The sequence below is a fragment of the Oncorhynchus mykiss genome, chromosome 2 (assembly GCF_057628025.1).
Source record: "Oncorhynchus mykiss isolate SJ-2025 chromosome 2, ASM5762802v1, whole genome shotgun sequence".
Lineage (NCBI taxonomy): Eukaryota > Metazoa > Chordata > Actinopteri > Salmoniformes > Salmonidae > Oncorhynchus > Oncorhynchus mykiss.
Genome location: NC_143023.1, coordinates 22,096,765 through 22,232,500, shown reverse-complemented (window position 1 = coordinate 22,232,500; position 135,736 = coordinate 22,096,765). Strand labels below are relative to the sequence as shown.

The following is a 135,736-nucleotide window of genomic DNA, read 5'->3' as shown; positions in this document are numbered from 1 at the left end:
AGCATGTTAATATCATGGTGCCATCTTGGGGACATGTTTATATCATGGTGCCATCTTGGGGACATGTTTATATCATGGTGTCATATTGAGAGCATGTTTATATCATGGTGTCATCATGGGAGCATGTTAATATCATGGTGCCATCTTGGGGACATGTTTATATCATGGTGCCATCTTGGGAACATGTTTATATCATGGTGTCATCATGGGAGCATGTTAATATCATGGTGCCATCTTGGGGACATGTTTATATCATGGTGCCATCTTGGGGACATGTTTATATCATGGTGTCATCTTGAGAGTATGTTTATATCATGTTGCCATCATGGGAGCATGATAATATAATGGAGCCATCTTGGGGACATGTTTATATCATGGTGCCATCTTGGGGACATGTTTATATCATGTTGCCATCATGGGAGCATGATAATATCATGGAGCCATCTTGGGAGCTTGTTTATATCATGGTGCCATCTTGAGAGCATGTTTATATCATGGTGCCATCTTGGGAGCATGTTTATATCATGGTGCCATCTTGGGAGCATATTTATATCATGGTGCCATCTTGGGAGCATGTTTATATCATGGTGCCATCTTGAGAGCATGTTTATATCATGGTGCCATCTTGGGAGCATGTTTATATCATGGTGCCATCTTGGGAGCATATTTATATCATGGTGCCATCTTGGGAGCATGTTTATATCATGGTGCCATCTTGGGAGCATGTTGGGAGCATGTTTATATCATGGTGCCATCTTGTGAGCATGTTTATATCATGGTCCCATCTTGGGAGCATGTTTATATCATGGTGCCATCTTGGGAGCATGTTTATATCATGGTGCCATCTTGGGAGCATATTTATATCATGGTCCCATCTTGGGAGCATGTTTATATCATGGTGCCATCTTGGGAGCATATTTATATCATGGTCCCATCATGGGAGCATGTTTATATCATGGTGCCATCTTGGGAGCATATTTATTTGCTGATTAAACTGCTGTTATGAATTGAGAGGCAGTCCATGGTTAACGTTGATGAAAACAATGTTGCCTTGTGCAGAACTGGGTCAGGCGGGATGGGCTGTACACTAATGTTTGCTACATGCAGGGATAGCTAAAAACCTAAACGGATGGACATGTACCCGTCATACAGGGAATAATATTTGAGGATGTGAATAGGCATCAGTGGGCCATATGTCGGTTACGGAAACATATTCCTCTTGTTTCTCTTTGATTCTATTAGTGTCTGCTCTCCTTCCTGACGAGGACACTGTAACTGCCTATCTGAGCCTGGTGAAGTCACTCCAGCCGGGCCTTGTCTTGTGTTGTCCTGTGTGTGAGATTGTTATTAGGGGCCGTCAGGGGCCATGCCCAGATGTCTTTCCTTATTCTTCCTGTCAACGTAAATCAGGGCAATGACGAACAGCTCCGCAGGGACGCACACACACACACCAAACAACTACAAACAGACGTAAGGATGCACCCAGTGAGAAGATGTGTTCAGTGCCAGGGAGGAAGCAGTTACATCCTCAGCAGACCTATAACCTCACATCCTCACACTGACAACACACTGCAGCCTGTAGCCAGGTGTAGCCTACACCCTACACTGCCAACGTAGCGCTCAGCTAATGCTCAGTCAGGTCAGTGGATTTCAGAGAATCCTGCCATACACTACTTACATATTCGAGAATGATGGATATTTGGAAATGGATATGGAAATCATGCTTGCATCTTCCGTTGTGCTCGTTTATTTTCAGGTTGTTGATTTTCCTTCCCGGCAATAAGCAAGCAGATGGATCCTGTCTGAGGCTTCAACATGAAGTAACCCCTCAACAACATACACTCGCTCACTGTGTCCTCAGTTGAGGCAGTGAGTATATACACATACACAACACACACATCATCTTATCCAGTTTCCAGTCGGTACGAGCACCTCGTCCTGGACTGACACAAATCCCTTTCCTGACAGGGACACTATTGTTTCCTCTTTTTGACGCCTTTTGGAGGCTATTAAGAGATTGGCGGGCCCCACCTCACAAGCCCCCCCCCCCCCAGTCCTTTTCCCACACTATCCTGTCCTCTGGAATGCCCTATTTAAGGAAACAAATTATATTATAAAAAGACTCCAAAATCATATGCAGAAAATATCTCTGCATCCACCCAGGAGGCCTCATCTGTTGTGTCAAGGGTTTTGTTTTTCTTGTGAGACCGAGGGAACCTTTGAAGGGAGGTGGCTGCTTCCGGTTATCAATGCAGGACAGTGGTTTGGATCTTCACAGTATGTTTTTCTTGTCATTCAGTTATTGGAAATATGGGGATAAATGACTCCTTGAACGAAGAGACACTCACAACATGTTTGTTCATTATTGTCATTATAGAGCCAGGTATTTCTACTGACCCTGTGACCACCTGACCAGGAAAAACTCCCAACCCTTGTAAAGGTTAGAATTAGGGCCCAGAGTTTTCCTGACTAGTTGGACACATGGGATATGGAAAAACTCTGGTGCAGTCGTTCTCCTCGTCTCACCCGTTTGGAGATCTGGATGTCCATCATGAAGAAGTGCACGTGTTTCTCTCCTTTGTTCAGCGCCAGCTTCTTGGTCATGACGGCCACCAGCATGGCGGTACAGGCCACACCCTGAGGACAGACACACAGACAGTCACACCACCGTCACCATGATTACCACCACCGCTGTTTGTCATCCTCCTCGTGTCCCTTTGTGACCCGTAAGAGCGGGAGTCAGAGTCGGAATTAACAAAATGATCATGTCAACATTCAAAATTAGCCCTATAGCTTCAGGTCTGCTTGGCTAACATCAAGATAGACACCGCAATTCCTTTTCAAGAGGTTATTAAATAGTTGTGACTTGCTATAACTTGTACAAATATGGTGGGCCTATTTTGCCTATTTCGCCAAATAATACTAGTTACACTGAATTGACCTTATGTTTATGTGAGAGTGAAATTGTTAATCATATGCCACTGTGCCACTGATATAGTAGTATGGTTTACTCTGAGAATAGCATTGTGCTATTGCTGGATAGGGAACAACTAAGTGCTGACGAATGCTCAGGAACCGCACAGGGTGAATCAGAGTGACTTGGCACTAAAAGTGACTATATTTCAGTGTGGTACAATAGTCTCAACACACTAATTCTTACTTTGAAATCGTAGACTACACCTCTAACCTATGGGGGAGATATAACATACAGTTGAAGTCGGAGGTTTACATAAGCCTTAGACAAGTACAATTAAACTCAGTTTTTCACAATTCCTGACATTTAATCCATGTAAAAAATGTCCTGTCTTAAGTCAGTTGAGATCACCAGTTTATTTTAAGAATTGGAAATGTCAGAATAATAGTAGAGATAATTATTTATTTCAGCTTTTATTTCTTTCATCACATTCCCAGTAGGTCAGAAGTTTACATACACACAATTAGTATTTGGTAGCATTGCCTTTAAATTGTTTAACTTGGGTCAAATGTTTTGGGTAGCCTTCCACAAGCTTCCCACAATAAGTTGGGTGAGTTTTGGCCCATTCCTCCTGACAGAGCTGGTGTAACTGAGTCAAGTTTGTAGGCCTCCTTGCTCGCACACGCTTTTTCAGTTCTGACCACAAATTTTCTATTTGATTGAGGTCACGGCTTTGTGATGGCCACTCCAATACTTTGACTTTGTTGTCCTTAAGCTATTTTGCCACAACTTTGGAAGTATGCTTGGGGTCAATGTCCATTTGGAAGACGCATTTGCGACCAAGCTTTAACTTCCTTCTGCTCAGCAAGGCTTCTTCCTTGCTGAGCGGCCTTTCAGGTTATCTCGATATAGGACTCGTTTCTCACATTGGATATACTGTAGATACTTTTGTACCCGTTTCCTCCGGCATCTTCACAAGGTCCTTTGCTGTTGTTCTGGGATTGATTTGCACTTTTTGCACCAAAGTACGTTCGTCTCTAGGAGACAGAACACGTCTCCTTCCTGCGCGATATGACGGCTGCATGGTCCCATGGTGTTTATACTTGCGTACTATTGTTTGTACAGATGAACGTGGTACCTTCAGGCATTTGGAAATTGCTCCTAAGGATGAACAACACTTGTGGAGGTCTACAATTTTTGGTTGGCTGATTTCTTTGGATTTTCCCATGATGTTAAGCAAAGGGAGTTTGAAGGTAGGCCTTGAAATACATCCACAGGTACACCTCAAATTGACTCAAATGATGTCAATTAGCCAATCAGAAGCTTCTAAAGCCATGACATCATTTTCTGTCATTTTCCAAGCTGTTTAAAGGCACAGTCAACTTAGTGTATGTAAACTTCTGACCCATTGGAATTGTGATACTGTGAATTATAAGTGACATAATCTGTCTGTAAACAATTGTTGGAAAAATGACTTGTGTCATGCACAATGTAGATGTCCTAACCGACTTGCCAAAACTATAGTTTGTTAACAAGAAATGTGTGGAGTGCTTGAAAAAACTAGTTTTAATGACTCCAACCTAAGTGTATGTAAACTTCCGACTGTAGTTAATTTACCATTGAGTGCAATTTTCTATCAATATGTACTGTAATTGCACAAAGCTCACAGTTGTACCAATGTGTATCTACCTACACTGTAATTGCATTGTACCTGCCAGTGTAATTACTGTGAAAATACAGTATATGGTTTTAGAGACACAGTGTAATCATATCATTTAAAGATTAGACTGGTTTGAAAATGAAAACTGATTTTTACCTGTTTTCCTTCCCTTGTTTGCATTAGTAAAAGAGAGAGAGAGATAAAAGTCTGATAAAGAAGAACAATAATATTAGCATGCACGCATAGGCTCACAATGAAACACAGGTTACAGTCTGGACACAGAGATAATGCCAAGAGTCATTCAGATGGATGAATCACAAATCCTGCGCTAGTCCCCTGTCCTCTCCTAAGAGCTTCCTAACATCAACCAACCCACTCACTGGTATTGGGAGGGGCATGGGCATGACTAGAACCAAAGATTCAGTGTGAATCTGTCCGAGTGTAATCTGGGAATTTTGAGAGACACAACATCCTTCCCAGGGATCCATTCACACCCCACTGATAGGATGTGTGGTGAGCACGTTGCTCTGCTCACCTCCCCAACACAGCTGGGGCACTACCAGAGAGGCAGGCTAGCCCAGGATAGAGGTGTTGAGCCTAGGGGTCCTTGACAGCCAAGAGCTACAGGTGTGAGTACTGCTTCACTCATTGTCCAAGAGAGCTGCCCTGTTGGGAGTAGGAAACATTTTTCTTCCAAGTCATGGGCACAGGTTGGCACGCCCTCCTGTTCCAGTGGTGCCAAAGGCTATAAACTACCTAAAAATGGAAATGGTGGAAAGTTTCCCCTTAAAAAAAGGGGAAAGCTTATATAAACAAGGGGAGAGGGAGAGAAAGAGGAGTGAAGGATAATTTTCCACTGTGTCAGGGAGGTGTCTCAGCCTGGCTCTCAGCGCCCCTCTGTCGGTCTTGTGACTCTCCGTCGCTTATCTGTTCGGATCGGAAACGGGCAGATCTGAGGTGAGGAAGAGAGCCAAGTCCTTACAGCCCAACAAGCAGAAAACACCCAGATACCTCCCTCCCTCTCCCTCTCTCCCTGTACTAGTCACATGGCCCTAAACCCTTCGAAGTGCAAGATCCTGTTGGTAACATGTATGAGAAACCTGTCCCTGCATGTCCCCTTATGAAAAATGGGAAAAACCTGCAAGTCTGTGAAAGTGTGAAATTCCTTGGAGTCATTGTGCAAAACATTCTGCAGTGGGACGAACAAATCGATTCTATGATTCGTAAGGGAAGTAAAAAGTTGTTCTTCCTACGTCAACTTAAAATATTTAACTTTCCACAAATGGACCTGGTCGCCATCTACGTTCAACCCTGCCTAGAGTATACCGCAACAGCTTGGGACAGCTTCTTGACTCAAGCCCTCTCTGAGCAACTCAAGCCCATACAGAAGCGTGTTTGCAGAACCATCCCTGGCACGGCATATCCTGGAAACAACAATGCTCTGTCACTATCACTGCCCTCACTTCATGAGAGAAGAGTGAAACTGTGCCTGGACTTTGCTTTCTCCCTGTTCAAGTCCCCCTTCAGAGACTTGATACCTGCCTGCCGAGGACAAGTGTCAGACAGATCCACCTTCTCTCTATTCCACATGCCAGGACTGAGAGATATAAAAGTCGCCCATTCCATACCTATATACAGTACCAGTCAAAAGTTTGGACACACCTACTCATTCCAGGGTTTCTTTATTTGTACTATTTTCTGCATTGTAGAATAATAGTGAAGACATCCAAACTGTGAAATAACACATATGGAATCATGTAGTAACCAAAAAAGTGTTAAACCAATCAAATTATATTTTATATTTGAGATTCTTCAAAGAAGCCACCCTTTGCCTTGATGACAGCTTTGCACACTCTTGGCATTCTCTCAGCTTCATGAAGTAGTCACCTGGAATGCATTTCAATTAACCCTTGTGTTGTCTTCAGGGTAAAATAATGACCCGCCGGTATGTAACAGCAGAGAAAACGCCCTAAATTATATTTTTTCAACTTGAAATTGTATGACTTTTCCTAGAGTGACCCCAACATTAGAAAAAGTGAAACATCACCTTTGTTCATATTCCCATGTGAGCTTTACACCACCAGGGTACAAAGATTGTCTTAGGGTCATTTTAGACCCGGCAGTTATAAAATCATTTACAAACCACACACACACACACACACACACACACACACACACACACACACACACACACACACACACACACACACATACACACACACACACACACACACACACACACACACACACACACACACACACGCAAGATATTGAGATTATTGATTGAACTTTATTGTGCATGTGCAGCATCTCCACGACCCCACACATGACTCAAGTTCACAGACAAAATAAATAAAAAATCAGACAAAATAAAACAAAATTTCAGACAAAATAAAAATGTCTTGAAAGCATTGTCTACTAATGGGGAATACAGTCAGAGGCAATAAAGGTAGTGCAGTTGACAGTCCCCCCAGTTCTCTCTCTTCGTGCCATGACTGCACGGTTCAGTGCCCAACAGGTCGTAGATCAGATTTATTCAGATGTCCAGGAGGAACAAGAGAACAAGAAGAAGATGAGGAAGAAGAAGAAATCCCCTAAGCTGACAGACATTTTTTGTCAAAGAAGAAGCAAAATAACATGGTCCTTGTCACCATATGACAACCAGGGCAGGATGGCAGCACAAAATGTCATAAGGATGACCACAGGGCCCACAAGACATGCAGTTTCTCATGCCCAGGACATCGCCTCAACATTCTACATGTTCATCACACCAGCCATCGAAAAAATCATCCTGGAGATGACAAATTTGGAGGGATGAGATTGACCTGTGTTCCTACATAGGGCTGATAATCTCAGCGGGTGTGTATAGATCCCGAGGTGAGGCTACATGAAGTCTCTTGGCAGAGAGTGGAAAGGTGATTTTCCGTGCCAAAGTCTTTCACACTTTCTCAAGAATGCTACGATTTGATAACCATTAGTCAAGACCTGCAAGACGTGTGAGAGACAAACTGGCGGCCATACGAGAGGTCTGGGAGAAGTGGGTGAAGCGTCTGCCATACCTCTACAACCCTGGGCCAGTGGATGAGTAACACTGAAGTAACAGTGGATGAGCAACTGATTCCATTCAGAGGTAAACTTGTATTTTCATATCTGTAATGTAAGTGATTTTCACTGTTCATTTTATTATGTATTGCTGTAATATCATTAATGTATGTGATTGTTTTCTGTGACACTGATTCTAATTACTGATAGTGATCTCTTTTGTCAAAAGGTCGCTGCCCTTTCCGGCAGTATCTGCCCAGCAAGCCAGCAAAGTACGGCATCAAGATATGGGTGGCCTGTGACGCACAATCCAGCTACGCTTGGAAGATGCAAGTCTACACAGGGAAGCCGACCAGTGGAGGCTCGGAGAAGAACCAGGGGATGCGGTTGATGTGACCGACATACTGAGGCGGCACAATCTCAAGTGTGACAATTTCTTCACCTCTTATGAACTCAGCCAGCATCTCCTGAAGAGGAAGATCACCATGGTTGGCACAGTTAGAAAGAACAAGACTGAGCTCCCCCCTGCACTCCTCACAACAAGGGGGAGAGAGGCCTTCTCATCAAAGTTTGCCTTCAACCCCACCACCACTCTAGTTTCTTACCTCCCAAAGAGGAACAAGAATGTGGTCTTCCTGAGCATACTGCACAAAACGGCTGAGATCAGTGATAGTGAGGACAGGAAGCCAGCCATCATCCTAGACTACAACCACAACAAAGGAGGCTTGGACAACCTGGACAAGGTGATTGGAACTTACAACTGCAGGAGGATGACAGACCGCTGGCCCCTGGTCATCTTCCATAACATCATTGATGTGTCCTCATACAATGCCTGTGATATGGAACAAGATCGACCTTACCTGGATGCCTGATAAGCAGAACAAGAGGAGGGTGTTCCTGAAGCACAGGGAAAGGCACTTGTAACACCACACATTCAAAGAAGGGAACGCTTCCCCTGCACAGCAGCCTCTGCAGCGCTTGTGAAAGCTGTTCAGGGGGCTGAATCTTGTCCTGATCCACCTGAGGCTGCGGCTGGGGCAGGCAAGAGGAGGAGATGCCAATTCTGACCCCAAAGAAGGAATGTAAAATAAATACTATGTGCTGCACATGTGAGAAATACATCTGCAAAGTCCATGCACACACACTTGCATACTGTCCTACATGTGCTAACTAGAGTTGATTGATTTTTGTACTTCACGGTTTTGTTTTGTATTTATTATTTTATTCTTATTTATTGTTGTTGTTTATACACCTCGTGGGTGGGGGCAATGGTTCAAAAAAAATGGGAGAAGACTAGTATTACAGTATACAAGAATATATCACTATGTTGCCAAAAAATGTCAAGGCTGCTATTGTTTCCCTTCAGTAAAATGCATTCAAACTACTTTCTGCAAATTTCTGCTACTTTCTTAGGCTTTACAAGTGCAATCTCTTGCAAAACAAATTTTTTACACCTATGCAGTACCTTTAGCAATAATAATAATAATAATAACAAACCTCTACTTTAGTAAAGAAAACAATTATGACAGGTGTGTTGTAATAAAAATGTGTGGTGTCCACTGATTATATGCAGTCTTTCTGCATTGGGAAGAGAGAAAACCCCGATATTTACAAAGTTTGTGATGAATGACAGGTTGTTTCTTCATGCAAAATAGATTTGGGGTTTAAAATTCAATTAAGCTGCTTTATTTTAGGGGTCATTTGTTACTCTTAGGACAAGTGGAGTATACAAACAAATCAAAACATATTATATTATTCAAAGTAGCCAGCCTTTGCCTTGATGACAGCTTTGCACACTCTTGGCATTCTCTCAACCAGCTTAATGAGATAGTCACATGGAATGCATTTCAATTAACAGGTGTGCCTTAACAGGGGTGGTATACAGAAGATAGCCCTATTTGGTAAAAGACCAAGAACAGCTCAAATAAGCAAAGAGAAACGACAGTCCATCATTACTTTAAGACATGAAGGTCAGTCAATGAGGAACATGTTAAGAACTTTGAAAGTTTCTTCAAGTGCAGTGGCAAAAACCATCAAGCACTATGATGAAACTGGCTCTCATGAGGACCGATAAGCCATCCCATCTGCTTAGTAGTACTATCATTTATTTTTCAACAGGACAACAATGACCCAAAACACACATCCAGGCTGTGTAAGGGCTATTTGACCAAGAAGGAGAGTGATGGAGTGCTTCATCATATGACCTGGCCTCCACAATCACCCGACCTCAACCCAATTGAGATGGTTTGGGAAGAGTTGGACCGCAGATTTAAGGAAAAGCCGCCAACAAGTGCTCAGCATATGTGGGAACTCCTTCAAGACTGTTGGAAAAGCAATCCAGCTGAAGCTGGTTGAGAGAATGCCAAACGTGTGCAAACTTGTCATCAAGGCAAAGGGTAGCTACTTTGAAGAATCACAAATATAAAATATATTTAGATTTGTTTAACACTTTTTTGGTTACTACATGATTCCATATGTGTTATTTCATAGTTTGGATATATTCACTATTATTATACAATGCAGAAAATAGTACAAATAAAGAAACCCTGGAATGAGTAGGTGTGTCCAAACTTGACTGGTACTGTAGAAAATAGTAAGAATAAATAAAAATATTCTTCCATTGTAAAAACCTATCAACTCTTTGTACTCAGCATCAACCTACTTAATTGAGATATTGGCCTATATTCTTACTGGTGAGGGTCCATTGTCTTGTGAACAATGGCAGTTGAATATGACAATATATCATATTGAAACTCCTTTGTTCTTTTCTATGACAGAACAAGACCTGAAGTGTATTATTTAATGTCATTTCCATGGCATCCAGACTGCTTGAACATAAGAGTTACAGCACTTTCACAAATTTCAAATATGTTTACAGTGTTTCAAATGAGCTTTTTTTCTACTGCGTGTACCTTTCTTACCAGTGGGTGTAACCAAAGTGTTTGAGTCACAGACATAACAATACATGAGTCAATAACCACACTGCTTTCGTCGTTCGACAAGAGAAAGGTCATATGTTATCATGTAGAGCACATTGGGGCTGCATTCTGTAAGAAACGTGCTATAAAAATAAAGTTCAATACTATCAGTGCCTGTACTCTTTGAGTTCACCCATAAAACCAGTAAACTCACTGTAACCTTTCACATCTCCCCCTCCCCTCTGCTCAGTGCCAAGACATCTACTCCAATGTGTGTGTGTGTGTGTGTGTGTGTGTGTGTGTCACTTCTCTGACCCATTACTCAACACCCCTTATCTCAGAGGTGTGTGAACAACCAAGACATTGTCAGGTATTCTTCCCTGAACATGTCATATACAAGCTGATAGTGGGGAACACAATAATACAAATACTATTAGAGTGGTACAATAGTGTTAAATTCATTTTCAGAATAGAATAGAAAAGCTTCAATATGAAAACTACAGCTACTGTACTTTAAGACATCATAGCATGCACTGGCAACACACAGGGGGCACATGCTGTAATGTAGGACATTGTAAGCATGCCATAATGGAAAATAATATAGAAAGAGGCCAAGACAAGAGAGATCGATGGGAGTAGCGACAGGCAAACAATGAGTCAGCAGCAACAGTACTGTACATGGCGTGCTCTCTGCATGTACCCAGCAACTAACCGCCAGCATCAAAGTCAAAATTGGGACTGGGTGGCACCAAGCACCACTGTATTTCTACTCTAAGTAAATCACTTTCTGCAGCCACTTCAACGTAATAGGTACTTACAAAACAACCAACTCAAGAGCACTGACTAGTGTTTCAATTTCCCTCTATTCTTCTTCATTTGATCACCCTGTTGCAGAATAACCTACCTGCAATGCAGTGTGTCTGAGGTTTAAAAAGGCTTCTGAAGTTTGTAATTTCCACCTTGAAATTTCAGACATGATTTTCCCTTACAAAAAATGTATCAACCCCTACAAAAATATCCATTAATTAACTAAAATCCATTTCGTAATTCACATTTCCTGTTGCTGCAGGATTATTGCCCTGCTGTAGCAAACTGGCTCAAATTTTGATCATACTACTGTACACCTGCAGAGACATGAAGCCATGTACAGTCCATGTATATTATTTAGCCTGTTTACTTTACAGTAATGTTCTGCTTTAAAAAGCCATTGTAACCTTTAAGAAACAAGCTTTATCATGCTTTGACACTCAGGCTAGAAACTTTATTTTCCCTATCTCTCCATTCTCCCCTCCCCATATAGTTACCATGACTCCATATAGTTACCATGACTCCGGTGAAGAGGCACACCACTTTTCCACAGCTGGTTTTGGGGGACACGTCCCCGTATCCCACTGTGAGGAAGGTGATGGCAATGAGCCAGAGAGCCGTGTCCATACGACCAGTCTGCTCCTGTGTCTGCCTGTAGAGGGCCACACACCCTGGGGTCACTCACTACATACACAGATACATATGTCTTACATGAAGATATTCATAGATTTTATCGATATTATATAGACATTACATTACTAACAAGATCAGACCAATAGGTAAAACAAAAACAGAGATATATTAAGTTGTCAAATTTGATTGTCAAGAACTCCAGTCATTTTATTGTGTAACTATTTTTTCTATATTTTTTTAAACTTTTGTTTATTTAGTAAATGTTTTCTTGACTCTATTTTCTTAAAACTGCATTGTTGGTTAAAGGCTTGCAAGGAAGGATTTCACTGTAAGGTTGTATTCGACGCAGGTGACAAATAAAATTTGATTCAATTTGTTTTGAGATTTAGAATCTTTATGGGCATCCAAAGATCAAAGTGTTGTAGTTACAGTTAGACTGTGAGCATCTGTTTATCTGTCAGTGGCTGTGGGGTCAAGGAAGGACCTGTTTCAATTCCAGAAAAGAGAAAATGGAAGTTGAATTGTCTGGACAGATGGTGAAATTGACTCAAAAATGTATGACTTTTGTAAGTTGTTGTTTTCTCAGAATCTATTTCAAAACTATTCCAATTCAATTTTCATCTTAAGTCTTCTATTGCCGACAGGGAAGTTATAACGCATTATACCTGTCGGGTGTTACTCAGAAGTCTTACAATCTGTCAATCATCAGATCGTATAACCAAAATGTCAGTTTGTTTAACATGCAGCTTGATTAACTAACACGTTTGATTTTCTCTATGTAACTGAGATCTAAGAATCCCATCCCATTGTAAGTTCAGCCTTAACAAATGACCTCACATTGGCCACAAGCAGACTTCAGAGGCCTAGGATGGTATGTGTTGGCTCGCAATGAAGAGTAATTTTTCGGAGTAACTCAACAGAAAACTATCAACTTTGAATCTGTTATTAGACATCCTTTCTGAATGGGAACTCAAATTGACCATCAATATTTGAAGTAGAGTGAGCAATTGATTGCCCCAGTCTGTTTGTAATAAACTTTGTGTACGTGTGCGTGTTTCTGTGCTGGCAGTAGTAATGTGTTATATTTAGATTTTTAGCAAACTATTTTCATCTCTCACTGTGTGTCCTCTTTTTCTGTTCTGTCTATCACACAGACGTCTGTCTGTGCCTGTGTATCTCAAACAGGAGATTGTGTGCGAGTCATGCAGTGTGTGTGTGCATGCATGTGCATGTGAGTGTGAGCATGCGTGTGTGCGCCCCTCCACCCTACCTCTCACAAAGTGTGAGCATCCAGGAAGAGATGAGCCAGAACAAGAAGATGAACACCATCAGCGTGCGCGCCGGGTACTTGTTCATCAGCACCTTGAGCACGAAGCGGAACGTGAAGTTGATGTTGTTGAGCGAGCCGATACTCCTATAGGAGGCACTGAGCAGCACCTTGCTGTGCAGTAGGATCGTCCTGTGGACCAGGTACAGCCTGAGGAACATCAGCGCCGACAGTAGCAGCTCTGTGTCCAACAGTGCCTCCCCGTGGCGGGAGGACACACACAGCGGCGCCGAGTTGGAGGAGTTGACCTCTACCCCCTCCCTAGCGATGGGCGCAGGGACACCCACCTCCCAGTAGGTGCCCACGGGATGGATGGCACAGACCAGCAGCTCCAGGGAGATGCCCAGCACCCTGCGGCTTGTCATGGCGATGCGCCAGTCCACCTGGTTGTGGTCAATGATGAAGAGCTGGAGAAAAAGTGAGGGGTCGGAACAGGGGCGACAGGGGAGATAGAAGGGGATGAGGGCGATTGGAAGAGCCAGAGGGATAAGGAGAGTTAGAGGGAGAGAGGGGGAAAGAGAGTGAAAGATAAATAAAAAGAGAAAGAGAGAGAAATTGCAAGAGGGAAAGGGATTGAGTGGGAGAGCGAGAGAGAAGTAGGAAAAGAAAATGGAAAATTGTTCATTTGATTTGAATCATTAAGTAAATGCTGATGATTAACTATATGTGGGAATAGGAAGAACAGCAACGACAGAAACATGATGCCAAGGCAAACAAAGTCCCACCCAAGCAGATACGGAGGCAGTGAAAGTCAAGATTGTGGGGGTTGTAGGCGACACAAGCCCTCTCTGACTCACAAGTCTTAGATTCTAAATATAATCCTGTCTGATCCTAGTCTGACATGACACAACTCCAAGAAATCACTTTATTATATCACTAAGGAAAACGAAAACCAAATCCCGCGCTGGCCAAAACCTCCAATTCTTGTCGTTTTGAGGTTTCTTCGTAACTCTTGATATTTGAAACTGCCGTAAGCATATTAGAACACTCAGTTCGTAGTCTTGTTGCCCTTGACTGACTTTCCCATTGCCCAATCACCAACCAGTTCCTGCAGCAGAGGGGGAACTTCAGTCACACTCTTCCCCTTGATATTGCCACACCCTTCCCTTGATATTGCCACACCCTTCCCTAATTGTTGCCACACCTTCCCTTAATATTGTCACACCCTTCCCAAGATATTGACACACCTTCCCTTGATATTGCCACACCTTCCCTTAAAATTGGCTCGCCTGAAGCTTGTTGGTGAAAGTTAATTTCCTTACCTTTCACCTGTGTTTATAGAAATTCAACTGTACCTCCATCTCCTGTGTTCTTATAGACCAACCTCAAAATACAGTCCTTGACCAACCAACCCTAACCAGTTTTTATGATCGGGCTATCGTGGTGGAAAGGACAACAATGGAGTACAGATTCCCAGCTGACTGAGGGCTCATCTTCAGATAGAGAATGAGGGAGATTACACATCAAATCAGGTGGATGGAAACGAAGAAACCATCCATCCCAGTCCCACTCCAAGCCTCATTTCAGAAATGGATTGGTCCAAAACTCTACAATTACCTATTCATATGAGCTCAAGCCTAAACTCCAGTTCCTTGTGCTCTACCTTCATTCCCAGCCTCAACTACATTACCCTTTCAGTCTACAACTCCACCTCCACTGCAGTACCCTTTTAGACTCCACCTCCATTTCCACTGCATTACCCTTTCAGACTACAACTCCATCTCCACTACAGTACCCTTTCAGACTACAACTCCATCTCCACTACAGTACCCTTTCAGACTACAACTCCATCTCCACTACAGTACCCTTTCAGACTACAACTCCATCTCCACTGCAGTACCCTTTCAGACTACAACTCCATCTCCACTACAGTACCCTTTCAGACTACAACTCCATCTCCACTGCAGTACCCTTTCAGACTACAACTCCATCTCCACTACAGTACCCTTTTAGACTACAACTCCCATCTCCACTACAGTACCCTTTTAGATTCCAACTCCATCTCCACTGCATTACCCTTTCAGACTACAACTCCCATCTCCACTACAGTACCCTTTCAGACTACAACTCCATCTCCACTACAGTACCCTTTTAGATTCCAACTCCATCTCCACTGCATTACCCTTTCAGACTACAACTCCATCTCCACTACAGTACCCTTTTAGATTCCAACTCCATCTCCACTGCATTACCCTTTCAGACTACAACTCCCATCTCCACTACAGAACCATTTCAGACTACAACTCCATCTCCATTGCAGTACCCTTTCAGACTACAACTCCCATCTCCACTACAGTACCCTTTCAGACTACAACTCCATCTCCACTACAGTACCCTTTCAGACTACAACTCCATCTCCACTACAGAACCCTTTCAGACTACAACACCATCTCCACTACAGTACCCTTTCATACTACAACTCCCATCTCCACTACAGTACCCTTTCAGACTACAACTCCCATCTCCATTGCAGTACCTTGTGCAGTCCCATATCTAACTTACTAATGGTAAGTTTGTCAGGTCTGCAGTAGTCAATGGAGTCACCCTAGCTCCAGTCCCAGGGACCAGCCAGGCTCCTGTGTAAGGTTACCCTGTGCCCCCTAACACAGAAGACCCAGTACCTCTAGTGGTCAGTGGGTCAGTACCTAAAGAGGCAAGCTGACCTCACACTGTGGCTGGTGGCCCATTCCAGTTCCTGTGGACAATGGCCAACACCTCCACCAGTGGCCATCAAGCAAACACCTCCACCAGTGGCCATTAAATCAACACCTCCACCAGTGGCCATCGAATCAACACCTCCACTAATGGCCATCGAGTCAACACCTCCACCAGTGGCCATCGAATCAACACCTCCACTAATGGCCATCGAGTCAACACCTCCACCAGTGGCCGTTGAGTCAACACCACTAATGGCCATTGAGTCAACAACACCACCAATGGCCATCGAGTCAACACCTCCACCTGTGGCCATCAAATCAACATCTCCACCAGTGGCAATTGAGTCAACACCTCCACCTGTGGCCATCGAGTCAATACCTCCATTTGCCATCATTTAATTTTAGCGAATCACACAACGGCAAGGCATGGCTCTGTGCTTGTGATGTGCTAGTGTATTGGGGAGGGTTAGGGGGAAGTTGTTGTGGGAGATTATTGGTTGGTAGATTAAGACAATTAAGCCATTGCCTATACGCCGGGAGTTTATTTTTATTGGCTAACGAAGGCCAAGTTTGACGCGTTGGTCCACCATACTCTTACCTTATTTGGGCAGAAGTGTTTGGACATTTTATTAATCTGTGGCTAATCCGTGTGGCATTCTGACAAACATTACAGTTCATTTCAGTTCTTTGTTGGTACAAGTTATTTTCCTTGTCTTTTATCTTTGGGAACGTTTATAGAAATTCAACTGTACCTCCATCTCATGTGTTCTCATAGACACACCACCTGGGTAGCCCACACCCACACCACCAGCAAGCCAACGTAAAAAAATACTGTCAATGGTGTGCGTACTGGAAGCGGAGTCAGTTGCAGGAGAGCAGAGAGTTGTGAACAGGCGAACACTTTATTTAGGCAGGAGAAACCAACAGAAGGACGCCACTGCGTCGAAACCTCCATCCAATATGCCAAAGTGCAAAAATGCGCAAACAATCACAATAATAATGTACAAACATACCTCGTGAATAATATATATCACGGAAAACGCACACCAGAAACAGCGCGTCAAAAATGACACGTAACACGAAACAATCACACACAAAGACATGGGGGGGAACAGAGGAATAAATACATGCAGTGTGATTGGGGAATGAAAACCAGATGTGCAGGGAACAAGACAAAACTAATGGTTAAATGAAAAATGGAGTGTCGATGGCTAGCAAGCCGGTGACGACGACCGCCGAACAAGGAGAGGAGCCGACTTCGGCGGAAGTCATGACAAATACAGTCTATTACCAACCAATCTTAACCCTGCATTTTTACAATTAGAAAGTCTTGTTCTTATTTGTACATTGTTGTTATACAGTATTTACCGGTAAGCAAATACAATTGCCTTGAACGTTTTGGAGATTTACAAAGAATTATACATTTTCAATTCCTGTGTGTAAACACTACGCACCTGTGAGCCTTATTAAAAGTATATCGCACACAGCAGAATGAAAAGAGGCCCCCCGGTAATGCAAATGATCTGCCACCAATGAAGAGGGCTCTTTATATGTAACTGAAAGGGGAGGGAGTAAGTGCTACTCATACTGGAATTTATCCAAGCCAGAAGCTGGGCCTGTCACTCTACAAGCAGGGCCATCGGAACCCAATGGGAATGGGAGCTGGTAAGAGGCTTAGGGTTGGAGATCATGTAGAGACAGGTGATGATATTGACAGCCCATACCCATGGGAACGTGTGTTTAGATACTCACTAGCGCCAGGGGACCCCAGCCACATATCGCTCTCTCCGCCTGCACACCGTCCTGAACACTGCTCACATGATGATTAAGAGGGGTATGTCCATTTTCCTCTTCCTATTTTTTCTTTCTATGCTTCATTTCTCTGATAATGTCCTTCTCTTTTCTGTGTTTTTTTGAGAGTGAGAAAGGTTAACGCTAGGTTGCGCTGCCCGGCATGTTTTGTTTTCAGCCTAAATTGGGCTGCCCAATGCACAGCCCAAAAACGAGAACCTCCACCCATGCTTGAAACCTCATCTCCCTTATCTCCCCACAGCACTTGCGCAGAGCACCCCCTCCTCTCAGATAGGCCTACCCATGGATGTCAACCTAACAGGCGTTTAAAGAAGGGGCAGTGTGCCCTGAAAACCCTTCTGGCTGCCTACCCTTTTGTCTAAAAACATAATCATATACTGCACTGAGTAGTACATAAAATATATCTACTTCTGCACAGTCTTCACACTTGCACTAAACCTGTTTATCATGTTACCCTGTTGACTTCTATACTGACCCTGTACCCTGTTGACTTCTATACTGAGCAGTAAGGACATGGAATGACTGTCTTAACATATTGAATTTCAGTGTCTTCACCAAAGTCCTGGCACCTAGTGCATTGACAAGGTATTACAGAGCAGGGATGAAAATAAGACGACCACAGAGAACTGTACAAATCTCCGTGGATTCGAGTTTCATCAGGGGGAACGTGCATGTGAGTGTGTGTAAGCCACCGCATGGTTATTTACTAAGAAGTCCTGCTGACAGTATGTGTGTGTCCTCAAGATATCATCAAGTTGCATCAGAGTTTTTTGTCACCAATCGATGAACGAACCAACGGCTGAATTTTGGTAGGACCGCCACACAATTTGAGCAATTCACTTCCAGATCAAGAAGAAGTATCAAAACAAAAAACACCTTGCCGCCCTGCCACCATAGGCAGGACCAAAAAATGCAGCCCCCCACAAAACTAGAATAGTCCCAGTAAGCAAAATGATGTTTAAAATATATATTTTCCAGATGTTGAAGTTAGGTTTAATTTAGGTTCTGAATGCAAGGTGAAAATGTATTTTCCATATGTTTAAAATACACATTTTCCAGGACGTTGAAATCAGGTTCATTTTCGGTTCTGAATGAAAGTTGGAAAAAATGATTTACCAAAACCAATGTCCGTGGATGTGGAAATCAAGGCCGGTCCGGAACTGCACCAAAACATTATACTTGCACGTCCGGCCCGCTCATTAGGCAGGACTACTGCACCAAAAAAAGACGTCCACAAGGCTAATCAATTTGGCTATTTAAGCTCTGAATATCAGCTACCCAACTTCATCAGGAGTTAGCTCGAGACGATTTGCAATGTGTTTACCCAGCAGGAAATGCAGAAGGATTTTATTTTTTGCTATGATCAGCTTGTCAAAAAATGACTGATACAAACTTGAAACCACTGATCATGACAATTGGGTGAAACTCCTGGACAACAGTTGTGATTGTCCGTTCCATATTGTCCATTTTACTTTGACCTGTCTTGTTTTTAGGATATGTTGTTTGTTAACATGACAGCGCATTTCTTATATGATTGAGCGCCATTTAGGTTAGGCTATTTGATCGGAAAAACCTGCATGATGTAAAATGTGTCTGTCTCTTTACATTATCATACATTTTGTCTCTAGCCTGTAGGCTACAGCAAAGGTCATACTCTTTTTTTTTTTTGTTTGATAACCTATATCTGCTACATGATTTATGTTCGATTTTTGACCAAATGTTGGTGGAGCGCTGCAGCGATGTGTCTCTCCAACAGCACCCTGGAGAGGCACGCTGGGAATAGACAAGCAAGATGTTTCGCATCCCTGCCTTTGACAAAGTGAGCACTGCTTATCAAAGGGAGGCATCATCCCTCACCTAAAAAGCCCATATGCCACTGGTTGAGAGAAATTGTAATTGTTTTTAGGCAGAATTATGTGAGGTTTTATGTGTTGTTGTTGGAGGTGCGTCTTAGACAGTTTAGCTCAGAAAATGCCGCCCTCGTCAATCATTAGGCAGGATTAGTCCTGGCTAATGAGCGGGCCGGCCATGCAAGTAGCATTCATAAAGGAGAGAAGCACCTTTAACAGTATGTGATTTAATGTAAGCCCTTTCTTCAACTCCTCCGTCCAAAGAGTAACTAACACAGTTCCCTCCAAGGCTGCACAGTCAGTAATGGGGTCAGAGGTCAGAGAGAACATACACTCACCCTGATGTCCTTATAATGGAAGGCTACGATGAGAATCAGAAGACACCCAGTGGACATGCTGATGGAGCAGTTGATGATAAAGGCATAGCGGGAGCCCTGGGGAGGAAGAGGAGGACAGACAAGATAAAGACATTAAAGGGAGGTTTAAAGTTATTCAAACAGTGCTTCTGTTTTCGATTCTTTTCCGTTTGGCATTTCCAGTAGCAGTGTGTTAGTGTCAGTGGAATGCTCTGACCTTCAGCCTCCGCTGGACACGCACACTGATTTGGTGACAACTTTATAATGTGTGAGATACACATGCACCCTCACGAACACACGCACACACTTGGGCGGCATATGATAAAGTCGGCCTATTGACCTGGCATGATATGAAGTATTGACTTCAAGTGGACCACCAGGTCGCGCAACCAAATAAGATGAGTGTAGACCTACAAAGCTCTTAGCTGATGCATTAAAACGATCTTTATAAACTAGCAGAGCCGGCCCTAGCCATTAAGCGGCATAAGCGAACGCTTAGGGCCCCGCGCCTGCTAGGGTGTCCCCGACCCCCAAAAAGTATAGTTTTTTTGTTTAGTGGTTATTTTAGAAACTCAGTCAGGGTCTCAACTTACTGTTGAGAGTTAGAATAGTAGAATACACAAAGTGCAATTTCAAAATTTGGTTGTGCATAAGTAGTTTTTGTAGTTCTTGTTTTGACTGAGACTCACTCAATTAGCACGTCGGCTAACTTTTTGCATATTGGTCTAGCCAGCTATATAAACTAGTAATCGTGTAATCATGGTTGAATTACCCAGGGGCCCTGATTTCGAGGGGACTCCCATTGATTTTGTTATTCGCTCTCAGTCAGATATCATATTAACATGGCATAAGTCAATGCTAAAAAAATCTAACATTTATCTCCTCCCTATAGCAAAATGAGTACAATTGCATGAAATCTGTTTTAAAATGGCTAAATCTTCTCTCCGCCCCATGGCAAAATGGGTAGGATTGCATGAAATTAGTTATAAAATTGCTAAATATTCTCTCCACCCTATGGCGGAATGCCACTTAGGGCCCCAAAAAGGCTAGGGCCGGCTCTGTAAGCCAGTTACTAACCAAGTGAGAGGTGACATGCTATCCAAGGGGCCTAAATCAGTTTATCAACTTTATCAAAACCTAAAGATCATGGTATATTTAGTTAGATGAAAGAAAAAGAAACAGGATTTGGCTTCTGTAGCTATGAGCATAGCCGCTGGAAGTGGGGGTGCTGAGGGTGTTGCAGCACCCCCTGAAAAATCAGAATTAACAAAAAAATATGAATACAAATAAAAATAAAATGTGAAAACTTAAAAACATATTTTCACAAAATAAATACTACTATTAGCGGACCGATATTGACATCTGTAGCAATGGGCATACATTTTTTTTTCAGTATCTCCACTTTGGGGGGAAAAAAGGTAGTTGTATGATTGAGAACAGTATCTTGTTGGATTCAATAGTTGCAATTGTAAGAGTTGTTGCCTTGTCTTTTTCTCTGCGATTGTCATTCTAATAGAATCCAGAAAGAACAATACCCTGTCATCAAACATTTCCATCACCATGAAGAAAAACAATGTGCAATACAGTAATTTAGACATACAGACATCAAGTGGTTTATGATGATGTGATGTGATGATGGTGCTTTGTTGGTAGAACATAGCGCTTGTAAGGCTTGGGTTGTGAGTTCAATTCCCACAGGAGACCAGTACGAAAATGTATGCACTCACTACTGTAAATTGCTCTGGTTAAGATCGTCTACTGAAATGTAAAATGAATTAATAGGCCGTTTCAATTTACACATAGAAATAAGTTGCATTTGCAGAGTATTTCAAGAAACTGGAAAACATATATCAAACAAGTATTTTTATATTCCACAAGTACAATATTATCAGATTAACTGTTTTGTACAGATAATTATCAGACTAAAGTTACAAATGCTGGTAAACACTCAAATACAAATAGATTTAGTTTAAATATTTTCACAAAAGTAGTGCACTGGGCCTTTACTAGTCCTGTATTAGCAGACCTTCAGCGCGAGCATACTACTTCCCGCGAATTATGCAATGATATGTCAACACATCTGATAAGTAGGCTATGAGTGTCTTCATAATTGACTCTGTGAGTAACTATCACTTGACTTCACTGTACTTGAAACGATCGTCTCGACAATAGGCTAAGTGATAAAAGGTGTGCTGTTTATTGCGATGACGTCCACGCAGGCAACTGATGTAACCTCGATGAAAGTTTTAACGGGGAGTTAATTTAATGATGGGTGGTTGGAGTTTACAGTCTAAAAGATATAATTGCAATTTTCAAGACAACGTTAGGGAAACTTCAACGCAGAAAGGTGGTATGGTGTGACGTGCGTTGGCAACGTTGATTGTTTTCCACAATTTCACTTGTAGCATCTGCATCATGTCTAATTTTATCCCAAGCCTAATTGGACTCCATTATTAGACCTCTATCACATGGAGACCACAGCACGTTGCTTGCTTCCAGTGTCTAAATTTGTTTTGTAATATTTTCCCTTTGGAAACAGAGTAATTTCAAGCCTTTTTGAAACGACCTAATTTGTAGTAACTGTAACACTGGTTGTTTATCCAGGCCTTGGACATACAGAAAGGCCACCCAAGACCAATGCAGGCCAGAATCCATCCCAACAGCCTTTAGACAGACGCTGTGAGTAGATTATGTGAGTAGAGCCAGAAACATTCATCATAATTCTGAATTAATTATTAAAAGAAAGAAAACCCTGCTGTTGATCACTTTTGATAAGGTCTAGTTGATTTGCAACAATATCCCTGGTGTGCTGTGTTCCGTGACAATGGCACACCCAAACAGCTGTTAGGCCGTCGTTTGTTTTGTTTTTACAGTCACAACATGATGATGTTGTATTTGCTTTACTATAGAAACACATCCTCTTGGCACACAGTCAAACCTGACGCCATATAACTTGGGAAAACACCGAGCAGATTAGCGGATGCAACTAACTAGATGGTCACACTCCAAGATCCCTTTCTGCCTTATCAGTCTGGCATGCTGACCCAAAGACCTTGACAATCAGCCCAGCCTCAGCCCAGCCCCCCTTCTCCAGGAAAGGTGAAACTCTTGCATTATTCAAACAGTCTCTAATGAAACACAAATGATGTGGAAAGATCCAAAATGACCGTGGGCAACCTGAGAAACACTAGCTGTGAAGGGAAACAAATGTGGAAAAAGTACCACAAATAGCACATTTTCCTCATCCTGCATAACCTGGTTTCCAAGGGAAAGTATCCTTAAATACACTGTCATGCAGAGAGGGTATACCAGGCATCTGAGCATCCAGTTATCTCACTCATTATGTAGCCATGCATTTACAAAAATAATAGTTTGGCAAACTCAATTGGTTTTCAAAATCAAGATAATGTTTAGGGGAAAATGCATGGAAATGCCTGCCCGGGTAATTGCCAGATACATCAGCATATGGAGCTGTTTGCAACATCAACTTCCTACAGGCCCAGGCTCACACTGCGTGTCAGCCTAGTTGGAAATCAATATTTGATCAATCATGACAATCATATTAATCAAACAAACAGATTGGATCTCCTTTTACTGAAATCAGCCTGATTTAAACAGTCTGCCTGCTGCACTCAGCAGTTTTCACTTCATTTGCCTTGGGATCATTACATGGAGGATTTAGGTCAGCTGGACATGGGCTATAGCTTGCTCATCTAGCTGTAATTACCTCTAAGTATAGGGACCTCAGATTGGATCTCCTTTCACTGAACGGCCTGGCAGGTATAACCAGCCTGAATGATTGTTTCACTCTATTGTTTTCGCTTCACTTGATAAGAGAAAGTGAATTGAAAAATTGGCGAGTGGAGTGGTCAGGCTGGTTACACCAGGGTAGGAAACACCTACCTTATAGTGTTAAGGTGGTCTGACATTTGGTTGCATCATGGGTGAGTTGCTGAGAGTCTCTTTTCTACTTATGGACCTGGCACGTATATTCTAGAACTTCAGTGGGACGGAGTTAAAAACTGCTTGATTGTGTGGACTGGTGTTGTTATCCACCCTAATCTGTATGTTGATGTGAAGAGACGGCAGTACCAAGCAGTGGTTCTGGAAATGGGTTCATAATCAGAAGGTCACCGGGTTTAAATCCCAGGTATGGGTTATGCTATTGTTCTGTGATGCAAGTCATGCTTGTTTAACGGGTCTGTTAATCAAGGAAATGGTTAAGACAACAATTAGACACGCCGTTCCGTTCTCTTCCTATGAATGGACTGGATATAGTATTTCTGTACATTGATTAATTTAAGGACTTTGTGGTAGAGCTACAGGGCACATAAAGGTTGATAATAGCATTCATGATCTTTATGTTGTATCAACAGCACCTGTTTTCTGTCCGTCTGACTGACCACATCATGTCAAATCACTTAAAGATTTTGGCAATGAGACCCTTTCTACTTCCCCAGAGCATGCTAGCAGTTACCCATAGACTTCCAGTCATTGCGCTAATGCTAGTTAGCATTGGCTCGTGAAACTACATCCAACTTCCTTCCTACTAGACACAGAGACATAAAAATGGCATCCAAAAGTTCATCTGACTGTGGGGAAGTAGAGAACAGGCCTCATTGCCAAAATCCCAAAGTATCTCTTTAACATGTTAATTATCCATGCAGAGGTTGATATTCATTCTCCACAAAAGGGGGGTGACATTCACTCATAAAAAAAGCACAAATATTGGTCAGTAGGTCTGTGACCTATTCTTAGATAGACTCTTTTTCTTGAGCAGCCTGGTCAGAGTACTAGGGCTATACACAGGATATCTGGTTCCTTGAGATAGTTGCTACTATTCAATGAATTTCTGTGGTGGCCTGGCCAGCAGTAGGTCAGTTGATTCCTACAGGTTTCAGTTGTATTACATGCTGCTGTTGAGGCTTGCGTTGCTGGTCATTTGATCACTTGTCAGGTGGGGACAAGGTATTGAACCCTAAAGAGGTCTGTAGAGCACCAAACCAACATGGTCCCTGTGCCATCCCTGTGGTGTCAAACAGGTGTAGTTAACGATTAGGTAGAGAATCCATCTAATTTATTTTACTTATTACAAGGACAACCTTGGTGTTCTCACCACTAGCCTAATCAACAGTAATTTGCTAATCATGATGGTATTTGCTGTTCTAAGGGAATCATATATTGTGAGCTTTCCAAATACAATGTACCACTGACTTTACTCTCGCTTTCTCTGGCACGTAGCAATGACAGGTCAACAGGTGTCTTAGACTAAATCACTTTTTTGGCACATGATAACTTGTCTCTTCATTAATCAAAATATGTGAGCTGAGAAATTATGAATCTGTTAAATATCCATAATGGCCTGTGCAAAGTGGCAATAGTGACATATGTATGACACCTGTCTTTGATCCACTGAATGTTATCTTTCTGAGGGAAGCCTTGTACTTCAAGTTCACTGTCTGATCTTAACATTTTTAAATAGAAACAGCTCTTTCAGTTCCTCTTGAGTGTTCACACTCAACTTGAGTGTTGCAAGACTATTGTGTCGGTCCACTTTATTTCACTGAAACTAAAAACCTTCAGCAAACAACTTTAATAGCCAGGGATTTGTTATACTTTCCTTGATAAATTAGTTAGCATTGTTATATTTTAACAGTCTTGTTGAAAGTGAATTTTACGGAATGTGACGTGACCAAAATGACTTACTGGTTGGTAAATCAACGGGCACAGCTCCGCGTGCAGTATCATGAGCAGTGTCCCAAGCAGCGCGGTGCCCAGAGCCCAAGCGCACAGACGCTTTTTGTCCTCCAATAAAACCTTTCTATCTCGCAATCTATAAAGATTGCCCCCCTCGATTTGAGGCATACGCTTCCCAGGGTGGGACAGCGGTACAGATATCTCAGTCATGTCACCGCCGTTTCTGTTGATCACTCCATCGCAATTGTCAACTTTGGAGTTGAGGTGCAAATTTCGGGTTGTCATCTCCATGTCGCGTTGGCGTCGGCTGTGTCCGCTCTCCGTGTTTTCGTCCTCTGATGCCTCGTCCTCTCCCTGTCCAGCCTCCCCTCCGTCCGTGCTCTTCCCCGGATTGCGGGAAGGTATACCACGATGGGCCAACTGTGTCCCAGGTCCTCCTCCTCCTCCTCTCTGTGGATCATGAAAGTAGCGGAATAAGGACTGTAAAACTAACTGTACGCGCTCACCTGAACACGAACAGCGAACACCTCCACTAGCGGCATGGGATAAGCGCACCAATGATAGTTGACTATTGCGCTGTTCTTATTTGCAAGGGTTATGAGGTGAGAGGGCGCCATAAAAAGTATATCTCTCTCTCTTTCTTTCGCTCTCTCTGTGTGTGTGTGTGTGTGTGTGTGTGTGTGTGTGTGTGCACGGTGGTGGAAAAAGTACCCAATTGGCGTACTTGAGTAAAATAATATAGATACCTTAATAGAAAGTTACTCAAGTAAGTGAGTCACCCAGTAAAATACTACTTGAGTAAACGTCTAAAAGTATTTGGTTCTAAATATACTTAAGTATCAAAAGTAAATGTAATTACTAAAATATAATTAAGTATCAAAAGTAAAAGTAAATAATTTCAAATTCCTTCTTTTAAAGCAGATGGCACAATTTTCTTGTTTTTAAAATATATGGATAGCCAGGGGCACAGTCCAACACTCAGACATAATTTACAAAATATGCATTTGTTTTTAGTGAGTCAGCCAGATCAGAGGCAGTGGGATTTTCCTGTCCTGCTAAGAATTCAAAATGTAACAAGTACTTTTGGGTGTCAGGTAAAATGTATGGAGTAAAAAGTGCATTATTTTCTTGTGAAGTAAAAGTTGTAAAAAAGATAAATAGTAAAGTACAGATACTACATAAGTAGTACTTTAAAGTATTTTTACTTAAGTACTTTACACCACTGTGTGTGTGTGTGTGTTTGGCTGGTCTCGCATATGTAGGCTAGCCTACTCATTGGATAATTATAGAGGTTGGTAATTGCATAAGATACAGGATGTAAGGATTTTATGACAGGATGATCAAATATGATAATTTCAGATGGTGAGGGTCAATCACCAATTCAGTTGAATAACTATTTTAGCGTGTCGCTCTCTTTTTTAAAATCCCATTTTGATTGGCTTTTCACTGATGTGTCCCATTTAATTACAATACTGATAAAAACATATATTTAAACAAATCCAGCAATCCCTGTCGAAACAAATTGGTTTAACAATACCACAATACTGTGTGCTCCCAAAATGCTATTCTGTAGCCTTCTAGAATGAATTAATACATTTTGGCATTATCAATTGCAAATAAGCTGTCACATAGGCCGCCAATAACAAGCACATTATAGACTAGTACTGTTGTTATTTACCTGTGTATTGACATGGTGAGCCTATTCTCAAACGACACTTTCACAGTTCCAGGGTGACCTCTGGTGGATAAAGGAGTAGTGTGTTTATTGAGATAAAGGGCCAACGTTATACAGCATGTAGCCAACTATTTATTGTCAGACCCACATTTATATGAGAGGGATTTTCAGTCTCTCTTGAATAAAACTGCATTGTTATTATTTTACAATTAATAAATGTCCCGTGGAATGTAGACGTCATCTCATAATTTTTTTATTTTGTTTTGTACTGTTCTCAGATGTCTCAACCACTAAACTCTAGAGATCTTTATCTCTCCCCAACAAACTGATGCAATAAGTGACATTTAGATAACAACCCCCCTCCTTCACCAGACATTTAAATAACATTCCTCAAAATGCCTTGAGCTATAGTGTAGAAAGTGCCCCACCTCCATACACACACACTCAATCCCCATCACCCCCACACAACCTCTCACACCATTTCCTAGGTTCTGTGCCTGGGAGGAACAGCGTCATGACCTTGGGCCATGTGACGCACCCCACACGGATCCTTCCGACAGGGTATCCTGTGCTGGGCTGCTGCTGACGACAGTGTCACTTCTCTCACGGCTCTAAGTGACTGGTTGACCGCCTCAGAGTGGCTTTCTGCTGGACCTGACCTGGTCTCTGTATCAAGACCAGACCTGGTATCTGTAACAGGACCTGACCTGGTCTCTGTATCAGTGTCCAGGAGAGGTTGTGAAAACAGGGTTATGGTTAATTGGTGGAGACTGATTTGATAAATACTGGGCCCAAGGCCAACATAATAAACTATATATACAAAAGTATGTGGACACCCTTTCAAAAATGTGTGGATTCATTCAAGGTTTTTCTTTATTTTGACTATTTTCTACATTGTAAAATAATAGTGATCAAGACATCAATATTATTAAATAACACATATGGAATCATGTAGTAACCAAAAAAGTGTTAAACAAATCAAAATATATTTGAGATTCTTCAAAGTAGCCACTCTTTGCCTTGATGACAGCTTTGCTGGAATTTCTTTCCTTAACGTGTTTGAGATCAGTTGTGTTGTGACAAGGTAGGGGTGGTATACAGAAGATAGCCCTATTTGGTAAAAGACCAAGTCCGTATTATGGCAAGAACAGCTCAAATAAGCAAAGAGAAATTACAGTCCACCATTATTTTAAGACATGAAGGTCAGTCAATCTGTAACATTTCAAGAACTTTGAAAGTTTCTTCAAGTGCAGTCCCAGAAACCATCAAGCGCTATGATGAAGCCGGCTCTCATGAGGATTGCCACAGGCAAGGAGGACCCAGAGTTACCTCTGCTGCAGAGGATAAGTTCATTAGAGTTACGTGTAAAAAACGTCTGTCCTTGATTGCAACACTCACTACCGAGTTACAAACTGCCTCTGGAAGCAACTTCAGCATAAGAACTGTTCGTCGGGAGCGTCATGAAATGGGTTTCTGTGGCTGAGCAGCCGCACACAAGCCTAAGATCACCATGCGTAATGCCAAGCTTCGGCTGGAGTGGTGTAAAGCTCACCGCCATTGGACTCTGGAGCAGTGGAAACGTATTCTCTTGAGTGATGAATCATGCTTCACCATCTGGCAGTCCGACGGACAAATCTGGGTTTGGCGGATGCCAGGAGAACGCTGCCTGCCCCAATGCTAGTGCCAACTATACAGTTTGCTGGAGGAGGAATAATGGACTGGGACTGTTTTTCATGGTTCCGGCTAGGGCTCTAAGTTCCAGTGAAGGAAAATCTTAACGCTATAGCGTACAATGAAATTCTTCCAACTTTGTGGCTACAGATTGGGAAAGGCCTTTTCCTGTTTCAGCATGACAATGCCGGTGTGGATGAACTTTGAAGAGATGGCTCCGGAGGGGATGGCTGCCGTTTTATTGGCTCTTAACCAACCATGCTATTTTGTTTGTTTTTTCACATTGTTACTTATTTTGTACATAATGTTGCTGCTAGTGGCCGGGGACTTTAATATAGGGAAACTTAAATCAGTTTTAACTAATCAGCATGTTAAATGTGCAACCAGAGGGGAAGAAAACTCTAGAACACCTTTACTCCACACACAGAGACGCGTACAAAGCTCTCTCTCGCTCTCCATTTGGCAAATCTGACCATAATTCTATCCTCCTGATTCCTGCTTACAAGCTAAAATTAAAGCAGGAAGCACCAGTGATCGGTCTATAAAAAAGTGGTCAGATGAAGCAGATGCTAAACTACAGGACTGTTTTGCTATCACAGACCGGAATATGTTCTGGGATTCTTCCGATGGCATTGAGGAGTACAGTAAGTGCATCGAGGACGTCGTCCCCACAGTGACTGTACGTACATACCCCAACCAGAAGCCATGAACTACAGGTAACATTCGCACTGAGCAAAGGGTAGTGCTGCCGCTTTCAAGGAGCGGGACTCTAACCCGGAAGCTTATAAGAAATTCCGCTTTGCCCTCCGACAAATCATCAAACAGACAAAGTGTCAAAACAGGACTAAGATCGAGTCGTACTACACCGGCTCTGAAGCTCGTCGGATGTGGCAGGGCTTGCACACTATAACAGACTACAAAGGGAAGCACAGCCCAGTGACACAAATTTACCAGACGAGATAAATAACTTCTATGCTCGCTTTGAGGCAAGTAACACTGAAACATGCATGAGAGCATCAGCTGTTCTGGTCGACTGTGTGATCACGCTCTCCATAGCCGATGTAAGACCTTTAAACAGGTCAACATTCGCAAGGCCGCAGGGCCAGACGGATTCCCAGGACGTGTACTCCGAGCATGCGCTGACCAACTGGCAAGTGTCTTCACTGACATTTTCAACCTCTCCCTGTCTGAGTCTGTAATACCAACATGTTTCAAACAGACCACTATACTCCCTGTGCCAAAGCACACTAAGGTAACCTGCCTAAATGACTACCGACCCCGTATCACTCAGGTCTGTAGCCATGAAATGCTTTGAAAGGCTGGTCATGGCTCACATCAACACCATTATCCCAGAAACCCTAGACCCACTCCAATTTGCATGCCGCAGCAACAGATCCACAGATGATGCAATCTCTATTGCACTCCACACTGCCCTTTCACACCTGGACAAAAGGAACACCTATGTGAGAATGCTATTAATTGACTACAGCTCAGCGTTCAAAACCATAGTGCCCTCAAAGCTCATCAGTAAGCTAAGGACCCTGGGACTAAACACCTCCCTCTGCAACTGGATCCTGGACTTCCTGACGGGCTGCCCCCAGGTGGTAAGGGTAGGTATCAACACATCCGCCACGCTGATCCTCAGCACGGGGGCCCCTCAGGGGTGCGTGCTCAGTTCCCTCCTTTACTCCCTGTTCACTCATGACTGCACGGCCAGGCACGGCCAGGTTCCATTCTGGGTTGGAGCCCATTTTGCCATTCACTCCCATTTTGCCATACGCTGCCTAAAGGCGGCACAGCCATCTCCGAAACATCTGTCTCCAGGATTAAGTAAGGCCTCGGATCTCTGCCGCCACGTATCATGACCTCCTAGAGGTTTTCAGCAAGGCTCGTGCTACCTCCCTTCCTCCACATCGTCCCTACGATTGTGCTATTGACCTACTCCCGGGCATCATACCGCCTCGAGGTCAGCTATATTCCCTGTCCGGACCTGATACCAAGGCCATGGAGGAGTACATCGAGGACTCACTGGCTGTTGGGAGCATTCACCCTTCTGCCTCTCCTGCCGGCGCCGGATTCATCTTTGTGGGGAAAAAGGACAAGAACCTGCGTCCATGTATTGATTATATGGGTTTCAATGATATTACGATAAAAGATCTGTACCCTATACCACTCCTCTCCTCAGCTTTCAAACCTCTCCAGGGGGCTACTATCTTCACCAAACTGGACCTTCGGAATGGCTACCATCTTGTGCAGATACGTGAAGGAGACGAGTGGAAGACAGCTTTCAACACTGCCAGTGGACATTATGAGTACCTGGTTATGCCGTTTGGACTCCAGGCTCTGGTCAACAATGTGCTCCGGGACATATTGAATCGTTTTGTTTTTGTCTAACCTCGATGACATCCTGGTTTTCTCTCATTCTGCCCAGGAACACATTCTACATGTTCGACAGGTTCTTCAGCGCCTCTTGGGGAATCAGTTGTTTGTAAAGGCTGAGAAGTGTGAGTTCCACCGCTCCACTATGTCCTTTCTAGGATACATTATTGCTGAGGGGAATGTACAGATGAATCCAGAGAAGGTGGGAGTAGTGGTGGATTGGCCCCAGTCCACGTCCAGGGTGCAGCTCCAACGGTTTCTGGGTTTTGCTCATTTCTACCGCTGTTTCATTCGGGGCTACGGCAACCTGGCGGCTCCCCTCTCTGCACTCACCTCTCCCAAGGTTCACATGGTCTCCAGCAGCGGACAAGGCTTTTGGGGATCTTAAGCAGCGATTCACTACTGCTCCTATCCTCATCCATCCAGACCCAACTCGTCAGTTTGTGGTGGAGGTTGATGCTTCTGATGTGGGAGTAGGGGCCGTTTTTCCCCTGCAATCTGTGCAGGACCAAAAGCTTCATCCCTGTGCCTTCATGTCCCATCGTCTCAACTCTGTGGAGAGGAACTATGATGTTGGGAACCGGGAACTACTAGCTGTGAAGATGGCTCTGGAAGGGGCGGAACATCCATTCCTGGTATGGACGGATCATACAAATGTAGAATACCTCCGTACTGCCAACCCAAGGCAAGCTCATTGGGCTCTGTTATTTACCCTGTTCAACTTCACCATCTCCTACCGACCAGGATCAAAGGACGTGAAGCCGGACGCTCTATCCCGTCTGTACAGTTCCACTGACACTCCCTCTGAATCTGAGACCTTCTCCCTGCCTCTTGTTTGGCGGCTTATGTTGTTTGGGTAATTGAGGCTCTGGTTCACAAGGCACAGCTTTCCCAGTCGGGCCCTGGGCGGGGGGGGGTCCGGTTAACAGGCTGTTTGTTTTCCGATTTGGTCCGGCCTCAGGTCATGGAATTGGCTCACTCCTCCAGTGAGGAGCCAATCAAAATTAGAGACGGCACTCCGGTATCTTGTTGCCAGTAACCCCAACACCTGGAGTCAGCAACTGGACTGGGTGGAATATGTCAGGAACACTCTCCCCTGCTCAGCTACTGGACTATCCCCTTTCGACTGCTCCATGGTGATCAGCCCCCGCTCTTTCCAGAGCAAGAAGTGGAGTTCAATATACCTTCAGCCCAGATGTTCGTCCGCCGCTGTCGGCGTACCTGGATGTTACGCACGCCTCTATGAAGAGAGAACGCAACTCCCTGCTACAACTAAACTCTCCGTGAAGTGAAAAAGGTATGGACTGTAGGTGCGAGTAAGGATGACAACAGGTAGAATGTGGTACCGTTTACAAGGACTTTATTCCTTTACACGGTAATATGGGGAAAAGGGGCTGGACGGAACCAAAGCAAAGAAAGTAAATCTCAAAGTCCCCCCCTCTCCTATCTTACCTGCCTACCCACTACTTACCTAATTTAGCACCACCTGGTGCCCTAACCAAAATACAGGGGGTGGTGCGCCCAGGTCTTACCTAGTGTGCCTAGACAGTGAATATACTACGGGTATATGTATGCCCGCGGGCCTCTTGCCTAAACACTCCCAAGGTGCCTTCCCCTTCCCCCCTGGGAACAAATGAAACAGAATATTAAACAATTTCACAAACAAACTAAGAAACAAAGGACATCAAATAAGCTCTACCTGAGCAACAAACTCACAGAACATACCAACTTCCCAGCAATGAACTCCCAGCAAAATCTCTCTATCACAATCAATCGCTCTGCAATGACTTCCCAGCAATGAACCCCAGCAAAATCAACCTCTATCAAAATCTCTCTGCAATGACCTCTCTGCAATGACCTCTCTGCAATGACCTCCCTGCAATGACCTCCCTGCAATGACCTCCCTGCAATGACCTCCCAGCAAATCTCTCTAGCAAATCTCTCTCGATCCACTTCGTCTTCATCTTCCTGTAAGAGAACCGCTCCCACCCCCACTATACTAGCATATACCTCCAACTTAAAAGGTTTGTCAAAGTTGGGGGCGGCAAGCACTGGGGCACTACAAAGTAGCGCTTTAGCGGACTCAAAAGCGTAGTTACAGTCCTTGGACCACTTGAATGGTACCTTAGGACTAAGCAGAGATGAAAGGGGAGCTACTACCGTTGAGAAATTCTTACAGAATGTACAATAGTACCCTACCATCCCCAGGAATCTGCGCAACTGGCGGCGAGTCGTGGGAGCAGGAAAAGCAACAATTGCTTCCACTTTGCCAGTTACTGGGCACACTTGACCTCGTCCCACTTGTTTACCTAAGTAAGTCACTGTAGCCTTCCCAAACTCACACTTGGCCAAATTGAGGGTTAAAGAAGCATTCTCCAACCGCTGAAACACACTTCTCAAAGTGGAGAGATGATCAGACCAAGTAGACGAATGAATCACCACATCGTCAAGGTAAGCAGTACAATTTGGCACATCTGCAAACACAATGTTAACTAGCCGCTGAAAAGTAGCAGGTGCATTACACATGCCAAAGGGCATCAAAGTGTATTGTACGAAGTTATCTGGCGTAACAAAAGCCGATATGTCAGAAGCTCGAGAGGTCAGAGGCACCTGCCAATAACCTTTTAGCAAATCTAACTTACTAACGTAAGCAGCAGAGCCAATTCTATCAATACAGTCATCTAAGCAAGGTAGAGGAAAATAATCAGACTTTGTAACTGCATTTACGCGACGATAGTCCGTACATAAGCGGGACGTACCGTCAGGCTTAGGAACAAGAATACATGGGGAACTCCAGGAGCTGTTACTGGGTTTTGCCATGTCATTCTGTAATAAATAAGCTCCCTCACTTTTCATTACTTCCCTTTTCTTAGCATTAACCCGGTACGGATGCTGACGTATAGGAAACAGCGTTCCCCACATCCACGTCATGTTCCAAGATGGATGTGCGACTTGGAATGTCCTGAAAAACACTGAGAAAACTGTTTATCAATAGGATAAGATCCTTAGTTTGATCGCTATCCAAATGTTCCATTTGAGAGGGTAACTTCTTCAGCATCTCTGAATTACATAGGCGTTCACCTTGCTGTAACGTATGGCGTAACTCCAACCCGTCCTCCTTATCCTCATCTAGGTCCCAGCCAGGCTTCAGCACCACCGCAGCCGCAGGTGTCTTTATCACATAATTGGTGTCTCCTTTTTGACATTCAATCACCTTCTCGGGGGTGACAGACAAAAGAATGTCATGTAATTGGGGCACAATTTCGTTTTCCCCTGCCTTAGTTTTTACGGGGGTAAAAACTGTCGGCATTGCAGAAGGCATACTCAGTGCATTGTCTTCTACCTTAACATTCTCAAAAATGGAACTAGCCAAATCCACCACATCTCCTAGCTTGCGAGATTGTGCCCTCGTTAACACACAAGCAGGAAAAACATGTGGAAATGCCCGAACAAATTTCTCATCTGTAGTTCTAATTTCTGGGTTGTCTACTACCTCTAACACAGGAATGACATTACCACCAGCAATATCATTCCCTAGTAGCAATGTGACTCCTTTTACTGGCAGTGTAGACACTACACCAACACGGAAACGTCCTGATACCAAGTCTGACACTAAGTGGACCCAGTGTAATGGTACAGGTACGCTTTTTGACTCTATCCCCTGTAATATGACATGCGAGCCACAATACGTTTCAGGAGACCAGGGTAAAGCATCAGTAATGATTACTGACTGCGCCGCCCCGGTGTCTCGTAGGATTTGGATAGGCTTTTGATCAGCTTGTTCTCCTGTTAAGGAAACACAACCGGCAGAGATAAACGGAGCATAGACAGGATCTGGTTTCTCAAATGCTGAATCAATAACTTGATCCAATGGACGAGCCAAAGACTTGACTAAACCCAAACTTTTCATTTTTGGGGACGGTGACTGGGACTGTTGCGGTTTATTTTTCAAAACTGGGCAGTCCGCAATCACGTGACCCTTTTGGTGACAGTAAAAACATTCACGGATTTCATGAGAAGGCTTAGGGTTGTCAGAGGAAAAGCGACCTGAATGAGGAACTGATGACGTAATCGTCCGGCATTCAAAACGCGGAGCACCAAAGACAGTCTTGTGTGTCAAAGCGTACTCATCTGCCAACACTGCTGCTTGGCCCAATGTCGCCACCTTCTGTTCATTTAAATTAACTACAATTCTATCTGGGAGGTTGCTTTTAAAGTCCTCCAACTCCTGAATATCAGCAAAGGTGTTAGCTTTGCTGGCAGAACACTAGCGACTAAACAGAGACTCTTTGTCCCTAGCAAATTCAACAAATGTACGGTGAGAGAGTTTCTTGTGGTTCCTGAAGCGCTGTCTATAAGCTTCAGGCACCAACTCATAAGCCTGCAACATGGTAGTTTTAACTGTATCGTAGTGTAAACTGTCTTCCAGGGAGAGAGCAGCTACTACTTCCTGGGCTTTCCCAGACAATTTACATTGTAACAGGAGCGGCCAAACCTCGAGTGGCCAATGCAGCGCAGCGGCCACACGCTCAAACGCAGAGAAATAAGAATCAACTTCCGACTCTCGGAATGGAGGGACTAAAGCTATGTTTTTACTCACATCAAAGTGGGCTTGATGATGAGCAGCTTGTGGAGTCGCACTGGAGCGAGCATCTAGCTCTAGTTGTCGGATCCTCACCTCCTTGTCAGCTTCTATTTTCCTAATTTCAAGTTCAAAATTCACCTGTCTCTCTTTATCTTTTTGCTTCATTTCTAACCGAGCCAGCCTCACCTTCAGCCTAGCAGTCCCATCTGAACGACCCGAAGCAGAAGATAAAGGATCGAATCGGGGCAATGTAAAAGGGGTACGAGGAACCCCTTCCTCCGCCCTGTCCTCCAACTTGGCATCGGAAGGTCTACCCGTCTCCTCTCCTTGCAATGAGAGAATCCGTTCTCTCACTAAACCCTCCCTGACTAGCACCAAAAGCTCAGCCTTTAGGGCTTTCTCAGGGATAACAAATCCATAATGGTCAGCTATAGCTATAAGGTCTACTTTACGAAACCTCACCAAACAATCAATAGAGGGCACTTCAAAAAACTTGGAGATGGCTGATGCAGCCATCTTATACAATGCAGTCTCCTGAACACACTAACTAAACAAGTCATCCAAACTCACAACCTACCATCACACCTCAATCACTAACCACAGAGAGCTCAGAGCAGCAGGGTCCGGTGGCGCAGTGGTTAAGGGTGCTGTACTGCACCGCCAGCTGTGCCATCAGAGTCCCTGGGTTCGCGCCCAGGCTCTGGGAGGTCCGTGGGGCGACGCACAATTGGCCTAGCGTCGTCCGGGTTAGGGAGGGCTTGGTCGGTAGGGATGTCCTTGTCTCATCGCGCACCAGTGACTCCTGTGGCGGGCTGGGCGCAGTGCGCGCTAACCAAGGTTGCCAGGTGCACGGTGTAGCCTCTGACACGCTGTGTTAAGAAGCAGTGTGGCTGGTTGGGTTGTGTATTGGAGGACGCATGACAGTCAACCTTCGTCTCTCCCGAGCCTGTATGGGAGTTGTAGCGATGAGACAAGATACTACAACAATTGGAAACCACAAAATTGGGGAGAAAAAGGGCTAAAAAAAAAGATACAAATGTTTTTTTTGAGTTTGCTATTCACAAGAAACATTGCCTGATGTGAACCATGCCTCGAACAAAACAGATCTCTAAGATTAAGAGTTTTGACTTGCATAAAGCTGGAAAGGGTTACAAAAGTATCTCTAAAAGCCTTGATGCCCATCAATCAACGGTAAGACAAATTGTCTATAAATTGAGAAATTTCAGCACTGTTGCTACTTTCCCTAGGAGTGGCCATCCTGCAAAGATGACTGCAAGAGCACAGCACATAATGCTCAATGAGGTTAAGAAGAATCCTAGAGTGTCAGCTAAAGACTTACAGAAATCTCTGGAACACGCTAACATCTCTGTTGACGAGTCTACGATACGTAAAACACTAAACAAGAATGGTGTTCATGGGAGGACACCACGGAAGAAGCCACTGCTGTCCAAAAAAACCATTGCTGCAAGACTTACATTTGAAGTCGAAGTTTATACACCTCAGTCAAATACATTTAAACTCTGTTTTTCACAATTCTGACATTTAATCAGAGTAAAAATTCCCTGTCTTACGTCGGTTAGGATCACCACTTTATTTGAAGAATGTGAAATGTCAGGATAATAGTAGAAAGTGTGATTTATTTCAGCTTTTATTTCTTTCATCACATTCCCAGTGGGTCAGAAGTTTACATACACTCAATTAATATTTGGTAGCATTGCCTTTAAATTGTTAAACTTGGGTCAAACGTTTTGGGTAGCCTTCCACAAGCTTCCCACAATGAGTTGGGTGAATTTTGTCCCATTCCCCCTGACAGAGTTGGTGTAACTGAGTCAGGTTTGTAGGCCTCCTTGCTCGCACATGCTTTTTCAGATCTGCCCACAAATTTTCTATAGGATTGAGGTCAGGGGATGGCCACTCCAATACGTTGACTTTGTTGTCCTTAAGCCATTTTGCCACAACTTTTGAAGTATGCTTGGGGTCAATGTCCACTTGGAAGACCCATTTGCGACCAAGCTTTAACTTCATGACTGATGTCTTGAGATGTTGCTTCAATATATCCACATAACTTTCAATTCTTCATGATGCCATCTATTTTGTGAAGTGCACCAGTCCCTCCTGCAGCAAATCACCCCCACAACAGGATGCTGCCACCCCGTACTTCACGGTTTGGACGGTGTTCTACAGCTTGCAAGCCTCCCCCTTTTTCATCCAAACACAACAATGGTTATTATGGCCAAACAGTTCTATTTTTGTTTCATCAGACCAGAGGACCAGAGGATTCTCCAAAAAGTACGATCTTTGTCCCCATGTGCAGTTGCAAACCGTAGTCTGGCTTTTTTATAGCGGTTTTGGAGCAGTGGCTTCTTCCTTGCTGAGCGGACTTTCAGGTTATGTTGATATAGAACTTGTTTTACTGTGGATATAGATACTTGTGTACCTATTTCCTCTAGCATCTTCACAAGGTCCTTTGTTGTTGTTCTGGCATTGATTTGCACTTTTCGCACCAAAGTACGTTAATCTCTAGGAGACAGAGCCCGTCTCCTTCCTGAGCGGTATGACGGCTGTGTGGTCCCATGGTGTTTATACTGTTCAGATGAACGTGGTACCTTCAGGTGTTTGGAAATTGCTCCCAAGGATGAACCAGACTTGTGGAGGTCTACAATTGTTTTCTGAGGTCTTGGCTGATTTTCCCATGATGTCAAGCATAGAGGCACTGAGTTTGAAGGTAGGCCTTGACATGTATCCACAGGTACACCTTCAATTGACTCAAATGATGTCAATTAGCCTATCAGAAGCTTCTAAAGCCTTGACATAATTTTCTGGAATTTTCCAAGCTGTTTAAAGGCACAGTCAACTTAGTGTATGTAAACGTCTGACCCACTGAAATTGTGATACAGTGAATTATAAGTGAAATAATCTTTCCGTAAACAATTGTGGGAAATATTACTTGTTATGCACAAAGTAGATGTCCTAACCAACTTGCCAAAACTATAGTTTGTTAAAAAGAAATTTGTGGAGTGGTTGTAAAATGAGTTTTAATGATTCCAACCTAAGTGTATGTAAACTTCCGACTTCAACTGTAAGTTTGCAAAAGTGCATCTGGATGTTCCACAGCGCTACTGGCAAAATATTCTGTGGACAGATGAAACTACAGTTGAGTTGTTTGGAAGGAACACACAACACAGTGTGGAGGAAAAACCTCATCAAGACATTTTGCAGGAGAATGTAAGGCTATCTGTCCGCTATCTGTCCGCCAGTTGAAGCTCAACAGAAGTTGGGTGATGCAACAGGACAACGACCCAAAACACATAAGTAAATCATCAACAGAAGAATATACGCCTTCTGGAGTGGCCCAGTCCTGACCTCAACCCGATTGAAATGCATGACCTCGAGAGCAGTTCACACCAGACATCCCAAGAATATTGCTGAACTGAAACAGTTTTGTAAAGAGAAATGGTCCAAAATTCCTCCTGACCTTTGTGCAGGTCTGATCCGCAACTACGGAAAATGTTTGGTTGAGGTTATTGCAGCCAAAGGAGGGTCAACCAGTTATTAAATCCAAGGGTGAACCCTGCACTGTGATTGTTTACACGGTCTGTTCAATACATGAACACGTATAATTGTTTGTGTGTTATTAGTTTATTGTTGTGACCTAGATGAATTTCAGATCAAATTTTGTGACCAATTTATGCAGGAATCCAGGTAATTCCAAATGTTTCACATACTTTCTTACCACTGTACATATTCTCTCAATATACTACAGTATACACAAGGTAACAGATTGCAAAAACACAGTTTGATTTTAGAAATCGGTTGATTTAATGTTATGTGCTGACAAGACAGAGAGATAAGTATAAAAACTGACACAGCTTAACATAAACATTAGCATGACCAATTGTCTATCAGATACAGTAATAATCGTGTGAACAGAGTACTGCTCTGTACTCAGAAGACGTGAAAAGGCAGTTCATAACATTGAATAAATATGCATCCAGAGCAGATCAATGGGCCAATAAAAGTTTGTATAAAAATAGAGAATATAAGTATTAAGTTATGAAAACACCTATTCATATTAAAGCTAAACATTTGGATCACCCAAGCATTTTTCATTTCCAGTAAATAAAACTATTTACAGTAAATCCATGGAAGACTGATTACACAGGAGTGAATACAGTTCAGTTCAGACCCATTTTATCCCAGCAATCACTCAATCACATTTATTTATAAAGCCCTTTTTACATCAGCAGATGTCACAAAGTGCTATACAGAAATGCAGCCTAAAACCCCTAACAGCAATCAATGCAGCACGGTGCCTAGGAAAAACTCCCTAGAACAGCAGGAACCTAGGAAGAAACCTAGAGAGGAACCAGGCTATGAGGGTTGGCCAGTCCTCTTCTGGCTGTGCCGGGTGGAGATTATAAGAGTACATCGCCATTAAGGACAGATTGTTCTTCAATCTGGCCTAAAGCAGACTAAAGATTTCTAAAAAAGGAAATTATAAACAAATAACTATTAAAATTATACATGCACCAACACTACAAACTTTATCAAGATATATAAAATAGAGAATATACATAAATATGCGTGGAATTTGACTTTACAACAAAGTGTTGGTACCACCCACAGGTGGAAAAATAAATGACAACAAATTCCAAAAAACAAATGTGGTTGATAATTACTATTTCTTAATAGGTTACAGTATGTACAAAAAGCTTCTGGTTGGTCTGTTAATTATTATAAAATAGAGAGAGGTCTGTACTTGACAGATAACAATCACAGTCCAATTAACTACCAGGTAGAAACAAAAAACAGATGTGTTTTTAGGCCCAGCAGGACCATGATTGGGCAGCCCTGGCCTATATCCTACAGTGCACATTCACCATTTTGATGCTTCATAGAGGTGACAGATGAAAAGGTAGTCTATAATATTTAAAAAATATATATAAAACCATCAAAAAAGCTTAGGCTTTCAGCTTATTGCTGAGGATTCCTGAGATGTTATGAGCACCCAATGAAGGAATACCCCTCTAATCAGGCACTGATTTAAACCTAGGACACCAGGTGGGTGTAATTCCTTATCAGGTAGAAAAGAAAGCCAGCAGGCTCCGGACCTCGCGGGGTAAGAGTTGAATACCACTGGAATACAGTATCACACTAAACTAGTCAATATGCAACAGACTGTCTAGCAGGCCTACTCTAGACACTTCAGCAATATGAATAGACTACTTTTAATCAGCGGATTACCCTAAACCAAAACACACTGGCAACCCTTAGGGAAGTGCCTGTAGCAATATTTGCTAAATGCCTGTTTTAGTATATTCCTTGTTTACGTCAGTGGCAATTCTACCTAAGAAAGTAACATAGAGGAAATCCCCAAAACTGATTTTCACCAAAAATAAGAAAAAGAAGTGTACAGCAATTAAAAAATGATAATGAAACAAGATGTGCTCCCCGCTAACCCTTCAAATATTTTGTCAAACTATCTTAACTGCGCCTCACCCACACCTTCAAAAACCTGCATAGACCCATCGTGATTGGCTCATAGGTACCTCTCCCTCTCCAACCAGTTGGTTTAGCTCTTCACAGCCCCCCATGGCTGCAGAGTGGCATAAGGCATGATGAACTGCGGGGGTGGCTGGGGCAAGACGTAGTAGCCGAACGCTGGGGGAGGCGGAGGCGCGTATATTGTGGTGAGGAACACAGGACCCTTCTTCTTGTACGTTGTGGGCCACACAGGGGCAGGGTGGTAGTAGTACTGCTGAGAGGTGGGCTGGAGCTGGAGAGAGAGCGAACAGAGGGAGAGAAAGATCTTAGATAGGATTCTGATTATAATTCATCTTCATATCAATAATCAGATAGTACATAGAGAGCACTTCTTCTGTATGTGTAGGATCTGGTGCTACGTGAATCCACGTGTCCACAGTGCTACATTGCGGATGTCAGAGAGAGAGATGTGGTACCACATTAACCACTCTGGGGTAGGGGGCAGTATTTTGACATCCGGATGAAAAGCGTGCCCAATGTAAATTGCCTGTTACTCAGGCCCGGAAGCTAGGATATGCATATAATTGGTACATTTGGATAGAAAACATTCTAAAGTTTCAAAACTGTTAAAGTAATGTCTATGAGTATAACATAACTGATATGGCAGGCGAAACCCAGAGGACAAACCATCCCAAAACAACCATTTTCAGCTTACCACTATTTTTAATGGCTAGTATTTTAATAATAAGGCCAAATCCTCCCAGATTGCAGTTTCTAGGGCTTCCACTAGACTAGTCTTTAGAAAGAGTTTCAGGCTGGTTTTTGGAAAAAATTGTAGTTTTTCTAGGTGGCTCCCATTTTGGCTGTAGTGTTTCCAAGCTCGTGGAGGAAAGGGCGTTCTTTCTTATTTATCTCCGGTAAGGAACATACTATTCTTCGTCTTAAATTGTATTGTTTATTTGCGTATTAGGACACCTAAGGTTTGATTATAAACGTTGTTTGACTTGTTTGGAAAAGTTTATTAGTAACGTTTGGGATTCATTTTGTATGCACTTTGATGGAGGGAAACTGAGTGGATAATTGACTGAAGCGTGCCAGCTAAACAGAGTTTTTATGGATATAAAGAAGGACATTATCGAACAAAAGGGCCATTTGTGGTGTAACTGGGACCTTTTGAAGTGCCAACAGAAGAAGATCATCAAAGGTAAGGCATTTTTTATATCGCTATTTCTGACTTTTGTGTCGCACCTGCCTGGTTGAAATATGTTTTTCATGCTTCTGTATGCGGGGCTCTGTCTTCAGATAATCGCATGGTTTGCTTTCGTCGTAAAGCCTTTTTGAAATCTGACACAGCGGCTGGATTAACAAGAAGTTAAGCTTTACTTTGATGTATAAAACATATATATTTTCAAGAATGTTAAATATTTGAATTGAGCATTTTTGAATTTCGAGCTCTACAATTTCAGGGACGCTACCGTCCCACGTACCCTAGAGAGGTTAAGGTAATGTAGATTAACAGAAAAGTTCTTACCAGTGTTTTGGTGACCTTCTGTTGAGCATGCTCCACCCTGAACCTGTCCCGAACCCTGGGCATCATGGCAATCACACAAGGTATGCCCTCCACCTTCTCTTTCTTTCCCTCCTTCTCTTTCTTCTTCTCCTCATCTTTTCTTCCCACCGTCTCTCCATCCTTCCCCTCGTCCTCTGTGTCTGTGTCGCTGGAGATAGTAGAGCCACAGTCAGACGAGGTGGCGGAGTGGTAGTCGGACGTATCCAGGTCGACATCTTTGTCTCCTTTCACATCTTCCTCTTCTCCTTCTTTGAAACGAGCTACTGTGAAGTACCTGCAGTTCTCCCCTGACCTGTGAGAGAGGAAAGAGAATACATTAGTTTCTGTAACAAAACCTATAGACAACCTTGTAGCCCTTTCCTGCAGTCAAATGTCCTAGTGGCTTCATGGGTGGAATGTTATTAATATTTTTCATAATCAAAAAAGCCGCCACAAATTGGGTGTTTTTTTTATATTTCAGTCTTCTGTGATGTATATAAAGTCTAATATTGGGATGCAAACTCTAAATTGAATAGATTTCAACTCTATATCTGATTTGGAACAGGTGTCTTATTTTTTTAAGCCCATAACCATATGTGTGAGGTGTATACTTTTGTTTCACAATAGATTTGTTTAAGATTACCAAGAAACACTCTGTGTGACCCTGATTTAGTCCACTGAAGTAAAAGGTTGAAGGGTGCAACAGTTTCACTTGTATCAACCCATCTCACTCGGGATCATTTCCTCACTGTAGTTGGTCTCACCCTCCTCCTACCGTAACTTGATGAGTCATCACATAGTGGGCAGGTTCGTACAACACATGCATCATGATGATAAATATGGTACCTCCAGAGAGCTGACTGTATGACTGTACAATGAATGATGAATGAAAGCCTTCCTCTGCCTTCTGTCTCTGAGACTGAGTATGTCACTGTCTCACTGTGTGTGTACGTCTGTGCACGTGTGAGTAACATAGTGTGACTCACCGTGCACACACCTCCAGTGGGTCGATCCACAGCGCAATCTCACATGGGAGGCCCAGCTCACTGAGTTTGAGCTTGCTCTCCTCACACGCCTTCAGCACCTCCTCATCACACGGCACCCCCTCGCTTACCCTGATGCACCTAAGAGGGGTCAAAGGGCAGAAATCTGTTCACCTGTACCAGTAAACTTATCCTCATATTTTTGTCTTCTCAGAGACATCCAAATGACATAACAACCCAGTTACTTCCCTTCTTTAATATTTCACTTCCCTTGTTGTTTACCTGAATGCCTGTCCTTTGTTGGGGTTGTCGGGGTACCAGTGGTCTTTGAATTTGTTGACCAGAAGTTGCCGCAGCTTTTCAGCAAAAGCGTCAGCTTTGGTGCCATCCAAGCCACCCCGCTCCACGGCTAGGTGCCTCAGGAAATTCACCCCGGCGTTGACCTCTCTCTTCATCGTTTCTGTGAGGAAATAGGTGCAGAAAACATTAGTCTATCCTGTAAAGCTACTCAACTAATTTAGAAGATTTGAACCAACTGTACAGCATGGGGGAAAATATTCCAAAACTACAGCGTGTGTACAATTCACAAGCCACCACCACTATCAACAAAATTATTTTCTCAGTTTCTCAAACCCTAGAATAGCCCTATTTCACAGTCTACCTTTCAATCTAATGTAGGGCAGGAGGAGGTCAGCTCCTCGGATAAGACCACTTCCTAGAGTATTTAGCCACTGTGTGCTTTCTATTATCATTACCTTCAGACCACACTAGAGGTATATGTTCAATGTACGCAAGTCAGACTGGCCTTCTGTTGTTGAAACAAACTGGGAGCCAAAGGTCGTAATTTGTATACAGGCAAACAAGATGCAAAAAGACTCATAGGCCATGTTGGCCTATGAATATGTCACATGCTTAAAACGTGTCAGATTCAGGAACAGACCAAAGGTACAGTATGTGCCTTCTGATCAATTCAGTCTGTTTCTTCTCAATAGTGCCAGACAGTGTCAGATTGACACAGGGGAGAAGGTACAGTACAACCCCTGCCTACAGTACAGGTCAAAGAAGTGTAATGTTTGCCAGCTTAGCAGAAACACTGAGCCAGTGTAGCTGATTAGCCATCATGAAACTACGTATGTGAGGAGTGCAAGTGTGTTGACTTCCTGCTCTGGTTTAGTCAAGGTGCGAGGGTTAATTGTTGTTGTTAGTGTAGACCTGACATACAGAGAGAGTCAGGGAGAATCTGGTTGCATCAGCTTGAGGAAGGCGTGACAATTATATTCCACCTTAAGCATCTTCCCGGAGGTGACAGACTTTGTCTGGTGACACAACTATGTACTAATGGCATTACGTAAACTGTTGAGCAATTATACAGAAACAATTTGTTTCTATAGGTCACAAGTGAAGAAGTAAGTTCATATCCCTTAAGACCAACATAACAAATAGCTTTCCCGTACAGTCCCACCGGGCACAGATGTCAGTTCAACATCTAGTTTTGATTTACATTTGGTTGAGTTTCAACTAATGTGAATTCAATGTGAAATCTGAAGAGAAAAAAAATCACGTCATTGGATTTAGGTTAAAAGTTTGGTGAAAAAAAGACAATGCTCTTACGTTGACGACTTTATGCAAATCCAATTAGTTTCCCACGTGATGACGTTGAATCAACATTGATTTTGGTCGTTGAAATTATTAGGAAACAACATTGATTCAACCAGTATTGTCCCAGTGGGGTAGGTTCAGTGAGCTTATACAGTTTGTAACCACATTGTAACTTATATTCATTACATTATTACTTCACAATATTGCTTTCAGATGCTTTTGATGATCACATAGTACTCTGATTGTATCTTAGTGAATAACAGAATGCATTTTTCATTAGGACTCTACCAGTACACGGTCACAATTCCTTGAAGAACTCAGTGTGCCTCAGGATGTTATGTCGAAACTCTCTCCCTCTATCTCTCTTTCACATAAACACACGCAGACAGACACAGATGCACACTACAAACAGTAACCTCAGTCTGAAGACAACTCTCTACACCCAGCTGACGATGGTTTTTCAGCTAGGATTTCCTGTTTCAGATTGCTGGCATAACTGAAAAGCATTTGCAGGTGGTGCCTCTAGTCTGCACTCTTAAACTGCCTCGTCCCACCGCCGGTGGAAAGAAAGACTGATAGATAGGCAACAGGATATTTACAGGGGGGGGGGGTGACAGAATGGTATTCCTTTTTACCTTAGGGGTGGGTGTACAGAAGAAGGGTAGACTATTTGGTTATATGTGATCCCGTCTAAAAATGTGACATGGACCAATTTCAATGGACTGAAAAGCCCCAAAAACCCAATAGGAATGTCAGTGAGACGTGGCTGATGTAATGACCTTAATTTGAGCGAGTTTGCTACAGCAGGAAAATAATCCTGCATCAACAGGAAATGTGAATTATTATGTGGATTATAATTAATGTATGTTTCTGTAGGGGTTGATACATTTTCTGTAAGGGAAAATCAAGTCTGAAATTTAAAGTGGAAACTATAAACTTCAGAAGCCTTTTTAAACCTCAAAAACACTAAGTTTAAAATGTCCTGTAGTGCAGAACAGTTCTCCTGCAACAGGGTGACCAAATGAAGATCCTACATCTTTGCAGAAATACAGTAACAGCCTGTTACAGACAGACTATCGACTCATCACATTGTTCTGACTGATTAGTTCCCAGTCTGACCACTTCTCTAACTTCACAGACACATAATGTCTTTCAGTCTAATAATATCAACCACAACTATCGCCACATGTTTGTTATTTTTCAGACTGCACAGAAACATATGATCTTAATTTGGCCTGTATTGTCACAGCAAGATAATCCTGCAGCGACTGGATTGGAACGTTTAGTCCATAATGTTGGTCGATCGGTGGTTCGGCTATTAGCTGACCGAAGGTAGGCTACATGAAAAGTATAATATTGTTAATATAACTGTGTGTTAGTGTGCTCCTCTGTATTTCCTGCGGTGCATTTCAGCAACAACAGAGTGATCAAATTAAGATTCTACAACGGTAGAGCCATTTCTCAAAAGTGTAACTAACAGACACATATTTTGTCCACTGCTGTACATCACTGAGGACATTGAGAGGCAAATTGAGAGACATGAGCATCTCTGAACTTGGTAATGTAGGTCTTGTGCAGTATCTAGGCCAGGGCATGCAATGGTGAGGGTTATCAGGTCAACAGGTGGTGAGAAGTTTAATTCTGTGCGATGCTCCACTCCACTCTGCAGTCTAGTGTGAAACCTCTTACAGCTCAGAGAGCTGAACTCATGTTAGATAATGGCCCAGTCATTTACTGGTTGCCTCATCTGTCATCATAAACTTTGCATATTAAAGTGCCATTATCGCTGTCATGACTAAATCATTCACCACCTTATTTAGACTGGATTGATGTGGACGTTGCTCATGATTAGATTAGAATATGTTAGGACCACTGAGACCAGAATTAAACATCTTCCTGTCTATAAATGCCATTTTTTCAGTTAAAAAATGTAATGCCATGAACAAATCTGCATTCTGCTAAGACCCTCATCTATGTCCTAGATCTGTATGTCCTAGATCGGTGGTTCCCAAACTTTTTATAGTCCCGTACCCCTTCAAACATTCAACCTCCAGCTTAGTACCCCCTCTAGTCAGCGCACTCTCAAATGTTGTTTTTTGCCGTCATTGTAAGCCTGCCACACACACACTATACGATACAGTCATTAAACATAAGAATGACTAAGTTTTTGCCACAACCCGGATCGTGGGAAGTGACAAAGAGCTCTTATAGGACCAGGGCACAAATAATAATATGAGAATAATCTACAATTTGGCTCTTTATCTAACCATCTTACATATAAAACCTTATTTGTTCATCGAAAATGGTGAGTAACTCACCACAGGTTAATGAGAAGGGTATGCTTGAAAGGATGCACATAACTCTGCAATGTTGGGTTGTATTGGAGAGAGTCTCAGTCTCAAATCATTTTCCACACACAGTCTGTGCCATTATTTAGTTTTCATGTTAGTGACGGTCGAGAATCCACTTTCATATAGGTACAAGTTAAAAAATAATTTCCAGAGTATAAATCCAGTAATGTACACACCAATGGTGGCACTTTAACTGGGGAGGGCAGGCTCATAGTAATTGCTGGAACAGAATTAATGGAATGTTTGATACCATTCCATTCGTTATTATGAGCCGTCCTCCCCTCACCAGCCTGCTCTGGTACACACACGGTTAAAATAATACGTTTTGAGAAAATTGTGTTTTTTAAACACAACTGAAAACTTCAAGGAGTTGGTCTGATGTGACGTTATTGGCATCCTCTCTTGCTTGAGGGAAAATAGAGGACAATAGAGGACATCAACCACCCGAGCCACGGCCTGTTCACCCTGCTATCATCCAGATGGCAAGGTCAGTACAGGTGCAGCAAAGGTGGGACCGAGAGACTGAAAAACAGCTTCTATCTCAAGGCCATCAGACTGTTAAATAGCCACCACTAGCTGGCTACCACCCAGTTACGCAACCCTGCACCCTAGAGGCTGCTGCCCTATGTACATAGACATGGAACCACTGGTCACTTTAATAATGTTAGCATACTGTTTTACTCATTTCATATGTATATACTGTATTCTGTATATACTGTATTCTAGTCAATGCCACTTTGACATTGCTCATCCTAATATTTATATATTTTTAAATTCCATTGTTTTACTTTTAGACTTGTGTGCATTGTTGTGAACTGTTAGATACTACAGCACTGTTGGAGCTAGGAACACAAGCTTTTCACCCACAATGACATCTGCTAAATATGTGTATGTGATCAATATAATTTTATTTGAAGATGAAATACCCCCCCCCCCCCCCTTGTTTAATGTCAAGATAAACCTGGACCTCTTATTGAGATGTGCCTTTTGTAATAAATTAGGTGATAAAGAGGTGAAAATGAACCTGGTTGTGTCTTTAAGTCAAGTCAGATCTGTAGGTAAATTGCATTTACAAGCAGATCAACCGTTCCAGAAGCAGAGTCTTTGAGTGACAGGACACTGTGGCCCATTGCCTCTAACAGACAAAGCAGTAAGACTGAGGTGTTGGTATTGCAGCAACCCCTGTATTGATCTTTGTGTAAAGACCGAGACATGACCTCTCTACAGCCCAATAACAACATACATGTCAGTCCATGTTGTGCAAGGGTGAGAAAGTTGACATGGTGTCCCAATAATCTGAACCAGTCCACCTAGCCTAACAGTTCCATAACTTATATAATAAAATGAGTGAACACTGGCAGTGAGAAGCTTCAGTGTTATAATTGCTGTCTGTATTTCTTTGAGACCAGTTAATTAATATCTGTTGTTGTGTAATATGGCTGCTTGGAATATTATGGTTATAGCACAGTAATGTTATAGCAGCATATACAATACATTAGATTGTTGGCCCATGCCATGTGGTGAGTCTTGTTGATAGCAAGTTCATGTAAATTGCAAGAAAACAGCTGAAACTTCAGATCTAAAAGAGTGGATTTGAGTGTCCTATAGCCCGGCCACGTGCTTCCTGAGCCCATGGAAAGAGTCCACACTGCAGAGATTGGATACATTGTAACACTTGAACTCAAGTGATTGCTATAATGTAACTTGTGAAGAACATTAAATGGTTATCATTTAGAGATCACACATCCTATAGGCTACACGTCAAACAGATTTCAGATTGGGTTTTCCGTTCAGCCGTGTTTTTTGTAATTTTCCGCGTTGTGGTGGCGACTTTGTTTTTACCTCGTTCGAAAACATTGAACAGGGGAGTGGGTTCTCAATGCGGAAATTCCCCCATGTAATTGGAAATTCAAAACGTTTACTTGAATAGATTCTGCGTTTATCCTAAAGAATAAGTTTACATTGTTTAAAATATACAAACTTCAATAATATTCCGATTTGGGAATAAAAAAGCTAACAACAATTAAACTAGGCTACAATTAAATTATTACATGCTACAAGGATTGACTTGGTGAGTAGGCTGTTGTAATTGCTGTAATTTATAGTCATTAAGCAACATTTTCCCAAAATAATAAATACATTTACAACGTTTGTAATAACCAAACAATTACCAAGTTATTTAAATCACACGTGAAAAGATCCTACATTTGTTTACAAAATTATGTTTCAATCACATCAAAAGGTTGACTTACAAATATGGTAAACTTCTCAATATTTCTCCCTTACCTGTATAATAACAGCAGTATTTTAAATATCCAGTACAATGACAATTGTCTCTATTTCCTCTCTATATTGCTGTGATCAGACCACTTGTATAGTTATCGGCACATGTTGCTTCCTTGTTCTCTTTAGTACAGTCAAAGCGATCCACGTTCCTGGTTTTGCGTTGGTCTTTGGGAATATCTCAATTGCCTTCTCCTCGCGTCCTCTCGCGCTCGTCTTTTCTCAAAACCCATTGGATGAAAAAGCAAGAGGTCCCGCCCCTCTGACCCTCTCCTCCAATGGGTTTTGATAAAGAGACGAGGAGAGAGGACGCGAGGTATCTGCAATTGAGGTTTTCCATCTGTTGCGTAGGAGGATCTGGTGCAAGCGAGACGTAACACCGTCAATATGACTCACTTCCTGGTTCAGTGCTATGAGCAATATGCTGACTCCCTTTTACTACACCTTGAGACTTCCACTACAGACCATATATGGTAAGCCCGGGTGAACTGAGGGTCTTCTACTATCATAGGCTATCATTCAAAAACATGTAAGGATGAAATGTAATTCTTACCATGTTATAACGTTATTATAGTACTAACCAATTATTATTTATATTGATGAATAGTAGGCCTAACAACATTTGGCTTGTAAGAATACTACAACAACAGCCCCTTAATGTAAAATGTCAGTCTACTCAACTTGAAATCCATCTGTGATAAGCTTCCATGTTCATTTCAAAGTTATTTTGACCCTATGTAAGTGTGAATGTAGTGACTTCCTAGGCCTGCATGTTGGTACCATCAGTCGTCTCTGACAACCAGATGACCCAATGATCACTCGGCTACACAGCTGATGCCTCCCGGACTCTTCACTAACACGACTAGAAGCCACTACTTCGTCGGATTCCTGCCGTAAGCTCTGGACCTTTGCATCGGATCATTGCAACTAGCTAGCTGCTACTGAGTGGCTATAGTGGCTAACGCCCTTGTCCCGAAGCTAGCACCAGTTAGCCTTGAGCCAGGCGCATCTCCCGGCTAGCAAACTAAATTACTCCAGCTACCTCTTTTGCCAATTGGCCTGGACCCTTTGTCGACACGGAGCCCCGCAGATCCATCACTACTGGTCTGCCGATGTAATTCCATCCGATGTGCCCTCAACCTGCCTTTGTCGGACGTCGATGAAGACGCTTCTGCTAGCCACGGCCTGCTCACTTTATGAACGCTGTGTCTCACGGTTGCTGGCGTAGTAACGACTTCCCTGTTTCATCTATTGCTGTTCACCTGGCTACATAGCTGATGCCTGCTGACTGTTCCAAGAATCACGGTACACCATTTTGCTTGTTTTGTTTATCTGTCGGCCCCAGCCTCGAACTCAGGCCCTGTGTGTAGTTAACTGACCCTCTCTGCCCATTCATCGCCATTTTACCTGTTGTTGTTGTCTAAGACAGCTAGTGCTGTCTTACCCGTTGTCTTAGGTAGCTCCCAATCAACACCTGTGATTGCTTTATGCCTCACTTTGTCTCTCTCTAATGTCAATATGCTTTGTATACTGTTGTTTAGGGTAAGTATCATTGTTTCATTTTACTGCGGAGCCCCTAGCCCCACTCAACATGCCTCAGATACCTCTTTTGTCCCACCTCCCGCACATGGGGTGACCTCACCTAGCATAACTAATGCCTCCAGAGATGCAACCTCTCTTATCATCACTCAATGCCTAGGTTTCTCTCCACTGTACCCACACCATACCATACCCCTGTCTGTACATTATGCCCTGAATCTATTCTACCATGCCCAGAAATCTTCTCCTTCTATTGTCTGTCCCCAACGCACTAGGCGACCAGTTTTGATAGCCTTTAGCTGTAGCATCCTACTCCTCCTCTGTTCCTCTGGGTGATGTCGAGGTTAACCCAGGCCCTGTGTGTCCCCAGGCACTCTCATTTGTTCACTTCTGTAACCGGAAAAGCCTTGATTTCATGCATGTTAACATCAGAAGCCTTCTCCCTAAGTTTGTTTTACTCACTGCTTTAGCACACTACGCCAACCCTGATGTCCTTGCCATGTCTGAATCCTGGATTAGGAAGGCCAACAAAAATTCTGAGATTTCCATCCCCAACTACAAATTTTCCATCAAGATAGAACTGCCAAAGGGGGAGGAGTTAGCCTGCAAAGTTCTGTCATACTTTCCAGGTCTATGCCCAAACATTTCGAGCTTGTAATTTAAAAAAGTGTATCTCTCCAGAAATAAGTATTTCACTGTTGCCAACTGTTATACACCACCCTCAGCTCCCAGCTGTGTCCTGAACACCATACAGTTGAAGTCGGAAGTTTACATAGACCTTAGACAAATACATTTAAACTCAGTTTTTCACAATTCCTGACATTTAATCGTAAAAATTCCCTGTCTTAGGTCAGTTAGGATCACCACTTTATTTTAAGAATGTGAAATGTCAGAATAATAGTAAAGAGAATGATTCATTTCAGCTTTTATTTCTTTCATCACATTCCTGGGTCAGAAGTTTACATACACTCAATTAGTATTTGGTAACATTGCCTTTAAATTGTTTAACTTGGGTCAAACGTTTCGGGTAGCCTTCCACAAGCTTCCCACAATAATTTGGGTTCATTTTGGCCCATTCCTCCTGACAGAGCTGGTGTAACTGAGTCAGGTTTTTAGGCCTCCTTGCTTGCACACACTTTTTCAGTTCTGCCCACACATTTTCTATAGGATTGAGTTCACGGCTTTGTGATGCCCACTCCAATACTTTGACTTGTTGTCCTTAAGCCATTTTGCCACAACTTTTGAAGTATGCTTGGGGTCAATGTCCATTTGGAAGACCCATTTGCGACCAAGCTTTAACTTCCTGACTGAAGTCTTGAGATGTTGCTTCAATATATCCACATCATTTTCCATCCTCATGCTGCCATCTATTTTGTGAAGTGCACCAGTCCCTCCTGCAACAAAGCACCCCAACAACATGATGCTGCCCTCCCCATGCTTCATGGTTGGGATGGTGTTCTTCATCTTGCAAGCATCCCTCTTTTTCCTCCAAACAGAACGGTGGTCATTATGACTGAACAGTTCTATTTTTGTTTCATCAGACCGGAGGACATTTCTCCAAAAAGTACGATCTTTGTCCCCATGTGCAGTTGCAAACCGTAGTCTGGCTTTCTTATGGCGGTTTTGGAGCAGTGGCTTCTTCCTTGCTGAGCGGCCTTTCAGGTTATGTCGACATAGGACTCATTTCTCCCCCCTCCTCAAAGGGGGGGACACTCTAGACCCAAACTGTTACAGACCTACAGGGGGGCAAACAAATATTTAGTCAGCCACCAATTGTGCAAGTTCTCCCACTTAAAAAGATGAGAGAGGCCTGTAATTTTCATCATAGGTACACTTCAACTGTGAAGACTTACAGAAAACGTTTGACCTCTGTCATTGCCAACAAAGGGTTTATAACAAAGTATTGAGATAAACTTTTGTTATTGACCAACTACTTATTTTCCACCATAATTTGCAAATAAATTCATTAAAAATACTACAATGTGATTTTCTGCATTTTTTCCCCCTCATTTTGTCTGTCATAGTTGAAGTGTACCTATGATGAAAATTACAGGCCTCTCATCTTTTTAAGTGGGAGAACTTGCAATATTGGTGGCTGACTAAATACTGTATACACTGTATATCCATCCTGCCCTGCCTTTCTAAAATCACTGACCATTTCGAATCCCACCGTACCTTCTCCGCTGTGCAATCCGGTTTCCGAGCTGGTCACGGGTGCACCACAGCCACGCTCAAGGTCCTAAACGATATCATAACCACCATCGATAAAAGACAGTACTGTGCAGCTGTCTTCATCGACCTGGCCAAGGCTTTCGACTCAAAAGTCAATCACCGTATTCTTATCGGCAGACTCAACAGACCAACTACTTCTCAGATAGAGTTCAGTGTGTCAAATCGGAGGGCCTGTTGTCCGGACCTCTGGCAGTCTCTATGTGGGTACCACAGGGTTCAATTCTCGGGCTGACTCTTTTCTCTGTATATATCAATGATGTCGCTCTTGCTGCGGGTGATTCCTTGATCCACCTCTACGCAGACGACACCATTCTGTATACATCTGGCCCTTCTTTGGACACTGTGCTAACAAACCTCCAAATGAGCTTCAATGCCAAACAACACTCCTTCCGTGGCCTCCAACTGCTCTTAAATGCTAGTAAAACTAAATGCATGCTCTTCACCCGATCGCTGCCCGCACCCGCCCGCCCGACTAGCATCACTACTCTGGACGGTTCTGACTTAGAATATGTTTACAACTACAAATTCCTACACTGTAAACTCTCCTTCCAGACTCATATTAAGCATCTCCAATCCAAAATTAAATCTAGAATTGACTTCCTATTTTGCAACAAAGCATCCTTCACTCACGCTGCCAAGCATACCCTCATAAAACTGACTATCCTACCGATCCTCATCTTCAGCGATGTCATTTACAAAATAGCCTCCAACATTCTACTTAGACTGCATCCAATTTGCTATCACAGTGCCATCCGTTTTGTCACCAAAGCCCCATATACCACCCACCACTGCGACCTGTATGCTCTCGGCGGCTGGCCCTCGCTACATATTCGTCGCCAGACCCACTGGCTCCAGGTCGTCTATAAGTCTATAAGTCTTTTGCACGCCCAATTTTTCAGTTTTTGATTTGTTAAAAAAGTTTGAAATATCCAATAAATGTCGTTCCACTTCATGATTGTGTCCCACTTGTTGTTGATTCTTCACAAAAAAAATACAGTTTTATATCTTTATGTTTGAAGCCTGAAATGTGGCAAAAGGTCGCAAAGTTCAAGGGGGCCGAATACTTTCGCAAGGCACTGTATATCTCTGTCACACCCTGACCTTAGAGAGCCTTTTTATGTCTCTATTTGGTTTGGTCAGTGTTTGATGTGGGGTGGGCATTCTATGTTCTTTACTTCTAGGTTTTGTATTTCTATGTTTTGCCCGGGTATGGTTCTCAATCAGGGACAGCTGTCTATCGTTGTCTCTGATTGGGAATCATTCTTAGGCAGCCTTTTCCACCTGTGTTTGTGGGTGATTATTTTCTGTTTTGTGTTTCTGCACCTGACAGAACTGTTCGTTGTCGTTTTGCTCGTTGTTATTTTGTTCAAGGATTTTGACAATAAATCATGAACACTTACCATGCTGCGCTTTGGTCCACTTCTTCCACCAACGACAAGAGTCGTGACAATCCCACTGGTCATCCCCAAAGCCAACACCCCCTTTGGCCGCCTTTCCTTCCAGTTCTCTGCTGCCAATGACTGGAACAAATTGCAAAAATCACTGACGTTGGAGACTTATATCCCCCTCACTAACTTTAAGCATCAGCTATCTGAGCAGGTTAACGATCGCTGAAGCTGTACATAGCCCATCTGTAAATAGCCCACCCAACTACCTACCTCATCCCCATATTGTTTTTATTAACTTTTTTGCTCTTTTGCCCACCACTATTTCTACTTGCACATCATCTGCACATCTATCAATTCAGTGTTAATTTGCTAACTTGTAATTACTTCACTACTATGGCCTATTTATTGCCTTACCTCCTTACTCCATTTTCACACACTGTATGTAGATTTTTCTATTGTATTATTGATTGAACTTTTGTTTTTCCTATGTAACTGTCACGTCCTGACCTTAGTTCCTTTTTTATGTCTCTGTTTTAGTTTGGTCAGGGCGTGAGTTGGGGTGGGCATTCTATGTTGTGTATTCTAGGTTTTGTATTTCTGTGTATGGTATGGTTCTCAATCAGGGACAGCTGTCTATCGTTGTCTCTGATTGAGAACCATACTTAGGCAGCCTGTTTTCCCACTATGGGTTGTGGGTAGTTGTTTTCTGTGTCTGTGTTTTACCATACAGAACTGTTTCGGTTTTCATTGATTTCGCTTGTTCTTTTGTATTCAGTGTTCGGTTATATTTCATTAAAATATGGACACTTACCACGCTGCGCATTGGTCTGATCTTTCCTACTCCTCTTCAGAAGAGGAGGAAAACCGTTACAGTAACTCTGTGTTGTTTTTTGTCGCACTGCTTTGCTTTATCTTGGCCAGGTTGCAGTTGTAAATGAGAACTTGTTCTCAACTGGCCTACCTGGTTAAATAAAGGTGAAATAAATAAATAAAAATGGAGAGGAACCGGACACAGACTGTTGAGATCCAGCCACAGTGCTCTCAAGCAGGTGAATGTGGATGAAATATATATAATATAGCATTTATAAAGGTAAATGACTGTGATATAAAGCATATATTATAAATAATAATAATAATTTATTATTAAACTTCTATAGCGCTTTTCATAACAGAAAGACATCTCAAAAGCAAAAAAACAAACAATCAATACATCATGAGTAACCTAGCTATAGCTAGCTTTGTCAAGCAATACATCATCATGGGTAACCTAGCTATAGCTAGCTTTGTCAAGCAATACATAATGAGTAACCTAGCTATAACTAGCTTTGTCAAGCAATACATCATCATGGGTAACCTAGCTATAGCTAGCTTTGTCAAGCAATACATCATGAGTAACCTAGCTATAGCTAGCTTTGTCAAGCAATACATCATCATGGGTAACCTAGCTAGCTAGGTCAACCAATAGAGGTCAAGTCTTTGAGCGCATGCATCCTCCAAAAATGTAGAGGGTCAGTTCATGGCTTGATCAGCTTAATGTGGTTAGGGAGAGTTTTGTTGAGATGGAGTCTGATGATGATCTTGTAGAGGGCTACTCTGGGAACCAGCCTGAGTCATGTAGCTACTGGACTTCTCCTCCTTCACAATATGTGGCACCCACTTGGGTGATGCCTTAGCAGCTCTAGGCGACAGAAAGTTTACCACACGGTTCAGAGTGGTAGCCAGTCGTCCTCACAACGAGCCCTCTGCCTCAGCACTGCTTTCCTCCACTGCATTTCCTTTTCCTCTCAAGCTTCAGGTGACTCCTCAATTGATGTTTTGCATTTCAACACTGGAACTCAAGTCATTGCTATAATGTAACTTGTGAAGAACATTGAGGTATTTAATGAAATGGTTATCATTTAGAGATCGCACATCTTGAAGTCTACACGTCAAACAAATTTCAGATTGGGTTTTCCTTTCAGCTCGTGATGTTGTCATTTTCTGCATTTTGGTGCTGACTTTCTCATATACCTCAAGCATTATTGACTCCTCAATTTATGTTTTCAAAAGATCAGGCACCAGCGGCCAGGTGAAACAAAAAAAGCTGGTACAGTGTCCAGATGCATCATTCAAAGAAAAGCATTATTAGTCAGCTAGCTAGCTAGCCTAGACAAAAAAAGTTGACTTGTCAGTCTCTCTGCAAATCTGTAAGTCTGTTGGTAAAAACCACCAGATATATGCAAAATATGTTGATGTTATAAAACATGTAACAGCTGATTAAAAAACAACATAAAACAAAATATACTGTACCTGTCAAAGGTTTGGACACAACTATACATTCAAGGATTTTTTATTTATATTTACTATTTTCTACAATGTATAATAATAGTAAAGACATTAAAACTATGAAATAACACATATGGAATCATGTAGTAACCAAAAAAGTGTTAAACAAATCAAAATATATTTTTGATTTTAGATTCTTCAAAGTAGCCACCCTTTGCCATGATGACAGCTTGGCATCTCATCCAGCTTCATGAAGGAAATCCCACAGGCCAGGTCATATGATGCAACACTCCATCACTCTCCTTCTTGGTCAAATAGTCCTTACACAGCCTGGAGGTGAGTTGGGTCATTGTCCTGTTGAAAAACAAATGATAGTCCCACTAAGCCCAAACCAGATGGGATTGCGTATCGCTGCAGAGTGCTGTGGTAGCCATGCTGGTTAAGTGTGCCTTGAATTCTAAATAAATCACAGACAGTGTCACCAGAAAAGCATCCCCACACCATCACACCTCTTCCTCCATGCTTCACGGTGGTAACCACACATGCGAAGATCATCCTTTCACCTACTCTATGTCTCACAGAGGAACCAAAAATCTCTAATTTGGACCCATCAGGCCAAAGGACAGATTTCCAACGGTCTATTGTCCATTGCTCGTGTTTCTTGGCCCAAGCAAGTCTCTACTTATTATTGGTGTCCTTTAATAGTGGTTTCTTTGCAGCTATTTGACCTTGAAGGCATGATTCATGCAGTCTCCTCTGAACACTTGATGTTGAGATGTGTCTGTGAAGCATTTATTTGGGCTGCAATTTCGGAGGTTGGTGGCTCTAATGAACTTATCCTCTACATCAGTGGTAACTCTGGGTCTTCCTTTCCTGTGGCGGTCCTCATAAGAGCCAGTTTCATCATAGTGCTTGATGGTTTTTGCGACTGCACTTGAAGAAACTTTAAAAGTTTTTGAAATGTTTCTTATGGACTGACCTTCATGTCTTAAAGTAATGATGGACTGTCGTTTCTCTTTGCTTATTTGAGCTTTTCTTGCCATAATATGGACTTGGTATTTTACAGAATAGGGCTATCTTCTGTGTACCACCCCTACCTTGTCACAACAAAACTGATTGTCTCAAACGCATTAAGAAGGAAAGAACTTTTAACTTTTAACAAGGCACACCTGTTAATTGAAATGCATTCCATGTGACTATCTCATTAAGCTGGTTGAGAGAATGCCAAGAGTGTGCAAAGCTGTCATCTAGGCAAAGGCTGGCTACTTTGAATAATATAATACGTTTTGATTTTTTTAACACTTTTTTGGTTACTACATGATTCCATGTGCTATTTAATAGTTTTGATGTCTTCACTATTATTCTGCAATATAGAAAATAGTAAAAATAAAGAAAAACCCTTGAATGAGTAGGTACGTCCAAACTTTGACTGGTACTGTACGTACAAATGTACAGGAACTCTGTGCTTAGGCTGCTGCTAGGGCGCCATGGCGACTAATGAACTGCTGCGACCTATTGGTCCTAACTGCTGGAGCTGTGGGTCTGATTTCTGATTGAAGAAATACAGGCTAAACTCTCTAACTTTCTCTTTGACCAGCAGAGGGCAGGCTGGTCTGTTTCTCATGTTCCATTCTCTCTCTCTCCGTCACTATTTCTCTCTCTCTCTCGTATCTAATTCCGAGTTCTAATCCCCCCCCTCCCCCCCACACACACACACACACACTTAATCTCTTCACATTCAAATTCTAGGGTGGCTCAGCGGCTAAGAAGGTGACGTCACCTTAGCAGGATCTGGCCAGAGAACAGTGTGTTAGATTGCTGTCTGGTCTCTCCTTCACTCTCTCACCCCCCTGCTTCCCTCCCTCCATTGGATCATAGTCCCTGTTCCAGATGCCAAGTCAAGTGGAAATGATCGCAGAGAGAGAGAAATGGAGAGAGGGAAGGTGGGATGGGAGAATGAGAAAGAGAGAGGATAAAGATATTGTAGGGTCACTGTGGTCTGTCGAGAGTGTATCTGTTGGAATATTAATTAACGACAAAAGGAATATTTAACAAAGTCTCTCTCTCACTCTCTCTCCTTCTCCCCTCTGCTATCTTCCCTCGGCTCTCTGCATCTCTGTTTCTCTCTCTCCCCATACATTTTCTTAGCCTACGTCTCAGTGGGCCATTCCGGTCATTGACGGCAAGACTGATTGCATTTTTTTCTCAATGCTTATAAACAAGCAATTCATTTGACCAAAGAGCCACGAATCGTTTGGCTTCCTGCTCCAATCAGGACTGACAGAGAGTGTTGAAAGCCAAGACTGGTCTGGCTCCTTAGAGCTCTTAGAGTAAGGCCCTCCACATACCTAAAAGGAGAGGTGGGGATTCAAGAGAGACAAAGTAAGGTGAAGTTCACTCAACTACGTTTAGGCATCTCATACATTGTTATACATTTGACACATGGTACCAGGGGTGTAGGAACGGGTGGGCCTGGGTATTCACACACATGTATGTATATATATATATATATAATATATATATTTTTTTTATGATCTACTTGTCATTGTTCCAAACAGGACATTATTTATTTTTTACCCAAGCACTGTACTTGAGTTGGGCAGGAGCTCACCAGAACTGGGTACCGGCATCTTTTCTTCTGCTTGAGTTCCTGCACCTCCTATAGAATATTATCTCAAAAGTATTGAGGAGTTCCTGCACTTAATTATAAATGGTACCGGCACCTATTTCAGTCCAAGTCAAGCACTGGCCTAAACATGCATGCACCATCAACAAAAACTTCTTTTTTTGTCTCATACACACATTTAGCAGATGTTATTGCAGGTGTAGCAAAATGCTTTTGTTCCTAGCTCCAACAGTGCAGTAATGTCTAACAATACACTGAAATCTAAAACGTAAAAGAATGGAATTAAGAAATATAGAAATATTAGGACAGACAATGTCGGAGTCCGGAGTATAAATATATATGTATGTGTATGTAATGGGATGTATAGACAATATGGACAGTATATGGATAGAATATGTAGTACAGGCCGTGACCGGGAGGTCCGTGGGGCGACGCACAATTGGCCTAGCGTCGTCCGGGTTAGTGAGGGTTTGGCCGGTAGGGATATCCTTGTCTCATCACGCACCAGCGACTCCTGTGGCGGGCCGGGCGCAGTGCACACTTACCAACTTACCAAACATTATTAAAGTGACCAGTGTTCCATGGCTATGTACATAGGGCAGCAGTCTCTAAGATGCATGCTAAAGTAACCGGACGGGGGCCGGCTAGTGGTGACTATTTACCAGTCTGATGGCCTTGAGATAAGCTGTTTTTCAGGCTCCCGGTCCCAGCTTTGATGCACTTGTACCGACCTTGCCTTCTGGATGGTAGCGGGGGGAACAGGCCGTGGCTTGGGTGGCTGAGGTCCTTGATGATTTACTTGGCCTTCCTGTAACACCGGGTGCTGTAGGTGTCCTGGAGGGCAGGCAGTGTGCCCCCGGAGATGTGTTGGGCAGACCACACCACCCTCTGGAGAGCCTTGCGGTTGCGGACGGTGCAGTGCCGTACCAGGATGGTACGTGCTCCCTCTGCTCTTTCCTGAAGTCCACGATCAGCTTTATTTGATGTTGAGGAGATGTTATTTTCCTTGCAAGACTCTGCCAGGTCCCTCACCTTCTCCCTGTAGGCTACTCGTCATTGTTGGTAATCAAGCCTACCACTGTTATGTCATCTGCAAACTTGATGATTGAGTTGGAGGCGTGCATGGCCACGCTGTCATGGGTGAACAGGGAGTACAGGAAGGTGCTGAGTATGCACCCTTGTTGGGTCCCTGTGTTGAGGATCAGCGTAGTTGAAGTGTTGTTGCCTACCTTCACCACCTGGAGGCAACCTGTTGGAAAAGCATTCCAGGTGACTACCTCATGAAGCTGGTTGAGAGAATGCCAAGGGTGTGCAAAGCAAAGGGTGGCTACTGAGAAGACTCTAAAATATAAAATATATTTTGATTTCTTTAACACGTTTTTGGTTACTACTTGATTCCATATGTGTTATTTCATAGTGTTGATGTCTTCACTATTATTCTAGAATGTAGAAAATAAAGAAAGGTATGACTGGTACCATATATGACTGTGCTTTGAGTGTTGCTAGTGCATGCATGTAATAGCAGTCATTCACAAAACATAGAATAGTTGAATCTGCTCTTTTTGATACAGTACTATATAGACATCAAAATGTCTTACCTGCTTGTGACTCTGTAGGAGAATTAGCATAAGTCACTTTCTGGCACTCCTTTTTTGGCTTTCCGTTTCACCTCTGTGTCAATTCCAAGCTGAGCTGTTCATTCTTCATATACAATTTAACAATTGATAATATTCTCACCAATCAGACTATTGTCATTTTAATCTTGTCTTTAAAACTAACTACATTATCATATGTGTGAAATTAGTTTCGATATAGTTTAGGTGTAGTTTAGATGGGCCATCATCAGCTGCACATGCCTGACGAGTAGGGGGCAAAAATGACACATTCTGTTTGTGATATTAAGATTCTAACAACAACAGTGTGTTTGTTAGACTTATGTAGTTCTAGTCTCATAGTCTATTAATTATAGGCCTATGGTTTATTATGTGTAGTTCTATGTTAGTCGAATGTTAAATGCAAGTAATGGATTTACGTAGGCCTACAAGACTATTTGGTCTGTAACGCAAAATAACATGTTAGTTGGTTTGTTGTGTGCGATCGATTGCAGTATTGTATAGGGCAGGCTTTTATGATAATTTAATGACGATTTGAGTGCCCAAATTTTGGCCCACCTAAATTCTTGCTGGCCCTGCCATCAACGTAGTTCTGCCTACGCCACTGCATGGTACAATATCATTTTACCAGACAAGGTCTTCCTCAGGCATGGTTTGGATTGCCATCGTCATACTGTAGCTCTCTTTGGGTTATCGTATGAATTACTTGTGGTTCTCTTCTGTATTTGGTATTTCTCTGGCGAGCAACCCTGCCCTTGTTTCATTACAATGAAGGAATGCAAAACAAGTATAGCATCTCCCTGTGCATTTCTCGCCGGATCACAGATCCTTGATCTGGTACTTCTAAAACAACTGCTGGGAATTTGGAGACCTGACCTCAAATTCATATCGTTTATCTGCCATAGTTTGGGCATCAACCACTCTATGAATCCGCCTGGTATCAATGAAGCCCACGCGCACACGGCCACATGCAACCTGCTTCGCCTTTAAAAACATATTGATTTCTCCAATTCGCAGAGAGCTTTAATGCGATCGATAGCCCTGGCCTTCCAAGATCAGCGGCTGTATAAGCATCCCTTCCCCTAACACACACGCCCGTCTCTCTTCCCCTCAGGTAATGATTGTCCTTGGGCAGGAGAATAGTTTGTCTGCATTAGGAGTGAAGTGTTTCTAATGGAATTGGGTCTCTCTCCTCCTCCCCCACCCTCCCCCACCTCACCCCTCTTCTGGGTCTGTAGTAATGTGGTTATGTTCAGTGAATATATATCGCTGCTTTAATAAAGGTGAGAGGGATTGGGGCACACCTCTCCTTTGACCTTTAACATCCACTTGGTTTTCCATCCATCCCCCGCCCTCCCTCCCTCCTCCCTCGCTCCTTCCTTCCCTCCTCCCTCGCTCCTTCCTTCCCTCCTCCCCCGCCCTCCCTCGCTCCTCCCCCGCCCTCCCTCCCTCCTCCCCCGCCCTCCCTCCTCCCCCGCCCTCCCTCCCTCATCCCTCGCTCCTTCCTTCCCTCCTCCCCCGCCCTCCCTCCCTCCTCCCCCGCCCTCCCTCTCTCCCCCAGCCTCGTTACGACTCTCCGTCAGTATGGATCGATAACAGTTTGTATTTGCAACGCATTAGAGGCCTGCCTACCTCCGTGCTACATTGAAAAAGGAGGCTGCCTGCTCATTTTGGTGCTGTGCGGTCAAATCACACCACCCAGATTGAATAGGTGACGTGTGTTCCAGACGTTGTTCTCAATGATCGGACTCTGTATTATGTTTCATAATGTTCACACCTAGTTTATATTATAGCTCCTCCACTGTTCCTATCCATCCTGTTGTTATCTTATTTCATCCTCCAGCCTTGTTCCCTGTTCCTCTGACCCAGTCTTATCCCTCAATGGTCAGTATGGGAAGGAAAGGTGGTAAAGGGCAACATGTATGAATGAACATTGGAACCACTAAGAGATATATACTGGTCTTTTCTATTGCTGTTTTTATTAGAGTGTAGTTGGCCATGAACAGGCAGTGTTCTGTGCTTTTCCTCAACAACTGTTTTTTAGCACCAATCCACACACTCTATAATGTACCTGTGTGGAACACCCTTCAACCAATCAGAATGAAGTATGCAGCAAAGCCGTAGTTAGAGCCTATCATCATTGGCTGATTTTACAGGCTGATTTTATATGCATGTTTATCAAAACACATGAATGTAAAAGTACATACCTAGTGCCCCTGAGATGAACCCTTTACATAAAAAGCAGTTGTTACCATGGTGATCTAGTGCTGTTTCACAAGTTAAGGATAGCTTTTCTGTACAGTGTATGATTCCATTTAGTAGTTTTAAACCAACAAATAGACATAGCATATTGTCTTTTTTCCCACCAGTAAGATTATTATGTCAACACTAATCTCATGTACTCTCACACACACCTGTGCACGCACACGCACATGTACACACGCACATGTACACACACACACACACACACACACACACACACACACACACACACACACACACACAGTCACAGTCCTAGACCAGAGTTTTGTTCAGTTCGGCCTTCTGAGCAAAATCACTAAATGAAATACAGAAAAATGGATATGAATAAGAAAATGTACTACTTGTGAACTTAACCTTGGGTTTTGAGATATATTTTTGTCCTAAATTGCACTTTGTTTTTGAAGTTCAAGTTTTTATTAAAATAAATAAGCGATACTTCAATGTTGTAGAGGGACATCCTAACAACATGATGATCCAAGATAGTGACATTTCCTGAGTAGTTCAGCCATAACCTTGAATTCATTTTGACAAACTTTTCCCCTCCCCCTATCTGTGGTTCTCTCAGTCCATTTGTGCCCCTCCGTCCGTCCCTCTCTCTCTTTCTCGGTCCCTTTCTCTATCTCTGTTTCTCGCTCTCTCTGTTTCTCTCTCTCATTCTCTCTATTTTTCTCCTTCTCTCTCACTCTTGCTCTCTCCTCTGTCTGTGCCTCTCACTAGCTCACCCCCAGCCTGCTGGCTGTGTCTGCTGACTGTGTATGCTGATTGTGTCTGCTGATTGTGTCTGCTGACTGTGTCTGCTGACTGTGTATGCTGACTGTGTCTGCTGACTGTGCCTGCTGGCTGTGTCTGCTGACTGTGTATGCTGACTGTGTCTGCTGACTGTGTCTGCTGGCTGTGTCTGCTGACTGTGTATGCTGATTGTGTCTGCTGACTGTGTATGCTGACTTTGTATGCTGACTGTGTCTGCTGGCTGTGTCTTAGAGTGTGCTGGGGGGCCAGCAAAGGGGAAATCAACTGAGGAAAGCTTTCAGAGTTCAAGTGCACGACCAGAGAAACGTTTCTGAGTTGGACAAAGGGAGAGAGGAAGGGAAGGAGAAATGGGAAGGCGAGAGGCTGAACTACTGACAAAGCAGCTGAGGATAGGGGAGAGAGCATGAGGGTCATTTTAAAAAATGGGTGAAATTTGAGAAAAATATTTGTGAACGGAAAAATCTTTTAAAAAATGTCCATCCCCTCCCCTTCCCTCTCTCCACTTATACACTCATCTTACCCTCCCCCTAAGATATTCCTTTCAGAACCACCCCTTTTCTCTATTTCTCTCGCTCTGTCCCTCCCTCTCTCGCTCTCTCCTCCATTCCTACCCCACTTGCACACACACTAGATGACTGACGCCCTCTTACCCTCCCTCTCTCTCTCACCCTCGTTTTCTCTCTCTCTCCAAGCTCTCTCCGCTACACCACCAATACTTTTTTCTCTGGCTGCGGTGTGTTTGTGCTTTAGCGAGTGTATGGCGAAACCGGTTCTGTGCTGATCCAGCTTGTGCGATCCCATGCACAGAGCCAGGAGCAGCGTACCTCTTGCCAACATCCTGCCTCCACTCTGCTGCCTTTTCTGCTTTGATTTCCCACTGTCTGCTTTTCCACCAGACCTTTTCTTTCTTTAACCCTCTGCTCTCTTCCAAGAATGATCTAGGAAGAGGGGAAAGAAATAAGAGAAAGGTGTCTGTGTGAAGGGGAAATGAGGAGGCAGAAAAGGAGAGAGAGAGGGGAGAGGACTAGAGAAGACTGGAGTTAGGCTGCAACACGAGAGGCAAAGCAACGAGGAGAGGGAGAAAGAAGAGAGCAACAGGGATCGAGGGATGATCGAGGTGGAATCGGGCCGAAAACGCAGGAAAAGGAGGGAAAAATTGCCAGACTCATCCGACCTCTGCTGGTATTTTTCTCATCCTTTTGTTATTCACATACTTTCTTTTTAAGTGTTTCTGAAATGATTTGTTTCCTTTACGTTTCTCTATCTATCTCTCATGGGTTTCTCTTTCCATGTCTTCTAGGGTTTTCAGCGTTGCTTGTCTTTCTTCTTGTTTTTAAAAAGTGTCTCTGTCCATGTGTGTACTTTAGAACCCTTTCCTTCCTCTCGCTCCCATCGGAAGGTTTTCCTCCGTCCTTCCACGTTTCTCTCTCGCCCAAATGAAATGCAAAGATTGCTTTTGTTTTATTTTGTTTTGATACTTTCGCTTGGATTTTCCCATTGAAAGATGACATAGTTCGAACAAAAACTATGTTGGAAAAGGTGAAACTGAAATTGGGGCCCAGTAGTGACGCCGAAAGGGAGGGAAGAAGGGGGAGGGGGGGGGCCTAATTTTCCTCCGTTTTTTTGTTTGTTTAATCTTCGTGTGTATGGGTGTGTAAGTGTTTTATCGTCGTAAGCTTCGTTCAATTATTGTATGCATATTTTCTGCACAGTTTGGAGTCATTTTGTTGTGTTTGACATAATATTTAACTGGTAAAAAGGCGACATTGTGAAGTGAATGTAGTTCTCTTATAGGGGTATCCCCATCTCCACTCTCTCTCTAACTCGCTCCTCGTTCTCCCCTACTTCCTGTCTGTTTGTGTCCTCAATACATCTGTCTGTTAGTCTGTACATAAACACATCTCTTCTGAATGTGTTTCTCTATTTATCGACTAATATGGCACACTAGCTTACAGCAATCTCTGTGGGCCTTCTCTGTCCATCCCCACACTATTGGCTTCCACACTTGCTTCCATTGTTTGATTTACACAAGTCGGTATGTCCCTCCGTTCAGACTTAATTTCAGAGGCCAGAGTGTGTGCTGTGTGTATATGGATGTGTGTGTTATATTCTCATTCCATCCCAGCTCTTAGCCGCCCTGTACATCTCCATGGAGACCCGCTATGTTCTCTCGGCCCCCGTACCTCGGCCTCTTCGCGGGCGCACAAAGACACCCCCGGACGTCGCCCTGCCAGGGTGTAAAATTGGTGAAGGGACGGAGAGGAGGGTACCCCGATTGGGAGTTGTCGGAGGGTGACGGCGGGGATGGATGTGGTCCTGATAGCCATGGCTAAGGGGCTTTGTGTCTGAATGGAGGTTAAGCTGGGGACTTAAGTATGGAGCTCAGGCCTAGACACCCCACCGCTACGGGCCTGCAGGCTTGGTTAATAGTGGGTAGAAGGGCTGAAAAGAAGGCCTGGCTGACTGGCTTTCTGAAAGGCCTGACTGAGATCTCTATTGTCTTATCAGGTGGACTGAAAGCACGGCGTAACGGTGCTCTCTTCTCCTTCCCCCAGTCTCGCTGAAGGTGATAGTCTATATGGTTTATACCATCATCTCAACACATAAGCAAACTAAGCCTTTATAGTTTAAGGTTTGTGTAAAAACCTCTCAGAGTGGATAATCATATGTTTACTGTATTTGTCGTTTTGTATTTTCACCTTGATGAAAAGGCATTGTACACTGTAGTAGAGAGCACCTTTTTGAAATTAAAATGTGTTGTTTGCTAGTCCAAAATCGCACATCATCACACTATGACGACATGGTGGATCCACGGTCTCACACCTCATATGACAATAGAAAAAAATGAGAGGCCAGTCAGTGCTGCTAGATATACAGCCTGTGATGATGGAATGCCACAGATCAGTTACCTTCCGTTAAATATTTGAACCGGCTCTAGCTTGACATCAGTTCCTCAGGCTCTCCCAGCCGTCCCAGCATCAGTGCTGCAGTGGAGGAGGCCAGTAATGTGCTTCCATTTATGAAGCGTAACTCATCCAGCACTATCAATTATACAGCTAGTACTTGTCTGCCTCTGAGAGGGGGTGGGCTACTAGCCTGCTACAGAAGGTACAACAAGCTACTGGGTCCACTATGGAGGGAATGACTGACTGACTGACTGACTGGCTGGGGCATAGATAGAAAAAGCAGCATGTGACCATCATGGATGTATTCCCACTCTCAGGATCCGGGTGAGAGAACCCCCCCCCCCAGAATCATTGTTCCAGTTGTGTCACTATGTGTCTGCTTCAGCTTGACGAGGACACAGACCACTGAAACAAGGCAGAACCAGACGAGCTGCGAGTTCTGGTTTGATTCATATAGCCTATTGGGGCCTTTTTCATAAATACTGAATTATTTGTGTGTTTTTTTTTCATACAGTGCTTCAGTCCTCCAGTGTCTCTGTGTGTCTGTTGCCGTGGGTAAATTGAGTTACTAGCTCATATTTTTTTTAGAGCACTCGGTAGCACACCTCGTTTTCGTCAATAAAATGGAATCAACATTTTTTTTCAATTGGATTTGATGTGTCCATACTGTGTATTGTACTAGCACTTAAGTCCAAGTTGTATTTGAGTGCATTTTGATGTATAGGAGCTTCGACATCAATTTGCGCATCAAATCAGCACATATGAAAGACCCAAGAGTGAGAGGTATGTGTGTGTGTGTGTGTGTGGGGGGGGGTATTTTAGACTTAGGCTGGGAAATACTTTACGCATATCAGGGTATATACAGTAGCAGAGAGGTGAAAAGGTATTATGATAAGTCAGGTATTATGTATCCAGAATGTACATTTTTATGGAACTAGAAAGCCTCTTTAACATCTCTTCGTACCTCTTCTGAAGTATTTATGCCATTGTGTTTAGTAATTGATGTTCTAATACCTTTAAAACATGTGTTTTAGCTTGAATTACACACATCACTTCAAATTACACCATTGTCATTGTTCGGACACAATATTACCTTCTCTCGGAGTCTCTCTCTTCGTGGACAACCCCTCGTAATGTTATGGGTATATGAATTGCTACATTCTTGTGGTACTGTACATTTTTGTGAAGATTGTATAGTGTAGTTTTGTCCTGTGTGTGTACTGTAGATTGAGGCGGTGGTAGTGGTGGTGGTGTGGGGGTTAAACTGTACAGGCGGGAGGAATGTGAGAATTCCTCAGTTCTGAATTAGTAGGTCACAGCTTTGCCTCTTACCTCGGCAAACTCTCTGCTCTCTCTTCTCCCTCTCCACCATGTCTGTCTCTCTCCTCCCCCACCCGCCCTCCCTCTCTCTCTCTGCTCTCTCTTCTCCCTCTCCACCATGTCTGTCTCTCTCCTCCCCCACCCGCCCCCCCTCTCTCTCTCTGCTCTCTCTTCTCCCTCTCCACCATGTCTCTCTCTCCTCCCCCACCCACCCACCCACCCTCCCTCCCTCTCTCTCTCTCTCTCTCCTCCCCCACCCACCCACCCTCCCTCTCTCTCTCTCTCTCTCTCTCTCTCTCTCTCTCTCTCTCTCTCTCTCTCTCTCTCCTGATCCTTCTGTCTCACCATGTTTCCTCCCTCCCTCCCTCTTTCTTTCTTTCTTTCTTTCTTTCTTTCTTTCTTTCTTTCTCTCTGTTCCCTTCTCTAGTTCTGATCCTAATCCTCTCCCCCTTCTCCCTCTCTCACAGACATCTAAGGCCCGAGGTGTTGGGGGTGGGTTGAAAAGGAAGTGAGAAGGGGAGACTGACTGTGTGTGTGTGTGTGTGTGTGTGTGTGTGTGTGTGTGTGTGTGTGCTGGTGCGCATGCGTGTGTTATATAAATCTAGCAGTACAGCTCTCTCTCACTCCTGCTTACAGTGCTTCTAGTCCTCTATGATTACTTGAGCTGGGTTCCTGAGGAAGGGCCATTATCTATGTCACCAGATTCTACCTGTTCCTATCATCTAGCTTACATGACATCTTCACATGTCCCGCTGGACTATCATGGTCAGTCACCACTGATTCAGCTCCCACTAACATTGAAATGCATATTGCTGATCATCACATGCCAGCATACCTTCCTGCTGACGCAAAGATTCCAGAACTATCTCGGGTCCTTCACAAGACTATTTGACAGACGAGGGGAGCTCCCAGAGATGCTGGTTGTGAAGCAAACACAGAACATTATCAAGATAGCACACGGAAACATATACAGCCATAAACATAGCATACACAGGCAGCGGCCAATACTGTCTATCAGATAACTCGTGGTGTATAGCATTGGTGTGGCGTGACTGTGAGTCAGGCCTGCTGGCTGGCTGTCTGGCTGCCATATTGACACGGCTCACAAGCCTTCACAGTCTACCCCTGTTCTCTGCTCAGCTATGCTCTGCTCTGCAGTACCATCAGTGGCGCTAGCCGGCCGTATTTACAGAGCAACACCCTTTGGTGCTATGGGACCTGGTGCCAGACGAACAGAGAAGGAGGGGAGGTGAAGAGGCAGAGGAAGGGAGGAGGGGAGGTAGGGTGGAGAGGAGGAAGAAAGGAGGGAAGGCGAAGAGGCAGAGGAAGGGAGGAGGGGAGGTAGGGTGGAGAGGAGGAAGAAAGGAGGGAAGGCGAAGAGGCAGAGGAAGGGAGGAGGGGAGGTAGGGTGGAGAGGAAGGGAAAGAATGGTGTCAGAAGCACAGGGAGGTAGTGCTGCTCAGTTGGTAGAGCATGGTGCTTGCAACGCCAGGATAGTGGGTTCCATTCCCACAGGGGACCAGTATGGAAAAAAAGTACATGTAAGCACTCACTACTGTGTCTCTGGATATCTCCATAGTTCAGACATGTCTTATAGTGACTGGCTGGACTTCCATGACCGCTGGCCCGTTTCTGAGTTTTAACTACCGGTCACGGCTGCAGAATCCCCAATTTAAAAGACTGTTGTGATACCCCCTGTACAATATTGTGACAAAGCAAACCAACCTTGTAGTAATTGATTGTTAATAGTGATGTAAAGCCTCCTGAGTGTGTCTGGGCGGTTGGTTGTGGTGGTAGGGGGGCTATAGGAGTGTCTGTGGGGGTCAGGGCTGGGAGATGAAAGGAGAGACTGTGGTTGGTCGCTTCATGCTTCAGAGGTTCCTCAGAGAGAAGGAGAGGTCAGGAAATGACCCCAAACACCAGGCGCATTGTTCAAGTTCAAGGTAAAGTTGAATGGCACTTTTCATTCCGTCTATGCAGCTGCCCTCCTCCGGCTGTGGGCTTTTTTGTAAAAGTGGTATTAATTGGGAGGAAATGTTGCTGTTGGGTCAAATCAGACGTTTGTGTTATGATAGCATAATTGAGAAGCAATTAGGTCAATATTAATAGCAATTACACGTTTGACTATTTAAAATTGCATGAGGGCTTGACCGTGTACCATTTGGGTGGCTACTTGGCTCAAAGAAGCAATCAGATAATTCAATTTGAAAAGTGTGTTTGGAGGTAAGTGAAAAATAGTCAGCATTTTACTTTTCAGAATAGCTATGGGAATAGATTTATTTCCAGAGATTTGATTGGAAATATGGCCCAACAAACATTGATATCTTATGTGAGGTCGTCTGATTGAGAAAACCCAACTCTCACTTCTGCCAAACTGCTGTAAGATCACAGTCCCAGATGTAGCTTTTTGTGTATGGGAGTGTGTGTAATTTGTGTGTGTTTGTCTATCTGTGTGTTTACCCACAGAGAAAGGAGATTACATGTATTTAATAGAGGATGAGTTTTGGAGGGGTGTTTGAAGGGGTAGGCCCGGCACTCCCTCCACGAGGGCTGACCCGTGCTCAGCTGCAGTGTGTCTATCCGTGCCCTCCCAAACCTCCCAGACCCCAGACAATGGGTCAGATGTCAGGCTGGGAAATACAACACTTCCCCTTCCCCTCCGCTCCTCTCCTCCTCTACTTCCCCCTCTTCTCTCTTCTCTCTGTTGTGTCTGGTGGCTCGTCAGGAGCTGTTCATTAACCCTTCACAGGGATCTTCCCGTCCGGCCCACCATCCAAAAATATAACATGTAATGTCTTAACCTCTCTATTTAGCAATTTGATATTTTGTCTTTCAGGATATTTATTGCATTGTCTAGGCCTGTTCAAGATGACTATACTATAGGAGGATAAATCACCAAAGAACAGGAATGTATAGACAAGGTTCACCCCTAAATTCCGCACACTGTTTATGTATGTGGTAAAGCCCTTGCTTTTCAAGGCTGTAATTGATGGTTTTGTACTCTCCGACTCTGTGCACAGTGCACACGTGCGCACACACACACATACTGTTCGCACATGCACACACACATACACACACACATAATTCTGGGTCTGAGTCACCCCTTTAACAGATAGTCAATAACAATACAGGAATGATTAATCAGGCCCTCTATTCCCCTCCTCCACTCTCTCTCCATCCCTCCCTCTCGCTCCCTCACTTCTCTCAACCCCACTTTCACCCTTTCTCAGCTAACTATTGATCTGAATGCATTTGCCTCCCATTTATCGCTCTAAACTCCCCCCTCTAAAGTCCCCCACTGCCACTGCAATGAGCAACCAGGCACAAAGACCCTCTCACACAGGAGAGTCTGACACACACGCACACATAGACACACGCACACACTCCATATGTCAATTTGTGTGTTAAATCGTGTTGATTGCATTTGATGTAAAATGATGTATTTTTTGCCCATTTACTGGTCCAGCTAAAGCAGCATGTTCATATAGGGTGTTTACACAGCCACACATATGCACAGATTGCTGAGGGAAAGTGTGAGGGGAGTCGTCAGAAAGTCCAGTAGTCAGAAATCGGCTGTATATTAATAGTATAACATAATATATGCCATTTAGCAGACGCTTTTATCCAAAGCAATTTACATCCATGCATGCATACATTTTACGTATTAAGAGGGTTAAGGTTAACTTCTGCAGTGTGGTGAATACTCATCACCTTTTTGTGTAAAACACACTAAGCTTTATACCTGAGTAACTACCTATGTAATTACCATTTTGCAGACTTGTAAGTCTACAGTTATACATTACAACCTAATTCCGAAATCAGTTGTATTAAATAAGACGTTTGGTAGAATGGACACTGATTTATAAAGCTTTACAATGTTTCGGGGATGCAGGTGCACTCTAAGCCTCTATGCAGGCATGTTTGAGTGTGTGTGTGTGTGTGTGTTTCGGCTCAACCTTTGTAAACCTATGGCGGGATTTAAAAAGGTTTGACTGACAGCTCCTTTGACCCTCCCCCTCATCCCCTAACCATTCTAGATGGTGGCAGTCAGGTTGCCATGACACCAGACTGTTTTGTCTGCCCTTTGACCTCCCGAAGGGGTGCTGTGGTCAGTCAGGCATTACATTTGAGGGGCGAATGGAAGGGGGAAAGAGGCAAGGGGCGAGGAGCGAGGAGTCGAAGGAGGGGGGCAGAGGGGCGCATTTCCTCTCTAAAACCGAGGTACAAAAGGTTCCTCTATACATCCGCTGTGTACACAGACATGGAGATGGAGAGCTGTGGAGGGGGAGGGAGGGAGGCATACTGAGACAAAGACACATGTGCACACAGACATGAAAGCTCGCTCGCTCTCTCTTTCTTTCTCTCTTTCTCTCCCTCCCTACCTCTCTCTCTCTCTCTCTCTCTCTCTCTCTCAGGGAGGAGGGTAAGTGAACTAGGCTGTGTGTCCCAGGGGGTGGAGGGGGTTATTATAGTCATTGTGCAGCCTCCCGGCCCGGCCAGCTGAAACCGTTTGGCTGCTGTGCCGTTTGAAGTTATATTTATCAAGCACAAGCAGGAGGCTCAGCTTATACACCGAGATCTGTGTCTTCGAATTATTGAGAATGAGGAAGAAAGGACACGTGTTTGTTTAGACGGTAAAGTGAGGCTTATTTTGATATTAGGGATTGGACATGTGTGCAGATGTGTGTCCAGATGCTTTCCTGAAAGATCAAAGAGGGAGAGGAGGTGTGAGACAGATTATATTTCAACACACTACGTTTCTGATACTTCTAATACCATGGAAAGTCTGTTCTTTAATGCCTATATATTTGACCAAAACTACCCATATCATTCACTGAGTGATACTTTCGTATATGCATATGATTGTCAAACATCTTCAAGTGGCCAATTAAATCTGGATAGCCTGTACAAAATATTGCCATTTTGCATTGTGATGAATTACCCAGTTATTAAGTCAATCAACCTGGCTAAATTGTAGAAATGCATTAATGAAAGCACTTGAACTGAATGAGACAGGCACTCTAGATGCTGAATGTGGATTTGAGTGAAGTTCTGCATGTGACGTTTATTCTGATTCATTTACACTCTATCTATAGTGCTGTATTTATGACCTCCTTGTACAGATCACACAGTATAGCGTTGATAGATGATTGTTCATTTCATTATTTTGCCTGTTTATTTACTGTAGATGGTGATAATTGATTGTGTAATTTAATCATTTTAATTGCAGCTGTGTTTGCCTGCTTTTCATTTCCCTCATTAGCAATGACCTTTTTCTGACCCATAGAAAATAGGGCATGGAGCGTTTCTCTGCTCTGAGCCCATATACTGGTGTCAAAATATTGATATTGACTATTAAAAGTGCACACCATCACCATGGCCCGAATCTGTGTACGTTTAAAAATTGGTCCTCATATATTGGTTTAATATGCCGTGCCAGATGCTGAGACAAAGAAAGCCTGTCAGAGCTCAGGAAGTTAGAGGAAACTACTTCCCAGTGGTAAATTCCCATTTCATATTTCCATTTCAATCATAATACTGATGTATACTGTAGTGTGTCGTACTGAACCATGTGTCTATCTAACTTCTGAAGCTGAGCAGTTAGAATTGACAGTGGCATTTAAAATGTCACACTTCAAAACACTGGCAGTGGTATTTCAATGTGTGCATTACATTAAGTAGCTGTGCAATTACTTTCTTGACACTTGGATCAAATTGAAGCTGTTATAATATGTTGACTTATAATCTGTTGTCTGGAAATATCTGCCTCATTCATATAGAAATATCTGCCTCATTCATATAGAAATATCTACCTCATTCATATAGAAATATCTACCTCATTAATATAGAAATATCTACCTCATTAATATAGAAATATCTACCTCATTCATATAGAAATATCTGCCTCATTCATATAGAAATATCTACCTCATTCATATAGAAATATCTACCTCATTCATATAGAAATATCTGCCTCATTCATATAGAAATATCTGCCTCATTCATATAGAAATATCTACCTCATTCATATAGAAATATCTACCTCATTCATATAGAAATATCTACCTCATTCATATAGAAATATCTACCTCATTAATATAGAAATATCTACCTCATTCATATAGAAATATCTACCTCATTCATATAGAAATATCTGCCTCATTCATATAGAAATATCTACCTCATTCATATAGAAATATCTACCTCATTCATATAGAAATATCTACCTCATTCATATAGAAATATCTACCTCATTCAAATAGAAATATCTCCCTCATTCATATAGAAATATCTCACTCATCAATCATATGACTGGAAAACAACACTGTGTTTTTCCACAGCAGCTATGGTGCTGCACCTCTACAGTACGTCTCTCTCTAAGCCCTTGTGACTCTTTGTGTTTCAGTGTGGGGACCGGACCCATCACCTGACTGCCCTCTCCTGTCTTCCTGGTCCTCAGCAGAACAGCCATGAGGTAATATCCTCTCCTCCTCTCTACCTCCATCCATCATTCCATCCCTCACTCCCTGCACCCTGGGTCTGGGTCGTCATCATCCCTTCTAAAACCCATCAGTCTTTTAGGTCTCCTGTTTCTCAATCTGTTTTATCTTCTGTTTTCTGTCTGACAGACAGCTGTCTTGCTGCCTCTATAGAAAAGCTCTACTTTCCCATCTGCTTTATGGAGAACCAGGTCTCTTCACCTCCCTGTTTCTGGCATGACTCATGACTCATTGTGCTGTGGTGACTACAGTTTGCTTGTAAGACTCCTGGATTCTATAGTTTTAACATAGCTGTATATAGTCCATGTACAACAACTAGACTCCTGTATTCTATGGTTTTAACATAGCTGTATATAGTCCATGTACAACAAAGCCATGACTAGTGCTATGACTATTTTCTTCTCAATACTCTGCCTGCAATTACAAAAGATTCCTCTTTTAATATTTTTTAAATGTAATGTATTTGTATCAAAGACGCTATTACAACATTTGATTGAAATTTCAAACTCCACATTTGAGTAGAGAAACCTAGAGAAGGTTACTAGCCTGTAGTGTAGTGTGTATGTTAGCCTGTAGTGTACAGTGCAGTGTAGTGTAGTGTGTATGTTAGCCTGTAGTGTACAGTGCAGTGTAGTGTGTATGAATGCTGTTACCCATGGCTGTCCACTCGTCCACTAAAACTCTACAAACCTCCAGCCTCTGAAGCACACTTTGTGTAAATGTCAGAAATTCCATTTCCACATCATGTAATGTAATGCACCCCGACTGGGAGGGGCCAGGGGCACGCCTGGCACACCAGCCTGGCCCGGGCAGAGATTGACAGCTGTGCCCTAGCAACCATTGGTTTGGCGCATTGCCAAGCCGCCAGGGGTTTCCAGGGAAGAGGTTCCCATGGCAACACTTATTTTGCCACTTTGGTTGGCGTACTTACAAGGTTGGCGTTGGGCAGATGAATGTGTGTTACAGCAACGCAGCTCTCAGCTTGAAAATCAAATGCTTATTCCAGCAGATTGGAGCTCTACCCGTCTGCACGGCACGGCATGGCATTACCATGGCGCTTTTAAATGATAGCTAAATTAGTCCCATCTGATGGTCTTTTACGCAGTAATCAAGGAGTGGCATTAGTGGCTTTTAATTAATTAATTATTTACCGTATAAAGTCTAACAAGGATGTTTGAATTTCAACCCTCGTCCAGTAATGTATCCATTCATTAAACGTCAAGGAAATAGTACAAGCTGAGATTGATTTCCAGACCAGACACTGCCCAGTAGCCTGTCTTCACTTCATCAACTGTCTCTCCATCCGACTGCGCTCGCTACTGCATTCACCACAATATATCTCTCCCATTCACACATCCTCTGGATGCACTGAAAGGTAGCTATGATGATCAGAGGGTTTTGAAGTGAAGGGTTGAATTGGGAGATGGAAACTGACAAAGTACTGTACGTAATAGTGTGGTATAGGTCTGTGAGGGTTTAGGAGTCCATTGCTGGCAGAATACTATGTAGGCTCCAACAACCTTCTAGGGGAAGAGGAAGGAGGTGGGTACGTAGAGAGAGGGTGACAAATAGGATAAGAGGTGGGAAACGAAGAGTGACGAGGGCGGGCGAGGAGAAAAAGGTCAGCCGAGTGGAGAGAGGGAGGGGCAAGCACTTTGGGACAGGAGAGAGGAACGAGAGAGGGTGATGGTGGAAAGGAGAAGGGGAGAGAAGCAGACAGGGGGGATTAGGAATTTGAGCACAGTCCACAAGGGGGGAGGGGCGTGAAGAGGAAGAGGACGGAGGGAGAAGAGAAAAATTCCACCTGGCAACGTTTGAATGGTTCCGCTGGCATAGCCATGGCAACCCTGCCATCATCTGATTGGCTGAGGGAGTGTTCTGAGGCTGGATGTGTCTATCTCGCTCTCTCCGTTCACACACCAGCCTCATCCACGGATAGCTAGCTATAGTTTGAGGTAAGGTCTGCAGAAAGATATGTGGGGCAAAACACAGTCACTGATCTTTATTTGTTTCCTTCTTGCTAATGTCATCTGACAACTTCTGGCAGGATGATAACCCTCGCAAGTAGCCTTCCCAAACTCCACATGCCACACAAACACAGACAGACTGCTTTTCAAAGGCAGAGAGAGACACAAACAATCTGTTGCAGAGCTACAGTCGCATAGCTACAATTTCACAGCTTCACGTCATGGCTTTAGCTGGGTACCTGGAGGGATTTGAACCTATATCCACAAGGCTGACGACATGCGTCAGTATTAATTGCACAGGTAGTACCGTTCACAAACTGGGGGAAGGCGGGCCATCATGGCACAAACACACAGTGTGACTTTGTCATTGCAGGCCCATTCATTTTAGAGCAGGTCACTGTGCTCCCTAATCAACCTTTACAGCAGAAATCCATTTAGCTAAATGAGTCAACTCGTTTGGTTAAAACCCTTCAGGGGAGAGGCTCCTGATAAACACAGAGGAACAATGACAAGAATCGTCTCAAAGACATTTCTGATTTTGGATTTGCAGAAGTAAGCACTTTAAAATGTATCAAATGTTCAATAACTAGATCAACTATAATTTTGTCTAAAGCTATTGTGACAGCAGCACACAGAAATGATGATGTAGCTGTTTTTGACTGTGGTATTTCTTCAATGTGTTTATATCATAACTACCAGAAGAGGATATGCAGCCACATTGTGTATATTGACAGTAAGAGATAATGCATTTAAAACCATTATGGGGTCAGAATAGATATTTCAGGCCACTCTGTAGTGAACTGGGTTAGGTAGCACTGTGTTACGAGACCAGCGTGATGCTTGTTAGAGCGCTGCTGAGAGGGAGTGGAGAGAAAGAGGGGACAAAGCAAGGTCAGTCGCCACAAGAGGGCAACAGTGCCCCAGAAATTATTGCAGTACTGGTTGGTTGTAGGAGTTGTGCACAGTTTTCTCCTGGCATTTATAATAACGATGTGCGTGTGTGTGTTGGTGTTTTCTGTCAAATGATATGTCTAAACTCCCCTAGTATGTATTGTATGCTATCATCATCACCAGACATGTCTATTAACAGACAGATTCTGTTTTGACCATTTAGACAAACAGACAGACCCACAGATCAGACAGGCAGACAAGACAGACAAGACAGACAAGACAGACAGACAGACAGACAGACAGACAGACAGACAGACAGACAGACAGACAGACAGACAGACAAGACAGACAGGACAGACAAGACAATACAGAGATACAGATAGACAGACAGACAAGACAGACAGGACAGACAAGACAATATAGAGATACAGATAGACAGACAGACAGATCAGACAGGCAGACAAGACAGAGAGACAGATAGACAGACAAGACAGACAGGACAGACAAGACAAGACAGAGAGACAGATAGACAGACAGGACAGACAAGACAAGACAGCGAGACAGACAGATAAGGCAGACAGACAAACAGACCAGACAGATAAGACAGACAGACCGAGACAGAGAGAGACAGACAGCCCGACAAGACCGACAGACCTAGAGAGACAGACAGAGAGACAGACCAGACTGGTGAAGACGTGGCAGAGGGAGTGCTACTACAGAGTGTGCTGCGGTGTGAGGTAGTTGGTTGTATGGTTTCACATAATAAACAGCCCGGAGATAACTGTACAACCTTCTAGCTTTCCCCGCGGTGTCACCACAACCTACAGTAAGCACCCCTGGAGTCACACCATCAAGCCAACACTGTGGTAAGTATAGGACTGTTAGAGAAAGTACATGACACAACACAGAGAGGCTAGTTTAGGTCACTAACAAGACAACACAGAGAGGCTAGTTTAGGTCACTAACAAGACAACACAGAGAGGCTAGTTTAGGTCACTAACAAGACAACACAGAGAGGCTAGTTTAGGTCACTAACAAGACAACACAGAGAGGCTAGTTTAGGTCACTAACAAGACAACACAGAGGCTAGTTTAGGTCACTAACAAGACAACACAGAGGCTAGTTTAGGTCACACAGGACAACATTTGCAACGTTTGAAGAACAGACAATGTAACAGGACAACATTTGCAACGTTTGAAGAACAGACAATGTAACAGGACAACATTTGCAACATCTGCATGGAAAACATTTTTCATAATGTGATCCACAAGCCTTTTTTTCTGTCGCGGAAGGTTGAGTTGAGTTGGATTCAATTCAGCAAGAGCTGCCTCCTGTCTGGTCTCTTTTGCTTCCACTAGTATCATTCAGATCAGTCTATTTTTTTTTTTATTATTATTTTTTTTAAATTATTATTATCATTATTTTTTTATTTTACCCCTTTTTCTCCCCAATTTCGTGGTATCCAATTGTTGTAGTAGCTACTATCTTGTCTCATTGCTACAACTCCCGTACGGGCTCGGGAGAGACAAAGGTTGAAAGTCATGCGTCCTCCGATACACAACCCAACCAAGCCGCACTGCTTCTTAACACAGCACGCATCCAACCCGGAAACCAGCCGCACCAATGCGTCCGCCACAGGAGTCGCTGGTGCGCGATGAGACAAGGACATCCCTACCGACCAAGCCCTCCTTAACCCGGACGACGCTAGGCCAATTGTGCGCCGCCCCACGGACCTCCCGGTCGCGGCCGGTTACGACAGAGCCTGGGCGCGAACCCAGAGACTCTGATGGCACAGCTGGCGCTGCAGTACAGCGCCCTTAAACACAGGAGGCCCCTAGATCAGTCTATTTTAACAGCATGTGTCTACTACCTACAGTACAGCATCAGTGAACTCCATGTCCAGGCACCAGGGAGTTAAGGGAAAAGGGGATACCTAGTCAGTTGTACAACTGAATGCATTCAACTGAAATGTGTCTTCCGCATTTAACCCAACCCCTCTGAATCAAGGCACTACAGCCCTGTGTTATAACATATCACTACTCTGGGTCAGTAAGTTATACTATGTACTGTACACTGCACAGTGCACTTACTGTAGACTACCTCTCCTTGAAGGCCAAAATACGGTCCCAGAGCTCTCTCTCTATAGGTGCCTCTTAAAGTCCTTAACTAAACCTTCAGATCCAATATCATACTGTATCATACTCCACACGATAACACACCTCAATACTGCATTCCCTCTTTCCTGCAGCCATTTGACTGGATTCTACTGGCCAAAACTAGTACAAGCGGTCATTTTCAGTCGTTACTAGACTGTCCTTGTTCTGCAGCCTTTGCGCTGTGTCCTCTGGCTCTGTGGTTCTGATCGATGATACCCAGAATTTGCCCCCTCGTCTGAAATAATACAGAATTCACTAATGCCTGCCATCCTGCACAGTGGTAACATTATTCTAGTCTCTCCTCTACCTCCTTTACTTTCATACAGGGTAACAATATCATATAACATCCCAATAACTAATCATTATAGCTATGTAACTGGGTGTCATGCACCCAAATTCATTCTGTGTAACATGATCCATGTCTATGGCTCTCTCGTCTGTGTTCTTGTCTCTCATATCACTCCAGAACATGTACTCTTTGTGTTCCGTTTTCCTGAGGTTTGCATTCACAGTTAGATAAATATATCAGTTGCTTGCAAACAACCAACCCCTCACTACCCTCCAAGAAGCCCTCCTCCTCTCCTGCTGCATCCCCCCTTCACGCAACCAACCTCCCCCTCCCTGCACCCTGCCTCCTCTCGTCCCCCCAGTGTGTCTGGGATAGTAGCTAAGACAACAGGCATCCGCATTGCGTTGTGGCTCCTCTCCTCTCCTGGAAGGGACGAAAGGGGGGCATATATCAGAATTCTGCTGAATCGGCGCTGTTGTGGCGCTGTTCTTTATCATACACACAACGCCTTTCTCCTTCTGCCGTCCCAGACAGATGCACCTTTGTCAAATGCCTGAGCGCAGAAGGTTGCGTTTTCTCCCTCTTTCTCCTTCTGCGTTCTTGTCTCTGTAAATGTTGTATCCCCTGTCTTTTTTAGTGAGGACAGGGAGCTGCCATTTATTTCTTTGTCTCTGTATCTCCATCATTGTGGCAGAGAGAGATCTGGATATCACTGATTGGATCAGTGGGTACATACGTGCACACACACACACACACACACACACACACACACAGCCAGCTGTACAGGCATCTATATGATCTGTATGATCCAAACATATACAGTGCAACATGCTAGTTAGAACAGCCCAGACTTGAGAAGGGGGGATGGACCGACTCAGACCAATGACGTCACATCTTCTGGAACACTCTTTGTGCTGTCTGACAGTGGAGTGATGCGGTGCAGAGCAGAGCAGAGCCGCCGGCAGATGCACCTGTCTAGGACAGCATATCTTTGTGCGTCTGTGTCTCTGTCTCAAAGCCCTAGCACCATGAGTGGCTCTTCTTTTTTAAGTGCAAATGTCTCAGAGATAGCTTCCAGCCTGGCTCAGAAACAGACACAGGAAGGTATGCTGGCACTCCCTCTGTCAGGCGAGCAGCTGTGAGCTTATAAATTAATGTTCTCCCTTTATATTCATTCTAACCTACTTTCAGAAAAAGATTGCACCGGATTTGTCTGTCTGGTATTGATGGTGCCGTTAGTAATGAGGGTGTTGTTGGTAATGATGGTGTCGTTGGTAATGATGGTGTCGTTGGTAATGATGGTGTTGATGGTAATGATGGTGTCGTGGTAATGATGGTGCAGATAGTGTGGTTGGTAATGATGGTGTCGTTGGTAATGATGGTGTTGATGGTAATGATGGTGTCGTGGTAATGATGGTGCAGATAGTGTGGTTGGTAATGATGGTGTTGATGGTAATGATGGTATAGTTGGTAATGATGGTGTTGATGGTAATGATGGTGTCATGGTAATGATGGTGTAGATGGTAAAGATTGTGTCGTTGGTAATGATGGTGTGGTTGGTAATGATGGCGTTGATGGTAATGATGGCGTTGATGGTAATGATGGTGTCGTGGTAATGATGGTAATGATGGTGTAGATGGTGTTGATGGCGTTGTTGGTAATGATGGTGTTGATGGGAATGATGGTGTTGATGGTAATGATGGTGTCGTTGGTAATGATGGTGTAGATGGTGTGGTTGGTAATGATGGTGTTGATGGTAATGATGGTATGGTTGGTAATGATGGTGTTGATGGTAATGATGGTGTCATGGTAATGATGGTGTAGATGGTAAAGATTGTGTCGTTGGTAATGATGGTGTGGTTGGTAATGATGGCGTTGATGGTAATGATGGTGTCGTGGTAATGATGGTAATGATGGTGTAGATGGTGTTGATGGCGTTGTTGGTAATGATGGTGTTGATGGGAATGATGGTGTTGATGGTAATGATGGTGTCGTTGGTAATGATGGTGTAGATGGTGTGGTTGGTAATGATGGTGTTGATGGTAATGATGGTGTGGTTGGTAATGATGGTGTTGATGGTAATGATGGTGTCATGGTAATGATGGTAATGATGTTGTCGTTGGTAATGATGGTGTCGTTGGTAATGATGGCGTCATTGGTAATGATGTTGTCATTGGTAATGATGGTGTTGTTGGTAATGATGGCGTCGTTGGTAATGATGGCGTCGTTGGTAATGATGTTGTCGTTGGTAATGATGGTGTCGTTGGTAATGATGGCGTCGTTGGTAATGATGTTGTCGTTGGTAATGATGGTGTTGTTGGTAATGATGGTGTTGTTGGTAATGATGGTGTTGATGGTAATGATGGTGTCGTTGGTAATGATGTTGTCGTTGGTAATGATGGTGTCGTTGGTAATGATGCCGTCGTTGGTAATGATGTTGTCGTTGGTAATGATGGTGTTGTTGGTAATGATGGTGTTGTTGGTAATGATGGTGTTGTTGGTAATGATGGCATCGTTGGTAATGATGTTGTCATTGGTAATGATGGTGCTGGTTTTGGTGTGTTTTGTGGAATAATCTATTTGGCTGTTGTTGAGTTCTCTGCTTAATAAGGTCTTGGTCTGATGTTATATCAGAATGACTAGTGGTTCTAGTGAAGATCTGTATTAAAAGCCTGGTTGAATGATACAGAGGATCTGTCTGATAAATGATCTCCCCTTGTAGGACTCTTTGATGTCTGATAGGATCTCCTTTGTCTGTTGATGTCTGTTGTTTTCCTGGTCAATATGCCTCCGCTCCTCAACCGCCACCTGCTGGCTGCTAAATTAAGATTACAAACAGCTATTATCGTTAGACCATAGTTTATAGGCTAAAGAGAAATCTTGCCCAAGGAGAGTGCACTCAGAGTAACTCCCTCCAAGACTATACACACACAGCAAGCATACTGTACATGTGCACACACACACACACACCCATACGGAAGCAAGCACGCTCCCGCGCCCTCAAATACTTGTGCACATCGGTGATAGTCTTTACAGTGTAACAAGGTTAGAGCACTTTATGACCAATCATGATGCTTACACATCAAACATTCCCCTCAGGGGCCCTGTGATTATGTTATACAATAAACACATATGTACAAATGAGGTAACAAGATGTTCTCTCTGAGGACCTGAGAGCAACACAGATATCTCAGCAGACTGCCATGAGCCTGGCATCTGCCTTTGGTTATTACCAGCCGTTAATGCTAGTTTCTATGGGAATAATGGATATACTGTAGTAGTCTGCATGCTTTACTCCGTTATTGATTTGGTCCTCCTATCTGGGCGGTTTATTTGGTGTTTTCTCTGTCATTCAAGCTGCCATTTATTGTACTGTAGAGCAATTAATGGTTGGACGATTAGTGTAAAACCTGGAAGGCAGTGGTGATATCAGGATAGCAGGTTCATGTGCTCTCCTTTGGCTTGGTGCACCTTCCCTTCTCACCCTGTTTAAAATTCTGACCCTCCCCCTCCATTCCCTCTGCTTCCGAGCCTCTCTGACACCCTCTAAGCTCCCCCTGTCTAACACACACATTTCTCCTCATTCCCAGACACACACACCAGCACAGAGCCCACAGACTGCAAAGAGGGGGCTGGGTGGGTAAGTGGAGACGTGATATTCGAAAAACGAGAGAGGGAGAGGGAGAGAGAGAGAGAGAGAGAGAGAGAGAGAGAGAGATTGGGGACAAGGCATGTAGAAGTGGGAGGGATGCTCAGAGCAGAGAGGGGAGACTGGGGAATGAGATCATGAGAGCAAGAGGGAGGCGGAAAGTGAGAAGACAGACTGTGTGTGTGTGTGTGTGTGTGTGTAAGACAGTGTGTGTGGGTTTTATTTGTGGGGGGGGGGGGGTACGCATATGCATGCAAACATATATAAGTTCATATGTCTGTGTGTTTTAGCGTATATGTGTGTTTGTGTTCCCGGTGACACAGATTGATGGAGGGAGAAGACAGAGGCTGAGGGGACTGTGCTGGTGGCGGTGGGGGAGGTAGGTAGAGAGTAGAGCATGCAGGATAATAGAATCAATACTGTTGTCTGTAACATACCTGCCGTTGGGCTTTCAGTCTGGCCCCAGTAGCCAGTCAGCCATCAGACCCAGCCGCCGTAGAGCAAAGACAGAGAACGAGAGGGGGGGACAAAGAGAGAGAAAAGGAGGGGAAATGCAGGCATTGCCGCCTTCTTTTTTATTTGCATCAAATGATGGTGAATGAAGATGGAGTGTTGAAAAAGGCTAAGTTTGATTCCTTTGTGTTTTTTAAACCTTTGTGTTTTGTTTAGTGCCTCTGCCGCCAAGATGTACTGGAACTTTTGATAGAGGAAGATACCGTCCTTTTGTGTCTCTGTGCCTGTATTTGTGTGTATATGCATATATGTGCGTGTCTGTGTGTGCCTGTGTGTGTGTCTATGCATGTATGTGCGTGTCCGTGTGTGCCTGTTACTGTGTGTGTGTTTAATCAACAACTGCACCATCAGAGGACACATGTTGAGGGAGACATGTTGTCCATATGTCTGTGTCGCTGCTACTCTATGTGTTCGTCTTGTTTCTCCTCTAGATTCCCAGATTGCTTTAGTCAATCTGTCTCTGCTTTTCTGCGTTTCAAATGATCTTTCTCACACGTTGATGATATTCCATTTAGAATGATGAAAGGGGATTGGGAACTCGTTTGAGTTGGTAGACATGTTGATGTGGTTTATCAGCATATGGCTGATATCTGCACCTGCGTTCACACCATACGTGTGTTCTAAAGCAGAATTTAGTTTTTGATTGCAGTATTGCGGTAAAAACAATATTTACAGATCCAACTGAAGTGTATTGGACGTGAACCGCAGATAAATACATAATTCATTAGTGTGTGAAGTTGTGACAAATGTCTTCAAATGGCTCTTCTTTCCTTTCTGTAAAGACTCCCCCTGTTTCACATGATTCACATTCATCAACATCTATTTATTTCTGACAGCTAAACAGACACAACCTTAACTTGGTTTATTGATTGTGTTTTTCTCATCATTTGAAAGTGTTGTCACAAAGAGAATTTACCTGTGTAAGAGACTAAGTCAGTGTGTCAGTCAGACTGTCTACCAATAGGTGGCACTGCTTTGCCAAATTTTCTCTCACAGAACTTTTGCTCTTGGCACTATAGTAGGATATTTTGGACGTAATGTACTTAAATAGTTATTCAAACAAATAAACCTGTTTGAGAGAAGTGTATGTACAGTAACATGTTCTTATTTCATAGTGTTTGACTGTCCCTTAGAATGACGTAATTTCATTCCCTCCCTCCGCAGGTAGAGTCGGACATTTTGGAAAATTGTATCCAGCGACATCTTGCTAAGATGGATCCGAAGGCTTCTCTCTTCACCCTTCCACATCCTCCTCAACCCTACACGACCATCATGTCCTGTGTCCCCATCTCACCCAGTGAGTGAGAGCACAGCTCATGTCCTTCATTTGAACCCCTGTCAGACTAACAAAGGCAACATCTACCTGTAATTGCCAGTGAAGACTGGGAGACAGTGGCTCAACCAGTAGCAGTTAGAAGAGAGAAAAGGGAGAATTGCTCTTTAAGTCCTCGTAAGCAGATGTAGCCATTCTTGGCCAGTAGCTGGTTGCCACTGCAACACAGAGTTGTTAAATTGCAGAGCAGAACCACACCATCAGGCTGGAGATTGTCAAGTGTTACATAGTGGTATATTAAGTGTAGGGGAATTATACTGACTGGGACTATTTTATTCTGATTGACACAGCTCAGTGGACTGCCTAGGAGGTCCGTAGAGGCAAACGTCTCTAAAGAGCTATTAGAGAAATGATTCAGAGCCGAGGTTATTAAGAGAGTATATTACATATTAACGGAATATATTACGTACGAATACACACACTGTCAATCAGTATATATCTAGAAGGTATGTATTATATTGTCTGTTACACCACAGCATTGTTGAATACTTGTTTCTGATTGGCGAGAATGGACATTAACAAGTACTTATACAGAATGTCTGGAATGTATATTCATTATATCAGATTTGCTGCGTTTCTGCCGCAGACCCAACACGGGAGCCGGCCGGGTGCCTTAGAAATTAAAATGTCAGAGCAGGTCATAGCTTTTTGTCGTCGGTGCGACTATGCGGTTCTTTTTTCTTTCGTAAAAAGGCGTATCATCCATCAGACCATGTTTGCTAATGTGAAACCCCAGTGGAACTACTTTTCCCAGCATGCCCCTCTGTCCCTGAGACCCTTAACCTGTGAGGTCATAGTAGGTCACAGGCGAGGTCCTCGGGAACAGGGCTGCATTCATGTTCATCATTGTGGAGAAAAAGAAAAGAGAAGAGTCGCTGTGGAAGATGACTTACTGTTTTTATACGTCAATCAACTCCTTGTTATTTCCCATAGAATGTTCCAGTATAAAGAATGCAATGTATAGTGTTTCAACTGGTGTTTCCTTTTAAAGTGATCATAGTTAGAGTTGCTTCCACACATCTGAATACAAAACAAAATCCTAGATTTTGACACAGAGGGTGGATGTCCCATGTCTTTATGTCTGATAATGGTACACACAGCCCTATCCATTCTGCAGGACTCTACTGAATGTTGTGGTACTTATGTACTTGTCTGAAGTGTGATTCCCTCTTAACAACAAATACCCGTGGAAGAGGATGTCGGTCTGTACTCTCCAACTGCAGGAGTGACCTCAGGGGGCCCACCCTATTGGCTGGCTTTGTGTTCTAACCCATAATGGGAGCCAATCAGAAGACAGCCAAGGGTGGTGACCCTGTCAAAGTTATCATCTTCGAAGAAAGCTAATGATCCATGTGAAATAAAGTATTTATACACTGTTACTGTATTTTGTTAGTGTATTTTTTACTGTATAAATTGTATGTTTTAATTCGTAAATAAAGACAGAGTAATGTAAACGGTGTGACAGTCTGTGTGAACGTGTGAAGAGGAGCATGCTATGAGCAATGTCTGGCAGATCTACACGTGAGAGACTCCAGAGGTGAAAAAACCTCTGCTCTTTAATGACTTGTTACTTTTAATCTCTTATTCTTATCCATATTTTTTTTAACTGCACTGTCGGTTAGGAGCTCGTAAGTAAGCATTTTACTGTAAGTAAGCATTTTACTGTAAGTAAGCATTTCACTCACCTGTTGTAATCGGTGCATGTGACTAATAACATTTTATTTGATTTGACATGCTATCATCTAATTGAAGACAATGTTAATGTGGCTGCTAACACTGAGGCACTAACTACAGCTACAAAGCCATTAGCAAACATTTAACATATCCCGGACTATCATCTTGGTAATGTACAAACATCCAGTCCTCCAGAAATATCATCCTGCTGACCTCCTTGTCACACACTAGATATTAATGGAGAGGATTTCAATCCTTAAATGTAAATAAACAGAACTGAACTGAATGAACATTTAGCTTTACTGCATGAAGTATCTGTTCATCAAAGTGCCCTTGTTGGCTACACACACAAAACTAGGCACACACACACACACACACACAAAACTAGGCACACACACACACACAAAACTAGGCACACACACACACACACACACAAAACTAGGCACACAGTCTTGTACAGCTAACCTTGTGGGGACACACAATTCAGTCCCATTCAAAATCCTATTTTCCCTAACCCCTAAACTTAAGCCTAACCCTAAGCCGTACTCTTACCCTAAACTTAACCCCAAAACCTAACCTTAACCGTAACCCTAGCTCCTAACCCTAAAACTAACCCTAGCTCCTAACCCTAACCCTGAACGTAATTCTAACCCTAACACTAATTCTAACCTTAACCCTAAACCCCCTAGAAACAGCATTTGAACTCGAGGGGACAAACACAATGTCCCCAATTGGTCACACACACACACTCTCTCTCTCTCTCTCTCTCTCTCTCTCTCTCTCTCTCTCTCTCTCTCTCTCTCTCTCTCTCTCTCTCACACACACACACACTTGCCTTCTTTCTCTTTTGCCTTCTCTCTGTCTCTCTCGCTCTCTCATACACACACATACACACACACACACACACACACACACACACACACACACACACACACACACACAGGCACAGGCACACAGGCACACACACACAGGCACACACATGTATTTGTGGCCCTCCCTCCCCAGCTGGGAAGCCAGGGTGGCTGCCTGACTTGTTGTCTGACTCTGGCAGTCCTGGAGCAGACTCTTGGCCAATATTGATTAGCTTGTCTGTGTGGAGACAGATGAATGCTTTAGTACCCAGCTCACCATGCCACTGGAAATATATTAACTTGGTGTATAAGGCACCCTGTCTGGTTACCATGGAGACACAGAGAGAGAGAGAGATTGGGAGAGTGGGGGTTGTGGGGGAGGGGAGGGGATATGGGATGTGATGAGGCAGTGGGCTTGATTGGTAGTCTCTCTCTCTCTCTCTGTTCTCCTTTTTCGCTCTTGTTTTCTCGTGATCTCTCTTTTTCTCTCTCTCCATGTCTAACCTTTTTTTCAATATCTCTCTTTCTCTTTCATTAATTAGGGATTGGCACTTGTTTCCATCACTCATTATCTCAATGATTTCAGTGTCCTCCACTGCACAGGGTTTATCCCTCTTAGTTTTCATTTCCCTTTCTGTTTCCCTCTCTCTCTCCAGACCACCAGTGAGCCTTTTGCCTTTCATTTTTGTTTTGGCTCCCTCACAGACAAACTTCCACTCTATATCGTTACACTTTCATGAGCATTTTGCACTCTCTCTTCACCCCCCCTATCTAGTTTTCCCCTCCCTTCCTCCCCCTCCCTCTCTCACTCCATCCCTCTGCTCTGCAGTAAAACTGGTGCATTGTGGTAGCAGAGAGAGGGGACCAGAGACAATGGAATTGAGAAGAAAGGTGGGGAAACCGACACAGGCAAAGGGAAGGCTTTGGTGCTCCTCCTATACCTAGTCATGAAGTGGGAGAGCATTTCACATGTATTACACTGTCATTGTCAGATATAAGTGGAGTGGTTTAAAGACACTTACACCTCAAGTGAAGATGAACATCTGCTCTGCACAAATCACCATGGGCTCAAAGACACGGCATTTCATTTAGTGTGTCATGCAAATGGAATATCCATGGAATCTGAATTAGAATTCTATGTGAAAATCCGTATCTCAGTGACATCCTTTATGACATCATACATTCATATTCAACAATACAGTAAGTTTTGGAACCTCAACCAACTTTTCCCATATGACAGCACATCATCCTGAAGATGTAGAAGTGGGGGTTGTGGGTTCTCTATGCCAGCATGTTGTTCAACCTCTCTCCTAGCTGCTATCAGTGCGTTGTGTAGGTTGAAGACAGTATACGTCTGTGTTGGTGACACGTCCTCACCGAATACAACATTCAAAATGTAGACTCGTTGTAAGGTTCTGTATTTATTTTCTTAGTCAACCTGGTGTTCTGTTTCGTTGTGTTCTTGAACGTAGCCCTGTCTTTCATTTTTGTTCATTGATTTCACCTGTTACTCACCTGGTCTCATCAGCTCCTTAAGTTCAGTCCATTCTGTTTGTGCCTTTGTGAAGTATTGTTTGTTTTGACTCTACAAAGCCTTTTTTCTAGCTCATCTGTGAGAACCAGTTACAGCCTTCAGTCCTAGTTGATTCACCTACCTGTGTATGACCATTGCCTGCCTGTGACCACGATTCATGCCTTCTGCAGAGGCGAAATAAACACCTGCATTGCTCTGCGGGTGAATCTACACCTTTTTCTCCATGTGTGTTCTTTAAACTCGCGCTTAAAAAAAAACTAGAGAATATATTCAATAACAACCAGAAAGTGATTGAGGCAGGACGAGTTGGTGAGAATTGATCCGGTTTTATTTAGGCACAGCAATATGGGTTATAAGTTAAAAACTTGGAATTTTGTTTCTCAGGGAAATGCTATGATCGGAAGCTGAAGGAGATCCTAAAGGCTGAGCTCATGGCGGTGGAATTTGACAAGATGAATGATGGTACAAGTCCTGCTGTCTACATCACTCCTAACAAAATAGTCCCTCAAATGGCTCGATACGCTGTGCTTTCCTCACTGCTAATGGTGTTGAGAGACGACGTTAAATAATTGGTTTTGGAGAATTGTATTAGTGAATTTTATTTTCTGCATACTGTAACAGTCATGGGTGTTAAGTTTGATCAAAGAATACTTTGCCTTTCAACAATGGAATGGACATTTTATTTGATGCGCGTGTAACAGTACTCGTCTTGCGTTGTGTACAATCAGTCATCGACACGGAACTCCAACATGTAGCACCAGTCATGTAGCTTTATTCTGATAAGAACGACACAAAATTGCACGTCATGCAATGCACGTCTCACCATCCAACTCTGCACTCACGCACGCTGGTTTGGTGCTTGTTCACTGGGACGATTCTAACTGGAACATCCCCCCTCGTAAGCAAGCTACGCAAACCAGCCAATAAGATGCCATGTTGAGTAGGTGAAGGCAAAACAAACTCAAACCAAAAACCCATTGGCTTAACAATAAAGTGGCAAGGGGAATCACCAATATAACCCTGTTACACGCACAACCAGTATGACTGAAATGGTCTTACCTAGCTACCTTAAGATAACTGATGATCCTACATCTGTAGTGGATTTGAGACACTTTGTTACAGCAGGAAAATAATTCTGCATCAACAGGAAATGTGAATTATTGGGATCGTAATTTATGGACTTTTTTTTGTTTTGTGGTTGATACATCTTTAAGGTAAAAACAAGTCTGAGCTGTCAGTGTAAATTGCACACTTCAGAGGCATTAACCTCAAACACTACATGTTCTACATTTCCCTTGTGACAGGGTGATCAAATTAAGATCCTACATCTGTAAATGTAAGTCGCTCTGGATAGGAGCTTCGGCTAAAATGTACTGTCCCCCCCACACACACACACACACAGCAGCTCCTCTAGTGTATCATTATGCATTTTGATTCCCTTGTTTTTACACTGGGAGCAGTGTTTTACACTGGATATAGCAGCAGACTAGATCATTTCAGCTCTGGTAAAAAAAAAAATGGACAAATGGTGCAGAGTTGGAAATCTGGGAGAATATCAGGGGCTAGCACGTGCACATCCACACTTTCATGGGAGCAATTGAGAGTTTTTTTTCTCTCCTCCCCTCTATCTATCAGACACTGTATGACGAGAGGTTACTGACAGCTGCAGACAATTTCATTGTGACTGCCTCAAGGTGAGATGATCCCCTCTCCCTTGTATTTCCTTTTCCTCACTACTACCTCACACCATATTTCAAAATATTTATTTCATATCCAAACCTCTGTTACTTGCCATGGGGCGTGTATCATCAGTAGTAATGTCTTACCTTTTCCCAACCTGTCATCTGTGTGATAGGCTCTGTATAGTATGGTCTCTGTACAAGTACTCAACTGAAAAAGTACTCAATTGTCATACTTGAGTAAAAGTAAAGTTACCTTAATAGAAAAACTACTCAAGTGGAAGGCGCCCAGAAAAATACTATGTCTAAAAGTACTTGGTTTTAAATATACTTAAGTATCAAAAGTACAAATAAAAGTATAAACCATTTCAAATTCCTTATTAAGCAAACCAGATGGCACAATTGTTTTTTTTTAATGGATTTCCAGGTGCACACCAATTTACAAACGAAGCATTTGCGTTTGATTCCGACAGATCGGAGGCAGTAGGGATGACCAGGTATGTTCTCTTGATAAGTGTGTGAATTAGACAATTTTTCCTGTCAATGTAACGAGTACCTTTGGGTGTCAGGGAAAATGTATGGAGTAAAAATTACATTAATTTCTTTAGGAATGTAGTAAAGTAAAAGTTGGCAAAAATACTAAAGTACAGATACCCAAAAACTACTTAAGTAGTACTTTTAAAGTTTTTTTGCTTAAGTACTTCACACCACTGGCTCTGTATAGTTTTATCAGTCTAACGATATACTTGGTTCTATACTGAACAATGTCAATCAAGACAACTTGTCATGTCAATGTTCATCAGTAAAAATGTTTTGTTGCTTAAATTGTGTGCCTCTTTCTTTCTTGTCATTTTGTTTGTTTGTTTTCCCCCTATTATCTCTACCCAGCTTCCGGATGTTTCCCTCCATGTGGTGAGTGACTGTTTCCTCTGCCATTGTTCCTCCTGGCATGACCTTCCTGTTGAACCTCATGAACTCTTAGTAGCTCTGCTTAGCTATTGCCTCAACGTGTTAGATTGATTCATAGAATAGTTGGAATCGTTTTATGATAGCAAGCAAGTTGTGCACCTGCTGTCAATGTAATAGTTATGCTAAGACATGAACAAAGTATTAAATAGATTTAATTTCCAATGATATTTCCTTTATATTCTACATTGTTCTAGAAACGTATAGGCTGTGTTGCATTTCCTCCCATGGATTCCTCAGGTTTTCTGGCTTCTGGTTATGTCTACAACTGTATCGCCTGTCAGTATGACTCCTGTGTGTTCCCACTTGACTGTCCAAGTGAGTAACAAAACACCACTTCAAATCTATTGACCATTCACACAGATTTGTTTCATCACTCAAATACCCTCATCTCCCCAATGCCTGGTTAAGACTACATCCTAAACCCGCCTTAACACTGTCTGTGTAGGTCTGTCTGTGTAATACTGCTTGTGTAGGCTGTTACAACTGTATTTTCTCCTTGTGAAAACATCCACTTGGTGCCTCATCCTTGAAATGTTCTTAGCAGTAAAGTCAGAGGATTTTTTTTGCACAGAAAGGCCCTAAGGTGCCCTTTAAGTTCTTGACTTCTTTGTGTAAGGTGACAGTCTCCTCCCACACACCATGGTATTCATATCCACCCAGTGCTGCACAATTACTGTTCAGCATATCACCCCCTTTCAGTGCACCCCCCTGGAGGCTGTATTTAAATATTATCATTAGGAGGGCTCAGACTGCCACTCTGCTGCCCCTTGAGAACAGCTTGACCACAAGGTTAGGGTGTTTCAGTGTGTGATAATGGCCTAGTATGTCCATCACTATACAGTACCCACTGCAATTCCTCACAATCTGGGCCCAAGTATGTATTCAGATGAGAATCTCTCCCAAAAGATGAGCTGAATTATTGAAGTCATGTTATGAAACCATCCCTTTTCCTGAAACTTCCATTTAGACATGATTCCTTTGTAGTGAGTGAAGATCAGAGGATTGTGCAGTCATGTTGTCCCCTGACTTGCAGATCGGGACCCAGCAGGTGGATCAGTTTGAGGAGGTGACCGTAGGGATAGACCGGCTCTACTCTATCCCCTCAGCTGGTCTGTGAAACCAGGGTACATACCAGTGTGAGATCTACTCTGACCAGTGTGAGATCTACTCTGACCAGCGCTCCTTAGTCAGACTACTACCACCTCATAGGTGATGATAGTGTTGCAGAGAGAAGTTCATTCAAGTCCCATATTCCTTTATGTGTGTTGTATGGTGGGGACTCCCCATTCACCATCAATGTGTAGCATGGTGCCCATTTTGTCTCTCTCTGTGTTCTGAGTCTCTGACCTCTCTCCCTCGATCTCTCTCTTTTTTGGTTCCAGGTAGAATCCTGATGAGGACAGCTTGGCTGTTGAAACGTTGTTGCTCCTAGAGTGTGCGGCTCTCCTTTTCTTGTCAATAACTATTTTGGATTCCATGTAGAAACCTCCGGGGAAAGGGTTCTACCTGGAACCAGAACAGTTCTAACCAGGAAAAATATTTTTTCTAAATAAGCGTTTCCCAAACTCTGGGTACAATTGGTTTTTGCTCTAACACTACACTGCTGACTCAAATGATCAAATAATGATGATTAGTTGATTATTTGAATGAGCTGTGTAATGCTAGGACAAAAACCAAAACGTGCACTCCCAAAATGACCCTGTCCTATGGGTACAGCCGCAGAACCCTTTAATGTTCTAGGTAGTTACGTTCCCCAGTTTATGAGTTGTAGTTTGTGTATTTGCATGTGTTTATTTCAGGAAATGGCTTCCTGAAATCCCTCAAGCAGCTGATTGGTCGACTCCAGGGCTAATTGGAGAGCTTACCCCGCCCCCTCGTAAAGACGCAGCTGTCTCCAATTACCTGTTCCTTCTGAAGCTATATAAAAGCCAGTGTTCTGTTCAGGAGAGAAAGATTTGCTGGGAGGTCATTGCATAGGGATTTTGCCAGAGAGATTTGCGAGAGATTTGCTGGGAGGTCATTGCAGAGAGATTGAATGTGAGAGAGATTTTGCTGGGAGGTCATTGCATAGGGATTTTGCTAGAGAGATTTGCGAGAGATTTGCTGGGAGGTCATTGCATAGGGATTTTGCTAGAGAGATTTGCGAGAGATTTGCTGGGAGGTCATTGCATAGGGATTTTGCTAGAGAGATTTGCTAGAGATTTGCTGGGAGGTCATTGCAGAGAGATTGAATGTGAGAGAGATTTGCTGGGAGGTTATTGCAGAGATTTTGCTAGATAATTTTGATGGGAGTTCATTGCTGGGAAGTTGGTATGTTCTGTGAGTTTGTTGCTCAGGTAGATCTTATTTGATGTCCTTTGTTTCTTAGTTTGTTTGTGAAATTGTTTAATATTCTGTTTCATTTGTTCCCAGGGGGGAAGGGGAAGGCACCTTGGGAGTGCTTAGGCAAGAGGCCCGCGGGCATACATATACCCGTAGTATATTCACTGTCTAGGCACACTAGGTAAGACCTGGGTGGACCACCCCCTGTATTTTGGTTAGGGCACCAGGTGGTGCTAAATTAGGTAAGTAGTGGGTAGGCAGGTAAGATAGGAGAGGGGGGGACTTTGAGATTTACTTTCTTTGCTTTGGTTCCGTCCAGCCCCTTTTCCCCATATTACCGTGTAAAGGAATAAAGTCCTTGTAAACGGTACCACATTCTGCCTGTTGTCATCCTTACTCGCACCTACAGTCCATACCTCTTTCACTTCACAGAGAGTTTAGTTGTAGCAGGGTGTTGTGTTCCCTCTTCATAGAGGCGTGCGTAACAATGACCCTGTCCTATGGGTACAGCCGCAGAACCCTTTAATGTTCTAGGTAGCACCTGTGTCAGTGTCCCAGCTCACATACACAGAGCTGTAGATATACCTTTGCCTGTGTTTGTCTCCTGTGAGGGAGGGATACTATCATTTATATTCTATAGGCTATAGTATAGACAGTTATTAACGCAGAGTGCCTTAATACCCCTTAGTCGTGGACTATTCACCATACGGTGCCTCTTCAGGCCTTATTGCTTTATTAAAGCCATGTTGCTTTAACAGCATTGGATTGCTTTTTTTGCCGTGCTGCCAATAAAGATGGTTTGAATCTGAATGTGACTTAACCAGAGAAAGGGCTCTCCCTGTCAAATGTGGACAGGCAGTCTCAAATCTTATATCTAGTTTCCAGAACAGTAATGAGGTTCATGTTTGCTCAGCAACTGTGACACTATCTCATTTCTTGGAGCCTGAAAAGATATGGCCACTTAAAGCTCCGATAGGACAAAAAAATATTTGATTCTCCTTCCAAAATGACACACATCTAGTCTCATATGATGGCCATCATACCCAATTCAGCACTCACACCAGAACTTTTTTTATTTATGCATTATGTCATGTGTATATTACAGATATTACCAAGGGGATATCCTAGTCTAGACATGGGTATAGTCTTACATATCACAGAGAAGCTCTCGTCTGGACTAACTCATCTGTGTACCTGGTTGTTACAGGGTTCTGCGCTGGTGGTCGATAAAGGAGAAGAGTGATGTGGAGCAAGCTGTCCAGACGATCCACATTCAAGGTGCCCAGTGCGGGAGACTTATCTACTGCAATAAAAACAGTCCGATGACTCTCATCCATTCCCTTCTGTGACAGTGAAGAATATCTGGGTTTGGTCAGAGCAATCGTTCTTTAGCTGGTTTCACCACTAGAGGGCGATAAGCACATGTTAATATCTATAACTTCAGTGCTTTAAGACAGGAGTCATTAAGATCGGTTGCCTTATTTTCCTGATGTAAGACATTATTTGTTATAATGACAATGATTAGGTTCCTATTATCACCGCATGGTGAGACCAGGGAATGCTTTATGGGACAGATTCAACACATTTTTATTTGTTCAAAGACCCTTACTGTTATGACAGATTCGATGAGATACATACATTGTTAACTGATAGTTAACCCATCTGTCTGTCACAGTTAATGATTGAATTAACCCCTTCATTGGTTAAACTTGATGTGGCTCATGAGTATTATTAGTTCACTGTATTCTGGCTAGGTGGTTGTGAGACTATTGTGACACTGACCATACCATGATGGAGGGAACATGATCTGAGGAGAGGCGGAGCGTTACTGGCGTTATAAACCCTCAGTGTGTGTCTAAATATATATACAGACATGACTCATCGTTTAACCGCCATTTAACAGGCGCTGAGGGTGTATTTTTTTCCAATGGGTTGTTCAGTTGCCTGGGCAATGAATGATGCATCAAGGGGCCTCCTAGCTGGAAGTGTATTCTGGATTTTATCAAACCTGGAATTAGTTTCCACTTCATGATATGCTATTGTGGTTTGTGGCTTTTGACCACCTACTTGACCAAACACATAATTTATTTAACCTTTTTAACTAGACAAGTCAGTTTTAAGAACAAATGTTTACTTGCAATGACTGGCCTACCCAGGCCAAACCCGGACGACGCTGGGCCAGTTGTGCACCACCCTATGGGACTCTCAATCACGGCCGGATGTGACACAGCCTGGATTCGAAACCGGTACTGTAGTGACGCCTCTTGCACTGAGATGCAGTGTCAGACCGTTGCGCCACTCAGGAGCCCTGGAGTGTAGTATGTAATCAGACTTTCTTTTTTTATGGAGTTAATGGAGAACCAAGGTAGAATCTCAAATTTGATGAAAGTCAAAATGTGAAATCCATTATACTATTTATACATGATCATGGATGGGTTCTATTGCATTTTACTTCAGTCATATACTGTTGATTTAATTCAATCAAATGCGTTCAATTCAAGAATTGAAAAAAAGTCATTTCAAATTCATTGAGCTGACATGAAAATTGACCCCAATCCTGTACATCATATGATCGCAGAATTTTTTATCATTGAGCATTAACCTTAGTGACCAATATCGCAAAAGCTGAATATATGTCACAAATCAGCCCTACGTTAGAGCCGGCCCCAGCCTCGACCAAACCTGTAGCTTTCATCCTCACGGGGCTCTATATCACTCTAACAGAGGTCACATCACTGACTTCTGTCATTTTACCAGAGAAAATGTAGTATTATGTAATCACATCAGGTAAACCTGGAACTTAGCTTTGTTTGAAGTTCCCTGTACTCTACAGTATAGGCATTATTCTAACAGATAATGATGGACTGGACCCTTCCATTTTATTTAACCTTTATAAGGGAGTCCAGCTGAAACCAAGGTATCTTTATTTGGCTGCCTTTGTGTGTCTGTCATCGTTTTGGAAAGGATTATGCTTTGTAAATGACATGCATTACATGCCAACTTATGTCTTGGTATCTGGGAGCCTGACCCTTCTCATCTCAACAACGAAGGCCTTCCTTCAACTTGACTGGCACAAAGCATGGTTTTAATACAATTATATCATCAGGGAGACATCTTTTGAGATGTCATGGTCAGGTAGTTTCAAAATAAGTTTTTTACATTTATTTTTAGCGCCCAGAAAAACACTTCTTTACCTGCTTCTCTGACCTGATACCAATCAAAATATGTCATATTTCACAGACGTCTCGATGCCATCATGAACAAATATGTACAGTATTTCCCAGACGTCTCGATGCCATCATGAACAAATATGTACAGTATTTCCCAGAAGTCTCGATGCCATCATGAACAAATATGTACAGTATTTCCCAGACGTCTCGATGCCATCATGAACAAATATGTACAGTATTTCCCAGAAGTCTCGATGCCATCATGAACAAATATGTACAGTATTTTGGGTGTAATATTGTCTGACGTCTTTTCAACCAGAAAAACAATTTACAACTGGAAAGCTACGTCATTATGACATCCCATGCCAATTTTTCCCTGTCCAGAAGCATCTCAGCCCATAGAAAGAATCAGTGTAGTTGGAACCAAGACAAGTGTTTTTGCGATGATTCCGGTAAGGTATTGTGACCCCACCAAGTGTGTAAGCAACAAACTGCACACTCAATCAACCCTGAGAAACTCCCAGACAGTCCATAGGCTCCCCAGCCTGAGGAAACTCTCTTAGCTAGAGGTGTTGAAATACAGTATGACAAATAACCTCTGAGAAATGGTGTAATCTTACAGGATATTCCATCCCCCCCCATTGTCTATGGTCCTTTTCTCAACTCTGAGAGGCAAACGTGGAGGTTTTATCTTAACTCTCACTGGGTGGGGAAAGTATCATTGTTTCCATAGCAGTTGTGTTTTAGGGGTAGTCCATTTCAGTTGCATTACAATGCTTGTTGTCTGTCCTCATTTCACTTTTGTCCTTCTTGCTGTCTTCCTCTTTCAGGCATCACAACACGATGCATCGCAGACCTCATCTATTGCGATTATGACGCCATTGTGGTGATAATGACGATAATGAGAATCACGATCATATGGATTGCATTTACATAGCACTTCTCACAAGGCCGCAAAGCACTTCACTGTGCGTTGTCATCCTGTCCAAAGTGAGTTGAGAACATCAGCTCCATTGACATCAAAGTGGGTGACTGTTGATATGGAATGACTTTGAAACATTGATGTGGAGGTGGGAAGGAGATAGATCCGACCCTCAAACTTGCAATACACACACACAAACACACACACACAGACCACATCTTTCAGTTTAGTCACATTACTGTGCTTCCCCTTTTAATGGGAGCAGCATGTCTCTGGTTGGGCTGAGAGCATTCCTCCCTGACGCAGGGAAGGAGGCCTAGACAGGGTGGGGGAGGAAGGGATAATTTGAACCAGCTGCCAGGGGAAGTGATCTCCTGCTTCGTCACACAGAGACCTCCTCAGACCCTGTCTGACCAACTAACAGCCTGGGAACCCTAGCCTGGGTCCCAACATAAACCCAGCCCCTCGTATCAGCATCCTCCATCCACATCTCTGCGTCTGGGCTTTCAGATGGTCAGGGTGGGGGATAGTCACGTCACATACAGTGGGGCAAAAAAGTATTTAGTCAGCCACCAATTGTGCAAGTTCTCCCACTTAAAAAGATGAGAGAGGCCTGTCATTTTCATCATAGGTACACTTCAACTATGACAGACAAATGAGAGAAAAAAATCCAGAAAATCACATTGTAGGATTTTTTATTAATTTATTTGCAAATTATGGTGGAAAACTTTTGTTATTGACCAAATACTTATTTATCTCAATACTTTGTTATATACCCTTTGTTGGCAATGACAGAGGTCAAACATTTTCTGTAAGTCTTCACAAGGTTTTCACACACTGTTGCTGGTATTTTGGCCCATTCCTCCATGCAGATCTCCTCTAGAGCAGTGATGTTGTGGGGCTGTTGCTGGGCAACACGGACTTTCAACTCCCTTCAAAGATTTTCTAAAGGGCTGAGATCTGGAGACTGGCTAGGCCACTCCAGGACCTTGAAATGCTTCTTACGAAGCCACTCCTTTGTTGCCCGGGCGGTGTGTTTGGGATCATTGTCATGCTGAAAGACCCAGCCACGTTTCATCTTCAATGCCCTTGCTGATGGAAGGAGGTTTTCACTCAAAATCTCACGATACATGGCCCCATTCATTCTTTCCTTTACACGGATCAGTCATCCTGGTCCCTTTGCAGAAAAGCAGCCCCAAAGCATGATGTTTCCACCCCCATGCTTCACAGTAGGCATGGTGTTCTTTGGATGCAACTCAGCATTCTTTGTCCTCCAAACACGACGAGTTGAGTTTTTACCAAAAAGTTATATTTTGGTTTCATCTGACCATATGACATTCTCCCAATCTTCTTCTGGATCATCCAAATGCTCTCTAGCAAACTTCAGACGGGCCTGGACATGTACTGGCTTAAGCAGGGGGACACGTCTGGCACTGCAGGATTTGAGTCCCTGGCGGCGTAGTGTGTTACTAATGGTAGGCTTTGTTACTTTGGTCCCAGCTCTCTACAGGTCATTCACTAGGTCCCCCCGTGTGGTTCTGGGATTTTTGGTCACCGTTCTTGTGAACATTTTGACCCCACGGGGTGAGATATTGCGTGGAGCCCCAGATCGAGGGAGATTATCAGTGGTCTTGTATGTCTTCCATTTCCTAATAATTCCTCCCACAGTTGATTTCTTCAAACCAAGCTGCTTACCTATTGCAGATTCAGTCTTCCCAGCCTGGTGCAGGTCTACAATTTTGTTTCTGGTGTCCTTTGAAAGCTCTTTGGTCTTGGCCATAGTGGAGTTTGGAGTGTGAATGTTTGAGGTTGTGGACAGGTGTCTTTTATACTGATAACAAGTTCAAACAGGTGCCATTAATACAGGTAACGAGTGGAGGACAGAGGAGCCTCTTAAAAAAGACGTTACAGGTCTGTGAGAGCCAGAAATCTTGCTTGTTTGTAGGTGACCAAATACTTATTTTCCACCATAATTTGCAAATAAATTCATAAAAAAACCTACGTCATAGTTGAAGTGTACCTATGATGAAAATTACAGGCCTCTCTCATCTTTTTAAGTGGGAGAACTTGCACAATTGGTGGCTGACTAAATACTTTTTTGCCCCACTGTATGTCACCCTATCAGATAGTGTGTACAGTCGTGGCCAAAAGTTTGCATATACTCCAGAAAGTTATGAAGAGTGATCAGATGAATTGCAAAGTCCCTCTTTGCCATGCAAATTATCTGAATCCCCAGAAAACATTTCCACTGCATTTCAGCCCTGCCACAAAAGGACCAGCTGACATCATGTCAGTGATTCTCTGGTTAGCACAGGTGTGAGTGTTGACGAGGACAAGGCTGGAGATCACTCTGTCATGCTGATTGAGTTTGAATAACAGACTAGAAGCTTCAAAAGGAGGGTGGTGCTTGGAATCATTGTTCTTCCTCTGTCTATCGTGGTTGCCTGCAAGGAAACACGTGCCATCATCATTGCTTTGCACAAAATTTTTTTTTTTGCTGCCAGTAAGATTGCACCTAAATCAACCATTTATCGGATCATCAAGAACTTCAAGGAGAGTGGTTCAATTGTTTTGAACAAGGCTTCAGGGCGCCCAAGAAAGTCCAGCAAGCGCCAGGACCGTCTCCTAAAGTTGATTCAGCTGCGGGATCAGGGCAACACCAGTAAAGAGATTGCTCAGGAATGGCAGCAGGCAGGTGTGAGTGCATCTGCACGCACAGTGAGGCCAAGACTTTTGGAGGATGGCCTGATGTCAAGAAGAGCAGCAAAGAAGCCACTTCTCTCCAGGAAAACATCAGGGACAGACTGATATTCTGCAAACGGTACAGGGATTGCACTGCTGAGAACTGGGGCAAAGTCATTTTCTCTGATGAATCCCCTTTCCGATTGTTTGAGGCATCTGGAAAAAAGCTTGTCTGGAGAAGACAAGGTGAGCGCTACCATCAGTCCTGTGTCATGCCAACAGTAAAGCATCCTGAGACCATTCATGTGTGGGGTTGCTCCTCAGCCAAGGGAGTGGGCTCACTAACAATTTTCCCTAAGAACACAGCCATGAATAAAGAATGGTACCTACACATCCTCCGAGAGCAACTTCTCCCAACCATCCGGGAACAGTTTGGTGACGAACAATGCCTTTTCCAACATGATGGAGCACTTTGCCATAAGGCTCGGGGAACAAAACATTGATATTTTGGGTCCATGGCCAGGAAACTCCCCAGACCTTAATCCCATTGAGAACTTGTGGTCAATCCTCAAGAGGCTTGAGAGGGACAAACAAAAACCCACAAATTCTGACAAACTCCAAGCATTGATTATGCAAGAATGGGCTGCCATCAGTCAGGATGTGGCCCAGAAGTTGATTGACAGTATGCCAGGGCAGATTGCAGAGGTCTTGAAAAAGAAGGGTCAACACTACAAATATTGACTCTTTACCTCAACTTCATGTAATTGTTAATATAAGCCTTTGACACTTATGAAATGCTTGTAATTATACTTCAGTATTCCATAGTAACATCTGACAGAAATATCTAAAGACACTGAAGCAGCAAACTTTGTGGAAATTAATATTTGTGTCATTCTCAACTTTTGGCCAACTGTATATCACATAGGCCCCCTCCTAGGCCGAGAAGTTAGTGAAGTCAGAATATAACATGATATCAACCCAAATCTAGTGAGGGTGATGAGTAATGGTGACAACATAGACTGGTACCATTCAGACCCTCATATACTCACCACAATAATGTTTTGACTCATTTTAATCACCATCCTTGTTGTCCTGGCATTGTTGACCGGCACTGTTTCTCACCAAGGAGCACTGTTCCCTCTATGGTTAGATTGATACGGTTCTGATTCTGAAGACTGGGAAGCTGTCCGAAGTCATCATTTATGCATATAATTAGCCATTTTAGTGCCCCCACACCTTGCACCAGAATGTTTTGAGTGTTGGGGTGAGGAGGGGTTCATGATCCATCACCAGGGAAGTTTTCCATATATTCAATAAAAGGTTGCCATATCTTAACCAAAGTACCTAGTTTGTTCCATAGAACAGGGTTTCCCAAAATAAATTAAGATAAATAACAATTTTCTAATTAATTGACAGATTAAGCACATTTTGGACAAGGGATCTGTGGGAAATTGTTGGAGGGTACAATACAATGTAATATTATACAATTTGTTCTTAATTTACGTCCTTGCTTGTATTCATTATTTTTATTTTGTTGTGTGCTGAATTATATTGTTCTATACATGTATGTTTATGTTTTATTCTGTTTTTATTGTAATGTATACAGGGCTCTTGTCCCGTTCTGACCATAGTACTGTTATTTTATTATTTGTTTTAGTATGGTCAGGGCAGGGCGTGAGTCGGGGTGGGCAGTCTGTTTGTTTTTCTATGATTTTCTATTTCTGTGTTTGGCCTGATATGGTTCTCAATCAGAGGCAGCTGTCAATCGTTGTCCCTGATTGAGAACCATATTTAGGTAGCCTGTGTTCGATTGTGTTTTGTGGGTGGTTATTTTCAGTCTTTGTGTGTCTGCACCAGACAGAACTGTTTCGGTTGTTTCTTTGTTGTTTTTGTTATTCAGTGTTCAGTTTTGATTATTATTAAATAAGATGAACACTAACCACGCTGCGTTTTGGTCCTCTCCTTCTTCCACCCACGACAACCGTTACAGCTCTCTTGTAAAAGAGATTTTTAATCTCAATGTGACTCGCATTTAAAGGTTAAAAAAATGGCAGACCACAGGGATATTGATACACCACAGTAACAATTATTTAAAAAGTATACTAAATTTTTTGTCAAGGCTCAGGAGAAAACCCAGATGCAGACAATTTCAAAGTAACAAAAGTTTATTACAAAAACAGGGGGGCAGGCAAACGACAAGACCAGAGAGGTCAGTAGTCCAGAGCAGAGTCCGAAAGGTACAGAACGGCAGGCAGAGATCAGTAATCCAGAGCAGAGTCCGAAAGGTACAGAACGGCAGGCAGAGATCAGTAATCCAGGGTGGTGTGACAAGGGGACAAAACGACAGGCAGGGCAGGCAGATTGGTCAAAAACCAGGAAAGCTAGAAAACAGGAACTAGAGCCAGAGGGGCGCACGGGAAAAAACACTGGTAGGCTTGACGAAACAAAACGAACTGGCAACAGACAAACAGAGAACACTGGTATAAATACACTGGAGATAATGAGGAAGATGGGTGACACCTGGAGTGGGGTGGAGACGAGTACAAAGACAGGTGTAACAGATCAACAGACAGTTTTCTTTTTAACATAAAGACACTGTAATCAAAGCGTTAAAGGTCCAATGCAGCCGTTTTTCTACCTCAATATCATTTCTGGGCAACCACTTGTTACTGTGACATTACTGTGATTGTTTTCAATTAAAATGAACAAAAACAGACAATAGCTTCTTAGCAAAGAGCAATTTGTCAAGCAAGAATTTTGCTAGAACTGTCAGAGTGGTCTGAATGTGGAGGGGAAAACTGAAAACTAGCTCTTATTGCCTCCCGGGTGGCACAGTGGTTAAGGGCGCTGTACTGCAGCGCTCTTGCTAGGAGAAGCTCCGCCTTATCTCAGCTCACTGGTCACCATAGCAACACCCACCCGTAGCATGCGCTCCAGCAGGTATATCTCACTGGTCATCCCCAAAGCCAACACCTACTTTGGCCACCTTTCCTTCCAGTTCTCTGCTGCCAATGACAGGAAGGAATTGCAAAAATCGCTGAAATTGGAGACTTATATCTCCCTCACTAACTTTAAGCATCAGCTATCTGAGCAGCTTACCGTTCGCTGCAGCTGTACACTGCCCGTCTGTAAATTGCCCATCCAACTACCTACCTCATCTCCATATTGTTTTTATTTACTTTTGCACATCATCATCTGCACATCGATCACTCCAGTGTTAATTTGCTCAATTGTAACTACTTCGACTCTATGGCCTACTTATTGCCGAACCTCCTTATTCAATTTGCAAACACTGTATATAGACGTTTCTATTGTGTTATTGGCTGTACGTTTGTTTATGTGTAACTCTGTTGTTTTTTTGTTGCACTGCTTTGCTTTATCTTGGCGAGGTCACAGTTGTAAATGAGATATTGTTGTCAAATAAAGGTGGAAAAAAAGAGGTGTCTTCACTGACATTTTCAACCTCTTCCTGTAATACCAACATGTTTCAAGCAGACAACCATTGTCCCTGTGCCAAAGAACACAAAGGTAATCTGCCTAAATGACTACCAACCAGTAGCACTCACATTTATAGCCATGAAATCCTTTGGAAGGCTAGTCATGGATCACATCAACACCGTTACCCCAGAATCCCTAGAACCACTCCAATTTGCATGCCGGAGTCTTAATCTCTATTGCACTCCACACTGCCTTTTCACACCTGGACAAAAGGAACACCTATGTGAGAATGCTATTCATTGACTACAGCTCAGCGTTCAACACCATAGTGCCGTCAAAGCTCATCATTAAGCTAAGGACCCTGGGACTAAACACCTCCCTCTGCAACTGGATCCTGGACTTCCTGATGGGCCGCCCCCAGGTGGTAAGGGTAGGTAACAACACATCCACCATGCTGATCCTCAACATGGGGCCCCTCAGGGGTGCGTGCTCAGTCCCTCCTCCACTCCCTGTTCATTCATGACTGCACGGCCAGGCACTACTCCAACACCATCATTAAGTTTGCTGATGACACAACAGTGGTATGCCTGATCACCGACAGCGATGACAGCCTATATGGAGGAGGTCAGAGACCTGACCGTATGGTGCAAGGACAGCGACCTCTCCCTCAACTTGATCAAGACAAAGGATATGATTGTTGACTACAGGATAAGGAGAACCGAGCACATTCTCATCGACAGGGTTGTAGTGTAGCAGGTTGAGAGCTTTAAGTTCCTTGGTGTCCACATCACCAACAAACAAACAGGGTCCAAGAACACCAAGACAGTTGTGAAGAGGGCATGACAACACCTATTCCCCCTCAGGAGACTGAAAGGATTTGGCATGGGTCCTCAGCTCCTCAAAAGGTGCAGCTGCACCATCAAGAGCATCCTGACGGGTTGCATCACTGCCTGGTATGGCAACTGCTTGGCCTCCAACCGCAAAGCTCTACAGAGGGTAGTGTGTACGGACCAGTACATCAACAGGGCCAAGCTTCCTGCCATCCAGGACCTCTATACCAGTCGGTGTCAGAGGAAGACCCTTAAAATTGTCAAAGACTCCAGCCACCCTAGTTATAGACTGTTCTCTCTGCTACCGCACGGCAAGCGCTACTATCTATGTCCAAGAGGCTTTTGAACAGCTTCTACCCCCAAGCCATAAGACTCCTGAACATCTAATCAAATGACTACCCAGACTATTTGCATTGCCCCCCCCCCCCCCTCTTCTACGCTGCTGCTACTTTCTGTTAGTATCTATGCACAGTCACTTTAATAATTCTACCTACATGCACATATTACCTCGACACCGAAGCACCCGCACATTGACTCTAACGGTACCCCCTGTATTTAGCCCCGCTATTGTTATTTACTGCTGCTCTTTAATTATTTATTTTCTTAACTCATCCTTTTTTGTGGGGTATTTTCTTAAAACTGTGTTGTTGGTTAGGGGCTTGTAAGTAAGCATTTCACTGTACAGTCTACAACTGTTGTAATCGGCATATGTAACAAATCAGATTTGATTTGATCTCAGCAAACGTTATATGACAGATTTGGACCAGTGGTTTAACCAGTTGATAATGCTGTTGTTTTCATTTAACCAGTTGATAATGCTGTTGTTTTAATTTAACCAGTTGATAATGCCGCTGTAGTGTTCATTTAACCAGTTGATAATGCTGCTGTCGTGTTAATTTAACCAGTTGATAAAGCTGTTGTCGTGTTCATTTAACTGGTTGATAATGCTGTTTTAGTGTTCATTTGACAAGTTGATAATGCTGTTGTGTTCATTTAACCGGTTAATAATGCTGTTGTAGTGTTCATTTGACAAGTTGATAATGCTGTTGTGTTCATTTAACCGGTTGATAATGCTGTTGTAGTGTTCATTTGACAAGTTGATCATGCTGTTTTTTGTGGTTTTCCAGAACATATGTGGCAATTATTTATTTCAGAAGGAGCCAGCAAAACTAGTGCTCTCTGTATGTGCTCTGGGTCATTAGACACCATCAGACATACACCTGTCTGGGAATTCCTGTAACTGTTATATGGCCTAATATGTACTGTTGCTATGGTTATACCTCTTGGGTCTTTTCCAGAACATGGGTGTCCCTTTCAGAGTAGTAAGCAGGATGACATGTCTGATTATTTCTGTAAAGTGTCAAGGACTGTTGCTATGGTCCTACATGCATGAACATGTAACACTTGTCTGATGAAGAAGGAGTGGACCAAAGCGCAGCGTGGTTAAGTGTTCATGATTTATTTTCTAAACACTTGAACAAAGAGCAAAATGACAACGAACCGTTCTGTCAGGTGCAGAAACACAAAACAGAAAATAACTACCCACAAAACACAGGTGGGAAAAGGCTACCTAAGTATGATTCCCAATCAGAGACCATGATAGACAGCTGTCCCTGATTGAGAACCATACCCGGCCAAAACAAAGAAATACAAAACATAGAAAAATGAACATAGAATGCCCACCCAAATCACACCCTGACCAAACCAAAATAGAGACATAAAAAGCTCTAAGGTCAGTGACAGAACATGTCTTAAGGCCAGGACATGTCTGTATTTTTGAACTACTATTGTGGCTCTACAGTTTCCATGCCCTGATGTGAAACAAAACTAAAATGAGTGCAAAGCAATAAGATAACGATGGCTAAATAGAGTCATTGAGAGGAGATACTATGGGTGTGACGTAAGGAGGAAAAATGCAGAAGTATGTGCCAAGACTGGAAAGGGGTTGATTTCATGAACCAGCTCTGCTTTTATTATGTTGTAAAAAAAAGTATATTTGAACTCACAGGCTCCGGTATTTATGAATATATGAATATATGAATATTTCCACGACATTGTCGTGTTCATTTAACCAGTTGATAATGCTGTTGTCGTGTTCATTTAACCAGTTGATAATGCTGTTGTCGTGTTCATTTAACCAGTTGATAATGCTGTTGTCGTGTTCATTTAACCAGTTGATAATGCTGCTGTCGTGTTCATTTGACCAGTTGATAATGCTGTTGTCGTGTTCATTTAACCACTTGATAATGCTGCTGTCGTGTTCATTTAACCAGTTGATAATGCTGTTGTCGTGTTCATTTAACCAGTTGATAATGCTGCTGTTGTGTTCATTTAACCAGTTGATAATACTGTTGTCGTGTTCATTTAACCAGTTGATAACGCTGTTGTCGTGTTCATTTAACCAGTTGATAATGCTGTTGTCGTGTTCATTTAACCAGTTGATAATGCTGCTGTTGTGTTCATTTAACCAGTTGATAATACTGTTGTCGTGTTCATTTAACCAGTTGATAACGCTGTTGTCGTGTTCATTTAACCAGTTGATAATGCTGTTGTCGTGTTTGTTTAACCAGTTGATAATGCTGTTGTCATTTTTATTTCACCTGTTGATAATGCTGTTGTCGTGTTCGTTTAACCAGTTGATAATGCTGTTGTCGTGTTCGTTTAACCAGTTGATAATGCTGTTGTCGTGTTTGTTTAACCAGTTGATAATACTGTTGTCGTGTTCGTTTAACCAGTTGATAATGCTGTTGTCGTGTTCGTTTAACCAGTTGATAATGCTGTTGTCGTGTTTGTTTAACCAGTTGATAATGCTGTTGTCATTTTTATTTCACCAGTTGATGATGCCGTTGTCGTTTTTATTTAACCAGTTGATAAAGCTGTTGTAGTGTTCATTTCGAGCTGTTGCACATCTATAAATGAAAGACCTCTAATCAGTCAAGAACATTCATCATTGTCAGATAAATATATCTGTTATATATTGTCTTCCACATTCAACCCAAACCCTTTAAATCAGAGAGGTGCTTGGGACTTCCTTAATTGACGTCCACGTCACCAATTGCTGTTGGGGGTTAACTGCCTTGCTCAAGGGCAGAACACCAGATGTTTCAACCTTGCCGGCTCGGGGATTCAAACCAGCGACCTTTCGGTTACTGGCCCAACACTACCTACTAAGGCTACTGCCCCCAGAATGGTGGTTCACACAGCTAATATTTTCTCTGCAAGACTCTTTAACACTCTGTTAGTGTTACATAAGTGTTAAAAACAATTGGGTGTCACTTACACAATTCATATAGAGTTTATACAATAATGAACTGTATATTACAGTTTCCAGACTCTTTTAGAACTTCCACCCACCCAGACCTGTCATCAAAAGTTTGTATGGTACAAAAACAGCAAAAAGGTCTCTCCTCCCTCCAACAGTCAAATGAAACCAATGCAAAGCAACTGGCCCTCTAACTGCCCTGAGAGGTCAGAAATGTTGACTCTACATCAGTAATTATACCTCTTGATGAGCAACGATGACCCTCCTGATGATAGATGTCTCTAACAGAACCTCTCATTTCTCAGATTATCATGTGTTGCTCAATGGAAATGGCACGTCTTTCCTACAGTCAACAGAACCATTAGTGGATAGTACATCATGCAGACGTTCCATTGCAAGCTAGGGGCCAGTATTAGGGGCTACAATAAAGGATGGTAGATTATGGGTTGTAGAAATCATTGGAATGACTGTATTTTCCTTCCCTTCTGACCACAATGGTTACCTTGCCTATCAACTGTCAGGGAAATCAGGGGTATAGTTAGCATTGACAGTGGAGTCAGATGAAGCAACCATTAAGACACCGATTTCAAAATCCTAGATTGATAGGATCATTGAGAGATGGGTGTGGTAGCCAAAACAATTCCTCCTCAATAAATCAACAGTAGGCTACTGTACTTCATTCTTTTCATAAAATACTTCATTTTTATTTTCTCCTTTTTATCAAATTCCCAAAACATACATACATTCATTCACATTTGCAAAATAATATGACAAAGGAAATCATCACATACAATGAAAAATGTGCATGAAGAATTTATACAGATGTGCTCAGTCAGTTCAGTTCAAACCAAGCCAGGTGCATCTCTCATGTCTATACTCAACATGACAGCAGAACCATTGTCCCTCTATCTCACAGGGCTTCACAACGCATCCCTGGGAGTGGACATCACATGTATGATTGTCTAATTGTCTTCCTACGGAGTCTGTCACTATTATTTACACTGAAATAAATATTTTCACTTAGAACCACAAGACATTTTGCTAGTTTTCTTCCAAGGTAATGTTAAAAAAAAAAAAATCCCAGTCCAATTTCCAGTGCATTATTGAGAGAAGTATATTTAAAAAAAAGAAAAGCTACTATGTCTGATATAGTATTTTGTTGTGTAAGGCACATATCAAGTCATATACAGCGTGATCTAATAACAGTTCAATCATGTTGTGCTCAAGAGAGATTACAAATCCTTATATTAAGTAAATGTAACACTTCGTTCGTTGGGAAGTCAGTAGAAATAAGCAACAGCAAATCAAGGGCCATCTAGAACAGATTATTAGTCTTATCATCAACTGCTGAGAGGACTCCTGAGAGGTATACTATATTGCTTCCATATACAGTTTCTGTTATAAAGTATGTGTAAAGACAACTGAATGTCAAATATTCACTCTCTTAACAACTAACAACTCCTTTCTCCATCTTCAGTAGCACGGCAAACTGTAGTTATCACCAATGTATTCTCATCTTTGACACTATTCTTGATGAAGCTTCCCAGAGTCTAGGTAATTGTTCTCATATACAGTACATTATATACATTTATATATGATATGGTTCAGTTGATTTAGCAGCTGTATAAAAGTTATCTGTTCGCAAACAGCAACTGTAGCAGAAGATGACATAAAAAATTGAAATATCTTTGATGTACAAAACACTAAATAAATACTAAATACCCAGTATTTTTTTCCTTGTACAGAAAACTGTCCCTATACGCTTACGTCATAACTTTGGGAGCGTTTCCTACACAGCCTGCGGAACCACACCCAGTAAAGGAAGATCATGAGGAACCAGTAGCAGACGTACGCCACACAGCCGTAGATCAGAAACCTGGTCTCTAGGACCTTAGCCGGCGTGAACCAGCCCTTCTGGCTCTCCTTGTAGATGGTGTAGCAGGACCCACCCAGCAAGATGGCCGCCCACACCGACAGAGGCAGCAGGGGGATGTAGTTCCCAACCATCTTGCGGCGGCCTGACGTGCCCCAGCTGCTCTTGTTCATGGTGATGATGGCAAAGTACTTGGCGGGCAGCAGGCTGGTCATGTAGAGGGCAGAGTAGAGAGACATGAACACCATGACCAGGTCACGGCGCAGGATGCAGGCATAGGCTGCCTTGATCAGGCCGATGAGCTGGATGCAGCAGAGGACCCAGAGGATGTCCCACAGGGTGCCTGTCCAGAACAGCTGGATGATGGTGGCCGTGACGAAGAAGGGGAAGACACCAGAGACGATGGACTCGTAGGTCATCCACAGGTGGTGCTTGTGCCACCACATGGCGTTGTAGAGCCACTCGCGGAAGTAAGACTTGGTCCAGCGCGTCTGCTGGTTGAGCCACCTGAGGAACTGGCCTGGCGTCTCCGTGTAACACTTGGAGCGGGCCGTGTATCTGAGAGCAGAGGATGGATGATGATGAATGAGTCTATTATCATCTTATCTCCAGTAAAGTGTTGTGATTCAGTTTATTTGTGTATGAGGATTATGTGTGAAGAAATGTATACTCACTTGGTGGCATAGCCCATGCTGAGCATGCGATTGGTGAGATGTCTGTCATCCCCAAATGTGCAGTGAGTCCCCAGGAACTTCTGGTTGTACCAGGACTCTAAGAACTGCTGGAGGAGGTCATTCCTGTACAAACCTGAGGATGAAACCAAATCTATGTTATTGTACTGCAGTTTACATGCATGTACATTCAAATGTTATGTTAATGAATACAAATAACATAGTAATATTACATGACTACCAGTAACATAAAGAAGAGAAGCAAGGTTATGACTCATGTTTATCGCGGTCACAGGAAAGTGTAATTTCCTTACCCAGGGGACCGCTGATGCAGGAGACACAGTTGAAGAAGGACTGGCAGGACCTCTCGATGTTGAACGCCATCCAGTAGCGCAGGCTGCTCATGAAGCTGATGTAGGACTCCTTGAGGTTGAGGATCATCACGTCTCCTCCCACCGCCCCGTACTTCTGGTTGCTCTCCAGAACCTTACACAGCTCCACCGTAGCCAGGGGGTCTAGCTTGGTGTCAGAGTCACACACCTGGAAGAGAGAGAGAGAGAGAGAGAGAGAGAGAGAGAGAGAGAGAGAGAGAGAGAGAGAGAGAGAGAGAGAGAGAGAGAGAGAGAGAGAGAGAGAGAGAGAGAGAGAGAGAGAGAGAGAGAGAGAGAGAGAGAGAGAGAGAGAGAGAGAGAGAGAGAGAGAGAGAGAGAGAGAGAGAGAGAGAGAGAGAGAGAGAGAGAGAGAGAGAGAGAGAGAGAGAGAGAGAGATATTAAATACAGTATTTCCCTAATCTCAAGAGCCAAACAAAGAGATGTAAGTAAACTCCTCACCTGTATGTAGTCCACCGACAGTCCCAGTGCCTTGAACGCTGTGTACATCACCTCCCTCTTTCCACCCCACTTCTGCATGATGCACACACACCTCCTGCTGTTGATCAGATCTTCCACCTCCCTCCTCTGGGGGTCCTCTCCCAGCCCATAACTAGCATCCCCGGCAGGGCCTATCACTCCGGGGATGCCCCCCTCCTGGGTCTGGGTGGGGTCCCATGTGTGGTAGTTATTCCTCCACACGTAACAGCCAGGGTCCTGATCTGCAAACACCTCCCTGAACATCTCCAGCATGTAGAGGTCGTCCTCTGAGTTCCCATCCACCACCATGATGACCCGCAGCAGCTCTGGAGGGTATTTGAGGGCCCGAATGGAGTTGAGGCACTCACGCAGGTATTCTGGGTCCTCCTGGTAGGCTGAGATAGTGAAACCGATGGTCTTGGTGAATGTGCAGGCCTTGCTTCGGGCCCTCATGCGGCGGTGCTCCACGAAGGCGAAAAAGCTCTGGACCAGGACGTGGAGCCCCAGCAGGAGGCCATAGAACCCAAAGGAGATGATGCCGTATGGGGAGGTGGTCAGCTGGAAGCCCTGAACATAGGCCCACACCATCACCCCCAGCACCACCAGGGCAAAGAGGAATGTCAGGATGGCACGGACTATCGAGCCCACCTGCCTTAGTAACGGTTTCAGTTCCATTTTCCCCCCTTTAGATACCTGTTGTCAATCAATGAAGATGAACATTGAAGATAAATATATTGAAACAGGAACAAATAGGCTAAATTAAAGATTAGATTTCATTTATTGTATTAAGTGAATTGATTGAAAAAGGCTAATCATTATTTCAAGTATTATTATGGCAAACAATACGGGGTCCATAAAATGTATTTGATTTTGATTTTAACCTTTAGGATTGCTTATTATAAGATATAAAAAAATATGGGCCTCATTATGTCAAGTAAGTTCCAGATAACTATAAATACCAAAGACATCCTACCACAAAAGCGTTATCATGAAAACATATATATATTTGTTTTTATTTGACCCATCAATCTTCCAAAGATGTCATCAAGAAGTTACCTTGTTTCTTTGTGACGTAGGCAATGTACCGCAAAACGAAAATGTATTTCTAATGGTAAAAAAACAACAACAAAAAAACATTTCGATTAAAAATGTATAGCCTTACCTGCCTTTGGTGCCAAATTACTCCACTCTTGAAATGCCCCTTCCTCTCTGTCTCCTACTCTCTACTCTGGCAATTTGCGTGAAGTTCGATTACTTTATAAACTTGAGATGCTCCAGATGCTGCCAGATGTGAGCGCACATACAGTGGCCCAGAGCAAACCATCATAGGTATAACGCCCTTAATACTGGGCTTGTGAGTCAGCACGTGCTGCGTCAAAGTAGAAAATAGGTCCATAGTGAATTCGCCGAATGTAAATCAACAGGGATTAGATTTGCTCCAGTAAAAGTAGTTATGTGCGTCCATTTTATAGGAAAATCCGTATGTTGGATTTCCTTCAGGAATGCACCATTTAGTAAATTTCTAATCATTCCAAGTTTGACTCAAATACGTCGCACTGTCAAATATATGCCTTTTGTCAAATGTATCTAATACAGGGTAAACCTCCATAATGACCACAGTAATCCTGAAAATGAAACTATTAGGCTTTCTGTTTGTGTTGTCGACCAAAAAAAGATTGATCTTGATCAATTGTAGGCTACTTATTTACAGTTATTTTTTTGGAATACAGGCATTTAGATATTATTCACTTAACTATTGAATAGAATAGAGTAGAATAAAATAGATTATCCTACTTCATTTTTCCCATAGGGAACTTGTGGCATTTGGATTCGACAATAAATACATAACAACACAATTTACATTTGGCACAAACCACTTATACAAGATCAACCAAAAGTTTGGGAAATATCACTACTCTCATCTCCACCATACATTTCCATTGAGGAATATTGCATCACAACTACCTTGTCCCTGACCAGTCACTGCCCTGATCTGTCAAGAAGTTGAATGATGCCCTCTGGTGGCACTATAATAACCCTGCATCCTTTCTCTTGTACTGAACATTGTCAGGCAATGCCAGCCACAAGGCTAACAAATGTATATCCACCACCACACATGACTGTTGCATAGAGATGGGCACATCAAGCAGTGTTTATGGCCATATGACCATATCTTATCTCATGGATCAACCTGAGGGTCTTTGTTTTGGTTCAGTGACAGTGAAACATGACATACTGTAATACTGCCTCAGTCATACATATTCCTTGGTAAAGAGGCTGAACATACTACAGTAAAACCATGGGAGATTTTTGATATTGCCTTGTTTCCAAAATGGTGGTTTGGAACTCGGGACCCAATGGTTAATCACCGCTAACTCTGCTTGGGTTGCAGACCCCAAATATATTGGTTTTATTTGTGGTTTTGCAAGGGTCACAAGGAAACGCCAACAGCCTCAGAGAGCAAATAACTTGGGAACCAATACCATATGTATTTTGGCAGGTTTAATTTCGATGACCTCGAAAGACCTAGCTGCAGTGGTTTATAAAGTACCTAATTGTCATACTTGAGTCAAAGTAAAGATATAGTACCTTAATAGAAAATACTCAAATAAAAGTGAAAGTCACCCGGTAAAATACTACTTGAGTTAAAGTCGAAAAGTATTTGGTTTTAAATATACTTCAGTATCAAAAGTAAAATAATTTCAAATTCCTCATATTAAGCCAACAAGCCGGCATGATTTTATTTTACTTACGGATAGCCAGGGGCACACTACAACACTCAGACATCATTTACAAATGAAGCATTTGTGTTCAGTCAGTTCGCCAGATCAGAGACAGTAGGGATGACCAGGGATGTTCTCTTGATAAGTGCTTGAAATGGACTATGTTCCTGTCCTGCTAAGCATTCAAAATGTAAGTACTTTTGGATGTCAGGGAAAATGTATGGAGGATAAAGTCACTTATTTTCTTTAGGAATGTAGTGAAACAAAAGTCAAAGTTGAATAGTTGAAAAATATAAATAGTAATGTAAAGTACAGATATCCAAAAAAATGACTTAAGTAATACTTTAAAATTATTTTTACTTAAGTACTTTACACCACTGCCTAGCTGTCCATTCTACTTTATTTACCCTGACTACATCTTTAGGGACATAGAAATCTGATGACGAGATCGTTGAAGACCCACACCCATAGCCACCGGCACTGTTGTGACGAATCCACACGCCTCAGGTCAGACCCAAATAGGATGCCTCAGGCCACAGGGCCAACAGAGCCCTTGGCCTGGTCACTATGATGTCATGGTGAAGGGTGTGGTACGTGGGGTATTTTGGATGGTGGGTGGACTTGGCAAATCTGGGTATTCTACCGTATTGTGAGAATATTCCCACACTGGAAGACTGACTAAGGCCATAGTATAAATAGAATATGTATCCTTTGCTTCTCTTTGCTAGACATGATTTGGTCATGTTTTTTGATTATCGCTTAAGATTGATCAGGGTATAGCCAGCAGATGGAGCCAAGTGTTCAGTTTTTACCTCTTGTACCCTCAAGTTAGCACCTTCACGATAGCTCAAAAAGTCAACCCTATGATGTCACTCAACACAGACCACACGATAAACCATTCAATAAACAGACACACTTTATTTGATATCAGTTCAAATGGTTAATTCCATGACATCAGGACCAGCCTTTGCTACTTAGCCAGATGCAATGACATGTAGTTGCAGACTTTGGTGTAGACACCAGGCTTCTTCCTGAGAGCACAGCCATGACCCCAGGACACAACACCCTGTAGCTCCCCATCACACACCAGAGGAGCACCAGAGTCACCCTGAGAGGTGGGGGGGTAGAGAGTAAGAAAGAAAGTGACAGAGAGGAAGATGGGGGAGGTGATGCGAGAGATAAAGAGAGGGCGCAACAAGCCGGAGTGACAGGACAAGATAGCGAGATTCAGTGACAGAGCAAGATGAAGAGAGACAAGAAAATATATAACCAGAGATCAGTGTGATTGCATCATGGTAAAAACTGTGAAAACAAGAAGGTGAAATATGAAGAAGTACAGTACAGACCTATTCTGTCTTCTAGTTCTGTCTTCTTCTGTGCTTCTAGTTCCGACCATGCAGTAATAACCAACGAGTAATCTAACCTAACAATTCCACAACTACTACCTTATACACACAAGTGTAAAGGGATAGGGAATATGTACATGAAGATATATGAATGAGTGATGGTACAGAACGGCATAGGAAAGATGCAGTAGATGGGATCGAGTACAGTATATACATATGAGATGAGTAATGTAGGGTATGTAAACATAAAAGTGTCATAGTTTAAAGTGGCTAGTGATACATGTATTACATAAAGATGGCAAGATGCTGTAGATGATATAGAGTACAGTATATACATATGAGATGAGTAATGTAGGGTATGTAATGGGCTTGATTACCAACCACGACGAGAAAGCGTACAGGGAGGAGATGAGGGCACTAGGAGTGTGGTGTCAGGAAAACAATCTCTCAATCAATGTCAACAAAACAAAGGAGATGATAGTGGACTTCAGGAAACAGCAGAAGGAGCACCCCCCATCCACATTGTAAACATTATATTAAGTGGCATTGTTTAAAGTGACTAGTGATACATTTTTTACATCCATTTTTCCATTATTAAAGTGGCTGGAGTGGAGTCAGTATGTTGGCAGCAGCCACTCAATGTTAGTGGTGGCTGTTTAACAGTCTGATGGCCTTGAGATAGAAGCTGTTTTTCAGTCTCTCGTTCCCTGCTTTGATGCACCTGTACTGACCTCGCCTTCTGGATGATAGCGGGGTGAACAGGCAGTGGCTCGGGTGGTTGTTGTCCTTGATGATCTTTATGGCCCTCCTGTGACATCGGGTGGTGTAGGTGTCCTGGAGGGCAGGTAGTTTGCCCCCGGTGATGCGTTGTGCAGACCTCACTACCCTCTGGAGAGCCTTGCGGCTGAGGGTGATGCAGTTGCCGTACCAGACGATGATACAGCCCGACAGGATGCTTTCGATTGTGCGCCTGTAAAAGTTTGTCAAGATTTTGGGTGACAAGCCAAATTTCTTCAGCCTCCTGAAGTTGAAGAGGCGCTGCTGCGTCTTCTTCACCACGCTGTCTGTGTGGGTGGACCATTTCAGTTTCTGTGATGTGTACGCCGAGGACCTTAAAACTTTCCACCTTCTCCACTGCTGTCCCTTCAATGTGGATGGGGTGTGCTCCCTCTGCTATTTCCTGAAGTCCACTATCATCTCCTTTGTTTTGTTGACATTGATTGAGAGATTGTTTTCCTGACACCACACTCCTAGTGCCCTCATCTCCTCCCTGTACGCTTTCTCGTCGTGGTTGGTAATCAAGCCCATTACTGTTGTGTCGTTTGCAAACTTGATGATTGAGTTGGAGGCGTGCATGGTCACGCAGTCGTAGGTGAACAAGGAGTATGGGATGGGGCTGAGCACGCACCCTTGTGGGGCCCCAGTGTTGAGGGTCAGCGAAGTGGAGATGTTGTTTCCTACCTTCACCACCTCGGGTGGGCCCATCAGAAAGTCCAGGACCCAATTGCACAGGGCGGGGTTGAGACCCAGGGCCTCAAGCTTGATGAGCTTGGAGGGTACTATGGTGTTGAATGCTGAGCTATAGTCAATGAACAGCATACTTACATAGGTATTCCTCTTGTCCAGATGGGATAGGGCAGTGTGCAACATGATGGCGACTGCATCGTCTGTGGACCTGTTGGGGTGGTATGCAAACTGAAGTGGGTCTAGGGTGATCCTTGACTAGTCTCTCAAAGCACTTCATGATGGCATAAATGAGTTCAATTACCTTTGCCTTCTTGGGTACAGGAAAAATGGGGAGCAGTCCTTGTTAGCGGGCCATGAAGGTGGCACTGTATTATCCTCAAAGCGGGCAAAGAAGGTGTTAAGTTTGTCTGGAAGTGTGACGTCGGTGTCTGTGACGTGGCTGGTTTTTTTTTTGTAGTCCGTGATTTTGCCACAGACCTTGCCACATACGTCTCATGTCTGATCCATTGAATTGCGACTCCACTTTGTCCCTGTACCAGCATTTCGCTTGTTTGATTGCCTTGCGGAGGGAATAACTACACTGTTTATATTCAGCCATATTCCCAGACCACTTTCCATGGTTAAATACGATGGTTCGCGCTTTCAGTTTTGCGCAAATGCTCCCATCCATCCACGGTTTTTGGTTAGGGTAGGTTTTAATAGTCACAGTGGGTACATCTCCAATGCATTTCTTAATAAACTCACTCACAGAGTCAGCGTACAAATCAATGTTGTTATCTGAGGCTGACCGGAACATATCCCAGTCCACATGATCAAAACAATCTTGAAGCGTAAATTCCGATTGGTCAGACCAGCGTTGAATGGTTCTAGTCACTAGTACATCCTGTTTGAGTTTCTACCTATAAGACGAAAGGAGCAAGATGGCGCCATGGTCAGATTTGCCGAAGGGAGGGCTGGGGAGGGCTTTGTATGCATCGCGGAAGTTAGAGTATTAGTGATCGAGTGTATTACCCCCGCGCGTAGTGCAATCAATATGCTGATAGAATTTAGGTAGCCTTGTTCTCAAATTTACTGTCTTAAAATCCCCAGCTACAATAAATGCAGCCTCAGGATATATGGTTTCCAGTTTACAAAGAGTCCAGTGAAGTTCCTTGAGGGCCGTCTTGGTGTCTGCTTGAGGGGGAATGAACACAGCTGTGACGATAACTGACAAGAATTTTCTTGGGAGGTAATTTGGCCAGCATTTGATTGTAAGGAATTCTAGGAATCGTTAATCATGAAGCATGCACCCCCGCCCTTACACTTCCCAGAGAGGTGTTTATCTCTGTCGGCGCAATGTATGGAGAAGCCCGGTGGCTGAACCGATAACGACAACATATCCCGAGAGAGCCATGTTTCTGTGAAACAGAGAATGTTACAATCTCTGATGTCTCTCTGGAAGGCAACCCTTGCTCAAATTTCATATACCTTGTTGTCAAGAGACTGGACATTGGTGAGTAGTATACTCGGGAGCAGTGGGCGATGTGCACATCTATAGAGCCTGACCAGGAGGCCTCTCCATCTGCCCCTTCTGCGGCGCCATTGGATTTGTTGGATTTTCTGTATGTTAAGGTTTACCCATTTCATCGAAACAGTTCTACAACAGTTGTGGTCTAAAATCCGAATGGACTTAACCGTTAAACATGATATTACAAAGAGCAAAGCATACCATTCTAGATTAAATTGGGATTTTAAGGCCTACACCACCAGAATGTTCATAAAATAAAATAAAGTGTAAAAAAAACATTTCATTATTTTTGAAATACTCTAGCACATAGTAACTCTGAAGTCTGCACTTACGATTTGTAGCAGTGGGCAGCAGAGAGCACCCATTCACTAGAGAGGAGGATCCTTCCACAGAGGTTGTACCCTGTGTACAGAGACACCTGGTAGGGAACAGAGTTCTTCCTGCTCTCATACCCTCCTACAACCGTGTCGTCCTCCTCAAGAGCAGCTAAAATTCAAAGGGAAATGAAAAATAAAACAAAAGTCTGATTGAGATTAATGACGTCTTAGGTTTTTCATCAGAATCCACTGTTAACATCAACCAGCAATTTCTTATGTTACGTATTCTGTTATGTCTTCTTTCTTATGTTATGTATTACAGTACCAGAAGAATGAGAAGTTTCATGTTCTTGTTTCAGTCTGTTTTGCTGACAGGATCAGTGTGTCTCCCCTCTCTCTTTTTTTCGTTTCACTCCTCTTATCGCACCTGTTTCAATGACTTTTTTTATCTCAATTTGGAGATCAACTTGTACCAATGACACTCTTGGGGAAAATAACTCCCCGCCACACCCCTCAGTTGGAGTCACTGATAATAACATAGACAAGTCATGCCTGCATCTAATCATATCTTGCTGTAACTACCTTACTGATGCATGTGTAATAGTTAGAGTCTAACTATTACACATGCATCAGTAAGGTAGTTACAGCTATATATGATTATATGCAGGCATGACTTGTCTATGTTATTATCAGTGACTCCCACTGAGGGGGGTGGGGGGGTTATTTTCCACAAATAAGGGAAAATAACTAAAGGGTTATTCAAAGGGTTCTCCTATGGGGACAGCCGAAAAACCCTTTTACATTCTAGATAGCAAAAACATTTCAAATAATGTTTAGGCTACAACCGGAATGGAAGTTGTCCTCAAATAAAAAATAAATTGTCACAGTTGTTAGAATGATTGGACCAAGGTGCAGCATGCGTAGAGTTCCACATGTTTTAATCAAAGAAACTCACCAAAACAAATACAGAAAACAAACGAACCGTAAACTAATTGCAGTGTTAACAGGCACTACACAAAAATAAGATCCCACAAACAACAGGTGGGAAAAGGCTGCCTAAATTTTATCCCCAATCAGAGACAACGATAGACAGCTGCCTCTGATTGGGGACCATACCAGGCCAACAAAGAAATAGAAAACATAGATTGCTCACCCTAGTCACACCCTGACCTAACCAAATAGAGAATTAAAAGGATCTCTAAGGTCAGAGCGTGACAGTACCCCCCCCCCCCCCCTCCAAACCTGAACCTATAGGGGAGGGTCTGGGAGGGCATCTACCCTCGGTGGCGGATCCGGTGCGGGACGCAGATCCCGCTCCACTCGTGGCCACGCCAACTTCGGTGGCACCTCTGGTGCGAGGATCCTCGCCGGAAGCTCCGGACCGTGAATCATCGCCGGAGGAATCGAACCGTGGATCATCGCCGGGGACTCCGGACCATAGATCGTTGCCGGGGACTCCGGACCGTAGATTGTCGCCGGAAGTTTCCGGACCGTAGATCGTCGCCGGAAGCTCCGGACCGTGGATCGTCGCCGGAGGAACCGGAACGTGGATCGTCGCCGGGGACTCCGGACCATAGATCGTCGCAGAAGGCTCCGGACTGGGTATCCCCGCTGGAGGCTCCGGACTGGGAACCATCGCTGGAGGCTCCAGACTGGGAACCGTCGTTGGAGGCTCCGGACTGGGATCCCTCGCTGGAGGCTCTGGACTGCAGACTGTCGCTAGAGGCTCTGGACCGTTGACCGTCGCTGGAGGCTCTGGACCGCTGACCGTCGCTGGAGGCTCTGGAACGCAGACTGTCGCTGGAGGCTCTGGACTGCTGACCGTCGCTGGAGGCTCTGGAACGCAGACTGTCGCTGGAGGCTCTGGACTGCAGACCGTCACTGGAGACTCCGGACCTTGGATCGTCTCTGGAGGCTCCGGGCCATGGATCATCACTGGAGGCTCCGGGCCATGGATCATCACTGGAGGCTCCGGGCCATGGATCATCACTGGAGGCTCCGGGCCATGGATCATCACTGGAACGCAGACTGTCGCTGGAGGCTCTGGACTGCTGACCGTCGCTGGAGGCTCTGGAACGCAGACTGTCGCTGGAGGCTCTGGACTGCAGACCGTCACTGGAGACTCTGGACCTTGGATCGTCTCTGGAGGCTCCAGGCCATGGATCATCACTGGAGGCTCCGGGCCATGGATCATCACTGGAGGCTCCGAGCCATGGATCATCACTGGAGGCTCCGGGCCATGGATCATCACTGGAGGCTCCGAGCCATGGATCATCACTGGAGGCTCCGGGCCATGGATCATCACTGGAGGCTCCGAGCCATGGATCATCACTGGAAGCTTCGGACTGGGAACCGTTGCTGGAGGCTTTCTTCTGAAACTCTTTCTTCTGAAATGAAGGCCAAGAAATTGCCAAGATCTAGTACAACGCTGTGTACTACTCCCTTCACAGAACAGCGCAAACTGTCTCTAACCAGAATAGAAAGAGGAATGGGAGGCCCTGGTGCACAACTGAGCAAGAGGACAAGTGCATTAGAGTGTCTAGTTTGAGAAACAGACACCTCACAAGTCCTCAACTGGCAGCTTCATTAAATAGTACCTGCAAAACATCAGTCTCAACGTCAACAGTGAGGAGGATGCTGGCCCTCTAGGCGGAGTTCCTTGTTCCAGTGTCTGTGTTCTTTTGCCCATATTAATATTTTATTTTTATTGGCCAGTGAGATACGGTGGCTTGCCAAAGCATTCACTTTTGTTATTGACCAAATACTTATTTTCCACCATAATTTGCAAATAAATTAATTAAAAATCCTACAATGTGATTTTCTGGATTTTTTTATATTTTTGTCTGTCATAGTTGAAGTGTACCTATGATGAAAATTACAGGCCTCTCTCATCTTTTTAAGTGGGAGAACTTGCACAATTGGTGGCTGACTAAATACTTTTTTGACCCACTGTAAGTGTGGTGTGGTGTGTAAGTGGTGTAAGTGTACAGAAACAAACACAAGTTCTTCTTTTGGAGGGACAGTTTGTTCGTTTCATGACACAATGTGATTTCACAAGGTTGTCTCCTGAACGTTTCAGCAATCAAACACAAATGAACATTCAATTACATGTTCAATGGAATCACATTATTTGTTGATGGTTCATGATCACAGATTATAGAAGAAAATACAACAAACAAACAAACCTTAGATGTACATTTTTAAAGCTTGCTGGAGATGATACAGAAAATAGCCTGCATGAATATAGTCCAGCTCACTTTACATGCCTCTGAAATAGTATTATTAACATATCTAAAATATCTTTCCTGAGTCAATTACTTCACGATAGTAAGAGGTAGACAAAACTTCTACTACAGTGTGTGCCAAGGTGTTTACCAGCACTTAAAAGGGTGCATTTAGCCAAACCCTGTGATTATATGCACTTATGGCTTAAATATAACACACTCCCATCCAGCACAGGCAAGTTGTTCTCTTCATTTGCTGTTTGTTGCATATCTTATGTTTTGGAGAATAATGCCTCATTCAAACTTTGTGTATATTGAAATGTATTTTGTGACCTCTCCTCCTTGACTATGTTGACATTGATGGATGGTTTCTCAACTGGATTATTTTCGATACAGAATAAAACATAAAAAAATAGAACTACAGCTGAAAAACTACAGCTGCATATTATTCGGGCCAGTCAAATAGCTCTATCAGCCTTTAGATTACAACATGGTTCTGTCAACAGTTGGGTTGGGTGGATCACCTTTCACCAGAATTAACCAGCAACAACTGCAGCACCTGCAAAATTACACAATTTTGCAATAAGCAGGAAGTAGTGCTTTCCTCTTCTGATAGCAAAGGTCAAAATGTGTGTAAAAAGTCTTATTTAGTCACCCGACATGGGAGTGCACACAGTGGTGTACACACTGTACCATGTGTCACCCAGTTGCCCACTTTCTTGAGGCTCCGCAAAACAGAGCTCACTGGATGTGGTCAACAGGCAGGGGAAAAGCAGCAAGAAATATGTCACAGTCCTCTCTTATGCTGCCCGAGGGGGCTATTGACCTTGACAGTGGGCCAGCGCCGCTGCTCACATTTTTTCCACAGCCCTTTTAGTCCGACGAGGGACAACAACCCTTATTCTCCTCTTCATCTTCACCATTTGGGGCTAGCTCCTCCTCATCCTGTTTCACCCTCCCAACCCTCCCTACCCATCCATCCCTCCCTACCCATCCAACCCTCCCTCCCCCTTTCTCCCAGATTTGCTGGGACACAGACTGTCAGATGGTCCTCTGCCACAGATCTGTATGGCACACGTCCCCGTCATCTTGTATGATGTCAATCTCTGCCATGTTTGATAATTCTGTGTCTCTTAGGTCTGCCTAGGGGGGCTGGCATTGTGGTCGGAAGTAGGGACATACTGTACAGTGGGGCAAAAAAGTATTTAGTCAGCCACCAATTGTGCAAGTTCTCCCACTTAAAAAGATGAGAGAGGGGCATGCTTTGGGGCTGTTTTTCTGCAAAGGGACCAGGACGACTGATCCGTGTAAAGGAAAGAATGAATGGGGCCATGTATCGTGAGATTTTGAGTGAAAACCTCCTTCCATCAGCAAGGGCATTGAAGATGAAACATGGCTGGGTCTTTCAGCATAACAATGATCCCAAACACACCACCCGGGCAACGAAGGATTGGCTTCGGCCTAGCCAGTCTCCAGATCTCAACCCTTTAGAAAATCTTTGGAGGGAGTTGAAAGTCCGTGTTTTCCAGCAACAGCCCCAAAACATCACTGCTCTAGAGGAGATCTGCATGGAGGAATGGGCCAAAATACCAGCAACAGTGTGTGAAAACCTTGTGAAGACTTACAGAAAATGTTTGACCTCTGTCATTGCCAACAAAGGGTATATAACAAAGTATTGAGATAAACTTTTGTTCGTGACCAAATACTTATTTTCCACCATAATTTGCAAATAAATTCATTAAAAATCCTACAATGTGATTTTCTGGATTTTTTTTTCTCATTTTAATTACAGGCCTCTCTCATCTTTTTAAGTGGGAGAACTTGCACAATTGGTGGATGACTAAATACTTTTTTGCCCCACTGTATATAAGGAAGTGGTTTGGGGTAGTGACGATCAGCTCTTTCATTTGTGTGGTGAAATGTTTTGGAGAAAAGTAACAGGTTTGTGCGGTGAGGGGAAGTTTGGTAGTAATTTTGACTCTAAAACAAAATAATTTTTATACGACTCTACAGCCTGATTTCCAGTCAGCACCGCTGATAGATCAACAAACGTTGGCGGTTATAGGACAGAATATTCACATTGTGTGTTGGCTTTATGTCTTCAAGACAACTTGAATGTTATGGGAGCTCCAGCAGCTCTCTGTGACATCGTAAGGCTTTCACTCCCTCAACAAACAGATTTGGGAGATGTAGAAAAGCAATGAGCTCACATTTCCGTCCTTTCGACAGCTATGAACACACAGGGTGAATCACAACATGGCTGTCATTAGTTTTTCACTACCCTTGGGCTAGGCAATAACACAGTGAATTTAGCTTGGCTGTCTCTTGTTGATGCCACACCCTCTCAATACAGCTGTTGTGAATAATAAAACCCCCAACCCCAGTCCCACCTCCCTCCCCCACATTTCACCACCCTCCCCCAACCTCCACCCCAAAAAATGTAGTTCTCCTCAATTTTTGAGTTCCCCTCAAACTCCCACTGGTTGTTTTACACGCCCAAATTGGTATTTGTGCAGCCCGGCCTAATTACAAGTTTGGTTGGTGAATCAAGAAGTATGGCGAAACATGGTCTGCGAAAGCTTCCCTCAAACTATAGCTTAGGTATAGCTATTAATAGCCACTCCAGACGCTGTCGTTTTGAACCACTTGCTACAGAGCTGCACAGAATGACTAGATAGCAATCAATTAGAATAACACTTCCAACAATAATAACCAGAGAGATAAGTTGTTATTTTAAAGGCAAAATATATGACTTAAATACAGTATTTCATCTGGTCCGGACATCAGTACAAAGAAATCTACCAGAAGTGTAACATATGGACCACCTCAAGATTAGATAGGCACATATGTAACAGTGAATATCCTTGAGGATAAATCAACAGAGAATCATTTCCCTTATTGCTTTGAACAGTCCCCAGCAGGGAGGAAATAATTGTTTATGTCCCAGTGTCAGAAATCTCTCCTGTGGCAAAAGGTGCAGACGCTGAATACTTATGCATGAGTGAAAAAAGACAGTGATACAAGAAACATGAGTTCTCCCACACACACAAATGAGGATGTTGCTCTGGCTCAAAGCAGAGGTTGACACACACGTGCACACACACACACAGCCACACCAGCACACACGCACACAGCCACACCAGCACATGCGCACACAACCACACTAGCACATGCGTGCGTACACACACACACACACACACACACACACACACACACACACACACACACACACACACACACACACACACACACACACACACACACACACACACACACACACACAATGGGCCTTCATTATCTTCCCCTTCACATCTGCTCTTTGGTAGTGTGCAGAGTTCCTGCGTGATATGTTCACTGGCTAGGCATACAGTTTGGGTTGGGTAAACGCTAGCTTTTGGGTTTGATTGCGTTCAAGCAATGTGCAGACAAGTGTCTGGAATGCAAATGCTTTGGATAGTCAATGACGACAAGCACCTGTTGTGGAAAAATATTGACTCAAATACTTATCAGAAACCAGAGCTTGTGAATTCAATTAGACTTTATCACAGAGAGCAACAAAGCCGAGTTAGTTCATGAAACAACTGAATCTTCATTCTTAGTGCTGGGTTTTTATACAGTCTTACCCTTACATAACGTCATCACCACATTTTCAGAATCTTGTCTTACCAAGTTTCCATCCTCTTATTAGCTCAGACATTGGGGCATAGATTCTATTGGTGGCATGACATGCATACCCCTTAGCTAATGTTCCTGTCCAAAGGTTTTCACAAGTTCAGACTGACTTTGTCTTATGTATGACTAACCCATGTGCGTGTCCAGTAGACTTCACAAGATCAGATATGGCCCAGACCAGACACATCTTCTTAGTCTACCTTGCCTCATCTACACAGATTCTGCTTACGTTCTGTTTTTTATGTCCAATGTCCAACATGTCCAATGGTCAATTCAATGTTGGTCCAGCTTTGTACACTCACATGGGCTTCAGCCTTCACTCTGCTTACACATGTCTAATATTTCAACTTATTATGTCTACTTCGAAAAGAACAGTACAGGTACTGAGAATCATCAGATGACTGGAAAATCTCAAACACACCCAGCAGTTTTGTGCCGAGTCAGAGTGTGTATGTGTGCCATGGAAAAATGTCCAAGAACCTGGTTAGACTGTAACTGTGTACTGTTTTGGCAGAGTGAAAGTCCAAACTCTTCCCACGTTCAAACACACACACAAGAGACACCCACATCAAAGCACACCTCCAAGACCCAAGTCTCATTTCCTAATGAGGAGAATTGAAACCGAAGTTCAGCCCCCTTAAAGGATCAGCATAAACTCCTTCTGGTTCCCAAACTCTAGGTCATGATCCAAGTCCAACATCATACTGTCTGCCAGCACTTGTTTAAACACTTTGGACAACTTTCAGTGGAGATGGAGAAAGGTCCACAAAGCATCGGCCAAAATTCACAACCGCCCTCCCCCACAGATGTATGCTTGTCTGTGTGGTGTGGGTGTAAAATGAACGGTGGGGGGGGGGACAGTGGGAGGAAATGAGACGAATTGAATGTTGATCCAAAGTTCTGTACTTCCTCTCCTTTGGACTGTGTGTGTTTGTGGCAGGGCTCAGCTCACAGTTCCTTGGGAAGAAGCGACGGAGGCGGAATCTGTAATCTCAGCAGTCAGCACTCACCCTCCTCCCTGTCTACAGCTTGGACTGATTATGATATTCCCATGTTCCTCTCCCCTACGGTTTATTTCAGGTGGTTTATTGAGCAGAAGAGGACACATGTAAGCGACACACAGTACTTCAGGGCTGATCTCTCCTCCCTGGCCTGGTCTGGATTATGTGTGGGTGGGTCTATGGATGTGTGCACTGATAAATCTTAAATGTGATTCACCCCATTTCTGTTGTTTTAAGGGAAAAACATGAGGTTTCTGTCTCATCATTCTAAGCGGTTGTGAAAGAGAGAGATCATAATATTTAGAGAGTGACCAGCTGAATTTCACCCTCACTTGACCAGCACAAATATATATATTTACACAAGCAATCCATACAGATTGGATGAACACAGTGGACATGTCTCAATTTCCCCTCTGGGATTAATAAAGTATTTCTTATTTTATGTAATGTTATCTACAGTACGTCAGCATACTTTATGTCAAAGAATTGCGTCTTTCCTCAGAAATAATATGCATGCAAATAGTTAGGGTTCATGTCAAGGTTAGCCTTAATTCTCAATGAGAATTCATGTTGTGCTGCTCTGCACTGTAATGTTCAAACCTAAAAATGTCGAGTCAGTTGTAAAGGCTCAAACATTAACATGAATCAAGTTTCACTGGGTTTGTTTTACAGTGAAATGCCTTTCTTGCAAATTCGATACCCAACAATGCAATAATCAATAACAATTGAATACTAGAAAAAACACACTAGAAATAATATGAAATATGAAGAACACAATAAGTAACTAAATACGCATGCTATATACAGGGTCAGTTCCAATACCATGTTTGTGCAGAGACACTGGAGTGATGGAGGTATGTATATGGGTAAGGAGACGAGGTAACAGGATATAAGATAAACAGAGTAGCAGCAGCTTGTATGTGAGTGGGTGTGCGTGTGTAGAGTCAGTAGACATGTACAGTGCACTCGGAAAGTATTCAAATCCCTTGACTTTTTCCACATTCGTTACGTTACAGCCACCCTTTACTCAGTACCTTTGGCAGCGATCACAGCCTCGAGTCTTCTTGGGTATGACGCTACCAGCTTGCTACGCCTGTATTTGGAGAGTTTCTCCCATTCTTCTCTGCAGATCCTCTCAAGCTCTGTCAGGTCGGATGGGGAAATTCGCTGCAAAGCTATTTTCCGGTCTCTCCAGAGATGTTAAATCAGGTTCAAGTCCGGGCTCTGGTTGGGCCACTCAAGGACATTCAGAGATTTGTCCCGAAGTCACTCCTGTCTGGTCTTGGGTGTGTGCTTAGGGATGTTGTCCTGTTGAAAGGTGAACTTTTGCCCCAGTCTGAGGTCCGGAGAGCTCTGGAGCAGGTTTTCATCAAGGATCTCTCTGTACTTTGCTCCATTCATCTTTCCCTCGATCCTGACTAATCTTTCAGTCCCTGCCTCTGAAAAACATCCCCACAGCATGATTCTGCTATCACCATGCTTCACTAATAGGATAGTGCCAGGTTTCTTCCAGACTTGACACTTGGCTTTCAGACTAAAGAGTTCAATCTTGGTTTCATCAGACCAGATAATCTTGTTTCTCATGGTCTGAGAGTCCTTTAAGTGCCTTTTGGCAAACTCCAAGCAGACTGTCGTGTGCCTTTTACAGAGGAGTGGGTTCCGTCTGGCCACTCTACCATAAAGGCCTAATTTATGGAGTGCTGCAGAGATGGTTGTCCTTCTGGAAGGTTCTCCCATCTCCACAGAGGAACTTTGGAGCTCTGTCAGAGTGACCACTTGGTTATTGGTCACCTCCCTGACCAAGGCCCTTCTACCCTGATTGTTCAGTTTGGCCGGAAGGCCAGCTCTAGGAAGAGTCTTGGTGGTTCCAAACGTCTTCCATTTAAGAATGATGGAGGCCACTGTGTTCTTGGGGACCTTCAATGCTGCAGAAATGTTTTGGAACCCTTCCCCAGGTCTGTGCCTCGACACAATCCTGTCTCGGAGCTCGAAAGACAATTCCCTCGAACTTATGGTATGGTTTTTGCTCTGACATGCACTGTCAACTGTGGGACCTTATATAGACAGGTGTGTGCATTTACAAATCATGTCCAATCAATTGAATTTACCACAGGTGGACTCCAATCAAGTTGTAGAAACATCTCAAGGATGATCAATGGAAACAGGGTTTGAATACTTATGTAAATAAGGTATTTCTGTTTTTTATTTTTTATAAATTTGCAAACATTTCTTAAAAAACCTGTTTTCGCTTTGTCATTATGGGCTATTGTATGTAGATTGATGAGGATTTATTTACTGACATTGAGAGAGAGGTTGTTGCTCTGGCACCACACTGCCAGGTCACTGACCTCCTCCCTGTAGGCTGACTCATTAACCCGGGTGATCAGGCCTACCACCGTCGTGTCATCAGCAAACTTGATGATGGTGATGGAGTCGTGCGTGGCCACACAGTCATGGGAGAACAGGGAATACAGGAGGGGACTAAGTACACACCTCTGTGTTGAGGGTCAGTGTAGCGGAGGTGATGTTGCCTACCCTCACTACCTGGGGTTGGCCTATCAGGAAGTCCAGGATCCAGTTGCAGAGGGAGGTGTTCAAACCCAGAGTCCTAAGCTTGGTGACAAGCTTGGAGGGGACAATGATGTTAAACACTGAACTGTAGTCAGTGAACAGCATTCTCACATAGGTATTCCTCTTATCTAGGTGGGTGAGGGCAGTGTGGAGAGCAATTGAGATCGCGTCACCTATGGATCTGTTGGGGCGGTATGCAAATTGGAGTGGGTCTAGAGTGTCTGGGATGGTGGAGTTAATGTGTGCCAGCCTCTCAAAGCACTTCATGATTGCAGAAGTGAGTGCTACAGGACGGTAATCATTGTGACATGAAGCCTTAGAGTTCTTGGGGACAGGAATGATGGTGGTCATCTTAAAACATGTGGAGATTACAGACTGGGACAAGGTGAGGATGAAAATGACTGTGAATATGCTTGCCAGCTGTTATGCGCATGCTCTGAGAACGCGCCCTGGAATACCGTTGGGCCTCGCGGCCTTGAAGGTGTTGACCTGATTAAAAACCTTTCTCGCGTCGGCTTCGCAGAGCGAGATCACTCAATCCTCTGGGTTGGTGACGCCAGGCACGATGTTGTTGTCAAAGCGTGCATAAAATACATTGAGTTAGTCTGGTAGAGAGGAATCATTGGGCAGATCACGGTTGGGTCTTCCTTTATAATCCGTAATGAACTGTAGCCGCTGCCACATGTCGTCGTTGGAGACTGTGCAAAATGATTTCACATTATTCCTATGTTGTCGTTGTTCTCGTTTTATGACTCTGCGGGACTTCTTGTACTTATTCCTGTCTTTGGCCGTAGACTCAGGGTTGTCTACAACATCTCTGTGTTTAGTTTAGTGCCAACTTCGTGTTAATCCAGTGCTTTTGAGGTGGTTAGCTCGTCAATGTTATCGGTGGAGTCTTGAAACATATTACAGTCAGCGATAGCAAAGCAGTCCCATAGCATAATCTTTGATTCTGGTGAACATTTCTCAACAGAGCAAGTCACAGGTACTTCCTGTTTGAGTTTCTGCTTGTAAACAGGAAGCAGGAGTATGGACTTATGGTCTGATTTGGCGAATGGCGGACGAGGGAGGGCCCTGTATGCTTGCTTGTGGGTAGAATAGCAGTGGTCATTATCACCCCTCGTGGAGTTGAAGATGTGTTGATGGAAGTTGGGCATCACCTGTTTTAGTGACATGGAAATGAAATCACCAGTAACCAGAAAAGCAGCCTCTGTTTGTAGGTTTTCTTGCTTGTTTATAGCCTTGTACAGTTTGTTAAAGGCCGGTTTGTTTTTTATCTTGTCCTGAGGTAGAATGTACACAACAGTCATAATAACAGCTGAAAAGTCCCTCGGGAGGTAGAAGGGTGGGCATTTGACAATCAGGTATTCCAAGATGGGTGAACAGTGGGTCAACACTTCCACCGCTATGGAGTTAGCACATCAGTTAGTGGTGATGTAGAGGGCCCCCCCCCCCCCCCTCAATTGTCGGCGCCATCTCGCTAGTGAGACCCTGGGTCACAACCCCGCCCTGTGCAACTGGGTCCTGGATTTTCTGACGGGCTGCCCCCAGGTGGTGAGGGTAGGAAACAACATCTCCACCCCGCTGATCCTCAAAACTGGGGCCCCACAAGGTTGCGTTCTCAGCCCTCTCCTGTACTCCCTGTTCACCCACGCCTCCAACTCAATCATCAAGTTTGATGACGACACTACAGTGGTAGGCTTGATTACCAACCACGACGAGACGGCCTACAGGGAAGAGGTGAGGGCCCTCGGAGTGTGGTGTCAGAAAAATAACCTCACACTCAACGTCAACAAAACAAAGGAGATGATCATGGACTTCAGGAAACAGCAGAGGGAGCATCCCCCCATCCACATCGAAGGGACAGTAGTGGAGAAGGTGGAAAGTTTTAAGTTCTTCGGCGTTCACATCACGGACAAACTGAAATGGTTCACCCACACAGACAACATGGTGAAGAAGGCGCAACAGCTCCTCTTCAACCTCAGGAGGCTGATAAAATTTGGCTTGTCACCTAAAGCATTCACACATTTTTACAGATGCACAATCAAGAGCATCCTGTCAGGCTGTATCACCGCCTGGTACGGCAACTGCTCCACCCACAACCGCAAGGCTCTCCAGAGGGTAGTGCAGTCTGCACAATGCATCACCGGGGGCAAACTACTTGCCCTCCAGGACACCGACAGCACCCGATGTCACAGGATGGCCAAAAAGATAATCAAGGACAACAACCACCCGAGCCACTGCCTGTTCACCCCGCTATCATCCAGAAGGTGAGGTCAGTACAGGTGCATCAAAGCTGGGACCGAGAGACCGAAAAACAGCTTCTATCTCAAGGCCATCAGACTGTTAAACAGCCATCACCAACATAGAGTGGCTGCTGCCAACATACAGACTCAAATCTCCGGCCACTCAAATACATTTAATAAATGGATTTAATAAAGGTATCACTCGTCACTTTAAGTAACAGCACTTTAATAATGTATACATATCCAACATTACTCATCTCATTTGTTAATACCGTATTCTATACCATCTACTGCATGTTGCCTATGCCGCAAAGCCAGCGCTCATCCATATATTTATATGTACACATTCTTATATATCTCTTTACATTTGTGTGTATAAGGTAGTCATTGTGAATTTGTTAGATTACTTGTTGGATATTACTGCACTGTTAGAACTAGAAGCACAAGCATTTCGCTACACTCGCATTAACATCTGCTAACCATGTGTATGTGACAAATAAAATTTGATTTGATTTACCCGACTCCACTGTCCTGTCCGCCCGGTGAATGGAGAATCCATCGAGTTGGACATGAAGGGTTTCTTGTCCGAGAGCCATGTTTCGGAAAAGCAAAGAATGTTGTAGTTTCGAGAGTCCCGTTGGTAGCATATCGGCGATTGGAGGTCATCTATCCTATTGTCCAGTGACTGTACTTTGGCCAGTAGAATGGAGGGAAGAGGTTGGCCAGTAGAATGGAGGGAAGAGGTTGCTGGTTTTCCCTTCGCCTTATTCTCACCAGGACCTAACCCCCCGCCCACCTCTGTAACTCCGACGTTTCCTCTTGGGTAGCCCGAAAATTTAGTCGGAATTACAGAGAGAGCCCAGGGCAGATGAATTGATGTTAAAGCTAGAATTGGGATAAGTTTTTTTTTTTTTACCTTTATTTAACTAGGCAAGTCAGTTAAGAACAAATTCTTATTTTCAATGACGGCCTAGGAACAGTGGGTTAACTGCCTTGTTCAAGGGCAGAACGACAGCTTTGTACCTTGGGGATTTGAACTTGCAACCTTTCGTTACTAGTCCAACACTCTAACCACTAGGCTACGCTGCCGATCTGATGTTCAAAACAACAAAATAATCACAAAATAGCTAAGTTGGGTCAGAGCTTGTAAAACAGTGGCCATCCAATACTGCACCATCTTTCTTTAAGATGTAAGTGAGTGTAATATGCTGTGATGGTCAATGAATACATGAAATTTGACCATAGAAGTAGTAGTTCATGAAGGTTCCTGTCAATGAATGACTGCTGGTAGGTCAATTTTGGACATTCTTTTACAACGTGTTTAAGGGCAGACATCCAATATGCAAAACTACTAAAGAAAGTGTCAAAAGGTCAGTGGAAGCAATATTCTGCAAACGTTATAAAACACCACAAAGTCCACACTAATCAGGAAAAGGTGAATGACAAAATGACACATTCGCAGCTGGCCTAAATATTAAGATTTTAATCACACAGAGCAGACAAGGTGATAAAATATATGCTTTTCTATTGTAACTTGATAGTAACATTTAGCTTTTAGTGCACTTGTGTAATTCACTCATCTCACCAAACAACGGAGATAAAATAACCTGTGTATGACAGTAGGTCTGGGTGTTCAAAATCAAAGGAATTATAAAAGAGGAAGTTGCTTATAAGAAAGTGACCTTTGCTGTTTGCATAGTCCCATTATATTTTATATCACACATCCGTATTATTGTATGTGACACAATAGATTCTTTAGATGAATGTAAAACAGTAAAACAGGCCCTTGACAGTAAAACAGGCCCTTGACAGTTACTGAGTAAATGCTGAGAATGGGGTCAACTTGATACTGGAGTTTCTTGGTAATTGTGCCTGAATGTAGCACTATATATTTAGCAAATATACACATTAAAAACAAAGACTACATAAAGTATGGCCATGTTGTGCTGGATCCAGACAACAGGCTTAGTCTGTGTCACCAGAGCTTCTGGTTTCATTTCTAAAATGCAGAGGCAACATTATGCCCATAATGTCCTGTTCAGGACTTTAGTGGACACAGCAATGGAGGGAGTAACCTGCCATTTGAGAGAGCTGTGGTGGCCGCACCAAATGACTGGCAGTTGCTTGTCACATGCTCGGCAGTGCAGAGAGGAATATAAAAAAATGCACACTACTGTTCAAAAGTTTGGGGTCACTTAGAAATGTTCTTGTTTTTGAAAGAAAAGCACATTTTTTGGCCATTAAAATAACATAAAATGTATCAGAAATAAAGTGTAGAAATGGTTAATGTTGTAAATGACTATTGTATTTGAGTGTCTAGTTTGAGAAACAGACACCTCACAAGTCCTCAACTGGCAGCTTCGTTAAATAGTACCCCCAAAATACCGGTCTCAACGTCAACAGTGAAGAGGCGACTCCGGGATAATGGCCTTCTAGGCAGAGTTGCAAAGAAAAAGCCATATCTCAGACTGGCCATTAAAAAGAAGAAAAAATTAACATGGGCAA

At 43.3% G+C, this 135,736-nt stretch overlaps 4 protein-coding genes and 1 long non-coding RNA gene across 7 annotated transcripts in view; 1 reads left to right on the top strand and 4 right to left on the bottom strand.

Moving 5' to 3' along the window:
• kcnn4 (potassium intermediate/small conductance calcium-activated channel, subfamily N, member 4) overlaps positions 1-27,664 on the bottom strand; it is a 44,400-nt gene extending 16,736 nt beyond the window's left edge. The window contains exons 1-5 of one of the 2 annotated variants that reach the window (XM_036942767.2): positions 25,683-27,664; positions 19,959-20,054; positions 13,245-13,708; positions 11,858-11,993; positions 2,527-2,637 (exon numbers count right to left, since the gene is read on the bottom strand). In XM_036942767.2, coding sequence (XP_036798662.2) covers positions 2,527-2,637; positions 11,858-11,993; positions 13,245-13,708; positions 19,959-20,054; positions 25,683-25,964 — 1,089 coding nt within the window. In that variant the 5' untranslated portion in view covers positions 25,965-27,664. Of the gene's footprint in view, positions 1-2,526; positions 2,638-11,857; positions 11,994-13,244; positions 13,709-16,971; positions 17,127-19,958; positions 20,055-25,682 lie in introns of those variants that run through there. The other variant, XM_036942781.2, reaches the window with a different exon arrangement.
• A 12,114-nt stretch (positions 27,665-39,778) lies between these two features.
• Positions 39,779-50,440, bottom strand: LOC110538306 (maternal B9.15 protein). The gene is made up of 5 exons (XM_021625038.3): positions 50,236-50,440; positions 44,282-44,459; positions 44,003-44,140; positions 42,999-43,329; positions 39,779-41,759 (listed from the first exon to the last, which is right to left on the bottom strand). The coding sequence occupies exons 2-5, from the start codon at positions 44,452-44,454 to the stop codon at positions 41,556-41,558; spliced, it is 846 nt and encodes a 281-aa protein (XP_021480713.3). The 5' UTR covers positions 44,455-44,459; positions 50,236-50,440; the 3' UTR covers positions 39,779-41,555.
• A 15,058-nt stretch (positions 50,441-65,498) lies between these two features.
• On the top strand, positions 65,499-95,830 carry LOC149984909 (uncharacterized). 2 transcript variants are annotated; one of them, XR_016485214.1, is made up of 5 exons: positions 65,499-66,089; positions 75,540-75,608; positions 86,263-86,395; positions 92,597-92,666; positions 93,058-95,830. It is a non-coding gene; the product is annotated as an uncharacterized LOC149984909 (long non-coding RNA). The 2 variants fall into 2 exon arrangements; XR_016485216.1 differs by lacking the exons at positions 86,263-86,395; positions 92,597-92,666; positions 93,058-95,830 and adding an exon at positions 75,763-76,326.
• A 14,616-nt stretch (positions 95,831-110,446) lies between these two features.
• LOC110538188 (hyaluronan synthase 1-like) lies at positions 110,447-114,490 on the bottom strand. The gene is made up of 5 exons (XM_090192998.1): positions 114,320-114,490; positions 113,140-113,850; positions 112,623-112,848; positions 112,312-112,444; positions 110,447-112,195 (listed from the first exon to the last, which is right to left on the bottom strand). The coding sequence occupies exons 2-5, from the start codon at positions 113,830-113,832 to the stop codon at positions 111,520-111,522; spliced, it is 1,728 nt and encodes a 575-aa protein (XP_090049124.1). The 5' UTR covers positions 113,833-113,850; positions 114,320-114,490; the 3' UTR covers positions 110,447-111,519.
• Positions 114,491-116,799: 2,309 nt separating this feature from the next.
• Positions 116,800-124,829, bottom strand: LOC149984908 (trypsin-3-like). Its single transcript, XM_090193726.1, has 4 exons — positions 124,781-124,829; positions 124,435-124,485; positions 120,533-120,686; positions 116,800-117,157 (listed from the first exon to the last, which is right to left on the bottom strand). Exons 1-4 carry the CDS (start codon positions 124,827-124,829, stop codon positions 116,851-116,853), a joined length of 561 nt encoding a protein of 186 aa, XP_090049852.1. The 3' UTR covers positions 116,800-116,850.
• Between the last annotated feature and the right edge of the window lie 10,907 nt (positions 124,830-135,736).

Excerpts from the sequence above, each read along its gene's own strand:
- LOC110538306 (XM_021625038.3), bottom strand. The coding sequence starts at position 44,454 with ATGAAGAGAGAGGTCAACGCCGGGGTGAATTTCCTGAGGCACCTAGCC. Across the intron at positions 44,141-44,281 it reads AACAAAGGACAGGCATTCAG|GTGCATCAGGGTAAGCGAGG; the intron begins GTAAACAACAAG and ends GACCCCTCTTAG. Across the intron at positions 41,760-42,998 it reads AGAAGGTCACCAAAACACTG|CTCCAGCCCACCTCTCAGCA; the intron begins GTAAGAACTTTT and ends CTCTCTCTCCAG.
- LOC110538188 (XM_090192998.1), bottom strand. The coding sequence starts at position 113,832 with ATGGAACTGAAACCGTTACTAAGGCAGGTGGGCTCGATAGTCCGTGCC. Across the intron at positions 112,849-113,139 it reads TGTCGGTGGACTACATACAG|GTGTGTGACTCTGACACCAA; the intron begins GTGAGGAGTTTA and ends TCTCTCTTCCAG. Across the intron at positions 112,445-112,622 it reads CTGCATCAGCGGTCCCCTGG|GTTTGTACAGGAATGACCTC; the intron begins GTAAGGAAATTA and ends TTTCATCCTCAG.
- LOC149984908 (XM_090193726.1), bottom strand. The coding sequence starts at position 124,829 with ATGACGGGGACGTGTGCCATACAGATCTGTGGCAGAGGACCATCTGAC. Across the intron at positions 124,486-124,780 it reads TGGCAGAGGACCATCTGACA|TGAGCTCTGTTTTGCGGAGC; the intron begins GTCTGTGTCCCA and ends GACCACATCCAG. Across the intron at positions 117,158-120,532 it reads GCTGCCCACTGCTACAAATC|ATCTCTGGTTATATATTTTC; the intron begins GTAAGTGCAGAC and ends GCAATCACACTG.